We start from the raw sequence: 133164 nt of genomic DNA, 5'->3' as shown, positions 1-133164 counted from the left end.
AAATGCCAAAGAATGAGGCTTTATGAGTTTTCACAAGTTAACACCAACTGGGTGCCGTAAAGCAACAGAAAGTTATTCTTTCACAGTGGCCGATTCTGGAGGCCCTTAGAAGTTCAAAACCAAGGTGTTGGCAGGGCTGCATTCCCTCTCGAGGCTGTAGGGGACAGTCTGTTCTTTCAGTGGCTGTTGGTATCCCTTGACTTGCACCACCACTCCCACCTCTTCCTCCATGGTCACAACACCTCCCCTTCTCAGTGTCTTCTCCTCCCTGTGTCTCATAAGGACATCCATCATTGGAATTAGGACCCACCTAGATAATCCAAGATCCTTAAACACATCTTCCATCTTATAAGGCAATACTCTTCAGCCATATAAGGTAATAGACATGGACATCTCTTTCGAACCCACAACCCAGGGGTAGGGAAGAACAGACTTACTAAGTAGGTAGGAAGAACAGGTGATTACTAAGATTCTGACCCAGGCCACCAAAACAGATGACACAGAAGGAAGAATTGCTCTCAGGGATGGGATTTAAGTTTTAAGCATGTTGAATCTGAGGGACTTGTAGGAATAGTCAGTAGGTGATTGGAGAAATGTTTCAGCAAAAAGATGGTTTGGCGCTGCAAGTTGTTATTGACATAGGATGGTGTAGCTGAAGCCATGGGCATCAGTGCGCTAACCTGGAGGGTTGGTTGAGGACAGACCCTGAAAAACATGAATTTTAGGGTTTAGGCCGCCATCCAAGAAGGGAAGGAAAGTTGCCACCTGAAAACCAAGCGGGAAAACAGCTTCAGAAAATGAGTTTCAGTAGTGTCAAATAAAAGCAAGGTAGGGCTGGAAAGAAACCTTTGATTTCAGGAATTTAATGTTGACATGCAAATATGTTTGCCTTCTCTCTTTTTAAAAACCAATATATGCTCACTAAAGAACATTTGAAATGCACAAAATAGAAAGAAAATTATAGTTCCATCAAGCAAACAATTACAATGAACATTTCCATCCAGGTTTTTCTATGCATGGGTGAGCTTAAAAAAAAAAAGATCATTTACTTATGTGTGTGCATAGGCGCCTGCCTTGATTTTGAACACAAGCATCCTCTTCCAAATCCTCCCAGATGATCTGTCCCCATTTAGGCAGACTGAGTTCTGGACCTCAGCAAGGCTCCCCCAGGACGAGTCTGTGAGAGGGTGGGCCTGGGGCACCTTCCTGTACCTCCTCCCACGGAAGCTGCTGCACCAGTTTGGCCTGGACAAACACCAGGCACTTTTCCCTAGGTCAATATTCCACATCTGTTGTCAGAGGCTAATCTGTCCTCAGCATCTGCTCCCTGCGATGTTGTTCTCTACCCAACCACCTCTGACCCCTCCAGGTCTCTGCCCTGAAAAAAGGCTCTCTACAAGACCCCAGGGTGGAGGTACTTTCTCCACCTCTGGGCTTCTTGACTTTTATCCTCTTTGCCTTTTTAAATCATCTAGCCTTTGCCTGAGCCAATAATCTGCAAATTATAAGGAAAAGCCCCCTCCATCTGGAAGCCTTCCCTGATTGCTGAACACCCAGATGCCTGGTAGACACTTCTTGCTTTGTGTTGAATTCGATGATCCCTGCCTAGTCTTCAGCCAGCACAGTCTAGTCCCTGCCAGTCCCTTCTGTGCTTTTGTAATGAAATGGTCAATTCCCTGAGTCAATTCCCCAGTATGCCAGTGGGCCCAGAACACGTTCTCACCAAATGTCCGGCTTGCCACCCTGGGCTTCCTGACTGCTGCTTCCTGTTGTCAGCCTGTGGGAGCCCTGGGGACACACCTTTATTGGAATAACATTTCCAAATTGGGAAGAGAAAACCAACACAAAAGTGTGACAAATGCACTTTAAAAAGCAACTAAAAATTGCTTCTAATATTTGTGTTTTGCTCCCCACTGTTGCCTGGCAAAGGTGTTTTCCAATTGCATTTCTTTTGATTTATGCCTGGCTTGTTCCTCTAATCAGCTCTCAAGAACAGAGAGCGACCCTGTTCTTTGTTCCTCCCCTCAATGCAAATCTCTGATCTCAGGAGCCATCATTTATTTTATTATTTAAATCCAACATACACTGAGTGCTTACTATCAGTAAACTGCTGCTATTGCCACCCCTTTTTACAGAGGAAGGAGCCAAGGTTTAGTGAGGTCAAGGACTTGATGAAGGTGGCACAACCAAGGAGGCCAAGCTGAACCAGGGTTTAGGTTAGTAACCATGAATCGTGCTGTGGGGGAGGGGAAGGGCTGGGTGTGGAGCCTGAGGCCAACCTCCTCTCACCCAGCCATACTGTCCTCTCTTCAATAAAGTTCATAGTCCAGGAAATTCCCTGCAAGTGACAATGACTCTCAGATTTTCCCCAAGATAAGAACTGCTTGGCGGGGGGCCTCCCTCACCGCGTGCCATCCCTTCAGCTAACTCTCAGTAACCTTTTCTTTGCCAGCAGCCAGGCTTTCCAGCTACCTGAGTCAGAACAAATCCTCCTAAAGAGGCCCTAGTGACATCCAGGACCAGATCCAAGCCCATCCCCCATTATGGGGGACCCATCCCTGCCACCCCACCCCACCCCACCCACATTTCCCTTCCTTCCTTTCTTCCTTCTGGGAGTGTTTGCACCCAACTCCCACTCAGCCAAAGAGAAGTCAACTGTCAATGTTAAGCAGTAGGGAGATTTAGGTAGGGGCCCAAGAGGTACTTTTAAAACAGAAATTTACTCAGGTCCAGGAAACAGCTATAAATGGGAATCTTGGCAATGCAGGCTACCCAGCTCCTGGTTGTAAACTCCAGGCACTGCCACACGGAGCGTCTGTCAACTGTCATGGATTCAGGAAGTCACACAGATCTGCCCATCACCAGGGCAGCTCCAGGCCCTGCCCCCCCAGAAACGACTACCCCTGAGATGAGCTCTAGTCTTGCAAAGAAGCTGAGGAGGAGCTTTTACAATTTGCTCAGGCTTCACATCCTTTGTTGTTAGGCAGTTCTTTCTGTAGCCAACTTCAGTTCCCATTAATACATCCTGAACAACAGAATTGTTCTCGTTGTTGTCCCCCATCAGCTATATAATATCTCTTTTTAATTTGAATGAAATTATAGGCATTGAATGTTTGTACAGTAAGCATTGTGTTAAGAACTTTGTATTTGGTCATTTAAATCCCCACAACAAACTGTATGAGCAATTAATGATTAAAGGTATCACTAATACACCAATTTTGGGGGAAGGCTCAGTGGTAGAGAACATGCTTAGCATGCATGAGGTCCTGGGTTCAATCCCCAGTTCTTGCATTAAAAAAAAAAAATAACAAAAAATTTATTTTAAATATACCTATTTTACAGATGGGACACAAAGACCTAGGCTGAGTAAATTACCCAACATCATACAGCAACAGAGGAGGGATTTGAATTCAGACAGTCCAACTTCAGGGCCCATGTGCTTAATTAATTATTAATGTTCTGTATCCCCCTACAGTTTTCCTTTCTCCAAATGGGACCATTCCACCTCCATAAACCTGTCCTTATTCTTTCCCTTTGAGCCAAAAAACCTAGAACTGGTCCCAAAGACCCTGAATAGGTTCATATTAGGGACCAGAGCCATGGGAGTTTTCCTTTCCATCACCTAGTTCAATCTCTGACCACGTCTACACCAGCTGTTCCCCCCATACAGCCCCATCTTGCTAACATGCTTCTAACCCTAACTGGAGGACCATGTGAACCATTCAGGAAAGCACCAGCAGACCAGTGGCCCTGGTCACAAGGAGAAAAGGAACCCCTATTTGCAAAGCAGTTGTATTTGTTAATTAAAAACCACTTCAATAAAATGCCTTTGAAGGAAAAGGTATTTGGGGAGGCGTTATGCTCTCAGCAGTTTTGATAGGCACTCACCATTGAATTCCTGCTGTGGAAACAGCAGAGAGAAAGAAACACTGTGAACATCTCCTGCGGGTGGGTTCTCCTTCCCACCCCACCTCCCGCACATTCCTCACAGACCACAACCTCCCTCCCTCCCGTTCCCTACCCCACTGGCCAGTCAGTGCCCAGCCCCAAACCTTGTGCCAGAATAGAGTAGGCAGGCTTGTGGTCAAGAGCCCAGACTCTGGAATCAGATAGCCTGGCAGCAACCGTAGGCTAGCTACTTCGCTTCTCTTGGCCTTGGTTTCCCCACTTATAAATGGCAGTGATAATGATATCCTCTGCTTCAGCTAAATGAGTTAAAATGTGCAAAGCATTCAGAACAGGGTCTGACACATTGATTGTAAGCACTCAATAAATGTTCCACTTAATGCATAGCCCTGTGAAATTGGGCAACTTGGAAAGAGGGTCTGATGTAGTGATTAAAAGCACTAGGTTTGGAGGGAGGGTATAGCTCAAGTGGTAGAGTGCATGCTTAGTATGCACGAGGTCCTGGGTTCAATCCCCAGTACCTCCTCTAAAAATAAACAAATCTAATTATCTCCCCCCGCAACCAAAATAAAATAATTAAATAATACAATAATAAAAGCACTAGGTTTAAAGTCTGATAGACTTGCTCTTGAATTCTGACTTCCAACAACTTATTTAACTTCTCTGAATCTCAGTTTCCCAATCCATAAAATGAACCTTATAACATCTACCTCTCATTAGGATTGTTGAGAGGATGAAGTTAGACAGTAAGGCGCTTAGCACAGTGTCTGGCTGAAAGTAAGCACTCAGTAATTGGCCCTGGTTACTGTTACAATTAACTCCTTGAACTTAAGTCCCTTCGTGTGTAAACTGGAGATACCCACCACCCCCCTCCCCCAGGAATTCTGTAAAGCCTGAAGGACGTGCCATCTAGTTTCCCCTTCCCTCTTTCCTGATCTTTTAGGATGTCCCACCTACTGCCTGTGTGACGCTGACTCACCTGTCAAAGCCCACCCAAAATGCTGCCTCTTCCCAGAAGCCTTCCTGGGTCTCCATTCAGTACTTTAGAGCCCCTGACAGGTTCTGACTTGGATTCAGAGGCATTTGGTCCCGATCGTGTCTCCGGTCTATTCTACCCCCTGAGCCAGAAACGCAAGGGGACAGAGCTCTTCCTAGTCAGTATCTTCCCAGTGGAGGAATGTAAGTATATGCAAGACCACCCCTCTCCCACCTGACTTTAAGTCAAGAAAGATGATGCTTGAGGTCAGCCTTTGTTACTGCCATACTGTGGTGGGCGTGCCTGCAGGGCCCCTGGCAGGAAGAAAGGGGGCCTGGGGGTAGGCGGTGCTGACCTGCAGCCTCAGACTCCGTGGCAGCTGAACCATGAGCAGCACCCTGAGCCCTCTGGTGGGGAGTCTGGGCTTCCACGTTCAGACTCCATCCAGCTTATTCCTTCCCAGGGCCTTTTCAAGGGTGTCAAGGGTCCGTCACACTGTAGTGTCGAGTGCCCACATCATGACAAAAATAGTAAGATGCATTCACAGCCCACATGAAATATAATGTATATATAAACTATGTACAAGTGGGGTTGCAGTAATTGGTTAATGTTTTGTCTTATAGCCATTTGTTTAAATATTTATGGATTTCCATTTTGCAATTTCCTTTGTTCATTCTGAAACCAATACCTTTTTTTCCATTTTACAACCATGGTCCCTAGGCCCTAATTCTATGCCTAAAGGATGGGCCACCAGTGCCCCAGCTACCTAAATCTGCCTGGTTAGAATCCCAGGTTCCAGTGCTTGTCAACTCCAGAGCCCATCTGGACCACGCCCACCCTATCTGTCCACCCACCTATCTACCTATCATCTGTGTATCATCTGTCTAAACCTACCGGTCATCATCCATCTACCATCTATCTAAGCTGCCTAAAGTAGAATACAAGCAACTGGGCAGAAGCTAGAGAAGCCGCGTGTGGTGTGAGACTGCCCTCTAGAGGTTGCTCCAGGAAGGTGCAGGTGGGGAGCCTCTTCTATCAGGCAGAGATCAACCTCACCACCCAACTCACTGACAATTCTGCAGATCCTACCCACACCAGGCGCCATGCCTAATGTCTCATGCTGAAAAATTAGACGCTAGCAATATAAGCATATTGCTTTGAAATATGGTGGGAATATCAGAGGAAAGAGCTAGAAATGTTCGATGGAAGTATTTGCCACTGAGGGGTGGGACTGGGAAGTAGGGAGGGGTCAGGTAGAGAATTGATATTTTCCATTATCAGCTTTTAGTAATATTTGATTTTAAATTATGTACACATATTACTTTGACTTGAGAAAATACGTTTTTCACTTTAAAAAAGATAAATGACAAATTAAAAAGAGGAGACTCCACACTAGCAGTCAAGGCTGCTGGAGTGTGAGGGGAATTGGGGAACCCACTTCTGTTCTCACTTGCTTTGCCAAACCACATTCTAGCCCTCTGATTTCAGCAGAGACTGCACAGAGAGGAATAGTACTGGTAATTATCTGACCTAATCCTGAGCTGCCTGGAAATACGGGGGGGGCACTGCCATGAGACTGAAAGCAATGGAATCTGCTTTTCTTTTGGCGAGGGGTAAAGTTTCTCCAGGGGCTGGGACACACAATATTGAGTGTCCTATAAGAGGAAAAGGGGGAGAGAATTGAGCGGACAGAGAAAGCTGAGTGTTTAACATCCACATTAAACACCTTCCTTTCTACAACCTGGGAGGGGAAGACCTTTCCCTTGTCCGGTACAAAGAAACCCATAAGATAAGACTGTTGCCTGCCTTTCTATACTCTACTGCTCTTTTGTATTAGTCACTGTTGCCTGTGTGTTTTGTGAAGGGAAGACAGGCCCATCGTTTTACAAGGGGTCTCTGCTGAGATAGCCGGGAAGGCATCAGTCCACCCTCCACTCCGGATTTCTAGGTGGAGGAACTGTCAGTCACCCCCTTATGGTGTCAGCTTTGCCTGAAGACTCTCTTCTGTCACAGCCACCAGGCAACTACAGCAGTTTCAGGCATAAATCCAGACAACAATGTCCAGAGTGAGAAAAAGGATCATTTATCTTTCTTGTATGTTTTTTAGAAATCCCCTGGCTGACTTCCCCTCATATATTGTTGGCCAAGCCTGGCCAAGTTCAGTGTAGAGGGCCCAACCATCCTGCCTTGCCTGGGACTGAGGGTTTTCTGGGATGTGGGACTTTCATGCTAAAACCAAAACAGTCACCTCAACATCAAAAAAAAAAAAAAATCTGATTGAAAAATGGGCGGAAAACCTGAATAGACATTTTTCCAAAGAAGACATACAGATAGCCAACAGACACATGGAAAGCTTTTCAGCATCATTAATCATCAGGGAAATGCAAATCAAAACCATAATGAGATACCATCTCATACCTGTCTGAATGGCTGTTATCAAAAATATACCAAATAACAAATGTTGGCAAGGATGTGGGGAAAAGGAAACCCTCGTGTACTGTTAGTGGGATTGTAAGTTGGTACAACCACTATGGAAAACAAAATGGTGGTTCCTCAAAAAATTAAAACTAGAACTGCCACATGATCTAGCAATTTCACTTCTGGATATTTACCCAAAGAAAACAAAAACTCTAATTTGAAAAGATAAATGCACCCTTATGTTCCTTGCAGCATTACGTACAATAGTCAAGATACGAAGGCAACCCAAGTGTCCATTGATAAAATGAATGAATAAAGAAGGTGTGGTGTATATATATATATACAATCGACTATTACTCAGCCATTAAAAAAAAAAAGAAATCTTGCCGCTAGTGACAACATGAATGGATCTAGAGGGTATTATGCTAAGTGAAATCAAAGATAAATAATGTATGATCTCACTTATATGTGGAATCTAAAAAACAAAAGAAAACAAACAAAGCAAAAGGAAACAGACTCATAGATACAAAGAACAAATTTGCCAGAGGGGAGGGGGTGGGAGGTTGAAGTGAAATAGGTGAAGGGATTAAGAAATACAAACCCCCAGTTATAAAATAAATAAACCACAGGGATGTAATAAGCAGCATGAGGAATATAGTCAATAATATTGTAGTAACTTTGTATGGGAACAGATGGGTACTAGACTTATAGCAATAATTTCATAATGTATGCAAATTACTATGTTGTACATCAGAAACTATATTTCAAAAAAAGAAGGAAAGGAAAAATAAATAAATAAAATCAAGACAGTCTCATGCAAACTGGGACAGTTGGTCATCCTGGGCTCATGCTATAATACATGCCTCTGGTGCCCTGCTCAAATCCCCTCTGCTGGGCTGGGGATTTCTCTGACGGTTGACTGCTAATGACCCACAACTTGTCCCCAACTCCAAAAAATTGCCTTCAGCTGAACCAGAGCCACCTTGCTATGGAGGTTCCCCCATCCCCACCACAGTTCCTCCTTAGGGGAGCCGACAGCCAGGGACAGTGAGAGTACAAAAAGTTAGCCTCTTGTCCCAAGATAGGAGCAACTGTGTGGTGCAATTCACGCTCTAGAGCTCCTCATGGGCTCAGATCAAAGCTGATCTCCAAATGAGAAAACATCCTGCTTCCCCTTTCCCTGCTTCCTTCAGTTCCCTTCTCCTGAGGTCAGTCCATCCATCAGTCACTTGCACAAGCATCCCTGTCTTAGGCTGTGCTCTAGTGAACCCAACCTAAGACACTTGACCATGGCTAAGCCAGTCAACGACAAGGGAAGTGGAGTTGCCATGACTCACTTCAGGTTCTGCCACTGGAGTTGGGGTGGAGTCCCTTTCTGCTGACATGTAACACCAGCCCAAACCAGTGGACAATTAAGAAGGGAGAGGAAGGTATGGTTATTGGTAAGGCAATCAAACCAACAGAGGTGCTCTAGCAAGTAACACCCTTGAGGGCAGAAAAGAAGTAATCCCATTACATCCGGGCTACACATTGTATAAAGAGCAAGGTTTGGGGTTTTATGAAAGTTAAGCCCCAGCTTTTGCTCCCTGTGAAGTATCCCTGTATCTTTATAATAAATCCTCTCATTTTTAAAAATAAACTAACTTGATTTGGATTCTGTTACTTAAAACCCAAGAGTCCTAGGTGACGTAGAAAGGAGCATTCAGAGTAGGATTCACATAGCAACCCTTGAGAGACAGTGTGGACTTGGCTGAGTAGAGCGGAGGGATGGGAGGAGGAAAATGTGGCCCAAGAAAGGGAAGCTGATGGTCCTTGCTATGTGGTGGTGAAGTAGTTGGTTAAACTCTTCCCTGGTATCTTTTGGTGCTCAGCCCATGTGTCCACTGAGACCAAGGCTTCTGATGATCTTATAAGCAAAACAGAGGGCGTTGGCCATTGCTTGTGGACTTTGGTCAGGTGCAGCCAGAGACAAGCTGTTATCTAGCTGTGGCCCTGTTGACAAAAGATGGTAAAACCCAGGGCAACCTGAGGCTGTTTCAGTCAAGATCGAGTATTAACCTTGAATCCTGCTGATTTGCTCTGTCAGATTCTCTGATTCTCTATAGCTCCCCCACACCCAAGAATGAAGTTAGATCATTGATTAGAAAACTGTAAGATCTTAGCTGTTGGAATGAAGGTATTGATTCATTCATTCAACAGATCATTACTGAGCACCTAGTCTGGGCCAGCTACTGTTCTAAGCACAGTGAACAGAACAGGCCAAGATCCCTGCCCTCAAGGAGCTCATGTAGGAGGGAGAAAGATGATAAATACTAGTATTTACTACTATAAACAATTGAATTTGTTTGTAATAGTCAGTACAGAACAGTATGTTAGAAGGTGCTGAGTCCTGTGGAGGAAATAATAGAGCAGGGTAAGAAATTTGGAGACAGTAGGGAAGTGGTGGTTGCAATTTTAATTAGAGAAGTCAGGGCAGCCCTCATTGAAAAGGCAAGATTTGAGCAAAGATATGAAAGAAATGGGAGAAGCAAGAACATGCCTGAGTGTTCAAGCAACAGCCAAAAGGCTCATGGGGCTGGAGCAGGGAATGGGGCGGGGTGGATGGGGGGAGTTGTAGGACAGGTCAGACAGGCAGTGGGGTGGAGGACTTTGGCTTTTACTCTGAGAGAAATGGGACATCATTGCAGGATTTTGAGCAGAGGAGTGACATAGTGTACTTATATCTTAAAAGGATCTCTCTGGCAGCGTTAGATGAGGATAGATGATAGGATAGCAAGTAAAAGCAAGGCAAGTCTCTGCAGTAACCGGGAAGAGAGAATGAAGGGAGCCTCAGGTGGAGCGGTAGCACTGGAGATGTGAAGTCGTCAGATTCTGGATGGATTTTGAAAGCAGAACCAGCATGGTTTCCTGGGATAGAATGTAGGGTTTTCTAAGAGAAAACAGCTTGGTTGAAAAAACAACCAAACCTCAGATCTCTCCAAACCATCTTCCATTGAGCCCCCTCTGCTGGACAAATGTGAAATTGCCTCCCATTTTAAAAGACCCTGATGGGTATGGAATGCAAGGTTGCAGGGTTCACCTTCCAAGGCAGATAAGAGAAGAAAGGTTTCCATCAGGCACCTCCACCCCCATTATTCACCATCCATATAGGAGACCCTACTCACTGGTCTTCTTTGAAGCAGTCCTGAAGGATATTGGTTATGTAAGGGAAGTCCTTCAAGCAGGTAGATCATAGGAACCAAGGAACTCACTCCACTGCTTAGGAAGTGAGTTAATAAAATGATGCCCATGAGATTTGCTGGCTCCATCATTTACCTATATAGACTTGTCCAGCAAGATACAGCCCAGCCCCTGGACCAGTGGCCAAGTGTGGTGCTTTCATAGAAGCTTCCCACTAAACCTTTTCCTTAAGAGTAGCTAATGTGATTTCCTCCCCCACCCCGTGTATTGTATATGAATAATGACTACTGGTGGGCACTACTAATCAGAACTAAAATTGCGATTTTTGTATGATCAGTAATACATAGAGAAAGATACCTTATAATTGATGATAATGTGAGCATGGATGTTTAGGAATATTTTGTATGAGGAAAAATTCAATAAAATTAGATGAACGTGTCTTGGTCAACAAGATGCTGGGAGATGCAAACTGATTTTTAAAACAGATTGCACCATTTGAGAGATATATATATATAGATATAGATATTTTTTAATCTTAAGAGAAAGAGAGAAAATGGGCTGGAATTTGGAAGAACTTTGTGCAAAGATACTGACTGAGATCCTTGGACTGCAGGTCTAAGTTGTGGACAGAATGGAATGCAATCAACCTAGTGCTCCAAAAGATCTGGGCGCTGCACCTGCACAGATGAACCAAGTGCCCATGTTTCCTGTCTTGATCCTTGCACCATCTGAGACCTTTGCTGCAAGGAAGGAAGCCCAAGAGAGTGCAAAGTCGAGCTCTATCTATTGTTTAATCCATAAATAACAAGATGATGTAGAGCCACACGGAGGTAAGATCAAATTAGACAGCCATCACCGGGAGGTGATATTATTGGGGGATAGCTGTCTCATGATGCTGCCTCTGGCTACAAGCTGGACATGGATGATTTTAACTTTGGAAAGAAGGTAAGTAGTGGTTGTCCTTGAAGTGGTTGGATCATGCTTAGAGGGCTCATCTTAGGCTATATTGAGAGAAAAGTATTGAGGAGGAGGGACTAGAATGCAGAGGAGACCTATTGAGGTATCCGCCTGGCTACCAGGCAGATGAGTCTTCACATCCCTTCTCTAGATGCTGCCCCGCAATTCTTGGTATGGACTCCAACAGTCACATTTGAAGGTTTTTTTTTTAATGTCTAAATACATGGTTTTTAATGTATTTCTTATTTAATTACATTGTGGTCAGAGAATGTGGTCTGTGTGATATTGATTCTTTGATATTTATTTATTGAAGCTTGTTTTGTTACTTAGTAAGTGGTCAATAAGTGTTCCGTGTGTGCTTGGAAAGAAAGTGTACTGTCTAATGCTGAGTACAGAGTTCTGTATACATTCACTAAATGAAAGTAGCTAATTGTGTCATTCAAATCTTCTATATCCTAGTTCATTGTTGGTCTGTAGATCTGTCAGTTACTGACAGAGATGTATTAAATCTCCCACTATGATGCTGAATTTCTGGATTTCTCCTTGTAATTCTGTCAGTGCTCACTTTATATGCAGTTACTAGATGCATACATTTTAGATTTATTACATCCTCTTCATGAATTGAACCCTTTATTAATGTGTATATGATCCTCTTTTCTGCAGTAGTGCTTTTGCTTTGAAGGAAATTGTGCCTAATATTAATATTTGGTTATCTAAAGCCAGCTCCTCTTGGCTACTTAAGAGCATTGCTTCAGGGGTCCTCCCTTTTCTTTCCTTTATCATCATTTTTCCCATCTTTGTTGGTTTATTCCAATTAGCATAAAATCATGTTGCTATTTTTTCTATTTTAAAAACAAATTCATTTGACCCCAGTTTCTCCTCTAGCTACACCCTCATTTCTGTGTTTTCCTTTACAGCAAAAGTTCTCCAAAGAATGATATTTAGTCCTCTCCTCCCATTCTCTTATTTTTCTCATTTTCAGTATTTTGTATTATCTTTTTAAATAACCTGCTATTATTTTAGAAGAAATAACAGAAGCATTGTAGAAAATTTTTAAATGTAAGTAAGCAAAAATAATAAAATGAAAACATCGTGTTCTCACCATGTTGAGAGCACTAATGTTCATAACTTAGTACTTCAAGTAACGACTGAATCTTTTAGAAGCATTTTTTTAATGTATGGAGTTTATTTAAATTTATTTTTTATTGAGATAACATTGGTTTATAACATTACATAAGTTTCATGTGTACAACATTGTATTTCTACTTCTGTTTATACTACAGCACGCTCACCACCAAAAATTTAGTTTCCATCCATCACCATACAGTTGACTCCCTTTACCCATTTCACCCTCCCTCCCCCCACCCATCCCCTCTGGTAACCACTACTTTGTTCTCTGTTTGTGTTTGCTTTTGTTTGGTTTGGTTTGATCGTTTATTTTGCTTGTTTGTTTTTTATATTCCACATATGAGTGCAATTATGCAGTATCTGTCTTTCTCCATCTGACTTATTTCACTTAGTATAATACCCTCAAGGTCTATCTGTGTTGTCACAAATGGCAAGATTTCATCTTTTTTTGTGCCTGGTAGTATTCCATTATATATATGTAACACATCTTCTTTATTCATTCATCTGTTGATGAGCACCTAGGTTGCTTCCACATCTTGGCTATTGTAAATAATGCTGCAATAAACATAGGGGTGCATCTATCCTTTCAAATTAGTGTTTTCATATTCTTTGGATTCACACCCAAAAATGGGATAGCTGGATCATATGGTAGCTCTAGCCTTAATTTTTTGAGGAATCTCCATACTGTTTTCCACAATGGCTGCACCAATTTACATTGCCACCAACAGTATATGGGTTCAATGTACCAGGGTTTTTGTTTGTTTGTTTGTTTTAGGCAACATGAGGTCACACTGTACCTACCATTTTATAATCTCATTTTATCAATTAATCATCTCTGTCTTTCCAAATTGGAAATTTTTCATTTCAATAACACCTAAACCATAATCAAATTTTCCCAATTATCCCCAGGATGTCCTTTATAACTGATTTGTTCGTATCATATTCAGCCTATGGCCATGCATTGCATCTCGTCACAGTCGCCTTTTTCATGACACTAACTTATGAAAGGCGTTACTCCAGATGTCCTACGTTCTGTGTTTGTCTGGTTGCTCCCTCGTGGTATTGTTTTGTTTGTTCCTCTATCTTTTGAATTTCTTATAAACTGAAAGTTAGATCTAAAGGCTTAATGGTTTCCAGGTAAATGACTTTGAGTAAATTTATGATAAATGATGTATATTTCATATTGCATCTCATCATAAAACACAATATCTGGTGATATTGATGTGACAGCACTATTGGACACTGGTTCAGGGTAGGGATAGCCTAATCTCTTTATTATAAATTACGTTTCCCCCTTGTAACTAGAAAGTAACCTGCATGCTGTTACTCTGGCACTACATGATGTCCAGTTCCCTATCTGCTCCTCCTGATGGTTCTAAACCAATTCATAATCTTTGACTGAATAATCTCATAGGGTTTGCAGAATGATGATGTTGAAATTCTAGATTACTCCAGAAGGTTTTTCATTATCAACTCAATCTACTTGATTATTCTAAACTGCAGTTCCCACTCGAAAGGCAAGACAAATGCTTATTTATTTTAATTACCAATTTCCAAAGTAAGTTTTCATTAAACAGCCACTTAAAATGGTGGCAAGTAACTATGTTCTTAAATACACTCTATTCATAATCTTTCACTCCTACCAATCCACAAAACGACTCTTGTTAAGTTCACCAATGACCTCCAGATGGCTAAATTCAGAAGTCAAGTCTAGTTCTCATCTGATTGATCTCTCAGCAGCAGTAGAGACAGTTGGTCACGCCTTCCTTGAAACACTTTCTTCGTTTTACATTCAAGACCCCACTTTGCCTTAATTATCCCCCTATTTCACTAGCCATTCCTTGTAAGACTCCTTTGCTTGCTCCCTGCATTTCCCTGATCTCTTCATATTGGGGTGCCTAAACCTCCCTCCTTGGACTTCTCTCTCTACACTCATTCTTTTTATAACCTTGAACCAAAAGGTATCTTTTTATTGTTAATTTATATAATTGATTTGTCAAAGTAAATGTAATGTATGTTCATTATAAACAATTTAGAAAATGCAAAAAAGTAAAAAATAGATTAATTAAGGCATCTGTTACCTTGTAACCTAAAAATCCAGAGGAAACCATTGTTCATAGATACATTTTTCAGATCATTCAGTTCCTCTCTCTCTGGCTAGAAGTTGTGACATGCCATTAAAAGGTACTTACATATCACTTGGATATATTTTCTCCTACTGTAGTTTGTGTATCTGTGTGTGTTCTGTGATACACATACAATATTAAAATTGTGGTAAAATGTACATAACAAAGTTTACAATTTTAACGATTTTTAGGCGTACAAACCAGTGGCATTAAGTACATTCACATAGTTGTGCAACCTAAAATATGTAGTTTTAAATCTCTGTAAATTTTTTCATAATTCACGTAACCATACAATTTACCCATTCAAAGCATACAATTCAACAGCTTTTAGTTTATTCACAGAGTTGGGCAATCAGCACCACAATCAAGTTTGGAACATTTTCATCACTTTTAGAAGAAACCCCATACCCGTTAGCAATCACTCCTCATTCAGCCCAGCCCCTGGCCACCACTAATCTACTTTCTGTCTATATATTTGCCTATTCTTGACACATTCTATATAAATAGAATCACATAATATGTGACTTTTGTGCCTGGCTTCTGTCACTAAGCATAATGTTTACAAGTTAATTCAATGTTGTAAAATTTATCAGTACTTCATTCCTTTTTATAACCAACTAATATTCCACTGTATGGGTATGCTATGCTTTATTTAACCGTTCATCAGTTGATGGAAATTTGGGGTGTTTCCACTTTGGGGCTAGGATGAATAAGCTGCCATAAACATTTGTGCACAAGTTTTTCTATGGATATACACTTTAAATTTATTTATTATAAGTATAGCTGATTTACAATGTTGCATTGGTTTCTTCTGTACAGCAAATTGATTCAGTTACACATATATACTTTTTCATATTCTTTTCATTACAGGTTATTACAAGTTGTTGTTTATCTACTCTGTATATAGTAGTTTGTATCTGCTAATCTCAAACTCCCAATTTATCCCTCCCCCACCTTTCCCCTTTGGTAACCGTAAGTTTGTTTTCTATGTCTGTTTTCTCTTTCTGTTTTGTAAATAAGCTCATTTGCATCATTTTTTGAGATTCCACATATAAGTGATATCAAATGATATTTGTCTTCCTCTGTCTGACTTACTTCACTTAGTATCATAATCTCCAGGTATGGACACACATTTTGATTTCTCTTTCATTTCTGGGTATATACTAAAGTGGAATTGCTAGGTCATATGGTAATTCTATGCTTTGAGAAACTGCCAAACTATTTTCCAAAGTGGCTGCACCATTTTATATTCCTAACAGCAGTGCATGAGGGATGCGCTGAGGGTTCTGAATTCTCCATATCTTCACCAACACTTGTTATTTTTTTTGTCTTCCTGAGTATGCCCATCATAGTGGGTATAAGTGGTATCTCACTGCAGTTTTGATTTGTATTTCAATTAATGGCAAATGACTGAACATCTTTTCATGAGCTTATTGGCCATTTGAATATCTTTTTTGGAGAAATGTCCCTTCAGATCCTTTGCCCATTTTAAAATTGGTTATTTGATTTTTTATCGTTAAGTTGTAAAAATTCTTCATATATCCTAGATATGTCTCATCAAATATATGATTTGCAAAATTTTCTTGCATTCTGTGGGCTGTCCTCTCACAAACTTGAAGGTATCCTTCAAAAAACAAAAGTTTTTCATGTTGATCATGTTGAGTTTATCTTATTTTTTTGTTACTTGTGCTTTTGGTGTCATATCTTAAAAAAATAGTCTCTAAGCCAAGGTCATGAAGATTTACATCTCTTTTTCTTCTAAAGTATTATAGTTTTAACTCTCATATTTAGGTCTGTCATCCATTTTGAATTAATTTTTGTACACGGTGTGAGGCAGGAGCTCAACTTCATTCTTTTGCATGTGGATATCCAATTTTTCCCAGAACCATTTGTTGACACTAGTATTCTTCCCACACTTCCCACTGAGTTGTCTTAGAACTCTTGTTGAAAATGAGTTAACTACAACAAGGATTTATTTCCGGATTCAATAATTACATTGATCTATTGTCTAACCTTATGCTAGTACCACACTGTCTTGATTACTGTAGTTTGTAGAACTTTTGAAATTGGCAGGTGAGAGTCCTCAGACTTTGTTCTTCTTTTTCAAGACTGTTTTTGCTGTTCTGGGAACCTGGATTTTCATATGATTTTTAGCATCAGCTCTTCAATTTCTGTAAAGAAGTCAGCTGGGATTTTGACAGAGATTGCACTGAATGTGTAGATCAGCTTGGGGAGCAATGTCATTTTAACAAAGTTAAGTCTTCCAATCTATGAACCTGGGATGTCTTCTTTAATTTCTTTCAATGATATTTATACTTTTTAGTGTACAAGTCTTATACTTATTTTACTAAATTAATTTCTGATAATTTTATTTTCTTTAATGCTATTGTAAATCAAACTGTTTTCTTAATTTCCTTTTTGGTCGTTCGTTGCTACTATATAGAAACACAGTTGATTTCTGTGTATTGATCTTGAGTTCTGCTACATGCTGAACCTGTTTATTAGTGCTAATAGATTTGGGAGAATTCCTTAGGAGTTTCTATATACAAGATCACGTCATCTGCAAATCGGTATGGTTTTATTTCTTCCTTTCTAATACAGATGTCTTTTATTTCTTTTTCATTTCTAATTTTGGTACATTGGCTAGACCCTCCAATACAATGTTGACTAGAAGCAGTAAAAGCAGAAATCTTTGTCTTGTTCCTGCTCTTACGGGGAAAGTATCCAGTCTTTCACCATTAAGTATGATGTTAGCTGTGGGTTTTTAATAGACAGCCTTTATCAAGTTGAGGAAGTTCCCTTCTATTCCCAGTTTATTGAATTTTTTATCACGAAAGGATGTTGGGCTTTGTCAAATGCTTTTTCTGCATCTATTGAGATGGTCATGTGGATTTTGTTCTTTATTCTATTAGTATGTTGTATTGCATTAATTGTTTTTGTATGTTTGACACAACATTGTAAAATGACTATAACTCAATAAAAAATGTTTAAAAAAATTGTTTTTGTATGTTCAACCAACCTTGCTTTCCTAGGATAAATCCCATTCAGTCATGGCATATAATCCTTTTTATGTGTTGCTATATTTGGTTTGATGGTATTTTGTTGAAGGCCCTTGCATCCATATTCATAAAAGATACTGGTCTGTAGTTTTCTTGTGATGTCATTATCTGGTTTTGGTATCACGGTAATGCAGGTCCCATAGAATGAGTTGAGAAATGTTCCCTTCTCTTCTATCTTTTGTAAGAGTTTGTGAAGGATTGATACTAGTTTTTTAAATGTTTGGTAGAATTCACTAGTGAAGCCACCCGGGCCTGGGTTTTCCTTTTTGTGACTTTTTAAAAATTACTAATTCAATCTCTTTACTTGTTATAAGTCTGTTGAGATTTTCTATTTCTTTTTGAGTCAGTTTCAGTAGTTTGTGTCTTTCTAGGAACTTGTCCATGTCATGTAAGTTATCTAATTTATTGGCATATAATTGTTCATAGTATTCCCTTATAATCCATTTTATTTCTGTGAGGTCAATAGTGACATTTCCTCTTTCATTCCTAATTTTAGCAGTTTGTCTTCTGTTTTTCTTGGTTAGTCTACCTAAAGGTTTGTCAATGTTGTTAATTTTTCAAAGAATCAACTTTTAGTTTTGTTGATTTTCTCTATCATCTATTCTCTGTTTCATTTATTTCCATGCTATCTTTATTATTTCCTTTCTTCTGCTTGCTCTGGGTTTAGTTTTCTCTTCTTTTTCTAGTTTCTTGAAGTAGATTGGGTTGTTGATTTGAGATCTTCCCTTTTTTTGTTTGTTTGGGGTTTTTTTGGTTTGTTTGTTTGTTTGTTTGGGGGGTAATTAGGTTTATTTATTTAGTTAGTTATTTTAATGAAGGGTACTGGGGATTGAACCTAGGACCTTATGCATGCTAAGCATGTACTTTAACCACGGAGCTATACCCTCCCCCTGAGATCTTCCTTATTTTTTAATATAGGTATTTATAGCTATAAAATTACTTCTAAGTACAGCTTTAGCTGCATCCTATGAAGTTTGGTACATTGTGTTTTTGTTTTCAGTTATCTCAAAGTGTTTTCTAATTTTCATTGAGGCTTCCTGTTTGACTCATTAATTATTCAGGGACATATTTTCTAATTTCCACATATTTGTGAATTTCTTCCCTGTGTCAAATAGATGTTTCTAGTATGTCATTTTAACTCTCTTGTTGTTTCTTTTACTGTATTTTAAAAAGTTACTTTCTTAATGGTTATCCTGAAGATTATAATTAACATCTCAACTTAAAATAATGTGGTTCAGATTAATACTAACTCTTTTTTTCTTTTCCCCTTAATGGGGGCACTGGGGATTGAACCCAGAACCTTGTGCACACTGAGTACACACTCTACCACTGAGCTATATCCTCCACCCCCAGATTAATACTAACTTAATTTTGATAGCATACAAAAACTTTACTCCAGGATAGCTTAACTCCTTGCCCTCTCCTTTCTATTATTACTGTCTTATAAACTACATTTTTAGATATTAAGAACCCTATTAACACAACTTTATAATTATTGTTTTATATAATTGTCCCTTTTTCTCTTTTTTTAATTGCAGTATAGTCCGTTTACAATGTGTCAACTTCTGGTGTACAGCATAATGTTTCAGTCATACATATAAACACATATATTCATTTTCATATTCTTTTTCATTGTAGGTTACTAAAGATATTGAATGTAGTTCCCATGCTATACAGAAGGAACTTGTTTATCTATTTTGTATTTAATGGTTAGTATGTAATTGTCTATTAAATCAGGTAGAAGAGAAGAATTATTAAAAAATACATTCATATTGTCTTTTATATTTACCTATCTATTTACTTTTGCTAATGCTCTTTATTTCTTCATGTGGATTTGAATTACTGTCTAGGGCCCTATCATTTCAGCATTAAGAACTTCCCTTTAGTATTTCTTGTAGGGCAATTCTGTAGTGATGAATTTTCTCAGTCTTTATTTATCTGGGAGTGTCTTAATTTCTCCTATGGCCTTTCAAGGATATTTTTGCTAGATATAGAGCTCTTGGTTGACAGTCCTTTTCTTTCAGCACTTTAAACGTGTTCTCCCACTAACTTCTGGCCTCCATAGTTTATGGTGAGAAATCAGCTGTTAATCTTATTGAGGATTCCTTGTCCATGATGAGTCACTTTTCTCTTGCTGCTTTGAAGTCTCTCTCTTCATCTTTGTCTTTTGACAATTTGGCTACCATATGCCTAGGTGTGATACACTCTTTGATGATCTCATCTAGTCTCAGGATGTTAAATGCCAACTATGTACTGATGATTCCCAAATACATATTTCGAGCCCAGATTTCTCCTAGACCCCACACTCATATATTCAAATGCCTAAATGTTGTCCCTCACTTGAAATGTATAACAGTCATCTCAAACTTAATATGATAAAATTGAAATCTTAATCCCACTTTCCAAGAAAAAAAAAAAAACCTTGCTATAATCATGGTCAAACTTTATCTCAGTTAATGGCAACTCCATTATTCCAGCTATTCAAGCTAGAAGCCTTGAAGTCATCTTTAATTCCTCTCATTCTCTTATCCTTGTCATTCATTAATAGTGGTTATGTTGTCTCTACCTTCAAATTAAAACCAGAATCCTATCATTTCTTACCACTTCCACTGCTACCATCTTGGCAAAGCCACACTATCTCTCATCTAAGTTATTACAATAACCACCAGTTGGCATCCCTGTTTGTCCCCCTGTCTCCCTACCTCTACCTCAATACTCAATTCTCAGTTATACTTTTAAAACATAAGTCAGACTATGTCACTTCTCTACTCAAAACTCTCTAATGAGTCACAGTTTCACTCAGAGTAAAAGCCAAAATTCGTATAAAGCTAACATTTACAAGGCCTCCTCTCCCACCCCTACTCCTACCACCATTATCTGTCTGACTTCAGCTCCAATGATGCGCCCTCTTGCTCCCTCCTCTCTATTCAAACTGGTCTATCCCTATTCCTAGAATATGTTAATCAGGCTTTTGCCACAGGGCCTTTGTACTTGCTGTTCTTTCAGCCTGGAATATGTTCTCCCCAGATATCCTTATGCCTTACCACCTCTCCTTCAAGTCTTTGTTCAAATGTTACCTTCTCAGTGAAACTTTCCATTGTAGATAAATTGTTTTTTCTCTGTGGTAGCTTTTAATATCTTCTCTTTGTAGAGTGGTCTGCAGTTTGACTAAAATGGGAATAGTAGTGGATTTTTCTTTTTCTATATAGCTGTTGTACTTGGGATTTGTTGAGATTCCTAAACCAAAGGATTCGTGTCTTTCAACAGTCTGTAAATTTCTCAGCCATTATATTTCCAAATACTGACTCTTTCCCATTTTCTCTATTCTCTCCTTCTAATATTCTAATCAGATGTATGTTAGCTCTCATTCTGCCTTCCATGTCCCTTTACCTCCTTTTCATACTTTTGATCTTTTATTTCTTTGTATTTGAACCTGAATAATTTTCTCAGACCTATTTTCAGCTGAACTTCAATTGTCATTAATCTCTTTTTTAGCCTATCCGTTAAGTTTTTTCTTAATTTTAATTACTATGCTTTTCATTCTTTAAAGTTCCATTTATTTCTTTTTCAAATCTGCAAGTTCTTTTTTATACCATCTTGATTTTTTTCTTTATGTCTTTGTAAACATACTTAGTTTTAAATAACAATAAACACATCTGTGACACTATGTCTGGGTACTTTATAGATACTAATTTGTTTAATCCTCATGACAACCCTGTGAAAGGAAGTGGTGGAAAGAGAAATTAATCAACTTGCCCAAGATCACCCGGACAGTAAGTAGAAGGCCTGGACTAGAATACTGGCAGTCTGGCTTTAAAGTCCATACTCTTAATCACAATATTTTACTACCTCCTGTAAGCTGAGTTGCCATCTGAATATTGTGTTACCAGAAATTCGTGCTTTTTGTTATGTTTGCTGATCCTTGCTCATTGTGGATTGTTTCTTTGTGAAGATCACTTTTCAGTTACTGTGGGAGTTCTGCATGGGCCCAGAGGAGTTTTACATTGTTTTGTCCCAGGGACATCCCCAGCCTAGAACCACTTTTAATGTCAATTCCTTAGCTTGGACATTCCTGGACACAGGGTAAAGATTTGAATCCAACATAAAGTATAATCTTGTCATTATAAATTCTCAGGAAAGTTTTTTGTCCCCACCCAGACCCAAGAATAGGCAGACAAGCTTCCTTCTTACCTCCCTGTGAATGGTAGTCCACATCTGAAGTCCATCCTTCAAAAGGTGTAGCCTTTTGAGGATCTTAGCTTTATTTAGAAATTTCAATTCTAACTCCTTATCTTATACAGATCCGAAACCCTTCTCTCCCTATAGGGGATTAAAACTCAAGTCACTTAATTTCTGTGACTGATACCCCTTTCTCTATCCCACTATATTCCCAGCCATGGCGGCTTCAGTTTAATATTACATGTTTACTGCTTTGGTTTTATGTTCTCTCTTTGTTTTAGGTCCCTAAGGACTCGCCTTACTTTCTTGTGAGCTCAGCTATGCATTTAAAAGCTAGCATTTATCACCATGAATCATCTCTCTCCTTACCCCCACCAAAGAAATTCTCCTTTTATATTTGTTACCATTGTTGTTACAGAATATATCATCACCAGCTGGGTCATTTGGCAAAGGAGGTATTTTTTCAGACTGTGGGAAATTGGTAATTTGGATATAATATAGAATACATTTTCTTTTAGCTGTCAAAAACAAGGCTCTGCATTTAAAAATATACTTGTTATATTTTATGTAACGTTTTTAGGTGTGTGGCAGAGGATTTTCAGAATACTTGGTCTGGCCATATTGCCAGAAATGGAAATGTGGCAGTCATATTTCAGCTGTGCCCTGGCCATGACTGACTGGTATACCAAACTCTCCTGTGTTTTTACACATACTGTTCACTCTGCCTGGAAGAGTGTCATCCATTGTCACTCTCTCCCTTGATCTATCTAGCCAACATGTTTATCCTCAAAACTCAGCCCAAAAATCTTTTTTTCTTTTCAAAAAGACCTTCCTTGTTTCTCTCCAGATGGACTTAGTCCCTCCCTTCTTTGTATTTTGCAGGTAGTTTTCTTGTTGTGCTTATTAAGGTAATAGCTTTAAGCATTTATTTACCTATTTATTTTCTTGCTAATTCTGAGTTTCTTTAGTGTGAAAACTGGTTTTATTCATCTGTGTACTTCCAGCACCAAGTGCGGTGCTTGGAGCTGTTAAGTGCTCAGAAATGAACTTCTAAAGGAAGAGTGAAGAACTGGGCTCAAAGGAAGTGAAGATGTGAAATGAGACTCTGGGTGGAAGAGGTGGGTTTTGAAGAGAGTCAGAAATGCTTTTGGAAAGAGGGACCTGATGGCTTACTACCCACAAGTTTACCCTTTGTCACCTTCATCAAAAGCTTTTCTGCCTACTCAGAAATTCTCTCAGAGTTCTACAGAATTTTTTGGGCCTCTCCAAGACAGCTGGTACAACCCCCAAGATGTCAGATCTGGATTTGAGGTTTCCCAACTGCCTTCCAATTCCCACAGCTTCTCCAAGTTTACCAGCACCTTTTACTTCAATAATTAAATGAGCACCTCCACATGTACTAGCTCATTTACTCATAACAATACTGTTGACAAAGAGTTATCTCCCATTTATAGATGACAACAGAGCCTTAGAGAGGTTGAGTCTTGCCCCAAATCACACAACAGTAAGTAGCAGCAGTGCTAGGATCTGAATCCTGCTTATTTAACTCCAAAATCCACATTCTAAACATGGCACTGAACTGCCTGATTTCCAGCAGGTCATAGGATAAACTTGACAATTTTGAATGTGTGCTATGAGTAGAGCTGTGTGATAAATCTGCTTATGAAAAAAAAAATTAATATGTGGAGACAAAGTTAGGGATGACCCCATGAAAATATAACCTGTCCTAGAGTAGTAACAGGCAGGGAATATTCACCAAACACAGACCTATGCCTGGCATTTATTTTATCTCATATTTCTATAAGGTAAGTAGTATTAACCTTGTTTTATAGGTTCTCCAGTTTTAGGGAGGCTCAAGAGCTAATGGTTAAATGTTTTGGACCCAGACCTACCTCGGTTCAAATACTGATTTCACTTCTTACCAAATATGCCAAACTTGAAAAAAGATGTTCTGTAACATGGAGAAATCTGTAAAATGGGGATAATAATACCCACTTAAAGGATTTTTGTAAGGATTAAATCCTATTACAGGTGAATGAACCTAACACAATGCTTGCCATGTGATAAGTCCTCGACAAATGGTAACTTATTGCACTAAAGTCAAAAGAGATTTGGTAATCTGCTCAGATACACATATCCAGTTATACGGTAGAGCCAGGATAGGAACTCAAGTCTTCATGATTTCAAAACTCCACATTCTTTCCATTATACAATTTTGGCAGGATATCTGAAGTCTCAATCTTATATTTTTTCTGAGTCCAGAGTCTTGACTTTCCAGATTAGCATAATTGTTAATATATTTCTATTATACATTTAATACATACTCATAAAAATATAAATCAGTCTTATTACATCATCTAGAATTAACTATTAATACTGTTTTATTTTCTTTTCATCTTTTTTCCATTTTTTTTCACAATACTACACAGTTCTGCACTTCCATCTTTAAAATTTGCCTTACATCATGAAATTTTTCTCAGTATAAAATACTCCTGAAACATGGCTTTACTGGACTTGCCTCAGTTTCTGCAGCTTCCTCCTGTTCCTGGCAGCTGCCTGCAGGGAATTTCACAGGTAGGGACCAAAATAGGGCCAGGCACAAGCCTCCTGAATGCAATCTTGGATCTGACACCCCAGAGGAGGGCTGGGGTGAGGGGAGTAAGGATGAGGCCAGGGATTGAGACTTGACCTTGGGTGAACACTTTACCCCACCATACTTGCCTCAGAGAAGCACTAGGCAAGAACTCTGGCTACATCAAAATAGCACAAGATCCGGGCAGCCCAGAACATCTACAAGATAATCACTCCATCACAGAATCCTATCTATCTCACCGCTGACAAGCTTGTACTGAACCGACAGCATAAAAATTTCACCTCATGAAAAAGTTTCACCTCAAAGTGATAGCTACATCAAGGGTAATAATTGAGCCTGGTGATCAAGAACTCAACTCACAGAGAAGTGGATCTCTTTCTCCTCTGGTTTTTGAGGACGCAGTTTGGGGTTTAGTACACCCTCATGCTGCCTCAGTATCATGTGATGGTCCCCTCTGCATCTGCCCTCCAACTCTTTTTGAATAAATGACAACTGACTCATTTTCAGAGAAATGACTAACCTCCCTTATGTTGGCCAGGGGTGTTGGGGTAGTGTGTGATGTCTCGGTGATTTTCTAGTGTTGGTTCTTCCCTCGAGGCTGAGAGATGACAACCATCATTCCAGGAATTCTTAATAAATTTTTATTATTTAAGCTGAAAAACAAACAAACAAAAAAGATTATTTTAAATGTCTGCTTATTTCATCAAGTGAAATTATCATAAATCACTTAACTATTTATCATTTACTTGTTTCCAATTTTGATAAACTCTGCAATGTACATCCTTTGAAGAAAATCTTTGCATTTCTGATTTTTTTCTCCAGGATAGATTTCTGTAAGTGATATTCTGCGTCAAAGAGGATGGAGAGTTTAAAGGCTCCCAATTCCTCAAGAATTTCTGGGTCAAACAGGATGGACCATTCAAAGCCTTTCAGTCAACAATGCCAAACTGCTTTCAAGAAAAGTTCCAACTCATACTCTCACCAGCAGTACAGAAGTGCCTGGCTCACATTAATGAAAAGAACTGTGTTCTTTCGATAAATGTGAAATGTTCAGTTTAAACTTCTATTTCTTTGAATAGTGAAGCAGAACATTCTTTCCTCCCATTTATATTTCTTCTTCAGTGAACTACCTGTTCCTATCCTTTGGTCGGTTCTCTATCAGGGTATTAAGTGTTTTATCCTTAGAATGTTGTTTTCACAACACGAAAGTATTTTTTTTAAAAAACAGAAACCAACTGGTTGCTAGTACATGACTGCTCAACACCAGCAAAGGTCCACATAAGCGCGTTCGCCCACTAGCGAAGTTCCGAGCCAGCAATCGTTCTTTAAGCTCCCCAGCGGACGCTACGCTTCCTCGAATCACTAGCGCGCGAATTGCTGCAAAGGCTTTGGCTCTCCCAGCCTCGGGAAGAACGTCTCGCGGGATCTCTGCCGTCCGGGGATGGGGCGGGGCGTGGAAACTGAGGGGGCTGACCAGACTACAAATCCCAACATGCAACGCGCCTCAAGGCTCGAGCGCTCGAATGAAGGCTAAGGTCCAAGGTCATGTGTCTTTCTGCGGAAGGCGTCCGGTCATCTCTCCCACGCCTTTTTCTGCAGCTTTCCACCTTGGCCGCCATTTTGTGCGGGATGTTACGGAACCTCTGAGTCCAGCCGACTCTATGGTCGAGCACTTCAGGGATTGACCAATCGGAAGCCAGATCTCGAAGAAAAACCCCGCCTTTACCCGCATGGAGGCGGGAACTGCCACGAAGCTCCTGTGGAGACAAAGGAAGAAGCTGCGGAAAACCACTAAGAAAGGAGGACTTGAGGATGTTAACCAATGAAGGCGTGGGGGATTGCGGCCAATGAGAGTGGGGGGAGCCCCGGACACGTGGGTCTGTAGCTGAGCTCTGAGTCCTAGGGCTAAAGCCGGGAGGTGAGTCAGTCACCTTGAGCCGAGCGAGCGCTGTGGTCCTAGCAGGGGCAGCAGGGCAGTGGGAGTGCAGGTGACTTGGGGCCGAAAGCCATCAAGCGGCAGGGTTATGTGGAGGGGAATTTGCCCCTCGGGCCGGGAAAGGCGATGGGGGTCTATAGCCTTAACAATGTTAATTACCAACGGTAATGATCGATTAACTGTCCCAGCAGGCCATGGACAGCTGTGTAAAATGGGCAGGAGCCTGAGCGGCACCTGCCCAGTTTCTGCCTCCAGTCTTCCCGGGAGACCATTCTCTTTGGGCAACATTTCCCTCCTGGGGCTCGGGCCTCCTTCCTCTACTTTCGATCTCCATGACCTTCCTTTGCAGACCTGTCGCTCTAAAAGTGGTGGACCGGGAGTTCGCGCTGTCCCTCTGACCTCTAATGTTCTCCTCAGCTGGGGCACGGTTCGAGGAAGAGCGTGGTCCGGGGACGACGGGCCGGGTGAAGGGGACGACCGAAGGTCGTCACTATAAGCAAACAACCAGGCTGTCAATGGATTTTTTTTTTCCTTCTGCAGACTGAAAAAATGCAGACCACCGGGGCGCTACTCATTCCTCCTGCTCTGGTAAGCTGCTCCTCCGGGGTGGGAGACTTCATTGTTTAATGAATGAATTGAGAGGAGCTTGGCATCCTGATGATGTTGCCCCTTTAGGGAAGCTGTGGGATGTGATGCAGTTAACCTCTGATTACTTGGGCCTGTAAATCAATCTGTCTTGGCTTTGGAATGTGTTGAGAGTCTGCATCTGACCTTTACCCCTAGTCTGGCTTGGCCATAGCCGGACAGTCCACTGAAACAATGATTCTCAAATTTGGCTGCACATTGGAATCACCTAGGGAGCTTTTAAAAATCCTGATGCCCAGGCTGCACCCTGCGAGGTGGGATCCATGCATCTGTATTAGGACTGCTAAATTATATTTCTTGAAATAGCGCAAGAAAGCCTCCTTACAGGAGTCTCTGCTTAGGTGGTTGTTTCAGGAACCTCAGCTGACTTACTGACCCACTCCATTCAGAATGTGTAACAGTGACTGCATTTTAGCATAATAATATTTTCCCGTTCTGATTTCTTTGGTGATCTGGATATAAACCTTCTTTCCTGTACTTGGTTTGATGTTAGTGTGGCGTTTTGTTCCATTCTGAATTACTGATAAGGGCTGTGCCCATGGAAGTGAATTTTATCACTCAGTTTTAAATGGGAAGGTTGCTACTGCTGACTACACCAGGGTCTCAGGACAGCTGTCTCTGGTGCAGGCCTGACTGGTACACATAGGACTACATTAACTGACCTTGAAACAGAGTAGGCTTGTTTTATTTATAATATTTGTAGTTACTTTTCACAGAAGCTCAGCAATTAGGGCTTTTTGGTTTGTTTGAAGGGTTTTTTTTTTTTCTTGCCTGATTTAGGGGAGTGTGTCTTTCTGATTTTATAGATCCGCTCTTGTACCAGGGGTCTAATCAGGCCTGTGTCTGCCTCCTTCCTGAGTAGGCCAGAGATCCCATCTGAACAGGTAATGGAGAATGGGTCCTCTTAAGAATTTCCTTAGACTGGGGAACTTTAATTAAGTTGAGTTGCCTTTGGGCCAAAGTGGGGGGAGTGTTAGAGAATCTGTGGTGCTTTAATAGTTCTGAGTAGGTGAGGTTCTTGGAAAAGTGAAGTTTCCCTAGCCCTACCTGGAAATGGACCCTAAAACTAATTCCCAGCATGCTCTGCAGTCTGAGCATTCCGCACTTCCTAAGCAATTTGTCAACAATTTCAGGGCTCAGGTGGGTGGGATGGGGGGTGGAGTCAGCCACCTGTCCTTGTGCCTCACTATCTCTCTTCCTCTCTCTCTTTCTCTCCTTCCCTCTCTACCCCTCCTTCTAGCCTTCCAACAGCAGCATCCCGCTCCAGGTGGCCAGGCGGGAGTTCCAGACCAGTGTTGTCTCCCGGGACATTGACACAGCGGCCAAGTTTATTGGTGCTGGGGCCGCCACAGTTGGTGTGGCTGGTTCGGGGGCCGGCATTGGAACAGTGTTTGGCAGCTTGATCATTGGCTATGCCAGGTAAGTTGGGGTGGCCTCAAGCATCTCCTACTGTAAATTTCACCCTATTTGGAGGAAGCTTCAGCAGAGATCCTTCTAGCTTTGAGTTGATTTCATCTACCTGTTTTTTTCCAGTGGCCTCTGAATCAGAATTTAAATAAATATGTTTCCAGCCTGGCTCATTTAAACTCACCATGTTGGTACTCTGCCTGTCTGTCCAGTCCCCACGATATATGCAAGCTAAGCCCTCTCCCAGTTTCAGCACTCCCCATTCACTTCACCTGCCTGCATCCTCCATCACCATCACCCATGACCCATGCCCTCACCCCTTCCTTCCCTTGGGCTAGCTTCGGTCTCTCCCCGGCAGGAACCCGTCTCTGAAGCAGCAGCTCTTCTCCTATGCCATTCTGGGTTTTGCCCTGTCTGAGGCCATGGGACTCTTCTGTTTGATGGTTGCCTTCCTCATCCTTTTCGCCATGTGAGGCTCTGTGGAAGTCGCCTACCCATCCCTGCTGCTTCGACCCCAGGCCATGCCCGGTGCTGGAGTGTGCTAAGCTTTACCATTAAACAGGACGTTTCTCTAAACCCATATGCCTGCGCCTCTGTCCTTTGCCCTTGGGTAAGGCCTTCATGGAAAGGCGGGACAAGGGAAGTGGGATTGGGTCAGCCATTGGTGATTAGGGTCTCCTCAGGAGTGAGAAGCAGCATTGGTGTGACTAAGAACATCTCCCGGGGGAGCATGGATTTGTGTAATATTATTGGTGTGATAATTTGTAAAATTTTTGAGGGGCTTAATTTGCACCAAGCTCTGTACCCAGTGTTTTACATTTGTTATCTCAACAACCCTATGAATTGTAAGTACAATGATTATACCTGTTTTGCAAATGAGGGGACTGATGCTTAAGGAAGCAAAATAACTTGTCCAACATCACAGACTGGTAAGTGGCAGAACTGGGGACTCCCCCCTCAGGCCGGCTTTAAACCTTTACCTGCTGTGCTGTCCCATCTGTTTTCGTTTTGGCCACACAGTTGAGGTAGCACAGATAGGGAAACTTCATCCCAAAGAAGTTGTATAGCACGTTAGAGGTGGAGGGAGCCTCCATCTGCCTGCACTTAGCCCCACCTGTAAGTTTCATTTTTGTTCCCAACTGGCCTTTCTTAGAGCGCCTAAACGTGCTTGAATAAAACAGATAAGGGACACGGTCTCTGTTCATGGGGGCTTTACAGTTTTTTATCCCTATCTTTGATAAGGATGAAAAGGGTGTTTCGGGGGGTGAACCAACTAACAAGTTGTTTACAGAGCTCCACACAGCATCTTCCTTGTGGTTTCAGTCTGTGCCCAGCAGGTGCCCCCAACTTGGCTACAGTGGAACTAAAGACCCAGGTAAGAGAAAGCTAGGCTGATATAATCACAGAATGAACTTAGGTGCTGGTAGATATTGTCTGCCCCAAATTGGGTGGTTTCAAAAGGAGTAATAACATAAGTGGCACCCATTTTTTGAAAACCTTATATCTCAACTTATTGCAAAACTGACTAGTGAGACCAAGAACATTCCTAATTAGTGTTAACACCTTCCAGCTGACGGGTAGCTAGCAAAAAGGGTTAAAACACCAAAATATGTGAGTCAAAAAGAATGGATTCAATTTATATGCAATTTAAAGACAGTCATACAGGTATTTAGGTGTTAAGCATCCTCCTAGGAGTCTTGGGAAATGCTAAGAAACCAACAGAGTGGAAACAATACTGAACAATGCCATAAATTGTTGACTATGTGGATACAAAAGCTACGTGCTGTAGAAGAGGAAAAGCCAGTGTTGGTTAGAACATCAGCTAACATTTGAGCACTCCTATGTCGGGTGCAGTGGTAAGTATTTTCAGTGAATAACTTCTAACATCCCTATGAAATAAGTCATTCTGTAAGTAAGGAAACAAGGGAGTCTCAGACATGAGGAATCCTGTGAAGGTCATACAGCTGGCTAGTAAAGCTGGGATTCAAACTCCAAACCCATGTTCTAATCACCGTGCCGCCTCATCTAGGGTTCAGTGACTTACTCAAGATCATACAGCAGGCCGGCGATTTCAATCCAAGTCCATCTAACATTCATCATGGTCTTCTACCACAGGATTTCTCACCCTTGGCACATTTGTGAGCAGATAATTCATTGCTGTGGGCCATCCCACGCGTTGTATGATGATGTTTAGCAACATCTCTGGCCTCTACCCACTTGATGCCGGTACCAACCTCTCCCCCAGTTGTAACAACCAACTGCCAAATGTCAGATATTGACAAATGTCTCCTAGCTGCAGGGCAAAAAAAAAAAAAAAAATCACTCCCATTTGAGAACTGCTGGTCTACCATGATCTGCTGTTTGTCCTCTTAGCCTCTTCACCTTAAGTAACATTCTCAAGATTGTCTACAGCAAACCAGTGACAGAACCTGAAGCAGAGCCCAGGAAACTCAGGGCCAAAGAGAAGGAATTGGACTGAGGTTAAACTGGCAGCTTAAATCACCAAGGCTGCAATGGATTAACTGGTAATGTTGTTATGCAAGTAGAATGCAGCAACCTTTACGAGTGTCAGGCTGGCATCCCCTCCAGGCCTCTGCCCTCTGGAGATAATCAAGGAGCAGCCCCCAGGGAAGATGGTTGTCTTATTTCCTGTGAAACTCCAGGAGCCTATTTTTTGCCAAGGGGCTGGTAAGAATTTCCCTTCATCATGGGCTCCAAATAGCTTTATAATTGCCGGACTTACAAATCATAATCAGCAGGGTTGGGAGTGTGATTGGTGGGCCCATGGAGCCTTGGAGAATCAATGGAGAATACTCTCTCACCTCCAACCAGGCAATTAGTCCATTACCACTGAGGTTTTTTTAAACTAAGGTCTATGGCCCATGGATGGAGCCATTTTGCTTAGTGCAAAATGTTAGTGAGTGGATACAGAGGTGCATTGTTCTTGGGAGAGGGTCCATTGTTTTCATTATACTCTAAGAAGGATGACCATAAGACATCACTACTGCCTCAAGAGTGCAGCATGGTGGCAAAGAGCATTGACTTGGGAGAGGGGAATGCAAATCTCAGCCCTGCTACTTCCTAACTGGGAAGTTAATTATCTCCTCTCAGCCTTGATTTCCTCATCACTGAAATGGGGATGAGAACAATTCATGGTTGTTGTGACAACGAAATAAGATAATACAGGTAAATATAGGCAAATAATGATATATGCAATGTATACATGTACAGTATTAATGAGATATATGTAGTATAAGATATTAATGGGAGGTGTATAATGAGATAACATAATGCATGTATTATTAAATTTAAAAATATAGATCTTAAAATCAAAAGCCTCAAAACAGTTCAAGTTATGATTTTTCCTTTTAGTCCCCAATTTATGACCTAGATGGGAACTCCATCTTTCCTTGGCATTAAGCCCAAGACAAATGGCTAGGACAGGAGTTAGGTGGTATAGCTCAGTGGTAGAGCATGTGCTTAGCATACACTAAGCATGAGGTCCTAGGTTTAATCCTCAGTACCTCCATTAAAAAAAAAAGGCTAGGTCCTGGAGGGGAAGGATTGCTTCGGAGGGCAGTGGGACACAGGTCCTTGGGGAAAGGGAGAAGGATCTTCACAATGTATCTTTTTTAGAGAGGGTTGAGGCACAGCAGTGACCTGAACTCCAGGATACTTGCTGGCCTCTGTCCTTGGGCATGAGTGCTTGCAAGGAGCCATGAGCGAGGTGCCACTGAACTTTGTTACACTAAGAGATGGCTCAATGCAGGGAAGTCCAGTGCGCTGGGGAGGAGAGGCTTGGATCCAAATTCCTGCAGGAAGACCACTCAGTTGTGTCATCCATCCCCAGAAGGCATGGGAGTGGCTCCAGAGGGCAAGCTGCCAGGGAAAAGTAGCCAGGTGTTGCCTTGAAGAAGTCAGTGAGCACAGGACTAAGCACTGCCAGTTTCCTTGGGAGCTGGGGAACTGGTCCTTTAAGCAGCTGCAGCCCTTCAGGCTTTGACTTTTCTTTGTACAAGTTTGGCTCTTTGGAAAGAAAAGAGGAGGAGGTGAAATCTTGAAGACCCATGGCCAGGGGAAGGACCACTGGCTACCATGTCTTCATTTCCATTCTGTTTACCATTTCTGCAGTACTCAGTCAATGTCAGATCTCAGAGATACAAGACTGGTGCTCCATGCTTACTGCCCTAGAGATGTCATATGTAGTAGCGAGACAGATGAGTAACCAAACCACTAAAATAAAAAGTAGTGCGTGCTATAATAAAGGTATGAATTATTCCAGAGGATGGAGTAATTAAAAATTAGTAATTAATAATAATAATATGCCTAGAGGTGTTAAGGTTTAGCAGAGAAAGTAATATTCCAGCCAGCCTTGAAGATGAATAATAATAATAAGGGTTAGTAATTATTGAATATTTACTCTGGCCACATATTGTGCACATTCATAATCACATTATCTCTTTTTTATGGCTACTGTTATTTTACTAATGTTACTAATAGAGGAATAGAGGCTCAGAGAGTTTAAACAACTAGGATTTCCCCTAATAGACTAAAGGGAAAGGGTATTCCAGGTAGAGAATGTGAACACAGGCCTGGAGGAGAGAAGGCACAATGGGCAAGTGAGGTGACAATTATCTGGGCATTCCTTGCCACTTTACAGAACATTTCTAGAAATGCCACACTTAATCCTCAGAAAAATCCTGAGAGGTAGTAATTATCACTATCCTATGATGCAGGAGTAGGCTCAAAAAGGATATTTGCAGAGTGGTACAGATCAAAGGTTGAACCTTTCTCCTGGATTTAAGGTAAGTGGTTTTTGCTCATTGTCATATTACTTACGGACCTTGTACTTGAAAACAGTGGTCCAGTAGTAAGGTGGGGACCCATGAGGAATCCTCTCACCTCATGGGCCACCTTTGGGCCTCTGTAGTCTGTAGCCATGGAGAAGCTACGGAGTGGTGTTTTTCTTTGTGTGAGGTTATCCAGTGAGTTGACTTTTGAGCATCTTATTAAGTAAATAATACCCCAGCAAAATTCTGGAATCCTTTAAAAATGAATGAAATACATAGTTCAAATAGGCAGTCGGTGCACAGCACATTTGAAAGGTACAAAAAGGTATAAAGGTATATGTGTATGTTTGTGTGTACACACACATGCGCGCGCACACACACACACACACACACACTCTTTGGCCCATCTTGTCTACAACCAAACCGTCGAGGCAACCACTGTTGCCGGTTTATTGCATCTCCTTTCAGAAATACTTGGGCATCTTTATTATAGAGTGGTAAAACACAACAAAACATGAGATCTGTATAAAATATTGTATTGATTCATTCTGCTTCATGTTAAGTATCTAAGCTGTGTCAGGCCCTGTACTAGATCCATATCTAGAGTGCTAAGAACGGTGGGGGTGTGGGGTGGTATGAGGAGGGAGCAACAGGTACCAAAGGACCATAATTAATACAAGGTAAAATGTGGTAAGTCAGGGAGAGTTCCAAGCTGTGACTGTATCACATAGTGGTCAGAACGTTTTCTCTGACACAGATTTGGCTTGCTCTCAGTATAACCCATGTATAAGTGACCAAACCTCTGTAAGCCTCTCTTTCTGCATCTGTCAGAACAGACAAATAATAGTACTTACTTCACAAGGTTGTAGAAAGGACTAAATAAGACAAAGTAGGGGGTAGGGTATAGCTCAGTGGTAGAGTGCATCCTGGGTTCAATCTCCAGTACCTCCCTTTAAAAAAAAAAAGTATACATTACATAATGCCTGGTACATATTAGGCACTCAATAAATGTTAACTAAAAAAACCCAGTATTTTAGCTCCCAATAAATGCTGGCCATTATCATTCAACCCTACATTCCATTGTTGGAAAATTCACAAAACTGTGAAAACAGGACTTCTTTTTTTAAATTCTTTTTATTTTTATTTTTTATTTTTAATCGAGGGAGGTAATTAGGTTTATTTATTTATTAGAGGTACTGGGAATTGAACCCAGAACCTCATGCACGCTAGGCATGCACTCTACTACTGAGCTGTATCATCCCCCAGGACTTCTTTTTTTAAAAGCAAATTTGGCTACAAAATATAATCCAAAGTGAGGCTATTAGTACGAATATTCATAAATGTACCCACATTAGTATGAATATTCAAATGCTTTGCTGCAGAAATAATCAGCGTGTTTGGTTACTGAGTGCTGCCCCAGGTTCTGCTGGGAATGTTAGATTATGAGCCTGTACTCTGGCTAGCGAGAAAAGGGAAAGCCTTCTTTATTGAAGGCTTGTTTTTCTCAGTCCATAGTATTCTTTTTCATCTTACATATCTCAGTAAAATCCTGAGGAATCCTCCCAGGATTTAAACTCACAGCCCCTTGATTCCTGCATATTCAAGGACTTGTGGGAAGAAATACTGAGCTTGGAGTCAGGAGGCTTGATTTCTTTTCACCAAGCTTCTTTAGGTCTGGTTCATTATCCCTATGGCAACGCCTAGCAACAGTGCCTGGCATTTAGCATGCCCTTTATAAATATATATTGAATAAACTCTAAAACGAGATAGTTTTTCACTCGTAGGTTCTGATTCCTTCCTTCCTTCCTCTTGCCGTCTGCCCTCCGTGAGTGAGGGTGCAGGGAGGAAGGATAAATCAGTCTTCCGGACAAGAAGGGCTGTAACGGAGTCAACTCCTCTACTCACCGCCTCCCTACTAGGAAGCTGGATCCCCAGTCCCACCCCTTGGGCATGTCTGAGGGTCACTCCCCTAAACGGGGGAAATGGTCTTACCCTCCTCCCCTTTCAACACCTGAAAATAAAATAATCCTTGGAACCGGGCTCTCAACTATACCTAGGTGTCCACACACGCCTCGGAACCTCCTCCCGCAGAGCGCGGGAGCCGCGCAGGCCCAGAACCCTCGCTTGGCCGGCGAGTTCCGACCCCCGCCCGCCCTGGAGGACCGTGGAGTGGACGCTCTTGCAGAGCGCCTCTCGCTGGTCGGGGCGGGGGTGGGCGGAGCCAGCGCCGCCCGGGCCGTGGAAGCCGAGGGGGGTGGGGACACTCTGGCCCGGCTCTCGGTGGTGCGGGAGCGGGAGGGAGCAGCGGCCGCTCTGGTCGGCGGACGTGCTGCCGAGCAGTCCCGGAAGCGAAGGAGCGATGGCGGAGAGTCCGACTGAGGAGGCGGCGACGGCCACGGCGGGCGCCGGGGCGGCGGGCCCTGGGGCGAGCGGCGTCGCTGGTGTTGTTGGCGTTAGCGGCAGCGGCGGCGGGTTCGGGCCGCCTTTCCTGCCGGATGTGTGGGCGGCGGCGGCGGCGGCGGGCGGGGCCGGGGGGCCGGGGAGCGGCCTGGCTCCGCTGCCCGGGCTCCCGCCCTCGGCCGCTGCCCACGGGGCCGCGCTGCTTAGCCACTGGGACCCCACGCTCAGCTCTGACTGGGACGGCGAGCGAACCGCGCCGCAGTGTCTCCTCCGGATCAAGCGGTGAGCCGGGGTTTTTCCTCCCCCAGCCCCGAGCTCCGGGGCTCGACCTTCCCTGCCCCCCACCCTTACCCACTACCACCGCCCCGCTGCTTCCGCGCTGCCCTTGCCGCGGCCCAGGTCCTGGGCCCACGTCTGGCTAGCCCGGAGCGTCGGGATCCAAGTCCTCTTTCCCCCGCCCCCAGCCCCACACGCACCAAGCCCCTCCTCGAGTGCCCAGGTCCGACCCCGCCCCTCGGCCACCTCCGGTGAGCCCTCCGTCTCCAGTCCGGACACCCTCCCCCATACCTCCCGCCCGAAACCCGACCCTTCCGCGCTTCAGTAACACCCCTTCCCGCCCTCTGCGCCGCCCCTCTCCCCCCTTCCCCACCCCAGCCTTGCTAGATGCTGCCCGGAGGCCCCACCCAGCGGTCCCCTGCGTCGTCTCCTGAGCCCCGTTAGTAACACACACAGCTTGCTTTGCTCAGCCTGAGACTCCAGGCCAGCCTGGCTTTTTCTTCCCGGTCTCCTCAAGTCCCCTCCACAAAGTCCCTTCCCCAAGTCCAAGTCGCTTCCCTCACATGCCTGCAGCCTTCCTTGAAGCACTTTTCCAGAACCCCAAAGCTGTCCACTCTCACACCTGTTCCAGGAACTCAGGCTTCCTCCTCTCACCCTCCCAGTCTCACTTTGGCTTGTAGTGTCCCACTCAAGACTTTCTTTTCTGTATTCTTTCCTCCGGGTCATGTGGTTTACTTTCGGAAGCAAGTATACCCAGTTCAAATATAGGAACAAAGGCCCAAGTCCTTTCTGTGCTTATTTCTTGGGTGACTGATCTTAGATCATATCATTTAGTAGATAATGTTTTTGCGAAAATGCTTTGCACAGAACCTATTGCATAGGAGAAAAGAATGCTTTTTAGCTGCTGTTAATACTGAAACCTGTTTGCTGATGACCAGACTCTTTCTTTCCCCATGCCTCCCATCACAGTCATCCTCATCTAGGTAATCACATTCCCCACATTCCAAGTTCTTTCAGGTATTCCCACCTACCTTTCAAGGTTGTGATAAAAATTAAACAGCATACTGTGTGTAAAGCACCTGGCCCAGGGCCTGATGCAGTTGGCCAACTCCATCAAGGTTGCCGCCTCTAACTTAAGAAACTCAGCACTCTTTTTTTTTGTGTGTGTGTGTGTAAAAGTAGATTTATTCAGAGATGCACACCCCGTAGACAGAGTGCAGGCCGTTTCAGATGGCCAGAGAGGCCACGAGGTGCAGGGTTGGGTGCTTAGTTTAAAGTAAAAGTAGATACACACTCCATAGACAGTGCGGGCCATCTCGAAGGCAGCTCAGCACTCCTTAACTCTTGTACTCCTTCGGCCATTTCAGCCTTCCAGTTCTAACATACCTCTGAGTTTTGCCAGTACTTGTTTTTGTCTCCTGTCATTTATTTGCACTTTTTTTTTTAATGTCCCTGTGTACCCTAGCAAATCCCTAGATTTCCCACCTAGAATGTGTTCCTATAGATAACTGCTCACAACTAATTTATGAGCAGTCTCCTAGCAAACCTAGCAATCCTCTCATCTTCTATAGAAGTAGTGTATAGTAGTACATGTCCTCTTCCAGATGTGAGATTCTCAGCAGTTTCAGAGGGTCCTCTCCCTAACCTGAAGAGATCTCTACCCTTTTAGTCCCCTGGGCAAGAAGACCATTATTGCTTCCTGCTAGCTCACTTGCTTCATGTAATCCCCATGCCAACAACGGTCCACTGTGTAGTTTATGGAATTAGTTTTTTAGTGGAGTTGATTATGCCTTCCCAGTTACTGAAAAACCTTCATTCAGCATTCAGCCATAGTACCTGGGAATCTCGGAGGTGGGGAGTGAATGAATTGCCATGTGGGAGGAAATGAGAGTAAATGGGATGTGGCTTTTCCAGGGTGACATCTGATGCTGTTGGGATCTCTGATTTCCACTCCCCTTTCCAAACCCTCCCCCTGAGGAAACAATGCGCCTTTGATAATAATTTGCTCTCTGCTTGCCTGACAAGTACTCAGCTGAGATTTCTCAGCCAGCAAGACAGTGCAAACATTTGTGGTACCAAGCACCACTTTCTCGAACCCTGGCCTTGTTGAGGTGATAAGAACTGCTCTGCTCAAGGGATTCCCCTCTTTTCTCCTCTCCCTCACTCCCTCCCCCACTTCCTCTTGGTGTTATACAGGGATATCATGTCCATTTATAAGGAGCCTCCTCCAGGAATGTTCGTTGTACCTGATACTGTTGACATGACTAAGGTATGTAACTTGGTGGGGTTTGGAGGGTTATTGGGAAATCGGGCCCATAAAGTTGGAAGAGCCTAAAAGAGATTATCCAGCTCACATCTCTTATTACATAGATGAAGAAATCAAAATCCCAAGAGATTAATTGGCTTGCCCAAGGTCACACAGTGAAGTGGAACAGAGCTTTGAACATGTGTCTCTTTTTGGGGTGCCAAAAGGTCCTGGTTGGCTTGGGAAATCCCAGTATGTTTCTATTGTCCCAGCATTCTTTCACTCTCAGAAATGCTCCAGTTTGGATGATAAACTATATGGTCACCCTATTCATTGTGCTACCCAACTCTTCCCCCATCCTTCCGCTCTTGACCTTTAAGTGTGGTGCTGTAAATCAGAAGCCAAGAAGGTTGGGGATGGAGCAGGCTTGAGTGAGCAGTGTTTGTAGTTATAGGGCTTTGTTAAGGCTCCTGTCCTTACTGATTGCTTTGGAATATCCCTTCCACCCCAAAGACCACTCCTCTCTTGTCCACACACAAACACAGAAAAAGCTTAAATTCCTCTGGCATAGATTACCTAGACTTCTCTGTCATTGAATGCTCTACTCTCAGAAGTGAATTTTCACTTAAACTGATGTTGTGAAGAAGTCAGATTACCTAAATCTAGTGTTGTTTAAATGAAAACATAGTTTCAAATTTCTTACAGTAAAAATTCACATTTGGAATTGTTTGTATATCTATTTTGTTTTGAATACGTTTCCCTTTAAATTGATTTTTTCTTTTTATCTCGTTGGAAATGTTGTTTCTGAGACATCTTGTCCTTAGTCAAGTGTCAGTGTTAATATGCTAGTCCCTGGGGTCCTAGAACTGATGTCATGTTGATACCATTTGAGCTTGCTGTTCCAAACGACTGGAGGCTAAAAGATAACACAGGGCCACCAGGGCATGGTAGGGACTGTAGGCTGAGACATTGGATTGCAGGTCCTTTTTCCTCTTGCTGTTTAAATTCAGAGCAGACTTAAGTGCCTAGGAGCCTTTGTAAAAGAAGAAATATAACTGAGTCAGTTAAGGTTTTCCTCTCCTCTGGAAGAAAAACCTTGTTCCATAATCACAGCTGGAGGAAGAGAATTTAACATTCTGTTTTAAGTGCTGCTGATTTTTTTCTTTTTAATTAACCTACAGTGTTGGGGAAAGTTCTGGGGATGATCTGTGGCTCCGAGTGGACCCTGAGTTTCCCCATTTTTCTTTGCATCTTTGACACAGCTGGATGCTGCCTGAGCCACATCCTCCACAGTAGGTTTGATCCTCTACGGAGGAAGCAGATACCCTAGGCCTCCATTACAACCCTCAGCTCTGCACTGTGATTGGCACTGGTGTGGTGGCCTCCAATCCCTTTCCTCTTTTTCATTCATCTTTCTCCCCTTGTGTCACATGGATGGAGGGTGGAGTTGCATCATATGCATGTTTCACCTAGGCAGATCCAAACAAACGTACTCACTAGTTGTAGGTATTGATTTCTTAAAATTAAACGTGCTAGGATAATATCTTACAGATACATATTATGTTTTGCACACTGGTGTTCTATCCATTTGTTACACATAATACTGATCAGTAAAGTCTGAACGAAAAAAAAAAACATGCTTTAAGGGAATTTTAAGGGGCACTCAAGGGTGGTTTTGGCTAGGTTCAATTTTTACCTTGGGCTCTAAGGTTAGAATGTAACCCCTGAGTAAGATGCCACTCCATTGTAATGAGATTTCTTAAAATTCCAAACATATTTGTTAGTATGAGTGAGTACACACTATTCATTCTGCATAGTGAGGATATGATACGGATATAGTCGAAGGTCCTGCTGCTGGCGTGGGTAGCAAGTGGAAGCCAGGAGGGTTTGGGTTGGGACATCACCTCACAATTTTGAGATGGGGTTTTATTTTGCAGATTCATGCATTGATCACAGGCCCATTTGACACTCCTTATGAAGGGGGTTTCTTCCTGTTCGTGTTTCGGTGTCCGCCCGACTATCCCATCCACCCACCTCGGGTCAAACTGATGACAACGGGCAATAACACAGTGAGGTTTAACCCCAACTTCTACCGCAATGGGAAAGTCTGCTTGAGTATTCTAGGGTAAGAGGAGACTTCTAAGTGGCCAAGTTGGTTGTTAGCAAATAATTACTCTAGGCCAGCCTTTATCAACCAGGGTTCCTCATCTGAACACAGAAAATGATTGGAATGACTATTTCCTCAATTCTCCCCAGGAGGGTACTTGAGTAGTACCATTCTAAATGCAAAAAAGAGAAGTTAATTCACTCCATACAACGGATGCCTTAGTGAAGTGGTTCACTGAATGTCACAGAAGCACTGGATCACTTACAGCTGTGCGGATTCTGGGGCCTCACCCTGGAGTTCTTACATCAGAAACTCTGGAGGCAGCCCAGCAATCTAGGGGTTCTGGTGCAAACTCCAGTTGGAGAACCACTCCCTTAGGGCATCAGGGCTTAATTCTCTCCGGAGCAGGTTGAGAAAGGCTGCAGATCCTGTGCTATTCAGGATTGTGAGCGTCTTATTTCTGAGTCTCTCATGAGTGGCTTTGGAGGCGGTGGTGGTGATGATGATGATTATGATATTTTAACAACTGAATGAAAAATGTCTGAGGTTAGAAGTCACATCAGATATGAAACAAAAGTTTCAAGTGCATTTTTGTTTCTGGGTGCTACCGAGATTTTGCTTCAAGTAGTTCTGGTCCATTCCCTTTTAACTGCCTTTAGGGGTTAAACATTCTGGAAATAACTTCTAGCATATTCCAGATTGGTCTTTTTAGTGTGATCTGAATTTCCCTAGGGCAGAGAACAAGTAAAAGTTGGAGTTAAGAAAGTTGCCCAAACTGGTTATCCTGTTTCTTTCTTCCTCTCCAATCCAATACACTTCCAGGTTTTTGTGAGGGAAAGGCAGCTGAAACAAACTTCTTTCCTCTACACTGTTCCCCCTCCCCACCCCACCCAAATTCTCTGAGATCCAAGGATATGGTCTGTGATTACAAACAGCAGTGAGGAAGTCCTTTAAAGGAAGTTGTCCTTAAAAGAAGTTTTTATTTCCTTAGGGTATAGAATTGTCCATGCTGGTAAAGAGAGTGGTGTGTATAACCCACCGTGGTAAGGAAATTTAGTTGTTGCTTCACTATGAAACTTGTTCATGAAAGTGTTTTTGTATTAAATTTTCTTTCATTAGGCCAGTATAAAACTTTTGAGCAAACATCAATTCACAGTAGAAACGGGAAGTACAATCGTGGGTGTAAGTGGCAGAAGTGTTGGTTGGAAAAGGAGAAGCTACTCTGAATTTGAAAGTTTGCCGTGGAGAATCAGAGTAGAAAATTCCTATGTGTTCTTAGTTGACTATACTCATTTTATTAGCCTCATTCCTTTCCTCCCTACCTAGGAAGAAATACTGGGCTGACTTACAGAGAAATTGAATGAAAGTTTACCCTGTTGACTTCAGTCTCCAAATACATGACGCTTTAGAGAACCCAAGGTCTAGGGTTCCTGGGGGAGCGAAGCTGAGAAGAAAGGTGGAGAGGCACTGAAGAGCAAGCTCTGAGGAAGTTACTGCTCCCCATCACTTAGTGGCTTTTCCTCAAGTCCAGCAGGAAAGGGAAGTGGCCAGTTAACCTGAACAAACCAGTCCTGGCTCATGTTGTATTTAGCTTCCAGCTCAGGTGTCATTTCTTCAATTAATTGAGCTAAAAATAAATGTCATTAATGTCCAAGCTTCCTTCTTCCTCCCAGTACTCCATCAGGTTTATGAAAGAGAGGAGCAATTTTGGTATTTCTCTGTTGTTCAAATGTTCTTCATATATCATTTTCAGACCCTCCACAGTGTGGAAGAGCCTTATTCCTTTCCTGTCCTTTGGCAGAGTTGTGTACTCTTCAGAGAACTTACACTCTTTTGGGGGCTTGATAGAGAACTGGATCCCCAGTCATCAGCCCCAGCACATGGCCTCTAACCAGATGGCTTCAGTCCCTCCTGGGCCTGTGTGCTCAACTTCTCTCTCCTCACTGGCTCCATCACCACTCATAAAGAAAGAAGTAAGGTCTTTGAGATTCACAGAGGTTAATGTGTAGACTGCCTTTGGAGCTGTTTTCTTACCTTATTTGTTTCATTTTGATGAAGGGAACCTTCCCTGGCTACTGTTTCTTTCCTAGCCCAAAGAAAATCCCTACAAAGTTACCTGGCTTACTTTACCCTCTTTCTTTTGTCTTTGATAAGAGGATTAAGGCAGTTGACTGATTTCTGGTGAATGGGGGTGAGACAGGCTGGGAAATTCCAGAGTACTAATAGTGAAAGTGAAATGTTGAGTCACTTATGATGGTACTGCCAGGCCCCAGGGTACTTGTGCACTGGCCTTTCCCGTCTCTGTGCTTCACGGTCTTCTCTTTCCTCTGATGTGTTTTGCAGTACATGGACTGGCCCTGCCTGGAGCCCAGCCCAGAGCATCTCTTCCGTGCTTATCTCCATCCAGTCCCTGATGACTGAGAACCCCTATCACAATGAGCCTGGCTTTGAGCAGGTAAGACCAGGTGGGCCCAACTCTGGGGTGTGGAATATTGGGTTTTAAGAGATCTGAAAAGTCTACTTGAGCATTTAGGTTTTGGTTTTGGTTTTTCGTCTGGCTCAGCCCCATGTATTAAACTCATCACTGTTGGAGAAAAAAGGATCTGGCATGCCTGCTCCTTAATAGTGATTTTTTTTTTTCGCCCTTATTAAGTTACAGTAACATTGTCAAGTTATTTCCATTTGACTTGGATTAATCTACCATCTGGAAATCAGTGGAGTCATTTGGAAATTAATCCCGAGACTATTCTGGGGGCTCTTGCAGCCAGTGGGTTCTTCTGGATGCCTCCATTCTCCACTGTCCCTTTAAGGTGCTCTCTGGTGACTGCTGAGCCAGACTTGTTTCTGGAGTTACGAAGTACTGTTACCTGCAGAGCCAAAAGAGCAGTCACTGGCTTGGGCAAGAGTATTTTAGTCAGTGCTGCCAAAGAGAAAGTGGAGGAAACTCATATTTTCCAAGAGTATACTATATGCCAGCCACTGCCAAGCTCTTACATATATAATTTCTCATTTAATCCTCATGCTAAGTCTGTGAAGTCAATAATTATTATCCCTATTTTCCAGTGAGGTAATAGTGGCTCAGAGAGGACCATTCACAAAGACACAGATCAGGATGTAGTCCCAGGAGCCCCAAATCTTCAACTGTTCTAAGCCCCTTCCAGAATTACTCATGAGCACAGGAAAAGAGTTCCAGTGATATTCCCCAAAAATAATAATTCAGTTTAGGTGATCAAAACAGCTTAATTCATTTTGTTTGTTTGTTTAAATATTTTTATTGAAGTATAGTCAGTTTACAATGTTGTGTCAGTTTCTGGTGTACAGCACAATACTTCAGTCATACATGAACTTACATATATTCGTTTTCATGTTCTTTTTCACCGTAAGTTACTACAAGATACTGAATATAGTTCCCTGTGCTGTACAGTCTGAACTTGTTTATCTATTTCATATATAGTAATTAGTATCTGCAAATCTTGAACTCCCAATTTATCCCTTCCCAGCTGCTTTCACCCATGGTGACTATTAAGTTTGTTTTCTATGTCTGTGAGTCTGTTTCTGTTTTGTAAATAAGTTCGTTGGTCTTTTTTTTTTACATTCCACATCTGAGTGATATCATATGGTATTTTTCTTTATCTTTCTGATGCTTAATTCATTTTGAAACTATATGAGATAACGAACACTGATGATTCTTCTGTATACCTAAACAAAGGGAAATACCCTTTTAAGAATGAACAAAAATAATTCCCTACACCATCCTTTCCAACAAATAGTGTATATGATTTCAGGAGTAGGTAGAAATGGAAATGGACCTCATTGGCTAACCAACGAGCTGATTTTTTAGGTCTTGTTTGGAAATTCAAGCGATGTGACTTTTATTCTTAAAATTCTCAAACGTTCTTCTGTCACGGCACCCTCTTGTCTTGGTACTTTTTTTCAGTTCCCCAGGCAGAAAGAAATGCCATACTATTCCATTTGTTAAGTAGTTAGGTCCAAACAACTTACTTCTTTCTTAAATAACTACAGTGATTTTGAAAATAGGATATTTGAAAACAAAAAATAGTATGTTTATACCTGTTCTGTGCCACACAACTTTTAAACTCAGATCAGAGTCACCACCCTCATTTCTGTCCCCCCATTTTCATATGCTACTTGCTGCTTATCAAAGTAGTGACTGAAAATCCAGCTTCAAAAAAAGTATGTCATCGAAAGGAATATAATGCGTTTTAATGTTAAAACTGAACTACCTGCCTCAATCTAGTAGTTCGCATGGTGTTTGACAGGTATTGAATACTGTGGTTTTCCTCAAAAAGTTTACAGTATCCCACAGTGCCCCTGTGATTTCGCTGTGATGCACATTGGGAACCATGGTGGTAGGCTAAAGCCATGTATATCTTTCCTGTTCACATGTTTTGATAGAGCCAAGGCTCTGATTGACTGGGGTTGGTGATAGGAGGAGGAGCAGGGGAGGAGTTAGAGGGTGGGAGGCCATGCTCTCTTCTGTTCATGCCCACGCTTTCATATCAGCTTTCCAGACCAAGTTCAGAGTTACTCTTTTGAAAATGTCAAGTTCTACTTCTGATGGATTTATAGTAATTAATTCAGTGATGGTGGAACCCTAGAACTGTAAAGGAGTTAACCAGGAAGCATCCTGATAGCTATAGGTTTTTCAGACTGAGACTCTTAACGTCACGTGTGCCTTTTTGTTCTACCATCGTTCTTACATACGATTATTTCCCACTTAATCCTTACCTGCGAGGCCTTTCATTTCAGGCTTCGGGAAATTTGATGTATCTGGTTTGCTGCTTATAGATAAAATGACCCATAACGAGGATGGGTATTGGTATGCATGAGGGGGAGGTGAATGGTCTCAAGGGCTTAGTTGCTCCTTATGGATCTGCCATACAGTGGGAAAGGTATGCCCTTAGCTCATTTGCTTGGGTCACATACCCCGTACTCATCCTGAAGTCTCTTCCCATTGGTTTTTCTTTTTACCTAAATTTTGTACTTGGATACTATTGTATCTGTCACATTGTAGGAGAGACATCCAGGAGACAGCAAAAATTACAATGAATGTATTCGGCATGAGACCATCAGAGTGGCGGTCTGTGACATGATGGAAGGAAAGTGTCCCTGCCCTGAACCCCTACGGTATGTGTCAAGAGAGCCCGCCTGGCACTTGGTATACCTTATGGAGAGTTAGCTTGTTTGTACCTTGGAGAACCTTTGGGGCAAAGTCCGGTGTTGGGCACCAGAGGGAGATAGAGAAAGGGGAAAGATATGGTTCCTGCTTTTAAAGAGCAGGTGGCTGAGGGTTACCCGAGAGAAGTTCAAGAGCTTCTTAGTTCTTGGAGAGTGCCAAGCCTGATGGGAAAGACATCTTCCACGCCCTCAGGGAGCCTCCATTTTTGTGAGGACCTCTTATACAGCCGAATGAGGTGTAGAGCACTTCATAATAAACCCGCTTCTTAGTGTTCAGGTTTATTTCTAGATGTTAAAACTAGATGTACCAAGAGTTCATGAAACTTTTCTAGGAGAATTTTGAGTAAGGTTTGGGATTAGGTATGGCCTATGGAAAACAGATGAGACCGAGCAAATCTTGAGTTGAAATTGGGGTTCAAATGATTTGTATTAATAGTCACTCTCATTTTACAACTCCTAGAGTATAAGGGAAATCAACCCTAGGTGGTCAGCTGTTCCTTTTTCCATTGAAAGATCTTTGTAGGAAACCACATCTTGGCTTGGGGACTCTAGCTGTTTAATTTGGCATTAAGATTAGATGGTGAAAGGGTGACCTATTCCCCTCTTGTTCCTAACTTAACCTTCTCTGCTTGTTTTCCAGAGGGGTGATGGAGAAGTCCTTCCTGGAATATTATGACTTCTATGAGGTAGCCTGCAAAGATCGCCTGCACCTTCAAGGCCAGACTATGCAGGTAACACAGCCCCTGTTGCTGACTCCAGAGGCCTTACAACAGACCATGTAAATCCCCCCACAAGGGTGACATCCACATCTCTCATAGAATTCAGAGCCGAAAGGAACCTGGTGCATTTGAGTAGCTGAGGTCCAGAGAGGAGACAAGTCATATGGAGTTGGTTCTAAGTTCCTGGTGTAAAGTAGGTGCTCATGAGTAGAATCTGAATCATCCTGCTGCCTGGCCTGGAACTCCTTCCCTTCTTGGTCAGTAGTCTTTTCAAATCAAGAACATTTAGAACTTAGGGATTATAAGGGTCATCTATTGGAATTCCATCTCTAGCTTGGAGGGGTGCTAAGAGGAAGAACACTTAGGGAAACATTGGGTATGCAATTATTCTTGAAAGATTTCCTGTTCCAAGGATGGAAACCAGTTGCTCATTCTCTGACTCTGCTGGGGAAATGTGCTTCCACTTTCAGTAAGAATGCAGAATTTAGGCTTGTTTAAAGGAAGAGGTTCTTATTAAACCAAATTGTAAATAGGCTCAAATATAAGTGACTAGTTGAGAACCCTACTGTGACTGTGGCTTAACATCCACTGGCCCCTGAACATGAGAGTAACATGTGGGCAGAAGTGTGGAAGGGGACAGAATATGAGAGAGAAATCATGTACCTTTTTGTAACTGCTAAGGAAAGTGGGGCTCCACGTGTTTGAATGCTGGCCCTGCTCCTTTGCTGCTGGAATCCTTATTTTTAAATTTCTTTTTTTTATATTCTCCACTCTACCCGTAGTTATTTTTGAGACTTTAAGGACAGTTAACCCCTTCCTATATAATGGTTGGAGATCTTTGACTTCAGAAGAGTGCAGGTGCTTATCCAGAAGTCAGAACCCTTGAGTTTATGGACCTACCTGTGACCTTAGAAAAGCAAGTTACCCTTTTTGAGTATAGGGAATGAAGGATAATTTTTCCTTTGTATAGTTTGTATGAGGTTAATTGAAAACACAGATACTCCTAATGATTACGGTCCTGGTCCTGAATTTCTCTTCCCTGTTTATCTCCCCTTTACTATGTTCCCCTTCTGCACATTGGCGTGCTTTTGAGCAAGCACATTTTCTTGTTGGCCCAGGCCAGACCTATCTGGGGTGGTGAACGTGCCCCGAGAGTCCTAGCGAGGACGATGATGTCTGTCGTTCGGGACTGTCTACTGTGCCCGCCTCTGTTCCCATGCTCAGATGTTGAGCATGTGATTCACATGGGCCGAAAGCTGCGCTCTCTGGGGTAAGCCACCCAGACTTGAATCTTCCTTCCCGCTTGTCTCCTTTCCCCCACAGGACCCTTTTGGAGAGAAGCGGGGCCACTTTGACTACCAGTCCCTTTTGATGCGCCTGGGACTGATTCGTCAGAAAGTGCTGGAGAGGCTCCATAATGAGAACGCCGAAATGGACTCTGATAGCAGCTCGTCTGGGACAGAGACAGACCTGCACGGGAGCCTGAGGGTTTAGACCCTGCTCCCCTCTCCCCTCCCCTACTCGAGAGTCCCAGCAAAGTCCCTTCCCCCCACCCCAGGGATGGAGAGGCACTGTGTATCTCCCTCCAAATGTGACGTCATCCTGCAAGATGGCAAGAACCAAGCAAGCTCGGATCCCAGGGCGTGGGAGTGGGGAGGCTGTTCCCAAAATGACCTCCTTGGCTCTCGAGCATCTGGGGCTTTGTTCATCCCACATCAGGGGCCAAGGTACCTATGCAGGAGCACCTAGGGCGAGGGCCTCTGGCAAAAACAACAACCAACACACCTCTCCACAGGGCCAGCTCCTTAGGGATAGGTGGGAGACAGGAATTGCAGTTCCAAGAGGGAGTGTGCCCAAGTGATTTATGGGGATATCTGGAAGGGAGATTGGGGTGGGGGGGCTGTCTGTGACACTTACGCAGTCTGGGTGGTTGTCTGTCTTGTCTGTCTGCAGTCTTGAAGCAGGGCTTCCCAATGCCCTTTTCCTCCCTGCCTCTCTTCTCCCATTATTTCCCATGGGCCAGCATAATTTTGTTTTTCCTAATTTATAATCACTGTTCTAGACAGACCAAAGAGAAGGAACAGTGGTGACGTCTAGGCTGCTGCTGAGTAAGCTTTACCTAGCACCTGAGCACCTTTCTCCTCTGCCCCCCATCCCCACACCCATTTCTAGATTTATGACAGAAGGTAAGTGTGACTGGGACTGAACCAAGGTCTTGGTAAAGCCTGCACAGGCACCATAAGAAGCTGAAAATGCCGTTTGTTCCCCAAATCACCGATTTGAAAAGTTCCCAACACAGGCAGCTGCTGTGTGTGTGGGATTAGAGCCACTATGTAGAGTAATACCTTACAGATTTTCATAAATACTAGTCACAATGAGGTATTCCTCCTGGGGGTGGGGTGCAGGGGGGCGACGGATGCCAGTCCTATTGTATTGTGTTTGGCTGTCCTTGTGTATTTTCACCTCAGCCTGCAGTCCTCGCTTCAAAGCCCGGGGAGCTGTAGGGAGCAAGGGTAGCCAATGGCAGAGGGGATCGGGGCTGGGACTCTGAAGACTCCTCCCCTCCCCTCCCCTCCCTTCCCCCGCCCCTCCCAGCTGCTCTTTGTCACTGGCTCTGATGGGTGTTTGCCTGGCTGTGTTGCTTCTCTCTATTTAGCTGCAGTGATCCTTTAGCTGGTTGGCTCAGAAAAATGTGCTTTAGGTGCCCTGTGATACTGGGCATCGAGGGAATCCATCCTTCCCCTTTTGATGTGTTCTCCCATACTTTCCGGATTCTTACTGTTGGGGCTCCCGGTGGGGTGTTGGTGATCCCCCTGACGCAGGGCCTCAGTCGGTATCCAGCTACATGTAAGGGAGAAGATAACTTGTACCTGCTCTGCCCGCTGCTATGGGAGGCCTCTGCCTTGTGGATCATGGGACTTACTGGGGGAGTTGGGAAGGGGGTTGGGCACAAAGGAGAATGTCCTACTTGGGAGAGCAGAAAGTGAAGAAACTGGACAGAAAGTGGGCTTGCGGGGTGGAAGTTCAGCTTGGATACCTGAAGGCTGGGTCTCTTCACAAGGAGACTCAAGAAGGGACCCTGCTTCCAGTTTCCCTCTTCCATTCCCAGAGCTAGTACAGGGCTTAAAATAATGCCCTTGGTCAGTTGGTCCAGTGTTGTCTGTCACCCATTTAAGTGTTCCCACTTTCAAGTGACAATCCTCTCCTGGCCCTGCCATGGGCAGAGCATGTCTGGCATACTAGCCTGACTTTTACGCCCTAATCTTGAGTTGAGGAAATATATGCACAGGAGTCAAAGAGATGTCTTTATATCTGACTGTACATAAATGAAGTTTTTTTTTTCTTTTTGGTGCAATAAAGTTTGTTTTGGCAGAAGGAGGAAGCGCTTGTGGGTGTGGGAGGGTTTGTGTAAAAGGAAGAATGGGATCATGACAACCACACCTCTCCCTTAGGCCTGAAACTGTCAGGGATAAAGATAGTGCTCAGTGGAAGCTGAAAACCTGTGTTACATCACGCGGGTGGAAGCAGGGTTATGGCAACAGGAACTCCCCATCAGTCAGAAATAGGGTCGGTCCTGTTTTGAGGCCTTGGCAGTCAAGGAGAGGAATGCCATCTTTGCCTCGGTTCCTTCCAAAGAAATACTTGTTCAGAAACTGGCAAGTGAGCATGTCCTGCAAGGATGGGCAGAGGTAGCGATGGGCTTAGGCTGTATCCCCTTGAAGGTGTCTTCGTATGAATAATCCAAACTGTTGGGTTTTCAGCTTTCTGGTACTGAACCAGCCCTTCTTAGGAATTTAGAATTCAGACTGTTAAGACTGGGTTTCACTTGCAGCTCATCAGTACCTTCTGTACTTGCTTTGGAAAACTTGTTTTCTGGTTTCTGGAACAGGCTTTTCCTCTTGGCCAACCATGTGTGTAGGAAGAAATTATAAAACGACCTACCTGTGCCGTGCAAAGCTAGATACGGGAGACTGTGCGCTGTGGGGTTAATGGACCTCAACTCTAGCTTTGGTCTGTTTCTTAAGCTGGTGGCCCCAGGCAAATTAGATTCCTCTCCTACAAAGTTAGGATACCTACTTAAGCTTTTAAGGTTGCTATGAGGAATAAATAAGGTGTATATAAGACTGGGTGTAGGGTAGGTGTTAATAAATGATTCCTTTTCCCACCACGAAGGTTAGAGGGACCTGGTGATCATTATGGGAGGGAAAGCTAGTGAGGAACTTGAGAAACGATACTACATCCACTATTGGCTGATTCCCCTCAATTCCACTGTTTTCTCTAATCACCATTTAACATTAACCTCTATTTCCTTCACACTCATAGCTGAATCTGCCATAACCTGGAACCTCTACAGAGAAAGCTAGAAGAGACTGAAAAAGTGAATATTATTTACGGGTCCATTAGGGTCTGCTCATTTGAGATAAAGAATACTTTATAAGGAAGAGGTCTGAATTTACAGAAGCTCTAATTTTATGTCTCGGGGTTATAAAGACTAGACTGGCCAGGAGACAGACGGCCTTCATCCTAGGCCCAGCTCTACCATGAACTCGTAGATGACCTGTGCAAAAGTCATTTTATATGTGCTTGCTGTTATCTGTGTTACTCAGGTTATCCTTAATGGATAAACAAGGTTTTCTCCAATAAAGATGCAATGTGAAGGCACTTTAAAAAAATAAAATAATGGATGAAGAATATTGGGGGAAGAAAAAAACTTGGAATTTTTTTTGGTTTTTTGTCTTTTTTTAAAAGAGTTGTCCAGGTTTTATTCACCACCAGCTCCTCCCTCTTCTCCCTGCCTGCTGCCCTGCCCCCTTCCACATTTCGTCAGGGGAGGGCTTCTCTGGCCTCCTCCGCTGTAATCTCCTGGGAGTAGAGGTCAGTGAAGAGAGCTGGCAGCCAGTAGTGGGCCTCCCCTGGGGCCTGCAGGTCCAGCCAAGCCAGCCCTTCCTTCAGCAGGTGTTCCTGGCAGGAAAAAGAAGGAAATGTCAATTGAGAAGGGGGCATTCCCACAAAGTAGGGCAGATAAACAATCTCCAAACCCAATTTTGGCTTCAGTGGGGTTTTTGAACTAAATCTACACGAGTGCCTTCACATATTTACACAACCAAACTGGAATGATCTGTTTAGCCTTGATCTTTGCCTGAGGTGTGAAAAAGGCCACCAAGTTGCTTAACTTGTGTTGCTGGGAAAGAGGGTAATGACAAGTGGAATGCTGTGGAAGGAAGGTAGGGCTACAGAAATATTTGCTGTGTGGCCTTGAGCAAATCACTAACTCCATTCCCCGAAGCCAAAAGGAGATCACTATCTTTCAGTTAACTTAACTGGGTAACAGGCAGATGTGGGAAAACCTTGGAGAAGTTAATGGAAGGGCCATATTAATGAATGAACTCACAGTTCCTACAGCTGGAAGTATGCTCCAAATGGGTAGGTTCTGCTCAATACCATCAAACAAATGTTTATGTTATCCCTACTTCACAGATGTTTATAGTTTTAACTGCCCGGGTAAGGAAGAAGGAACTGAAAGCCAGGGCCCCTACATGTTCATGCTACTCCCCCTTCACAACATCAGCCTTTCATTAGTACTATGAAATCTCTGTATATATAAAACTATATATAATATGCAAGATAATAGTATATAATTGTAGATATGTAATTATCATTAGTAGTTAATGATTCCCTTCATGCTGTGCTAACAGTGTTACTTCCAGTACAAACCATATTAACCATCTGGCCAGGCCCTACAGGTCAGGAGAGAGAGGTGCTGGGGCTCCTCAGCGGCAGTGGCAGCCTGGTCGTGCCCACGTGCCAGGGTGGGAAGCCTGCCTTGCTTGAGTTCTACCTCTCAGTGCCATCTCCAGAGAAATGCTGGGGTCATTTCTAGGGTGGCAGCAGCAGCCTTCAAGGCAAGAAGTCAGTAAAGAGGCTGAAGCCCCTTTCTGTGTGGTACCTGTCAACCCACCTCCTCCCATCTGGGGCCCGTCTTTTCTGAGCCATCTCAAAAGTCACCTACCAGTACTTGCCGCGCTCGCTCAGTCTCCCATTTAAGACTGGCTTTGATATCACTGACAGTCACGTAGCCATTTTTCTGAAGGAAGGAGGAATGGGGAGTGAGTTAAGAGTGTGCTTAGAACCAGCATCTTCCCAGGGACAATTAATTTATCCAGACAGAAGAGGGAACTGCCCTTGGGTGAAGTCTAAGCACAGAAAAAGAATGTTCAGAGGTTCTGGCAGAGAGAGAACAAGAGAAAAGTGACTTTCAGGGTGACAGAGGTAGGTTGAGGGGTTAAGTCTTAAAAAGTGGAGTCCCTGGCACTAAAATATTAATGGAGACTTTCTCAGAGAATTCTAAAGTATGACAAAGGAAGATTCAGAATGATTAACTGATAGGAAGGAATGGTGATCATCATCAACTGTTCATAATCTCAAATATTTAAATATTCAGCCCTTGTCCTGCCTCACCCGAACCATTCCCCAATCGAGAAAAGCCCCCTCCCTCCTTTAGTTTTAATCTATATTACAGAATTCAGAAAACTGAACATGTCTTCCCTTAAAACATGATCGGGGGAAGATGATGGTGCTTAACGCATTACTGAGGAACGGGGGAGGGCAAACAAGAGTAAACGTTTGTTTTGAAGATTTCCATAAAGTAGTTTTAAGAATCTGTCCACCAAGGAAATACAGTTAGTTGTCTGCATGTCTGTCTACTCCACTAGACTGTAAGCTCCTAGAGAGCAGGATCTACATGGCACCCACCTTTATCTGCCCCACAGCCTGGCCCAGTGCTCTGCACTGTAGCTGCTCAATAAAAGTCTGCTAAATAAGCACAGGTCTGAGGAGTGCGTCCATTAGACAGTTTCACCACAAGACCTGAGTGATGGGGGGAGATCAGAGCTGCTCCAGAATCCCCTCCCAGGCTCTCTTCTCTTAATGTGCACGTGCGCACACACACACACTCTCTCTCAGAAGGCACCCCCGTACCTCTGCCAGCTGCAGCACCACAGTGTGATCCATATTGAGCTCAGCTGGAACAGACTGAATGAGGTAAGTGCCGCCCACAGGGATGATGCCGAAGCCAGTGCCAAGTGCTTTTAGTTTCTTGATGGCCCTGATCAGGTCGTCTCTGAAGTGAGGAAGAGCTGCTTAAAGACCCAAGGCAGACCAGACCTACCAGCAATGCAGTTTCAGCTCTCTCTGGGCAGGACACCCTGATGGAAGACTCAAAAGGCTGCACAACATTTAACTGCATCAGTAAAAAGGCGGGGTTAAAGTGCACCAAATGGTGCTTGAACATTCAAGGAAGATAGTGTAAGAGTCAGGCCCTCCACTCTGCAAACCATTCCAACACCAGACAGAGGTAAAAAAAATATGCTTACAGGAGGCCATCAGGAAATGTGAATGAATGAGCTGAACTTAAGAGACAAGAGGCAGTAGTAAGAACTATGGCAAAATAGAGAATGTTTATCCATTTGAAAGGGGGTAACCCAGCTGATTATTGCCTTTTGGAAATTCAGGCCCAGTAGTGCCAGATTTTCTGATTTCTTAGTTGACAACTAACTGAAATTAGGGAAGAAGAAAACCCATAAAATGTGGAGATCACACATCCAGCCCACATACTAATAGCCTTTTTTACCTTTTCTCAAAGTGGAATCACACACAAACGCTGGTGAACTGGGTCAATTTACACCCCATCTTCAAAGCCCAACTCCCTCCCTCAGCCTTTCTCAGTGCCTGCTCTAATCTCTTTAACCTCAAACAGTGTCAAGATTAGGGGAGGATATAGCTCAAGTGCTAAAGCACATGCTTAGCTTGCATGAGGTCCTGGGTTCAATCCCCAGTACCTCCTCTAAAATTAAATAAATAAATAAACCAAAAAAAGACAGACAAATGGTATTAAGATTATACACAGCCCCAAGTATGTTTAAAAAAAAAAATATATATATATATATATATATATTTATGCATGAAAAATATCCTTAGATGGAAATCTACCAAAATGTTGTAATCTCTGAGTTGAGAAATAATAAGTGGATTTTTTTTTAAATATCTCCCTATTTTCAGTTTTCTAAAATAACATTTTTAATGATCATAAAGAGGAATAAAAATGATTCCTAAACCAGCCTAGATGTACGAGCAGTAAGGAGAAAAGATTTCCATTTGATTTTTAAAGACCTTTCTAGACTCCAAGGGGTTGGAAGGCAAGACCTACTGGCTGACATCCTGGGCGAATTTGCCCCTCCCTTTCAGCACCTGTTGATGTAGCTCCTCCAGAGTTATCAGACCTATTGGAGAGGGGGCACAGAAAGCAGTTGAAGGATTACCTTTATGGCTGAAAAAAAAAACAACACGAAGGCAACATCATTTCTAAAAAAACTATAAATGCTCTCTTGATACCAAGGCTGTGTCTATAGCCAATGATTTATAACTGGTTTTAAGTTTTATTAACTTTAATACAGACCGTTCAATGTACTTATTAAGATGACACCACTGGATGACCATTTGAAGGTCACATTTTGGGGAGCACAGAGGTTCAGTAGGCATCACCACATCCTGGAGAAGCAGGGCAGGCCTACCATTACTAAATAATGAGAAAATTATAACCCAGACACATCATCTATCAGGGGAAAAGGTCTATTCCCTACCTCCCTACATGTTCTGTAACAACTTCAAGCTAAACCTTCCTGGCCAAAGATCTTTGGAGAACAGAGATAAATATTTGGGTAATTCCATTTACCCTTGGCCATGGAGACTGGCCATGGATTCAACTGCAGGAAGCACTAAGATGATTCTCAGGACCTTATTGGCCTGCAGATTTCAGGACAGAAAAAGCTACCTTTCAGGGTTTTCTCCCTCTCAGAGAAGCCCAAAGCCCAGTCCACAGGACCTAGGCACCCTCACCTCCATTCCGGTGTTTCAGGGCCAGGCACACTTCGATAATCTGGACACCCAGCTCGTAATAGAAGTCTCCCACGCCTAGCATCTCAGACCAAAATCCTTTCCCAGCTAAAAGACAGAAAAACAAAAGCTAGGTTATTCATTAGTTACATGTTTTCTTTCAAAGCAAGATGAAAACATCTATACTAGTTCATACTGTCCAACCTAACAGTGACCTTTAGAAAGAAATTCCAGGCAAAAATTATTACATTTTTTAAATCTAGAGCTTAAAATATCAAATTATGCACCATTTTAAAGAACTGTCATTCACATATCTTGATGCATTTAGTGTGCAATCACAAAACTGGATATGAACAAATTAATTTTATAAATAGAAAATGATTAAATAGTGTTTAAAAGAAAAAATATCTACCCTATGAGAAGTCTTCCCGCCTAGCTTGAAGTCCTTCTGCTCCACTTACTACTCAGGATCCTCAACACAATCTGACTCTTGGTGACTCCCACTAAAGAACAGGTTCAGACAGTTCTAAAGGTGGGCAGTCTAAAAGGCATTTCTATTTAGCTGGTAGCTCTGGCTCAGGAGCCTATAAAAATGAGTTTCCTTTCCCAAATAATGCAGTGAAACATAGTGGGACATATGGTCTGGACAAGGCTAAGAGAAAGAATACACAGACCTGGCATTCAAAAATCCACTGAAGATATTTTATTGAGTAAAAAATGTAGGTTATAAAGTAGTAATTACAGCATAATCCGATATATGTAAAAAAAATAGTTAATAAATATGATGAAGGTGTCTTGAAAGATATACCTTAAACTGTTAACAGTACTTTATCTCTGCAATTATGGGACAGAGTCAGGGGACTTCTATTTCCTCCTTTTCTTTTTTCACCTTTGTTGATGGACAGCCTGGTCGCAGACTACCTTTATTAAAACTAAAAATTGTTTTTTAAACAAAGAGGAAAAAAAGCCATAAAAAATTCCACAGCAGAGCATTCCAGGGAAGATCATTTACACCAGCTACTCAGCCTACCCTCCAACCTCTCCATCTTTCCCATCAAACTGGGCACTCAGCCAACCTGCTAGGTACTCCCTAAAGGCAACATCCTCTGGATCTCCCTGTAGGCCCTTGTAGATGTCCCAAAAGTCATGATGACAATTGGGTGAGCTTCTGTCCCTTAGAAACCCTAGGAGAACACTGGACCCCTACAGACAACTCCTTACAGGCCAGAGGATCCACCCCAATGGTGGCACACATGTCCTGGAACTGCACTCGGAACTCGGGATTCTTCCGGATCTCCTGCTTGTGCTTGCTGGCAAATTCCTCCAGGTTGGTCTTGAACATGTCCAACTGCTTCGACATCTGCAGGATGAACAAGGCGGAGGTTAGGGGTAACCCAACCAGGTGTTAATAGGTCCCTGGGCCAGTGGCAGGGCAAAGGCTGAAATAACCTGTCTCCTTCAGGCCTACTATTATGCTGTTTACTGTTCCCTTTCTTTTTATCCCTGTCTTACCTTCAGAGTTCTGCTATCACCAGAAATGAGATGCTATAATGTTTCTTTAATTCTAAGATACACATTCTTTTATGTGTTCCTGTTCTGAAGTCAAGATGCATCTAACAATAAACGTGCACATCTAATGTGGTGCTTTTTTTCTTTCCTTTTTCTGCTTTTTTTTTTACAATTTTTGTTTTATTTATTCATTTTCTTCCAGTATTACTGAGATGTAACTGACATGCAGCACTGTATAAGTTTAAGGTGTGTAGCACAATGATTTGATCTGCATCCATCATCTCACATAGACACAGTAAAGAAACAGAAAAAAATTTTTCTCCTTGTGATGACAACTCTTAGGATTTACTGTCTTAACAACTTTCATATATAACATACAGTAGTGTTAACTATATTCATTTTATTGGAAGGGCTGCTTTTTTCCCCGAAAAAAGGGTTATTGAACTGAAGGTGCACCTAATAATCCATTTTGCCTTAAAAATGAGGGAATGCAGCCTTCACAGGGTGGGAAGTCTTCAGCCACTGACAGAAAGGCTAGATAGGAAAGAAAAGAAGCTTGGCATGAATTAGGTGTGCAGTGGTTGTTCAATCTTTGTTATGGACCTCCTTGGGGATAAACCCCATATACAGAATCTCCGAGGGAGGGGTGTGAGTCTACCAGATTACATTCCAAAGCCAAATAATTTTGGTTTGGGGAACATTCTGACTTCCTATTTATATCACTCCTCTTTCCCTAATTAACAAAGCCTATTTTCAACCCACTCCTGGCCCAACATCTCATTTGCTACATATGGGAAATTCACACATTACTGTAATCACCACTTCCAGTTGATTCCTGCATGTTATCTCCCCTTACGAGTGGGAGCTTTTTAAGAGCACAGCCTGTATCTACTATCTTTCCTCAGTTCAAGTGCCCATTTCCTAGCCTCACGGCCTTCTCCTCTTCTTCACCAGTCAAAATAACTGAGTAAAGACAGGACATGTACAGAAAAGGGAAGTGTTAGAGAAGGAAACTGAGCAGAAGCCACACCCCCACCACTCACACACGCCTCTGGTATGCACAGAGATGTGATGGTGGTAGCGGTAGGTGCCGCAGGTAAGGCAGTATTTTCATGTTATTCTTAGGCATTTAAAGTAAAAACCCAAAAGACCCAAATCAAACAACTCTACCACTTACTACCCATGTAACCTTGGATAAAGGACTTAACACCTCAGTGCTTTCCATTCTATACTAGGAAGAACAGAGTTCCTTCCTGATAGAATTGTCAGGAGGAATGAACAAGACAGTGTATGTAAAGAAAATGGACATGTGCCTGGGACGCACAAGCACCTAATCAAAGACGTTAGCGATCACTGTTATTAGCAAATCACCTAAAAGATCTGAGCAGCCCAGAAATGGGGATTTGCCAGCTACCCTATTTTCAGTTCGATCCAAACAATCGAAGTTATATGAAAGGTGACCTTCCCAGCCTTATCGGGTCTCCCATGCTGCCTGGAGCCCTCCAACTCACTCACCTGGGCCAGCTGGTCCTCAGCCAAGACAGTCCCTCGCTCCTTATACTTTGCCTGTCAGACAAAGAGACCAGCATGAGTTGAGAGAGTGGGTGCTGGGGGCTCCCACTTGTACTGCCTCCTCAGAAGTATGAAAAGAGGAGGGTCTCTCAGGTGGTTTTCTTAGGGCGAGGGGGTGAGGAAGTAGGATAGACGACTCGTCTGTAATCAAATTTGGGGAAGTAGGGGAAAGGGCTAGTGGATCTGCGGATGCTGACATTCCAGTCCACCGGAAGCTGGAGCAGTTCAGTTCCCCGGGACCCGAGAAGCCCGCGTCAGATTCTGTTGGGAGGCGATGTGAAGGTACAGGGCTGTGCTCGGGAAGACTTCTGTCTCTCGCGGGTCAGGGGTGGCTGTGGGTCCGCCTCCTTCCCCTCACCTCGGCAAGCTTCTTCTTGGCGATAGCGCCGGCTCCCACCCCGCGGCGGTGCATCCCCGCCCTGGCCCGCAGGCCGCCCCGCTGCCGGGGCCCCGGGTCTCCGCGTCCCGGTATCAGCCGCCGGCTCCCCAACGCGGAAGCGCGGGCCGTGCGTCATCTCCGCGCGCCGGAAGTTTCTCTCCGACTTCCGGCCGCGGGGTGACATCGCCCACTGCCAGGGGCCTGGCGGCTCCGCCTCTCACTCCGGCAAGGGTCCGCAAAACTTGATGCGACCCGGTGCTCTAGGCCCACGTGAACGCGTCGGACCCTCTCAGCTTTCCGTGACTGTCCCCCCACCGCCATCGCAGCCTCCGACCGGAGGTCTGCCACTGCTCACTGGCTGTCTACAGCGTGCCACGCGCCGAGTTGGGCGCGGAGGGTTCCATATGGAACATAAAACAGAATCCGTTCCACTCTAATGAAGCTTACCTGTAGGAATCACACGCGAAGCTTCTGACTGGGGAAGGCCTTACAGTTGAGAATCTGGCCTTTGGGGTTAGACTGCCTGGCTCCATAGCTCGCGTCCACGATATATGGTCCAGTAACTTAAGACAAATTCCTTAATCTCTTGTGTTCCACTTTCTACAGTTGTGAAAGGGTAATACCTCGTGATAACTCATGAAGTTGTTGTGAGGATTAAGTCACAAAATATATAACAAAGCATTTAGTTTGATCCCTGGCATGTAAATAAATGTCAGCGATGTCTGTTATTCATCAAATCTAGGGTGGAATTAGTAATCTGTGTGTTTAGGAAGCTCCATAGGTGATTTCCATAGCATTGTTGAGTCTAACAAAAAAGGAGCAAATGGAGGTTTCTAGAGTCAGGGAGCAATAATATCAAGTTTTTGCCATAGGAAAATAGGTGACTTAATTTTAAGTCAGTTGTAGCAATCCAAAGTAGAAATGATGAGGGCCAGAACTAAGACAGTGTCAGTAAGGATAGAGAGAATGCAACTGATTCAGGACACATTAAGAAGGTGGAATGGTAAAGCTGATAAGATAAGGGCAGAATGTGTGGGAAAAGTTAGCAGGATGTTCAGTTTCCTGGCTTGGGCAAAAAGGTAGTGCCATTCAAAGACAGGGATGGGAAGAGACCACAGGATGAAACTGGGGAAATAATTAAGAGTGGTTTTGGAAAATGTTGAAATTGAGGTTTGTGGGACATCACAGAAGAGATGGTTAATTGTCATTTAGATGTACTGGTATGAAGTTCTACAGAAAGAGCTGTGCTGGGCTACAGATCAAGGAGAAACCATAAATGTGAATAATGTTACAAGAGAGACTTAAGGTAAAAGGATAAAAAGAGCAAATATTGGTGGCGAGATAGTTTAATTGTCATTTTGGGCCTTGAGAGATGATAGAGCTGTGAACCTGGTGAGTCGGGAACCCTGAAGATTTCATGGAGCAGAGATGTCATACTAGCCCTGGGCTGCCTGCCTCTGGATATTTACAAGAAAGAGAAATAATGCTCTATCTTGCTAAAGATATTTAGCACTGTTATTTTGTGTTTTTCTGTTTTCTGAAGCAAAATCTAATGTTACTGGATGTGAGGACCAAGGCTAAAACAGTTATTCAGGCTTTCAGAATTGTACCTTCAGATTCACTCTCAAAGATACCCTTAGACACTAAACTCAGATAACATAAGCCCCCTTAGACACAAACTTACTTCCTCAGACACAGATTTGTCCCCTCCAACACGTACATCTGACATCCTCTCACACATGCTGACCTCATATTTACATATTCTCACTACACCACTCTCTAACACAAAAACTCAGTCCCGTAGGTACTCACTGACACCATCTAGACACACCTGCTTCATTTCTCACTCTTTGACTTAGTGTATGATCCTTTAAGGTACACACTGTCCCTCACTCACACTCATGACCTCAGATTTGACTGTTCATCCCTCAAATGCACACATACCTACTCAACTCCCTGAGGCACATGGCCCTTAATAAACCTCGTTACCACCTTCAAGCAGACATGCTTATTCCCTTATTCAGACACATTTGTTCTCCCCTATAATTTAAGAGAAAGTATACTGACCTGTAGTGTGCTGGTAAATGTTTAACAATCACCTCTCCAGGCTGGGCGGGAGGTGCTCTGATTTATAACATTTGCCAATTTCCAGGGTGTAAATACTCCGACCATGGCCTTTTGAGCTATTGTTTCAGGCTATCAGTGGTTTTACAACCTGCTCACAACATTCCTGACAATTTCACAATGGCACTCAGGAGCACTCTGCTTCAGAACACCGTTGAATGCTGAACATCACAGATGCCCTCACTTGCTCTAAGTGACTAGTGAGTCACTGGCCTTGTGGCAAGGTGGCTAAGAGCATGGGCTTTTAATTCTCTGCCTCATGGAGGCAGTGTCGTGCACAGTTAGCAGCTATTAGATTATCATGATCTTAAAGGATTGTGATGAGGTTTTCAATGAGATCTCCATGATTTTTTTAACAATGTTTATGCATTTGAACAAAAACCAAAAAAAGTTTTTAAAAGTCAAGAGTTGAAAAGACTGATGTTTAGAAAGTCCTGAGCACAATGCCTGGCCCATAGTGAGAAGTTGTACAAAATTGTTCTTTTTTTTTTTTTTTTTGGTGGGGTAGGATGTTTGTTTGTTTGTTTGTTTGTTTGTTTAATGTAGATAGTGCTGATGGAACCTAGGACCTTGTGCATGCTAGGCATGCACTCTACCACTGAGGTATACCCTCCCCTCTCAAAGTTTTTTTAAATAGCGCTTGCTGATTCATTGACTCTCGGATACACCCAAGACTTCAGAAATATAGATCTGAACTTCTCCCCAGTGCAATCAGTTCTATCATGGAAAATCATTAAAATATATCCTCTGAGCAAAGCCACGCTCTTAGAACTTAGTGGTACACACTCTTAGAACTCTAGAGGTGTAGAGGAGAGGAAACCCAAAATGTTAGAGCTGGAAAAGATGCAAACTGGCAGCCCTCAGGCAAATTCGGTTCTCAGGAGCGTTTCATCTGGTCATCAGAATGCCTTTAGGGGAGCACGTCTCATCCAGTCCATTTTCACAGTCCAGTCCTCGCCATTGTTTTACACCCTCCCCACTTTGCTCCTTTAGGTTCTTGGCCCAGCCCTTCAGCCAGTCCAGCATGCCACTCCCTGGTTTTAAAGGAATAATACCCCTGTGTCTTTAAATTGAGATTCAGGTGTATAAATAATACTAATAATAACAAAAGTTAACTTTTTATTGACCACTTACCTTGTACCAGGCATTATCTTAATACTTACTTCAATCCTGTGAGGATTTTTTATCTTTTTACAGACTGAAAACTGAGCTTCAGAGAGAGGAACTAACTTCCCAAGTCACAGAACTAGAGAGTGATTTGCATCTAGGTATGCTGACTCTGGTCTGCTAAAATATGACTAGATCAAGGGGAGTGGGGAGGGGACAGTCTAGGTAAAGATAACCCAAACTAAGGGGGAAGGAGAGACAGGTTTGCCTCCTGTAGGCGCAGAGCATTGGAAGAAGGCAGCATGCTGAGGAGGAAAAGCCTTTAAACACCCAAAGACAGAGATAATGGCTTTTGGACAAACTGAGTTTGCCCACTTCCCTTCCCCCTCACTGCCATCTGCCTAGTGTGAAATCTGTAATTCTGCAAGAGCCTCTTCCACTTTCATACCTCTTCGTCTCCATATAATTCTCACTGTCATCAGTGTGATTATTTGGGGACATGAATAGATCTTCTCTGAGCTGCCCCCGCTTAAAATCCTTCAAGGACTTGCCCTTGTACTGAGAATAAAATCCCAAAGCTTTACCATGGCCTTTGAGACCTTGCCTCTGCCCACCTGCTCTGTCTCTACTTGGGCTCTTGTCTCCACTTGGGCTCTTGTCTCCATTGCCCATTTTGCTGTGGAACAATAACTCTGGCTAATATGATTAAGGCTCCCCTCACCCTTTGGCCATTTTATCCTTCCGATCTCACTCAGCTTGAATGTCATTTTCTCAGAGAGGCCCTCCTGACTCCCCACTCCATCTACATAAGGCTTCTCTGTCCTCTCTCATAGCCCTCTAGCCTTTCTTCACATAACTTCTCATGTTATGTGATTATTCATGTGTTTGTGTGTTTCAAGATTGAGGTCTGTCTCCACCACTGGACTGTAAACCCCTTGGGGACAAGGACTGTGTCTGTTTTCATCACTGCTGTGTACTCAGTGTTCAGCATAGTCCCTGCCTGTGTTAAGCTTCCAGTAAGTGTTTGTGGAAATAAGGGATGAATTAACAGATGGGCAAGAGCCGTATCTCCTTTTCACTGGGTGGTGCGCATACACACAAACATACAGTTAGTGCTCTATTAGACAAGTGAATAGGTTTCAACAATGGGCGCAGAGATTTATTTCAGCTTAAACTTAGTTTGGCTTCTTTTGGGTATCGTGGAGTGGAACTGAGATGGGAGCTGTGTAAGGGAAGGGCAGAGTCCAGTCCTGAGCTGGGTTCGGTCAGAGTCACTGAAACCTGTGGGAAGAGGAGAGGAGTGGTGGAGAGGAGGGTCGATATCAGCTTGGAGTCAGCAAAGTAAATTTATCCTGGCACCCAGCCATAGTTCAGCTGCTCCTATCTCCAAATTACCTTTTCAGTTATACGTAATCAATATGATTCAAAAAAGAACAGAGACTATCACCACCCACTTTTCTAGGGAGATTTTGTCATACTCTCTTCTCCATTGTTCTGGTCATAGTCCTCTCTTCCTTCTAACCCTCTTACAGGAAGCCATCCCAGATTTGTTCCCTCAACCCCTCAACTTCCCAGCATCAAAATCTGAATATGCTGTGGTTTCCGTGCCTCAGAGTCTACATCTTAAATGAGTGTCTTGTCCCATCCTTCAGCTGGATAGGTCTCTCCATGATACTGAGCCATCCCTTACTTCTGGGACAAAGCAGATAGAAAGATTTCCTAGTTGACGAGGTGGATTCAAGGACCACTGAGACCAGCAGCAGCCACAGGGAAGGGCAACATGCCTCCCACTCTAAGGGTTCCATCACTGAGGAGGTGCTGTGGCACAAGGGTACAGAGGGAGAGCTGAGGACTGGTTGGGCAGTTCAGCTCAAGTGGGCAGGGGAGGTGAGAGCAACATCTCACCTGGAGGAGACTGAGGAAGAAGTGCAAGTAGTAATAATGCCGGTCACCATTACAAACTCCGCAGACGTTGCTCTCAGCCCTTTCCCTGCGTTCTCTTATTTAAGCCCTATCATCCCATGAAGTGGTTTAAATAGCCCTGATTTTCATGAAATCCCCAAGGTTCAGAGAGTCTAAGTAATGTGTCAGCATGTATTGGGGTGAAGATCTGAACCCATCTGTGACCTCCAAGCTCAAGCTCACAACCACTGTGGAAGACCCCTAAACCCACCGGACTCCCACCTGAGCCTGCAGAGCTCCCTCTGATCCACCATCCAGGCCAGCAGCTCTTGAAGCAGTAAGTCCTTTAGCAATTCTTCATCACTGGGGTTCTTGGGGAGGGAGCTGCAAAGGAGGAAGCCTCAGGCAGGCTGTTTTAGCCTGGGCCCCACCCAGAGAGAGTAAATATAGGGCCTGGGACTCCAAGGTGGTGGGACTGGGTGGGGCGGGGGTGAGGGGTACGAGTCAACACAGCTGCCTCTAGTTATCTCAGCTTCCAAAGCTCCACCCAGATCTGTCTGCCAGGGAATAGAGGCTCTTCAACACAGGCAAAGACAATTCTGGTGAGAGACAGCCCACCCATCCAACTCTACCAGTGTCCCAGAATGCATTCTAAAATCCCAAGAGATTACTTGGGGACTATTCATTGATTCCTCACCTTCCTACAGAGAGGGGGTAACTGATCACAGGGGACTGGACTTGGGAGGGTCCCTGTTCCACAAAGAGCCTTCCCAAAGTTTGGCAGGCAGAAGTGGAGAAGCCAGTTTCTGAGGTCTCTTTTGCACCCCGCTCCTTGACTCTACACTAAGTCGTCAGTCTTAGAAACTCTGGCCCCAAAACCCCTCCCAGGACCCCTGCCTCCATTCCCCCAAGCTTCTCCCTTAGGCCTGCGCTGACCTCCAGGAGTCCAGTGAAGACCCCTCTTTGAAATCTGAGTTTCAGAAGGGGATGCTTATCTGGGAATTGCAGGGCTCCGGAGTCTGGGAGACGGAACAGTGTGGTGGGGGTGGGTCAGGAGGTCCCACCCCCATCCCTTCCCCTATAAGCTGACTCACCCCTGCTGCTCCCTCGCCTCCTCCTTCCTGTTAGATTGATGGGCCTCCCTCTGGGTGATGTTGTGTTTCCAGCTGGTAAAATAAAGATTAGGGAGCGGGTGGGGCTCGGAAGACTCCAGATGTCCTCCAGTCCAAAGAAGCTCCAGTCTTTTGGTACCTCAATCCAAGGAGCACAGCTCTTTCTCCACTCAACCTCCTCACTGCTCATCAGCAGCAGCTTTTCAGAATCTACCTTGCTGACCAAACAGCGAGAGCAGGGAAAGAGACTTGGCAAAGAGAAGGAAAACGTGGAGTTTACTGTTTCCAAAGTCTGAAGTGGCCACCACCAAATAGCCATTGGCAGCTGGTCAGCTCCTCCTTCCCTCATCCCCAGGACCCCAGGGACTCTCTGTGAGCCCCACACGTCTTCCCCGACTCCTCCCCTTAGAAGAAAAGGATTGGGAAATTGCCCTACTCCCACCCCTAGACTGGATTGTTGCCTGATCCAGGGTCTGGGCAGGGCCACCCTGCTGTCCGGCTTCCCATCGTCACCTAAGTGAAAGGCGCCACCTGGCGTTGTGCATCACTTAGGGCCCGGGGAGCAGGAGGGGGCGTGTGTCACGACTCACTCGCCCTTCTTCCCCTTCTGCGCCAGCAGCCAGTTCACAAAGTCTTGTTGGCGGATCTTGTCCATGGCGATACTGTAGTCACTGATGAAAGTCCCCTCGGCATACCTGGGGCTTCGAGGTTGGATGCCACTGGCCTTAGTTTGGAATCTGAGGAGCAGGGAGGGGAGAGAGAAGGAAACCAGGACAGTAGGAGCAGAGAGTGTGGGGATAAATGATTGTCACTGACAGGAGGATGACATTTGAAAAGGAACCAGCTCATTTCTTGAGAGTCAGTTTTTATGGAGACACCCTCTTGTCCATGCATCAAGCCCCTGGGACTTTATCCTCAGCTCAAGGGCCCACTTCCTGCATCCTCAGTGTGTGAGGCTCTGGCTTCTGGGCAAAGAAGGATCAAGGCTCCTTTACTTCTCTTGCCTCAGCCCGACCCGACTAAGTCCTTGGGTTCCCAGGATACGAACATTAGTGCGCTCTTATATAACAGCACTTACTCCGCGTTGTCCTTTAGCAGCCCTTTAATGCATAAACTCATTAAATCTGCACACCACCACTAGGAGGGAGACACTATTTCTATCCCCTTTTGGTGAATGAGGAAACCAAGGTGGAGAGAGATTCATTTAGCACACAGCATAATGTGACCGAGGGTCTACCCACAGGTAGTCTGGGCCCAGGTCTCTGTTCCTTAACTTCTGTGTGATGGTGTCTCTCCTTGTACATGTCTAGTGGCTGTGCCTCAGATTCCTGTAGCCAAATTGACAGGGGCATATGGCTTGTCCTTGCATCTGAGAAGGCCCAACTCTTTACTCAAACTAGTCTCTCTTGGTCCTCCAAAACACAGACAGAGCCGTGACAGTTGGAAGCTGGCCTAGGTGGTTCTTTGTTCTCCCCTTGGGCCTATATACTCCATGAGGGCAGGCAGCATCTCTGGATGACTCTCTGCGCTTGTCCCCTGGGCCCAGCCCACGGGAAGCCAGTTACAGAATTTGATCAGATGCACACAGAAATGAATGGTTAAGGCTTTCATTAGGAAGGGAGATGCTGTCATCTGCTGAGCAGTCCTTCCAGAGATCAAACCACAGTCTCTCCTGCTGCAACAGTAGCTCATAAAAAATACTCTCCGATTCTATCCTTATCTGCACTCAGACTGCTAGCAGGTTTTTTTCCCTCAAGCTTCTTTCCTCTTGCCCTGGGATCCCTCCCTTTCTTGCCTCCCCCTTGAAAACAAGAACCCAGTCATCCCCCCAGCCCTCTTCCCTACATCTGACACCTTTTTTCTCACCCCTACCTGGAGGGACCCTCTTCCCTCTCTCCTAGCCCCACTGCCAGGAGCAGGGACACCAGCAGCAGAGAGACGGTCTTCATGGCCACCATCGTCTAAGGGTTGTTTCCTGAGAGAAGAGAGAAGAGGACCAGGATGGGGCAGAAGCACTTCATGCTGGTGACCCAGAGCCTATGCGGGGTCCGAAAGCTGGGGAGCACTGTGCCCTGGGGGTAGGAGCTTTACGAAGAGGCTGGAGCAACACTTTGGGGATGGAAGGGGTATTGGCCATTAGAGTTAGTAACTAGAAGGACATGGATTCTGGCCAAGAGTGAACCTGCTTTTTATTTTTTGTTTCTTAAGTGGCGTCTGAGCAGGGTGAGAGGAGGGCATTGGGGGAGCTTTCCTGGCAGAAGAAAGCAGTGAAGGGCCTGGACAGCCCCCCTTGCCGGCTCCCAGGCTAGACATCACAGGCATGTGGTTTGGCAAGATTCTCCCCTCAGAGCCCTCTGTAGTTCACAGCGGGCCAGCCTTCCAGCTTTCAAGTTGGCTGTCATCTAAATCATCACAGCCCTCCTGCCCCAAGTGAAAACTGCAAAGAACCCATCTTGCTCTCCCCTTCTCATCCTTGACTATCTTGACTCAGGGAAGGTCCAACCCTTCTCCCAAGGTTTTGCCCCGTTTCATCTGGGTGTCTTTGCAGAGCAGAAGAGCAGTAAGGAACCTTCTTCCAAAGCCCTGAACACCAAAGCTAGACCTAGATTTGTGTGGGCTGCAAGACCTCGTCTTCCTGCCTTCGTCACCTGGGCCTTCAAGGATCCGCTTTTATTTCCTATATAGAGGAAAAGAATGGGAGATGTAAGGCTGCTGAACATCTCAGGGATGCTGAGGACTGCCCCTCCCCAACCCCACCCAGTGTCTCGTCTACATCCACCCCTGTCCCAGCTGCTCTCTTACCAAGCTTCCTTCCTGGCTCTCCCAGAAGAAGGACAGGGCAGGGATCTCCTCCTTCTCCCTTCTGGTCTTCCAGAGCCTGTCTCAAGAAAGTCTGCCCTAGCTCCTTTATATCCAGGCATCATAGACCTCCTGATTAGCCTAAAAGCATCTTATCTCAAGAAATTAAGCCCACAGCTCCCGGCACATTAAGTCCATTTTACACGTAATAAAGTTGCCCGTTCCACCTGAACTGTGTTAATGGGTGATTAACATTTGTGTAGCTCCAGTCTGGGGCTGGCCTTTGGGTAGGGTAACTTAAGTGCCCTCTTTCTTCATCCCACTCCTCCCTACTGGGCACAGACCCCAGGATTCCCCTACTTCCTTTAGAAGTGCCCTGGGTTGGAAAGTGTGCCCTTGGTGAGGGAGGCTGAGGTAGTGTGGCGCTAGCTGGGGAGGGGGCACTCCCACAGACATTAGGTTCTATGGATCGTTAGGTGTCCTGGTTAGAGAGAGTGGGGCCACAGTGGCCTGCGGCTTTGTCAAAGTGGCAGTGTCCCCATCTCGATATCTAGGGGTAGGTCCAACTGGCTGGGGAAAGGGTGGGAGAGTGAGGGAACGTGAAAGATGGCGTTTTCCTGGTGGTAGCTGGTGAACTGAGAACATCCACTCAAGCTTTTGTCCTGCTTCAGGGCAGGACAGAGTGTGGGCAAGAGGCACATTTACACCCGGGGACTCAGAGGAAGGTGGGCCAGCCACGAGTTTAACTGGAAAGATTTCTGAGACCCAAACCTCTCTCCTCAGATGCCCTGCTTGCCTATAAGAAAGAAGTATGCGTTCCTGTCTCTGCCATCAGAGTGGGGCCCCTGAGGCCGAGCTATGCCTCATCAGACCAAGGGGGCCAGGTCAGGGGTGGGAACTCAGACTGGCAACTCCTTGAGGGGTGCCCTTTGCCCCTCTCTGAGCACTTAGTGCATGGCTCTGTCCACAGGGGCTCTCGGGCCAGAAGGGGCAGAGCACAGACGCACATTGGGCAGACCCCGAGGCCTCCTGCCCAGGCTCTGTCTTCTCCACTCGCCCTGGGTACTTTGAACCATAAGCAGCCCCGCTCCGGCTCTGTCTAAATAAAGGCCACTTTCCTTTCCAGGTGAATTCCCCAGTCTGGGAGCAGCTCCAGCATGAAATTAAGTGCTTGTGTGGGATGAGAGGTAACTGGACTAGGAGGGCTTCTCACCTCGGCTTCCTAGAAACCTCGCCCACCCACTGCCCAGTTTTCACCAGAGAGAAAAACTCCTCTCTGGGCAAGCGCTCCAAATCCCATCTCCTAGCTATCAATGGGCAGAGATTAGACATCAGTTTCAACTTGGCCTCCAAAGGGGATATGGGGACTGCTTATGATCTTGCTTCCAGTTGAGCAGTCTGGTAAATGGACTCAGAAGGGTTTATGTCGAAACCTGGGTCTCCCTGCTGGAAGCACAGCATCTCCAAAAAGGGTGACATCATTCCCTGGGACCACCAAGTCTCATGCCAAACCAGAGACAAGGAAGGTTCTGGGATGGGTCCCGGCAGCCCTGAGCCCCTGCCTGGTGCTGTGGGGATTGGTTTGGGGTTGGGCTGCTCCAAAAACTGGCTGTACTTTTGGTCCGTACCCCACCCCCTCTTGGTAGGGTCCTCTCCCCAGTCCTCCTCCCTGTTTCCCTTTGATTTTTGGCTCTCATGGCCAGCAGCAGACAGATTAGGGAGAACGTGGCCTGGGCCCTGGGGGAGGGACAGATGTGGGGAGGGCCAGGGAAAGAGATCAGAGAAGATGCCAAGCTCCCAGGAAAGCCCACAGGCCCCCCACAGGGCATGTTGGGAAGTCAGGGACTGGGAAAGATGGCCTTAGGAAGTTTCGGGGATCGGAAATCCCTGCTGGACTTAATCAAAATAGTTCAATAAACCCACTGGCAACCCAACCAGTCTGGTGATGCCATGATGGCAAGCGTCCTGGTGTGCAGAGTCCAGTGTGGTGCAGGGGTTAGGGCAGGGAGGGGAGGCTCAGGGGGAAACAGAAATTTAGTCCACTGCAGAGAATTTCTAGGACATGAGGGATCAGAGAGGACAGCCGGGATGGGTTGGAAGCTGAGGATCCGGAAGGTGAAATTTGTCCGGTTGTGGCTGTCTGAGGAATCAGGGAAGTCAGGGAATCTGACTTGGGGAGGGAGTGATGGTGGTTCTGTTGCACGAGAATGCAGGGTCCTGCTTCCCAGACCCTCCTGGTGTCTGAATCGAGGTCCCAGGATGAGAACTGGAACAGGAGAAGAGCTCTTGGGGCTTGCTGGTTCTTCCAGTTCACGTGGTGACTCACCACTCCCCCCAAGGCCCACGGGGCCACCGCAGACATTCCAGGCCCAGCTCCGAAGCCAGGCCAAGGTGACTCAGAAGGCTGGCTGCAGCCTCCCTGCAGAGGACTCTGTTTCAGACATTCGCTTGGTCTTCAGGCTCACGGGCTGACTCAGAAAGCAGACATCCCTCTCTGATCTCTCTGACACCAGGTGGCAGATTTTGTTCTTCTCCTGAAGAGGAGACCAGAGGTGACTGGAACCCTGACAAACTTTGCTGAGTCATCTGGTCTATTCTGATTCCTAGAAGGACAACCTCCAGCTTTCCACCCCACCCCCTTCACATCACAAACACAGTCATAGTCCCAGGCATTTTTGCTCACATCAGTCCCCAGTACCACTTCAGGTCAAGACAGAAACTTTCTAGAAGGATCTTAAAGAAAGTGTATACTACCTATAGCCTCTCTTGACCATCTGCTACAGGGGACAGTTTGGAACTCCCCTCTTAGTTCCAACCCCAATCTTTCTTGCTGTATTCAAAGGTTGTCTTGTTTGTTTGTTTGTTGTTTGGTTGGTCTACTTTCATGTGTTAAGAAAAGAGCTCAGTGCTTTGTAGCTGCATCCTAATGTACGGGAGGAGAGAAAACGGCTGTGAAGAGTCAGAATTGGGAGGGGGTGGCCACAGGGCTGTCACTTCCAGGGAGGGAAAGAACCAGCAGTGCGATTAGGTAAAAGGTCAAAGGTCTGGCCCTCCCAGAGAGGGCAGCATTCCTGAGCCCCTCTCTCTCCCAGGTGGGAGCACATCCCAGGGGAAGGAAGAGGGGGGTGTGAGAAGGGAAGGCTTTCCCTTCCTCTTCCTTGCAAGAGGACATGAAGGATGAAGGAGTTTCCAGAGACCCCAGTGAGTCTCCCCATTCTGCCCAAACACAATACACACACATTCCTGCTGTGGGTTGGGGAGGGCCTTCTGCAACTTCAGAAAACATGCCCCTCATTAGTTAGATTAGGGAGTCGCCTGGCAGGGTGGGGAGAGAGAAGTAGAAGGACTCAAGCCCCAGCTCCGCCTGCCCTCCACTCTGCTTGGGGAAAGAGGTGGGGGTTGTCTGGCTTTGGGAAAAGCCCTTCTCCACTCAGAGCCTTAGCTTGCTCATCTCTAAATTGGGGATAAGAAAGCAAAATCTGCCCAAGTGTGAAGCGAGTGTCTTGTTAACTTGAGGGCTTTTTGCCAGTGTTGGCTAGTGGTTTTCTCTGGAATGATCTCCCCTATCTCACTCTGTGACAAGAGAATTAAATAAAATAAAACAATAAAGCTCAGCACCTAGCGTATGGAAGGCTGTGAAATTCCCGAGTAGGGGTGAGGGCTTTGAAGACAGATCCACCTATGCTTCCTGGTAGGGGGATATGAATCAACATGCCCTTTCTGCACTTTAGTGTACCTTCCTATAAAATGGGGACAGTAATAGTTTCTGCTTCAAAGAATTGATTTGGGAAGCATGTATACTTAGATGATACTGTATATTACATCGTATCTTGACACATTTGTTATCTTTTGCTGTGTAACAAGTTACTCCAAATTTTAGCAGCTTAAAACAATGTACATTTACTTCTCACAATTTCTGAGGATCGGGAATCTGCGTAGCTTAGCTGCATAGTTCTGGCTCAAGGTCTCTCATGAAGTTGAAATCAGATGTCAGCAGAGCTGCAGCCTCAGACTCATCCGAGGCTGTAGATCACCTACCAAGCTCACTCCCATGACTGAAGGCTGAAGGCTGAAGGCTTTAGCTCCTTACCATGTAGCCCTCTTCATGAAACTGGCTTCTTCCCCCAGAGCGAGGGCATGTACCTAAGAGAAAAGCCTAACTGTCTTTTAAAACGTCAATCCAGAAGTGACATACCATCACTTCAACCGTATGCTGTTGGTCACACAGGCCAACTCTGGTACAATGTGGGAGGGGCTACACAAAGCTGTGAATATCTGATCAAGGGGGAGACACCTTAGAGGCTGGCTACCCTATACATAATCAACACTAAAAAATGTGGACCATCATTGTCATTATTATAGAGGATGCTAGAGTCATTAAATATTTCTTTTCATCATCATAAACTCTGGCCATTTAATATCTATTTATTTTTGTCTCAGTGCCCATCTCTGGAAGAGTAGAAACAGATAATTTTAGATACTGAAGACAGATAAAGCAAGTTAATTTCTCTGATGTTCCACAAAGACCAGCAGAGTATAGATATCAGAATGGATTGCATTCCATAGCACAGGGAAATAAATTCAAAATCTTTTAGTAGCTTATGGTGAAAAAGGATATGAAAATGAATAAATGTGTATTCACGTATGAGTGAAGAATTGTGCTGTACATCAGAAATGGACACAACATTGTAAACTGACTATACTGCAAAAAAAAAAAAAAAAGAATGGATTGCATTCCAAGATGATACTTGCTGGGTAGGTAGCAAATACTGCCTGGAATATACTTATACTAAAAAATGCTTTTAAATTGTTGTTTCTCTGAAATCCAAATTTAACTGAAATTCCTGTACTGCTTTTTGCTAAATTTGGCAACCCTACCTGAAAAGCTTTTCAAAATCCCAATGCCTCAGTGTCATTCCAAAGACTGCTGTCATTAGTCTGGAGATTTTTAAAACCTTTCATTTTGGACTAATTAAAAACCTACAAGGAAGTTGCAAAAATAATACAGAGAACTCCAATACACCCACAGATTTACCAACTTTCAACATTCTGCCACTTTTGTTGTATCACTCTATTATCTATTGTTGAAACATTTGAGAGTACATCATACTTCTTTACCACTTAATATTTCCTGCAAACAAGGATATTCATTTATGGAACCACAATAAACACAATTATGAAATTCAAGACATTTAACATTGATACAAAGCATATATAGTTCAAATTATGATTTTTTCAATTATCCCAGTAATGTCCTTTTGGTTATTTCTCCCCCATTACTAGATCAGGTCCAGGATCATGTATTACATTTAATGATTATGTCTCTTTATTTTTCTTTAGTCAGTTACTCAGCTTTTCTTTGTATTTTATGATCCCGACATTTTTAACAGCATAGACCAGTGATGCTACAGAGTGTTTACCCATTTGGTTTTGTCTGATGTTTCTTCCAGGTTAGATTCAAGTTATGCATCCTGACCAGAGCTCTAGAAAAATGAGAGTGTGTTCTTTTCAAGGTATCACATCTGGAGGAATCAGATGTCTACTTTCTCATAACTGATGAGAATTTTGATCACCCAAATTTTTGTCAGATTTTCCCACTGTATAGCTGTATAGTTACTACATTTCTTCTTTTAACTAATAAGCAATCTACAGAGAAACACTTTAAGGTAATGCAAGTATCCCCTTCCTCATCAGACTTATCCCACCCTCAGATTTACTTAACAACCTCTGATGATTCTTGCTTGAATTTATCTTCACTACGATGATGGAAAATGTTCATTTTTCCAATTCACCACCCCCTCCTCAGTGTTGAGATTTTTAAAAACAGCATTGTTGAGGTGTAACTGACACATGAACTGCACATATTTCATTTAAAGTATAAAATTTGATATTTTGACTTATGCCTTCTCCCATGAAATCATCACTACAAGTAAGGTAATGAACATACCTTCTGTCTCCAAAACCTTCCTTGAGCTCCTCTCTCCCTGCTTACTCCCCTCCTGACTCCTGATCTGCTTTTGGTCACCATAGGTTAGTTTGCATATTCCAGAATTATGTGAATGGAATCACACAGGATGTACTCCTTTTTGTCTGGCTTCTTTTCTTCAGCATACTTATTTTGAGATTCAATTATATTGTGGCATGGTGTCCGGTCTTTTTTACTGCTGAGTAATAGTCTTCCATCATATGGATATATTAGTTTTGTTTATCTATTTCTCTATTGGTGAACATTTAGGTTGTTTCCAGTTTTTGGCTATTGCAAAGAAACCTGTGATGAACATTCGTGGACAAGTCTTTGTATGAACATATGCTTTTTTTTTTTTTTCTTGGGTAAATACCTAGTATTGGGGTATATTTAACTTTTTAAGAATCTGCCAAACTTTTTCTTTTTTTAATGGAGGTATTGGGGATTGAACTCAGGACCTTTTGCTTGCCAAGGAAGCACTCTACCACTGAGCTATATCCTTCACCCCCAAACTGTTCTTGAGGTGATTGTAACATTTTACATTCCCACCAGCTGAATAAAGTTCCAGTTCCTCCACAGTTTTGCCAAAACTGGATATGGTCAGCCTTTTAAGTTTTAGCCATTCTAGTAGGTATGTAGTGGTATCTCCTTGTGATTTTAATTTGCATTTCTCTGATGGCTAATGATGTCGAGTACCTTTTCATGGGCTTATTTGCCATCTGTATATCTTCTTTGGCAAAATGTCTGCTCAAATCTTTTGACCATTTTCAGGGAGAGGGTTGTTTGTTTTCTTGTTATTGAGTTTTGAGAGTTATTTACATATTTTGGATACAAGTCCTTATCAGATATATGATTTACAAAATTTTTCTCCCAGTCTGTGGCTTGTCTTTTTTTAAAATTTTTTTGCATTTTTATTTTTATTTTTTTCTTCCAGGTTTCTTGAAGTATAATTGACATACAGCACTGTGTAAGTTTAAGGTGTACAGCATAATAATTTGACACTACACTATGAAATGATTACCACAGTAAATTTAGTGAACATCTATTGCATCATATAGATACAAAATTAAAGAAAAAGATAAAAATATTTTTCCTTATGATGAGAACTCTCAGGAGTTACTCTTTCAACAACTTTCATATATAACATACAGTAGTGTTAATTATAGTAATCATCTTGTATGGTATGTTACATCCCTGATACTTATTTGTCTTATAACTAGAAGTTTGTACCTTTTGACCACCTTCATCTAACCCCAACCCCCTCTCTGACTCTGGTTGGTAACCACAAATCTGATCTTTTTCTATGAATTTGTTTGTTTGTTTGATGTATAATTGACTTACAACACTATGTTGTTCCTGGTGTACAACATAGTGTTTCGATATTTCTATACATTAGAAAATGAACACCACTGTGGCTTGTCTTTTCATTCTCCTAACAGAATCTTTTGAGGAGCAGAAATTTTAAAAAACGTTGATGAAGGCCACTTTACTAGTTTGGCTCTTTATGAATTTCGCTTTTGGTGTCATAGCTAAGGTATCTTTGCCTAATCCAAGGTCACTAAGATTTTCTCTTAGAAGTCTTATAGTTCTGGGTTTTACAGTGAATTACATGACCTAAATGATGATTCTTAGGTATATAACGAGTTAATTTTTATATATGTGATGGGGTGTGGAAAGATGCTTATTTTCTTTTTTGCATATAGATATTCAATTATTCTAGCACCATTTGTTGAAAAGATTATCCTTTCTCCATTGAGTTGTCTTTACACCTTTGCACAAAATAAATTATGATATACGTGTGGGTTGCATTGGGATTTTTAAATGCTCCTCTTGTATAATGGCAAGTGCAAGTGCTTGGGGTCCAGGCACACTTGGGTTATCCTCCAGGTCTTGCTACCTATCTGTGGCACAGTTGACCTATAGAATAAAAACAATGATACCTCAGGTGTTTACCACGTTTTAACATGTTCTCTCTGCAACTTTTCTTTCTTCTGCTCTCCTCCCAGGCAAAGTGCTGGAAGTGGGAAAGCTTGTCTTGACTAATGTTTCTCAAACACTAGGGTCCTCAGATCCCGGGCTCTTAGAAAGAAGGAAGGAAGGTATAAAATGTTATCCATGAGCTATTTTCAGCCAGGGAGGACATCAAACACAAGTCAGACATTTTTCCATACAATGCTGCTTGAGTAAATTCCAATGCCAAGTCCCTTTGCTTTGGGTGGAAATAGTACAACCTCTTGCCACTTGTGTAGAAAGTCTACTTAGCCACTCAATATTTGTTACTACTTGATCAATGAAATTTTTTGATAGGCCACATTTGTCAAAACATTGGGTTCATGGAGAAATAACAAAGGAGATCTTAGGTGGTAAAAATAATGAAACCACCCACTTAGAGAAAGGAAGCAACATGGATCCTGCCCTGTGGTTTCCAATGTATTGAAGGAAATGATTCCACAGCAAGAAACTCCCAGACTAACAAGGAAGAAATAAGCTTCACCCTTAGAGGTTTCCAGTGAATGCAAATGAAAACGAAAAGGACTCAAGCCTGGATGTTGAAAGGAGCAGTATGTCTGCAAGATCCAGGACAGACTGGGCAGGTGTGACTCCGGGTGCTTGCTTCCTGTTGTTCACGAGCCGGTCCTAAATTTCAGCACATACTGCCTCAGGTTTATTATGAAAACATGTATAATTAATCAGACCTTTAGCTAAAGTCAAGCCACATCCGCGATTGATCAGGGTGAGTTGCAGTTAACCCTCAACCCCAGTTGCTAATGGAAAAAGAACTTCTGGGCACATCAAATCTTGGAACAGCAGACAATCCAAAGCTATTCCCTATTTGGCTAATAAAAGTATTTTGGGATGATTAATTTGAATATCTATTTTGCCTGTTTAAAGAAGTTTGTTATAAAAATGTAATAGACAATCTAGAAATCTTGAAAAATAGAGTTGAGTTGAGAGAGAGAGAAACATGTGAGGTGAGGAGAGAGAAAGAGAGAAAAACAGAGTGAAATCTACTAATATTCTCAAAACCAAAGTTATTGTTAGTGGTGATCAATGTGTAATGTACAGAAATATCGCATCATTATGTTGTGCACCAGGAACGAACATAGTGTTGTAGGTCAATTATACCTCGAACAAACTCATAGAGAAAGAGATCAGACTGTGGTTACTAGACATAGGGGGTGAGGGGAGGGAGAATTGGATGAAGGTGGTCAAAAGGTACTAACTTCTAGTTATAAGATAAATAAGTACTAGAGCTGTAATGTACAAGATGATCAGTGTAACTAACATTTTTGTATGTTACATATGCATGTTGTTAAGAGAGTAAAGCCTAAGAGTTCTCATCACAAGCAAAAACCATTTTTCTCTATTTCTTTAATTTTGTATCTATACGAGATGATGGATGTCCACCAAATTTACTGTGGTCATCATTTCAGGGTGTATGTAAGTCAAGTCATTATGCTGTACACCTTAAACTTATACAGTGGTGTATGTCAATTATATCCCAATAAAACTGGAAGAAAAAAGTTATCATTAACAATTTTCCAGATGTTATTATTTCAACTACTGTTTATTATGAAATATTTATTCTTAATGAAGATAATAGAAACTGTACATGTACAGTATCAAGAATAGCAAAACAACCACTTGGGTAGCTGCCACTCAGATGGGAACTGGAACATCCATTCCCAGCATCTTTGAAGTACCCTGTGAGACCCTCTACGATCACCTTTGTGCTGCTTCCCAGAATTAACCACATTCTGGAAGTTTGCTTATCATTCTTTTCTTTAAAGTTTAACCTCTTCGGGATGCAGCCCTGAAAAATATGTTGTTCAGTTTTGCATATTTTTGAACTTACATAAATGAAACCATAATGTGTATACTACTCAGCCTCTGTTTTTCTTCTTCTTCTTCCTTTCTTTCTTTTTTTGTAAATCAACATTGTGAAATTAACCCTGAAGTTCATTCATTGTCACTGCTCACTATACTTCCATTGCATAACTATACCTGTTGATGAATATTTGTTATTGTTATTATAGGTTTTGTTATTATAAACAATCCTGCTGTGAATATGGTTGTATCTGGGTATCCATGTGCATGAGTTTCTGTAAGGTAATTTCTAGTGTTCTTTGCACGTGTAGTTTTTTTTTTTCCCCAATCACACAGACTATATGAAATACTCAGTTTTGTAACATGTATTTTTTGGTATACTTCCTCCAAATTTTTCTAAACTCTTTTTGACCATAATTTTTAATGACTATGTAATATTTTACCAAGTGGCTATGTTAGAAGTTACTTGAAGATTCCTCTATTTTTTTTTCTCATAAAGTCACTTTATTTAGGAAATTCCTCTATTTTTAAGCCTTTATATTGCTAACATTTTTTTTCTTTCAGTGATGCATAACACATCTTTGTTCATTAAGGGTTGTTTTTTGTTTTTTGTGTTTTTTTTTTGAAAAAGTTCTTTTTGCCTCTTTAAAGCATGGTAAAATATATATATATAACATAAAATTTGTAACTTTAACCATTTTAAGTATAAAATCCAGTGGCATTAAGTACATTTACACTGCTGTGTAACCATCACACTATCTCAAGAAATTTCTTATCCTCTTAAGTTGAAACTCCGTACCCACTAAACACTAACAACCCAACCCACCTCCTCCTCCAGCTCCTGGTAACACTATTCTACCTTCTGTCTCTGTAAATGTAACTATTCTAGATAGCTTGTATAAGTGGAATCGTATATTTGTCCTTTTGTGTCTGGCTTGTTTTACTTAGTGTGATGCTTTAAGTTTCAACTATATTGTCGCATGTATCAGAATTTCATTTCTTTTTAAGGCTGAATAAAATATTTTACTTACTGGATTTCTGGTAGAAAAGTTACTCAGAAGTGCAATTCCTAAGTCAAATGTCACAAATTTATAAAGGTTTTTGTTGCTTTCAGCTTGTTTTCCCACACAATTATGTGGAATGCTTTATTTCACTATATTCTTGCTAGTAATGAGTATTATAGATTAAAAACAAAACAAAGCACTTTACTATTTTCATAACCCTCTTAATTTTTCCTTCAATTTAACCTGCTCATAAAAATTGGTTTACTGTCTCCTTGAGTGTTCATAGCTGAACCGATAGCCAGGATATTCAATAAACATCTACTATGGATGGGTATCTGTACCAGACATCTTGGGAATCACCAAGATGGAAGTCTGTCCTGGGGTGACACTTTTGCTTTGGATGACATACAAAATAACAAATCTTTACATGGTTTATGGAGTACTACCTTCATTCTTAGAAGGAAGACTCTAAGAGCCTTCTCGGCAGGAAGTGCATGTGGACTGTCCCTTGAGATTGTCATCCTGGCTGTGTGGCATCAGTGGAGATTAGGAGGCAGAGATGTGCCAACTAACTCTGATGGTTGCCAATGGCTGCCTGAAACCCTGAGTGGAAAAAAATCCTGAGGCTATTCCTTTGACCAGACACTGAAAGAGGGTGCTCCTCAGTGGGCACTGGGCACTGTCATGGGTGCAAGACTAGGGAGGGACAAACCCAGAGATACCCTTTGGTTGCAATTCTTGTTGTAGACCAATCGTTTTTTCCAATGACTGCATTTACCTGTACTTCATCTGATGATTGTGGAGTATTGCATTTAGAAAAGAAAAGAAGAGAAGAGGAAGGGAGGGGAGAGCAGGGAAGAGAAGGGGAGAGGAGAGGAGGGGGGAGGGGAAGGAAGGGAAGGGAAAGGAAAGGAAAAAGAAAAGGAAAGGAAAGGGGGAAGGAAAGAAGCAAAGAAAAAGCACTTACAGGCTGAACACAGCACTTTATGCTCACACTGACCCTGTCTTCATCTCCTTCTTCTCGGGTAGTACCAAAAGATAGTTATTTAATATATATTTTGGACATCTGTTAGCACTGTGTTGGACTCCCTGAGTATAGTCTTTGCTCTCAAGGGTTTGATACATAAAATGCTAATAACCAAACTAGTTATAAGTTACATAAGATGCAGGAAAATGATACAAAGAAATAAAAGTGTCTAGTGAATATTCAGACAACATATCCTGGGAGAACAGGGGTGGAGGAGCTCTGGGGTCTGAATTACCCTGGACTTCTTCTCAAGTGTGTAACAAGTTTCCCGTTTTGGTGGATAAAGTAATTTAAGACTCTCTATATTCTTCCATTTCACCAGAAATAACAGTTTGAATGGTAACAAGCCAGTGAGAGTGGGAGAGGAAGAAGGAAGAGGGAAAGAGGGAAGAAAAGCATGGAAAGTTTGAATAGGTAGACTGATCAAAAGGAGGAAAGAAATGGGTTGAGGGGCAGAGGAGTCAAAGAATAATAAAGGGGGAAGAGAAGTAACAAAGAAAAAAGAAAAATTGCAAAGAGGGTAAAGGTAAAGGGGGAGGAGGAAAGGAATTGACAGTGTCGGGTGTAGGAAGAAAAATGGAGGAACAAAAGGAGAGGAGGGGGGACGAAACGGGGGGAGGGGCGGGGGGAGGGGCGGGGAAGAAGAGGAAGATAGGGAAAGAGATCCTGAACCTCATTTCAAAGCAATTTAGAAATAACTCTAATTTTTGTTTCCCATACACGTTGTAAGTACCTTGTAGAATGAAAAGAGTTTCATGAAAATGTTTCAGTAATTTATCAAACAAATGCTGATCAAATACCTTTTGGTTATGTTGAAGAATTCAAGTTAACTTGTGTTCATAATAATCCTTCAAATTTTTTTCAGTGTTAATGGGAGAGGTGGCAGGACTCAAAGTCTTTCTAGACTGTTAACCCATGAAAATCAGAAATCACTTTTAGAATTGTATCTCAGTTTAGATAAATAACCAGTTTAAAAAAAAATATATATATATATATATATACTGTTAGGCTGGGTCCCTTTTACCCTACAATGGGAAGGTTTGTTTTACAAAGACAGGAGTCTTTTTTGAAGTGTTTTTAATGAGTATTTGGGTGATGAAATATTAGGGAAATAGTATATGTGTTAATTTTTTCAACTTGCATATAAAAAACATAGCATCATCCCCTCTTAAGCACTCAGAAATATTTAAGACACCTCCTTAAAAAAAAAGTCCTACCTAGAAATAGGAGTCAAATCAATTAATCTTATCACCAGAAGTAAAATTTTAAACAAGCAAACAAAATTAATTTGCTTTCTAGATAGGAAAATTATTTTAGTCTTAAGAAGCATAGAGTTTATGTAGCTAAAATCAAATTAACTCCATGCAGTTTGATGCTGTAACTGATTCATTTTGAATTAAAATCATTTAAATACTTAGAAGATAGGTAGCTTTCAAGTACAAAATTGTCTTATTGCTATTTCCACTTAAAAAACATTTAAGTATAAATTCCCTCACTTCTGTTGCCTTTTACAACTTGTTTTATTTTGAAAAATAACATTAATTTCCCTGTCTTTTCTTCAATTGTACAATTTCCCCTCAAACAAACCAGGGATCTATTTTACATTTTGTGTAAAATAGGGACTAAACAAAGTTGTTCATTATCTTTTAACCAAACGATTTTGGAGTGGAAAAAAAATGCAAAATGCAGTACTAATGTAGTCTGAGGAATGTTATTGACTATTCCTTTCACATGTGTCAATAGGGGCTAGTGTGGTGCAGTTTAATTTACTAACAAATGGAATTTGGAAACATCCAGTTTTTAAAAGTTACTAAAATAAACGATTCCCTTCCTTATCTAAAAGTTTCTACATTGCAAACTTGAGCCAAAACAAAAAATTGAGCAGTTTTGTCACACACTGCGTGACCCATAGAAAAACAAATGATTGTTCTGAAAGTTCTTTTTCCTCCTTGAATCTCTTCTATCTCTGGAATAAACATATTTCTTTTTAAAGTTTTAAACACTGAACACTTTTACATAATAATTGGAAGGAGAAAATTTCCTTTTCTGTTTATAATTCTGTTACATTTTATGAGTTATCACAAACACATAATTATCCTTATTTATTTGACAAGAGAAAATGCTGAATGTGCTTTTAAATTGGGGCTAATTTACACTTTTTCAAAGTTATAGGCATTTAAAAGAACCACACTAGGACTTCAAGTTGCAGGAATAAATAAATATCCCAAGGCAGTAACAATGAAAAACAAGCCAACAACAACAAAATAAACAAAAACCAAGCAAACAAAAGACAAATTTCTTCAAAAACCTTAAAGTCAAAGGAGAATGTGAAATTTTCACATCAGGAAATGTGAAACATTCTTTTTCTATATTTTATAGAAACCATACATTTATTTCAATATTGATTATGATTCATCAGAAAATTAAAAAATGGAGAAATTCTATTTTATTGTATTACCCCCTAACTGCTTTCCAACTTGTGTGTGTCCTCTTTTTTCTAAAACATGGAAGCTTTGAAAATAGAAAGTCATTGATAAATTTTAATTTAAAATCCATATAAAAAATAAAATAAAATGCAATATATATTCTGGGGATTTATCCAAAGGAGCTAATCTAAAAGAGGAAAAAGTTCTATGCTCCCAAATAGCTATTCAGCACCACTGCTAATGAAAGTTAAAAAATTGATGTACCATATATCTAACAATAATGATTAATGATTATCTTACATCTATTGGGCTGAATGTAACATGTTGGCTCAAAATGATAGCTATCAAAACTTTGAGGCAGCGTGGGAAAATATTTATGGCACAACAGCAAGTAAAAGAAATCAAGATATACAAATGAGATGACAAAATATAAAACTATTACAAATGGAAAAAACTGGAAATACTTAAAATTAATTTTGCATGACAATGGTGGAATTGTTGATTTTTTCACTTTATTTTTTGAAGTTTTTAAAGTTGTTTTGTTCTCTTTTTGTTTTGTTTTTTCTTTCTGCATATATTTGTATGTTCACATTGAAGGAAAATGGAACAAAATCCCATCTTTAAAATGGAGTCAAGTTTCAGTGTTTCTGAATTCAGAGAATTGAATTATGTAACTAGACCAAACACTTCTCCAGAAAAAAAATGGAGAAGGAGGAAGAGGAGAAAAACAACAAGCGTAAGATAATAATTTTAAAAATTATTATTAAAGAAAACAATTTATCCTGCAGCTATATTTTTAACACTCACCAACAGAATTTAACTCTGAAGATTAAACTTTCCTAAAGAAACTGTGTAGAAAAAAACAAACAACACATAAAATGTTTACTAGCTGTTGTTTAAATAAAGCCAAAGAAAAGAATGATGATAAACGATGGCATCTCAAGTCACCCCATTCCTATCCCCAACCTGGGCATGTGAGTCTTGACAAGAAATAACCCTTCCCTCAGGTTAATTTTAGAGCTGGGCTCACTCAGAGGGGAGAGATGAAACACCAGTCAACATCATCCAGTCCCCCAACCTCAGCCTAAAATAGCCAGGTCACTGAGGCAAAACTGATTTGGGGGCTGAAAAGGGTCTGCATCTCACCCCAGCTGTCTCCTCTCTCTTGTGTTCTTGCAGCCTCTGACTATACACAGAAACCCTTGGTGGGGGGCAGGGGGAGGATTAGAATTCAGTGAAACAGCTGATTTTTAAAAAGAACTGATCAGTTTCAATTTATCAGTAAACTTTTAACTTAATACATTTATATTTTTCCCTCTGTCATTTAAAAACATTTTAAAAAACTAACATCAGGTAACATTTAGCCTTTTATTTTTAAATGGAAACAAAAATCAACCTAAAAGTGAACTGAATTCAACGATTAACTTAAAAAAATTTGTTTCCCTTTGAATTTAGGATAGGAAAAGGTAAGCTGCATTTTACAGGCATTTAGAGATCTGAATGGAGATTTTTGTGGGGTGTAACTTGCTTTTGTTTTAGGAATAAAGAGATAGAGTAGTGGATATGTTCCCCATGGAGAAAACCTGAGAGGTGATTCTATTAATTCCTAAAGATTTAAATTAAATGAAGGAAGCAGCACTAAGTTTCTGGGAACTGAAATGCCTTACCTAGTACCCTCTTCCTTGCTTCCCAATATAACAGAAACAGTTTCAGGAGAGTGGGGCTCCATATTTAGGAAAAGGCCAAGGAGTAGAACAGCCTTTCTGAGACCATCTTTCAGCCCTTTCAAAAGTACACACACATCACCAAGAAGAGTCCTAGGGCAACAGACCCACTCATTCTGGGCAAGATAATATTTTTTTCCTGGACTCTTAATTTTTCTCTGGATATTCTTTGCTCGACTGCTCCTATTGGCTTGCTTTTCATTTTAAAAAAAAGTTTATTGAATGCCTACTATGTGGCAGGCAGCTCCCACCTCGTTGGTTTGTTTTAAATTGTTTGTCGTCAAGAGCTGACTAAATATTAAAGAGTCAGAAACGGGGGGAGGGTGGGAGGAGGTGTGTGTGTTGGGGGGTGGAATACAGATACCGCCCACCCTCTTGGATAGAAAGCATCCTTTTTCTACTCAGCAACTAATAGCTTATAGTATTTTAATTTCCGTGAAACCACGGAAGGAAAAAAAATCACAAAAGTAAAAATCCGACAAACACGTGGCTGGCAAGAACAAAACGCGGATTTGGAGGGTGGGTTTTGAAGGTGGTGGAGATGGAGAAACCGAGTTGGAAGCCCTCCCCCACCCCCACGCCCAAGCCCCATTTCTTTTCTGTGAGCGGGGAAAACGGGGAGGGGGACAAAGGTGCAGCGTATCGTCCTTTAACTCCCGACTTTTGAACGGTATAAAATCGTCTGCCAGAAGGGCGGTGCGCCGGAGTCGGAGTCGGAGTCGGCTCACTGACTCTGCAAACACAAAATAATAACAAGAAAAAAAATCCAAGGCATTCATATCGGTGCAGCCAACACGTGTTGCGGAGTCGGCCCGGGCCGCAGGCGACTGAGACAATGGGGTCGGGGACCGGGAAAGGGAGAGTGACCCCCTTCCTCACCTGCCCTCGCAGCACGCGTGCCCCCCGACAGAATTATTTCTCCCTCCCGCAGAACCCGGAGCAAAACCCGAGCTTCCGCCCAGTTCGGGGAGACTCTGGCATTACTGGGGGTCCGCCCCCCTTTCCTCGGTTAGCTGAGTAAAGGGGCTCCAGGGTCCCCGGGCCGCGCTCTCCACCACCCGCTGGCGCCGGCCCAGCCCCCGCCGCTAGAAACTCGCTGGCCTCGCTCGCTCCTCTGCCCGGGATCCCGGGTGCGCGTGGACCGCACGCCCGGCTCCGCGCCGCGTATCCGGGACTCCGAAACGAGAGGCCAACTGCCCCCTCCCCCACCGCCGAGACGGGGTGCGACCGCCCACGTGTCGCCCCTTGCCCAGTCGGGTCCGTCCCTCGGGCTCCCGGGGCCAGAGGATCCGGAACGAGTTGGTCAAAGGCGAGGGAAGGGACCAGGGCGGATCCGCTTCCCCCACCCTAGGCGGGCGGGGGAGGGGCCGCCGCCCCCTCCTCAGAGCAGAGCTCCCGCCCCTCGCTTCCCCGAGCGCCGAGCGGAAATTACCCCCTCCCCCCGCGAGTCTGACCTGGGGACGTGGGCGGGGCCTCGCTCTCGGCCCCCCGCCCTCGGCCCCTCTCCCGCCTTCCCGCCCGGATCCAAATCCTGCACCCCAAACAAAGTTCCGAGACCCGGACCCAGCGCTGGGAAAGCTGCCGTCGCTGTCGTGGGTGGGGCGGGCGGAGGGGACTCCACCTGTCCGCCCCCGCGTCAGGGAGGGAAAAGGGGATCATTTGGATCTCCACCCTGTCACTCCCTCCCTGAGACCTCCCCCTTCGGTTAGCCCGGGTCTGCTCACGCGACCACTCCTCTTCCTTCTCTCCACCCCTCCCTCTCCCGGGGTCATCTTGGGCCGGAGCCGCGCTTTCCCTAGGACCCCGAGACGTTGTGGTTCAACAGACGAACCCTGGGTGTGAGCCACCCTTTCTCCCGGGGGAATCCCGAAACATGATTTCCTGCGGATCCTCCGTTCCCAGCTGCGATCCCCGTGTTCCCAGCTTCCCGGTCCCGCGCTCGCAAGACCCCCCTAGGTCCTGGATTCCCCGAGGCGAGGGAGTCGCCTAGCGCTGGGGCTGGGAAGGCTGAGACACCCCCCCCCCCCCTTTAAAGATCTAGGAAAAAGCTCCTTTATTTTGAAATCACCGGCTCGCGCGACCCCCTCCTGAAGACCCCAGAGTCCTCGGCTTCTCTTTGTCTATCTCGGCCGTCCCCCGCCTGTCAGTCGCTAGCAGTTAGAGCTAGGGTAGGGTGGGCAAACTCCCCCCACCGCCGACCACTCGAATAAAAAATAACCATACATTTTACCCATCAAGAGGTGGGAGATTCTGATTCGGACCACCCTCCCCCAGCTAGGGCCCGGGTAGGGGGATGGGTGGGGGCGGGGCTCCTCCCTAGGGGCCAGATTCTTCCTAAGGGGAAGGGGGCGAGTAGAGCTTCGAGAAAGCGGACCCCACCCGTCCAGTTTACCCCGGCGGTGAATGGAGAGCAACCCCGGGGCGGGAGTTTGGAGGGTTGGGCCGGGTTGGAGGGCCGAAGGGCCTTGAGGCGTCGGGGGTCTTCCCCTGCAGGGTGGGTGGGGGCTTTCACCACGTGGCTTCGCCTTTTTTTTTTTTTTTCCGCTCCATTTTTTTTCAAGTCGATTTTATTTAGAGGCGGCGCCAGGGCGGCCGCGGAGAAACGTGACACACCAGCCCTCTCGGAGGGGTTTCGGACAGAAGGGAAGGAGCCGCGCCGCGTCGTCCGCCTCCCAGCGCGCCGCGGGCACTTCTCCCGGGCCTCCCCGAACTCTCCCGCGACCTCTGCGCGCCCTCCGGCCGCCCCCCCCACCACCGCCCCGGCTCCGGACAACTTCAGGGGTAGGGTGCAAAGAAAGTTTGCGTCTGCTGCCGCCGCCTCCCGCCTCGGCCTAGGAGGCTCGCCGCCTGCGCCCGCCCGCTCGGCCTTGCCCGGGACCGCGTCCTGCCCGAGACCGCCACCATGAACAAGCTGTACATCGGCAATCTCAACGAGAGCGTGACCTCCGCGGACTTGGAGAAAGTGTTTGCGGAGCACAAGATCTCCTACAGCGGCCAGTTCTTGGTCAAATCCGGCTATGCCTTCGTGGACTGCCCGGACGAGCACTGGGCGATGAAAGCCATCGAAACTTTCTCCGGTAAGAGTGCACCCACCTCCCCGAAAAAACCACCGCGAAATCCCTGAACAACAGAGACCTGCTCCTCCTCTTTCCTCGTCCGCCAACTTCTCTGTCCCCGGCCTGTGGGGCTTGGCCTCGTAGCCGACTCCCACCCACCCCCTCCGACGCCCCCGCCGACCCCACGCTGGCTCCCCGTGCGGAAATATTCAGCTTCCCTCACCCCATCCTCCTAGTCTGAGTTGAGGACCTGGGGGCTTTAGAGTGGTGACCCCCTTATCCCCCACCGACGGGGCGTTAGCCCCAGTGGCAGGGGTGGGGGGGACTCGCCACCGAGGTGACCCCGTCTGGGCGTCCTTCTACGTTTTCCCCTCGGTGGCCGAGGCTGGACGTCCGCCTCCCTCCCCGCGCGTGAGCACCCCCTCCTCTTCCTCCGCCCTAGGCCTTGCCCAGCCGGGAAGGGGTCCCCGCTCCGCTTCTGATCTCCTGGGTTTCCGTGGGGACTGCAGCCTTCGGGCCCAACCTGAGAGGGACGGGGTCCCGCCTCCCGCCCAGGGCCTGGGGCTTGAGCCATTTTGATTTGAAAGTGGGGCGTGAGCGGGGTGGCGCGGCGGCGGCGGCGGCGGCGGCGGCGGGTCGCCATGCTGCTTCCCGAGACGCCCAGGCTGGGCCGAGAGGCGCGCGCCGCGGCCGCACGGGACCCTCCCCGCGGGGCCCCGCTTCGCTCCCCCAGGGCCTCGTCTCCTGGCCGGCCCCGACAGGTGGCCGCCCCACCGCCTGAAGCCCTTCTCCCTGGCTCGACAGAAAAATAAAGTTTAATTCCGCACCGCCCCCCCCCCAGCCATGCACTTTGGGAGAAACGGGGGGCCCTTTCTGGGCCCCTTCTGGAACCCCACATCTGGGAGCCGTAAAGGCAGCCGGCCACGCAGACGCCCTCGCACCTCTTCCAAATCCGGCCCCCAGAGCGAGCCACTACTCAACTATCCCCAGTGAAAGAACAAAACAAAAATTAAGAAAACACAATAATGAACGCATAGAGTCCACCATTCCCCGAGCGACCTTTTGCATCCGGCTGCGGAACCCACTACCTGGATTCCTAGGAAGAGCTCAGATCCCAGTAACTCCTGGATGAATACCTTTCTCCTTCCTTTTCCCGCCCCCCAGTCCTGTTCAAGCTCTCATAGTGTCTTTTTCAATTTAATCTTTAGGGAAAGTGGAACTGCAAGGAAAACGCCTAGAGATTGAACACTCGGTTCCCAAAAAACAAAGGTAGGAGAGAGCTCTTCCCTGCGGAGACGGTCGGCCTGGGGGCACTGAGAGGCTGTGTTTAGGGGTCCATAGTGTCTCCAGTGGAAGAAACCCATTACTGGCCTTCCCACCCCCAACTCCGGATGTTGGGGGCAGGGAGGGAAGATTGGCTAAGATCTTGTAATGGGTGGTTTACAGCTTGTAAAAAAAATAAGCTGGGGCTGGGGTGGGCTGAGAGATGTTACTTGGAGAAGTGAAGGGGAAAAAATCAATAGGGGAGAAACCTTGTGGAGTTTGTTCAAGATGTGTGGGATCACTTGTGGGGAAGCGAAAAAATCTTTAAAGAGTTTAGACTCATGGACATTTCAGCAACTTCCTAGCAGGCCATTTTTTTCCCACCATTCCTTCACCCTACTTCTTAAGTGGATTGTGGGGGGCTCCCCTTTGACTCCCTAGGGGAAGTGGAATGAGTTCCTGCCCCCAGAAGAATTCTATACTTTTGCTTTATTTATATTTCTGCAACAGGCAAGGACATTATTTTTTCACAGACCCCTACCCCTAGTCACTCACATCACACGTCCTCTCTTCCCAACTGGATTTTGCAAATATGCTTTGGCTGTACTATCCTTTCCGAGCCCCCCACCCCCACTCCTTCAGTCCATTGTTACAAGGGGACCATCTGGGGTGAGAGCTTTGTGTTCAGGCTGTGAGCTGGGGCTCTTTGGAGGGTCTAGAACTCCCTGGATGAATGGTGTGTGTTTGTGTGTGTGTGTGTGTGTGTGTGTGTGTGTGTGTGTGACCCAATACCTTTCTGTCCTCACTTGAGCAAAGTGGGGAACCTCTATCATGCTATCATATTATCCCCAGTTTTGATTCATGGTGGATTTCAGATCTTTCCTTGAACTGGGAAGTATAAGAGCAGTCTTCTTGCTTTCTCAAATCTGACTTAAACATGTTGACAGTGCAGTTTTCTCTCATGCTGCAGCCCCCAGTAAATCTTTGATCCTCTCCTCCCTCTGTCCCCTCATTTCAACTGGAAACTTGCTGCATTTCAGAGTAGTCCCTGGCCTTTTCTGAGTGGCAAAGTGAAGGTGGGTGGCTATGCTCTTTTGGAGGCAGTTAAGAGGGTCTAGAAAGTTTAACCGGAGAGAAACTGTTCAGTGGTTTAGCCTGAGATATTTAAGTAACTTGGAACTATTGTATCTATAGATGATCAATATGGCTTGTTACTATGTTTATAGAGCTTGTGATTTAACCTCAAGTGCTTGAAATACTGTTATTGGAAAGGCAATTAGCGTTGGGGTAAAGAGGCAATAAAATCAGAAGAAAGAAAAAAAGTCTTTATTATTTGGAAGCATCTCCTGGAGATGGGATAAGGGAAACATGTACACTGACATCAGTAGATTTATTGAGAAGGTTGTAGATATTTGAACTGAAAGCTGAGTGTTTGAAACATGATGAGAAATAACCAGAAGAACTGGAATTCTGAAATATGTGGAATATTTTTCTTTTGCTCCAAAGGATGGTTTTAAATTTTAAAGGGAATAAACTGAAAAGGAAGAAAATGGCAAAATGTTGATGAAATGGAACCCAAAACATTTATATTTTAATTTTCATGGTGCTCTGTATTTATGGATCTTTTTCCCTAAGCCATCTGCTTGCTTTAAAGCCATTTTTAGGCTCCTTCTCGTTCCCTCCAAAATGTATTACTCAGGGCTCCTTTGAGTTGGCAAGGGGTGGGGTTTGTGAGGAGTGGGTACAAAATCTTCCTTTCCACACCCAGATTCAATCTTTTGTGTTCTCCCCCTTCCTGAAATAATTTTTGAGCACATTGAGTCAGTTGTGTTTTGTTTTTTCCCTTGGGTAGTGGTAAGGCACTTCATTTTTCTAGAATGAATCAATTTTTGAAGTTTTAGGATTTAAAAAAAAGAAAGTTTGTTTTCATGAAGTAAAGTTTGCTCTATCATTTTGTGTTCTTTGAGGAAGCATGTTGTGGTATTTGTTTTTAGTCTGTCTGAAAAGTGTTTCTTTAGTTGGTTTGTTACTGGCTTTTTTAGTCTCATGGATTTATAGAACAGGAACTAGTTGATTAACTATGATTAACATATTTTAAGCAAAATGAACAATGATGCATATGTATTTTGTGTGTGTGTGTATGTGTGTATACTGTTTTCACTGTTTAAAATAGAACCCTTGATGTGCTCAGTTCCAAATGAATTATGACTTTTAAACATTTCTAAGAAATTCTTAAAAACCTAGCAACCTAAATGTCCTGGGTTTTTTGTTGTTGTTGTTGTTGTTTTAGAGGGGCATGTGAAATAAAAGATAATATTATAGCAGTTACTTCTGAGCAGCCCTGATTTTGAAGTCTTAATGTATTTTGTTTTACCTTGTGTCTATTTGATATATAGAATTTGTTCCTTTTAAGTAAGAACTCAAGAGACTGAACACTATACATTTAAACTGAAAATATTAATTTGAATTTTTTAAATAGGCAACATTAAATTTCTCTGAGATCACCTTCCCAAATCTTCTCTTAGTCAGTGTTGGAATTTTGGTCAAGAGTTTCAGCTGTTGAAAATTTGTATATATTTACTGTCAAATATTAGGACAAAGGAGGAAAGCCAAAAGAATTTTAAGAACAGTAGTGGAAAGGGTTTGTAAATGTGTGGGTTGTTTTTTTTTTTTAAAGACACTTGAGCAGTTAAGAGGGTACCATATTGGTGAGACTTGTGTATTTTGGGAGAAAATACCTTAAATTCCTCAAAATTTCCCCAACTTTTGTTTCATTTGCCACTATGTGTACCTTTTTCTAGAGGAATGTGGCCTAAAGATAGCATACCTCCTGTCAAGTGTTGTCATCAAAGTAAAAGGTGTTGTTAAGAAAAAAATGAAGAAGTGTACTACATTTCTCTGGGTGAAATGTGTTCAAGTTAAAGACTTTGATTTCCTTAGGCAGGTTAATGGTTGTTTTCTCTGACTTCAAATGAGGTGGGCTAACACTTTCCTTTAAATTTCTAACTTAAATATCACACAAAAATTGATCTTCTGGACACAACTGTGAAAACTCTCAGAAGAGAAAGTGTTCAAACTTTATTCTGATTGTTCAGTTTAATTTTCTACTTAGCCGCTTTAAAAATCTCTATGAAGGGATGTCTTGTAAATGACAAAAATATTTTTAATTTTAAGTGATTTGTAGAGGCTCTGAAGAAATAATTGGATCACTGCATGTTTTCAAAACACAAAAATTTTGCCTTCAGAAATGGGTTTGCCTTTAAGGAAAATTGTTCTTTGGGGCTGAAAATAAATTATATGGGGGTTAAGAAACAACAACAAAGGAGAAAAAATACTAGATAGAGTGGGAGGATTTTCAGGCACTTTTGCTTTAGTGATTATAGTCAAAAGATACATCTGACGAGGTATTCAACAAGTTAGTTTAAAGTTGAAACAGTTTCTTACATTTACTGAAAAGATTTTCTTAATAGGTTTTTTGAATTTTAAATAAGTTTTTTAAAAAATCAGTTGGTTCTTCATTTTTCTGCACTGTTTGGAGGAATGGTGGAAATCAATTCACTCACCCCATTTTAGTTTTCACCTAGAAAGTAAATGTTAAAATTCATAAATTAAGTTTTCTTCACTGCTAGAGAAATCTTTAGCTTTTTATCATTTAGTGCTGTGTTTCAAGATGACTTTCCTAAGGACATTGGTATTTGACTATCCTTTGGAAAAGTTGTAAGTTTATTTTCTGACCCAAAGCAGTAAAAGATGAAATTTTACTCCAATGGTTTCTCAGATGGAGAACTTTGAGTAAAGCAGGGGAAGAATTGTAATTTCCCATCACTAATTTATTCAGAGTATAGTTAACTATTCCAAATGTAAAGTTTAAATGGCATAGATTTTGGTGGAACAAGAGCAAAACATTCTTATAATTATGTTTTAGACACGAAGTACATGACATTAGCCATTGGAAGAATCTTGATTCAAAGGTTCAGAGCTTCTAATCTTTTAAAATTACCTTAATATATGTCATTTGAATCACATTTTATGTGTTTAGGTACTTTTAAGGCTTATTTTTTGAGTTTATTTATTCTATACTTTAATGTGTATAATGTGTAAGAGCCAGTTGACAAAGACACCATTGAGATAGGCTAGTGAGTATAAAATTTTAAAACATTAAAAGTTTCAGGTTTAGTTAAGTGAAAAGAGGGAGACCAGTGAATGCTATTTGTAGAGGTTTAAGGATTTTTGTGTTGAAGAGATATGTATTGGTTATACCTGTGTTGATTTGTGTGTGTGTGGGGGGGGGATGTTGGAGGGGTGGTTTCATTAAAATAAATGTATGAACCAAAGGCGTTTGAAGAACAGACATTTTGTCAGCTGTTAGAATTTAAATTCAGTCTAGTTCGCTCCCCATCCTCCTAAGATTCTTAAAATGTGGCTAATGCCTTCCAGAAAGTGCAGTTTAGATTTTGGGATGGGAGTGTTAGGGAGAGAAAAGAGGAGGAAAAAAGCAGCAGGGGAGACTGGAAAAATCAGACGAGTTAGTCCTGGGTTGGAAATTCCAGACGGGGGAAAAAAAAGAGAGAAAGAGAGATGGGGGTTGGGGTGGAGTGCCCGCTTCCCTTTTACAGAGGAGCGGCTGCAGGCGCACAGCCACCCACGGGAGAGGGGGTCGCAGGCACCAGGTTTGGAAGACGGGTGGTAGATTCCGCGGAGGGCCAGGCGCTTTTGGCTTTCGGAGTTGCCTGCCTTCCCTTCGATTTTTCAAAACGCAGAGAAAGTCGCGGCGGCGCTGGAGGCGCTTCCTGGAGAGCCCGCGCCGGCCCCGCGGCCCTAGCCCGTCCCCGCCCGCGCGGCCCCGGCCCCAGCCCCAGCCCGGCCCCGGCCTCGCAATCTCTGCCCGCTCCGCGCGGGGCCCCCGCCCTCCTCCTCCTTTGAACCAGCCCCTGCCCGGGAACATCCGCAGGCCCGGGTCTCCGAGGAGGGCTTCCTTTCCCAGGGTCCCCGAGACCCCTGGCTGCGGCGCGCCGCCGACAGCCTCGCCTTGGTCCTGGGAGCCCCCAGATCCCAAACCTCGCCGCGGCTTCCCGGCCTCCTAGGACTTTTCCATTCTACAGCAAAAGCCAAAGGCCGGTGGGTAAATGTGGAGTGAAGAGGCAGAGGAGAGAGGAAGGGAGTGTGTCAGGGGAAAGTGGGAGGATGAGAGAGGTGGAGAGAAAATGGAGGTGCACGTAGCTGTTGCCCTCTCCCAGGAGCTGAGGCCCCTTGGCTAAGGGGCATAGAGTAATCTGTAATCCTCAGAAGATGGACTGTGTCCCCACGGCCCAAAGGCTGACTAAAACAATAACAAAGGGAGTAATAGTACCCAGAGAGTCTGTGATGGGTTTTATTTACTTTGTAAAAGGTTGACAACAGGTCTTCCGGTTGGCGGTTGGCGAGGCTTTGAAGATCTTTCTCAGGGTCTCAGCCAGTGTTTGACTCCATGTTAATGTAAAATTTGCATACCATTTCCACCTGTGCCAAGCCCCCACCTTTTTAAATGCCTGTCAAAACAAAATAAGATCTCATAAAAACGGAGACTCGAAGTGTTTGCTCATTTGGTTATTGATAAAAGTTTGATTCATCTAGAAAATGATCATCCTGTGATAACACAAACCATTTCAAGGGTGTAGTGCCAGCAGGGAGATGGCCGGTCCTCAGTTTGCTAACTGCATTCTAGTAGGACAACTTGGAGTTTGTTCAAAGAGGGCTCCGTACTTTTTAGTGGGTGCAAGGGGTCATCCTAGTATTGAACAAGCTGAGCCAGCTTTGTAAGACCTGCTTCTCCTTTGCAGCCAGTAGGTTTGCAATAAATAGGCATGGAATGAAGAAACAACATGCTTGAACAAGCTTTCACCCTAAACACAGACCGCTGAAATAAAATGTGTGTTCATTATGGGTAAATCACAGGAGAAAAGTAGCCCTGGACCTCATCATTTTAATATAGTTGGAGAAAACCTGATTGCGAAACACTGAAATGTAACTGTACACAGAACAAACACCAGCAGAAATGCAGTCCTAGTGCAGAAGTCCAAGCTTCCAGGATCTGATGTTCTGGTCATGTGGCAGAGAGCATGGTGACCCATCAGTACGGTGTTTGAATGAAATACAGAGCAAACAGCTGGGTGAGTAAAAGAATTTTTGACTGGATTGTCCAGATACTTCCAAGACTCCTAAGGACAAGTTTGATTATTAGACAAGTGACATTTTGGTGGCTAAAGATATTTAAGTGACCTGTCAGGGTGGGTGGGGATTTTGCTCCTGGTTTAGGGGGAGTGTGGATGAAGTCTCTCTTAGGAGACAGAAATGGAGGATCCCTTCATTTTCCCTTTCTCTCTGCAACATATCTGTTTTGTGGATTTTAGTCAATCCTCTCAACATTTCCTTAGGAAAAGTGGGTTAAGGAAGTCTTCAATTTTTATTCATTTTGAGTTAGTTTCAGTTTAAAAATTAGTTCTTCATCCAGATGTTTTGGCCACTTGAAATAGAAAATGTTAAGTCTGAGTGAATTTTGATTGGATAGTTTAGTTTAGTTGATTGGATATAGTTAGACTTTTTCAGAGGAGAAATCAGAGAATTTAGAAATTAGAAAAAGTTTTGTGTCAAGGTTGTTTGTGGAGTCTGAGTTCTTTGGCAACAGGAGCAGGGAGGTCAGAAATCATTTTCGGAATTCTTGAGGCTCAAGGAGGGAGGAAGTTCTATTAGGTCAGAGTCTCATGACCTCCCCTAGGTCCCTCACTCAGTCCAACAGGAGTGTGGAGGAAAGGTCCCTCCAGGAGAGTTCAGTGCTCAAAAACAAGAGCTTTGTAGTCAGGCAATGACTGGGAAACTGGAAAAGTTACTTAACCTTCTTAAACCTGAATTGCTTTAACTGTCAACTGGTGCTCTTACATATTAGCTGTTATTGTTACTGTTTTAGAGGTGGACTACTGCCTCCTGTCTTTGGACTGTGTAACAGCTTGGTATGTGTCTAAGGCGGTAGGTAGGGTATTCAAGAATGTGAATATGGCTTGTATTTTACATGGAACAATGATGGGTGGGCATGTTGAAGGGGATTTGTGTGCAGGATACTTTTGATAAGCTGTATGCTGAAAGAAAAGGCCACTTTTTGGGAGAGGGAGATGAAGCTCATCAGGGCAAGCCCCCAAGAGCCCCGAGATACAGACCCAACCGCCATGTCTCTTAACCATCCTCACGATGGCTTGGAGAGATGGGGCAAGCATAGTGGAGAATACTGCTGATTTTTCCTTAGGAGAATGGGCCATATATTCCATTTGTTGATGCCCTCTACCTGGGCCAGGTTCCTAGCTGAAATTTCATACTTTGGGGCTACTGTCAAAGGTACATGGAGGGTGGGGACATTGGTGAGAGAGGAACTACCATAATTCTGCAGGTAAGGTAGGTGTGGTAAGAATTCAGGATGAAGGGGACTGTGTGTGAGTCCCCTTGAGCTCTGAGGAAGGAAGAAATGAGCAGCTTCCCCTACCTAGTGAGAGATGGGCATGTTTGACTTGATACTCTTTCTGCTCTTGCTTAAGCTAACAAAGTAGGCATTCAGGAGCTGGGGATCCCTGGATCCCCACGAAGTGACTGCATACATTGCTCTCCTTCTTGTGTCCTCTTAGATGGCAAAGCCACAGTGATCCCAGTTTCTCTCCTTGGTCTGGAAACAGCTCCCAAAGGTGTGCTCAGATCCCGCTTTCCTGTCCACTTCCTTTCTTCAGCCCTCCCTGCCCGAAGGGTGCAAACACACATACCCTCAGACCTATAGCCCCTTTGCACATCTCAGATCAGGGAATGAGGGTTGAACCTTCTCTTAGTGGAGTGGGGAGGGGAATGGCTTCCAACCCGGATGTGGTTTTTGGTCATTTAACAGGCTTGTGACTTTAATCAGTTACTATAAAGGGTTTTACAATTAGTTTTTGCAGAGTGATGTGTGTTTTTTTTCTTTTCTGGAGTGCCATTTGGGATTGCTTGGGGTTCGTCGACTTTCCATTAGGTACTCCGAGAAGGAGAAAATGAGCCGGGACAGGAACTAAAGTGGGCTATTGGGTGGAGTAAACTTGCTGAGGATATCTATTCAGGGTTAGACATATTTATGCTACTTCCTCCTCCAGGTCTCTAAGTTGCTTGGGAGGAGAAGTCCAACTGTAATAGAGAGCAGTTGCTTTGGCAGGATTTGGAGACAGAACCCTAAATTAAAGGGCAAAGATGATCCTTCACAGACGTGGCTGTTGGTGGCTGCAGCCAGTGTGTTCTGAGTGAGGACTAGATGTAATAAGATGTTGGCTGGGGAGGCATCAGGATTTGGAAGAATAATTTCTTCACTGCTCCAGCGTGTCCACTCCAGCAACTTTTTATTAAATGTAGAAGGAGAGAAAACCTAGCTGACTGACATTATTTTATCTAGAGGGTTTTCCTACCAATGTGTATAACCATTTGATTCAAAGCTGTCTCTGCTGACTTTTTAGAATAGGGTGGAGTGACATCGGTCCAGAATAAGCCGTGGGAGGCAAGAGGTGGGATAAAACGATCTTCGCAAACCTCATTTACCTCTGGGAGATCATCTTTCTTCCACTTTCCCACCTGAATGAGTGTCCTTTAAACCTCTGACTAGAAGAGGAATGATGCCTAACCTAGCCCCAAGCTCCTTTGCTCTCTTCAAAACATTACCTGGCCCACCACTTTAGCCTAGGTATGTGTGTGGGAGGTCTTGCCACTCAGTCATTAGCCATTTAGGGGTGGGGTTATGATTTTTAAAAATACCTATTTACAACTAAATCATTTAAGAAAATATTGAACATGGTGTAGATATCTGGGGTAGCTTGCATATTGCTGAAGAGCTTGGCACCACCAGTCATGCATTCATTCATGCATGCACGCACCCACTTATTTTTTAATCTTTTCGGAGTCTACTATTGTATGACATGCCCTCTGCCAGGTACTAGAAATCCAATGAAGAACAAGCGAAAGACCTGGGTCTTACAGTGGAGATGCAAAGAAATATAGTTTATCAGTTCATTTTTCTCAAGAAGCTTTTTAGATTTTCTCCTCTATCCTTGCTATTTAAAAAAAAATTTTTTAGGTTTAATTTAAAAAATTTAATTTTGAAATTAAAAAAATTTAAAATAGTATGAAATAATTTATTAAAATAGTCTTATGTAGGAAAAGAAGCATAACGTAAAACTTAACCATCGTAACCATTTTTAAGTTTACAGTTCAGTGGTATTGAGAACATTCGCCTTAGTGAGCAACCATCCTCTCCGTTCATCTCTAGAACTCTTCATCTTACAAGATTGAAACTCTGTACCCAGTAAACAGTAACACCCATTCCCACCTCCCTCCGGCCATATTTAAAGCATTGCCAGTTTTGCTGCTTCTTACATGGTGGTCACCACTTCATCCTATGTAAAAATGGGAGTCTTTGCATGACCCCTGTGCTGAATTAAATATTTTTTGGGTTTTTATTTAGCATTATTGGGTCTTTTTCAGGGCAGGGAAGGGAGACACATTGGGGGAGGGAGCCACACAAAAGAGGTACAAGATAAAATTCCTGCCCTCCAGCATTTTCACTTTAGATCCAGGAAAAGCAGAGGCCAAGAGACTATGGACTGAAATGGGAAGCAGAGGATAGGCAGGAAAAATAGGAATGGATTAAGGAGAGCACTGCGGACAGACAGGGAGGGAAGTCTGGGAAGACAACTCTTCTGGAAGAGAGGGGTGGCATCCTAGCAGGGAGAGGCTCTCAGATGGGTATGGCAGATGTCCTTTTTTATTTCCCTTATCGAGCGTCTTCTTTGCTCCAGAGCTCTGTGTAATGTGATGTGGGTCAAAAGATGAGCGATTCCTTCTGCAATTATAGGGAGCATTTATTGGTATCTGCTCAGAGCAAGGCAGTGTTCCTCCACTGAATCTTCCCAAGAACCCTGCAGGTGTAGTCTTCATTCTACAGAAGAAGCTGAAGCTCTCAGTGGTTACAGTTAACTTAGCCAAGGTCATACCTTGAATAAGCAGTAGTGCTGGGATTCAAACCCAGGCCTTTCCACCTTCAAGGCTGAGCTCTCTTAAAAGGTGGGAACAAGTGATCCTCTTACACTCAGAGAAGTTGAGTGTTTTGGGGGCAAGCATAAGGTTAGCAAATAAAAACATCCCCAATATTAATTTCTCTTTGCTCTGAGCCTCCTTCCTCCGCAGGTGTTTCGTATCTGCTTTGCATTTTATTTTCCTCTCACTGTTCGGATTTTCAGGCAATCTTGAGTGGCTGAAGAAAACAAAGTTCTCCCCTTGTCTGGGCAGCTCTGATGGGAACTGTTAATTCTGCTCTTGGAATGAAAAACCCACAGAAAGAGAGCTGAAGGAAGTGGAGAAGGACTTGAGTTGTTTTAGGATTCAGGTGTCGATCTCAGCTTGCCCTTCCCCCGGATATGTACACTGTGGGATCTGGGATCAGTATCTTCCTGGCCCTTGATTCCTCATCTGAAACCTCCCAACTCCACAAACCCCACGAAATAAGCTGAATAGGTAATTTGAGTTCTAAGAGCCTCCATCCTTTGGCATTCTTGTGGATACCGGGGCTGGATCTTTCTGCTGATTTTTTTTTTCTCCCTCTTTCTCCTTTTCCTTTTGTTTGGGTTCAAACCTGGGGAAAATGGGAGGTTAGGGGGAAGGGCAGGGATCCGAGTCGCTTCCCCTCCCATCCCCCCTCCTCCTAGCAGGAAGGGACAAAGAGTTGACCTTTGTTACAAGCCTACAGGATCATAATTCATAGCTCATACATGTATTTGAGGAGCAAGAACCAGGAGCAGACTTCGGGTGTGACACTTGCTGGCTAGTGTCAACTTGGGACTGGTCATTTAACCTCTGAGCCTCCTTTGAACTGCAGAATGGAAATAAAAATATTCTCAAACTTACGTGGTTTAGAGGCTCAAATCAACCTCTTGTGTTCATAGGAGAGTAGGTGTAAAGACGTACACTGTAAACCCTAAAGTACTGTGTAAACGTGAGTTAGTAATAAGATTATAGTTAATTGATGACACCCCAAGAGCGCAGACAAAGAAGGTCATTCGCACCCCCAAACAGATGCCCTATCTGCATAGAGGTGTGACTCTTCGATTATAAATTTTCTGTGGCGGCTCCCAGAACGCCCCGGGAGGAGGGTCTTTTCTCTGTAGGCCCAGAAGGCCCCTTCGGTCCGCAACCCCAGCCCACCCCACCCCGCTCCCAGGCCTCAGTTCCTGCCTTCTCAGTGGGAGGCCTCCCGGCCCGGGTCCTGCCTCCTCCCACAGCCCAGCCGAGGTCTCTAAGGAATGCCGCCTCCCGGGCCATTTTCTCCCCTCCAGCTTCTGCGGCCCCACTTCCAGCCCCCTCCCGGCCCCCTACCCTCAACCGGTTCCCACTTAAATGCTTGCAGGCCTGTTTGCAGGCGGGAAGCCCCCTCCCCCACAGGACCACCTCAGTCACAGCCCTGACCACAGGGAGGTCGGGTCTGGATTTACTAAAGGACCCCGGAGGGGGAGCCTGCCCCTCGCTGGCTGCCTGGCTCGCTGATGGGGTCGGGTTTCGGCCGGTGGCTCTGGAGAGAGAGACAAAGGGCAAAGTCCTGGTCCCCACCCCCACCCGGCAGCCCCCGGCGTGTGTCCCCTCCCCCTCCGGGCCCTGCGCGGGTAGCCCGGGCCCCCCGGGCCGGGTGGGACCGGCTGGGGTGAGTCGGGATGCCGAGGGGGTTCTGGCGGCCGAACATTCTAGACTGCCGGGCCCTGCAGCGGAAGGGGGTCCCGGGGGCATCCTCTGTTCCCCTCCGTGTGCTCTGCCAACTCGGCCCACCCAGCGGCCGGGGTGGGAGGGTGAGCGCTCAGCTTTCCCTGGTGAGGTGAGAGGGGCTGGGGGAAGGGGCGGCCCACGTGGGGCACAGGCCCGGCGACGCCAGCCCAGCCGCTCAGCTGCTCAGCCCTTCTCAATTGCCCGTTCATGAGGGCTCCCCTCCTCCCCCCCAGCTGCTGCCAGCCCTCCCCCACCCTCAGCTGCTGCCGCCCTTCCCAGGCACCTCTTTCTCAGTTGCCCTGCCCTCGCCTGCTTTCCACTGTCCATCGTGAAAGGCTGTATTCGCCGCCCTAGGTCCCCTTGGCTGTTAGAGACCTGGCCCCTGCTCCTGGTCAAGGACGGCTGGGAACCTCTTTGGATGGTGCCTGGAAAACGCCCCAGCAGAACCCTGGGCTGGGGAGAAGGGCCTTTACATAAAGGGCATTTTGCTGCTGCAAAAGCCAGAGCAGAACTCAGGATGGGAATCCATGTCAGAGGAGAGTTGTTCTGATGAAGAACTGCACCCACTAGAAAGAAACACCAGCTTCCAGAAGTTTCCAGCCACCAACAGGTCTGTGTTGGCAGCTGGAGGGGAGACACGAATTACTGGAGGTTGTTAACCTCATTTTGGAGGGACCCAACCAGAGCTCCTTTACACTAATAGGGTAAATTATTGTAAAATGTGTACCAGGATAGTCTCATCCTTTCCCAGGGAACACTATTGATTCCAAGAATTGCTCTAACCCCGCTAGGGTCTTTCAATGTGAATTGTGAGTTGCAGAAAACTGACTGAGGGTGGTCTTTGCTTCTGAGAACTTTGCCTCGAAATTCTAGCCTTCAGCTACGCTCTCCAAGCTTGCTCTCCAAGCTTGCTCTCTCTCCTCAGAAGACACTCAGCCTGTCTCCGTTTCCGAGGCATGCCCCATAATGCTTTCCATGGAGTATCAGCTCCATCCTCAGCCAGGTCTCTGGGCTCCAGAGTGCCAGACCTTTTGGCCCTGAAGCTTTCTGGAGAGATGCTGACATCTCCACTGGGCAGTGAGAGCTAAACCAACCTCTCTTTCCAGCCCCTCTTCACCCCTTTCCCTCTGTCAGAGCGGATTAACCTCCCCAACCCTAAGGGAAGATCCTGGAAACGCTTCCCTCTGCCAGCCAGAGAAGGATGGTGAGCAGTGTCCACAACAGTTAACTTCTTGCTCATACCATGGCTGCCTCCTCCAGCCGGGTTGCACTGCTTACACTGTGTCACCTCTTCTGTTTGTCCCCACGAGTCATTCATTCGGATGGTTTCTTCACACCCCCTGCTTCACACTGTAGAACTCTGAGGCCAGCTCTGGCTCTAGGAAGCCCTCAGGTGAAAGCACAGAGAGCATGGTGGAGGGAGGGAGTGGCAGTTGGCCCGGGCCGACTTGGAATTTGTCTGGAAAGAGCTCCGCAGTCTGAGCTTCTGTTTTGGCTTCTTCTGGCACTGCCCAGATGGGCAAGAAAAAAAACTGTGGGCTCTCTTGTCAAACCATTTATTTCCAAGATGAGTGAATTGAGTCAAGTAGTCCTCTGTTGCCTGCTCTCATACACCGGGTGCCACCTTCCCACTCTACGACTCACTCAGCTGTGCACCCCTGCCTATCCCAAACTGAGGTGAAATTTTGCAAGACGGGATTTTTGATGACGACACTTTTTCCCTGCTAACAAATCTCTCTGACAGTCATCCAGCCATATTATAGTGTAGTTAGCTCTTCTGCAAGTTAAATCCTGTGCCCGAATTGGAGCCGCATGCAGTAAAAGCCAGTTGGCACGCACTTAGCCATACAGAATATGGGCATTTTTCCTGCTGCTGACATCGGGGCTATACACGCTCCTGCTGTGTTAACACTTCTTGTCAGAGAGAATGAAGCAAGGTTGGGTGCCTGAGAGGAGAGCTGAGTTCTAGTCCTACCTCAGAGTTGCCAAGTCTTTCCTTTTCCTGAGCCTCTGTTTATTGATCTATAAAATGAGGGTGTCTGTTAAGGACCCTCTCAGGCCTCAGTATATGAATCTGATTTCCTTCAACTGGAACTTCCTATTCCCAGGTTAGTGTGTGTGTGTATATATGTGTGTGTGCATGCACATATATGTCTTGGTAAGAAGCCTAGTGATTCGCCCTCTTCTTCCCTGACTTCAGGTGGGCCAGGAGCATATTAACCACAATACAAGAGCCTTCCAAGGAGGAGGAATAGGGTTCAGCCCAGAGCCTCTCCTTTTCTTCTTGCCTGTGCTAAACGTTAGCTTAGGAGCACACGTGAATGTGTGCCACATACATTTAAAAGGCCACATTCATGGGACCACAGATACATTCTAGTGGTGTCCCTGCCTTCTAGACCCCTCGTGTACTCTTGACTCTTTCCTTGGTGGTGGCATCAGTTCTGCCTGGTCCTGCACCTTCCCGTAGATCAGTGTTTTCCTTTCCAGCCCCTCCCCTGTCTGTCAACCCACCCGACTGCCCGCCTGTCTGGCTGCCCTGCCTCTGGATCAGCCTGGCACAGAGCCCTGGGCACTGGGCCAGCTCCTCCTCCCCTCCCCGGCCCCGCCCCCTTTCTCAGCTACTGCCCTGCTTGGAGCGTGCCAGGTCCGCCCCCTTTAGAAGCTTTCCTAGACAATTACTTTTTTTTCCACCTCTCCACCCTACAGGGATAAGGAGGAGGCAGGGTGGGGAGGAAGGACTAGGTCAGTGGTGATCTTATGGAAAGGGCAGAGGTTGGCACATTAGGACATCTTTGATGTGTGATTTCCAGCTGGGATGGGAGCCAGCTTTGGGGGGTGCTTCTCCGGTGTCAGCCGTATGGTACTCTCTTGTTGAGAAGTCAACAGGATCACCCACTGCTGAAGGGATACTGTGGCCAGCCCACCTTCACAACCCAGTTAACTTTGTCCATTCTCTTCTCCCATCCTAATCAAACTGGGGTCCCCTGCTGGACTGTAAACTCCATGAGAGCAGGAGGCTTGCCTGGCTTCTTCATCCATTCCTCCATGCTCTGCACTGCAGCACAGTGCCCTGCACTGTCCAATAGAAACGTGATGCAAGCCTCACACGTAAGTGTAAATTTTCTAATGGCCACATTAAAAAGGAAAATAGTGAAATTAATATAAAAGATTAATTCAAAAGTTTTAAAAGTCAATTCAAAGGATTATTAGTTCAACATGTAATCAATATAAATAATAAATGAGATAGTTTACTTTCGGGGGCAGGGTACTAAGTTTTAGGAATCAAGTGTGTATTTTAATTCACTGTTAGAGCCTGTCTCAATTCATATGCTGAATTTTCATTGGAAATACTAGAACTGTATTTAGAGTTCATAAAATTTACGGAAGAAAATGTTAAATTATATATAAACACTTAAATAAAAATTCAGTTCTCAGTTGCTGTAGCCACATTTGAAATGCTCAGTAGCCACATTTCCCTTGTTGAGGAGTGGCAACTGTCGTGTGGACAGCACAGGCCCAGTGCATAGTAGGTGCCAAAAAAATCTGGAATGAATGACTCCAGCAGTTGAGCACCAGAAACCACGAGGAAAGTCATGCTAGTGAGCTCCTTGGCTGCTGATTGGAATTAAAAGAGCATTGTGCTACCACAAGTTTGAAAAATCTTGTTGCTTGCTCTTTTAAAATAGCCAAGTAATAACCCCAACCCCATCCCCAGTTAAGCTTAGTTTACTAATTGCCTTGGGCTAGTTTCTTCCCACCTATTTGAGGAGGTTCCTGCAGGCTTGCGTGCACTTCATCCCCATCAATGGGGACAAAGTGAAAACCCGTGGATTTGTGAGAGGGTGTCTTAACTTTGGGCTATAGATGGATTCCAAAGCTTTCATTAACCCCTGAAATCTTGAAATTGTGTGCAAAATGTTTGGATTTTTCTGGTGGAGGATGTTCTTTGGATCATATTTCCTAATGGGAACCAAGTCTCCAAAAAAAGGGTGCAGGGTTAAGAAGCACTTTTTCAGACCATTAGGGCACAGAAAATTATTCTGAGTGTACCGCTGTAGGTGAATCGGGGTTGATCCCTGTCAGAGGACACGAGACCCAGTAAAGTGGACTAATCTTAGAGAGCTGAGGGCCTGACTTACCTAAGATCACACATCCCGCTAGTCAAGAGAATCATGGCCTGGGGGAGGAGTGGAGGTGAAGGGTCTGCTCTGGAGATTCTGGTTTAATCCTAGTTCTCTGGAGAGATGAAAGTCCAGGTATGACGCCTGGTAGGGGTCTTTGGGGGTTGGGCCCCAAGCTTGAAAAGATTTCCAGAACCCACTGTTGCCTCTTTCCTTCTCAGACTGGCTTGCTCCACCCTGGTTTAAAGGAACTCTTCCCTCTAGGGAGGAGTGAGGCCACCTCCATGATGCAAGGCGGTACCCTACCCTCTGGGAGTGGGGGTGGGAAGAGGAAGGAGTTGATTTGCTAAGAACACTCCCTAGGGCAGTTTTCAGCTGTCCTCCCGAAGCCCTGGAACCTGTTCCCAGTGTGCATCCTGCCATCAGGGGAGGCCCCCTTCTTCTAAGAAGGGTCCCATCTGTTTGTCTGTCTTCTCCTCCTTCTACAGGACCTCAGGCCCATCCTCTCTGCCCCAAGAAGGCTCCTCACCAGGGCTTGGATTCTTGCTAATAAAACACCAAGAGAAAAACCTTCTTGGTTTAGACCCATAATTTACAACCTGTCATGCCTTTAAAACTGGCTGAACTAAAATTACCTTTTTTAAAAAAAGTTTTTTGTTGTGGGGGCGGGAACCACTTTGAAAAGTGAAGAGGATAATTTAATAAATCTCCCATGTATCCATCATCTAGCTTTAAAAATTACCAAATCATATCCAGTCTGTATTCATTTCCCCAAACCCTGATTATTTTAAAGCACTAGCCATGTCATTTTATCTGTAACTATTTCGGTTTGTATTTCTAAAACAAGCTGAAAATCTGTATGATTTCTAAAAATTAACAATTAATAGGATCAAATATCTAGTTAGTGTTCAGTAACCACGGAAGCATTTTTCAGCTATCTATGGACATACGCACCTTCAGGAGTTGCAGGTGGGATGTTCTGACTTACTGAAGTGCAGTGCCCACTCAGCAGGTCCACTGTTCACTATTTTGTGTGAACCCTGAGGATTTTAATTTGTCCACAGGCCAAAATTTGACTGTATTTTGGCAAAGGCTTCTGTCTCCTTTCTACCATCCAAAAGGCAGCACAGGGGACAATGCAGAGACCCTGGAACCTTTGGGTTCAAACACTGGCTGTGGCTCTTGCAACCTGTGTGACTTGTCGAAGATACTCAGCTCCTCATTCTCAGGGCCCTGGTTGCCAAGGTCATCAGTGATGGGAGGCTTCTTAGAGGTGCTGAATCTCAGAGCTTGTTATCTGCTAAGCACTCCTCAAATGTTAGGTTCTTCCTTAATTGAACTGTTTTCCTTCCCTTTCAGTCTAAGTCAGTGACACTTCTTTAAAAAGGTGAAAAGGACGGGAGCTTCCTGCCCTGGGAGAACTCCCAGCCATGCTTCCGGGTGCCCAGCTCCCGCGCTTCCTGAGTCTCTTGCTTTCCTGCTTAACTCCTTAGGCTGTTGCACAGATGCTCCCTTCCTCCCTCCCTCCCTCTGGTCTCTCCTGGAATCTACCCTGGGCTTGAAGAATGGTCACTTGGTCCCTGTGGCCCTTGTGTCCCCTGCTTGTCTCCAGCAGCATTAGAGGTGTATCCCCTGTGATGGCTCTGTTTTTAGGGAGCTGCCCCAGGGCCTGGTAACTACCCTGCTGGTCAGGGCAAGCCAGGGGGTCAGAAGCCACAGGGTGCTGGCATCCAGGGAAATAATTAGGCTGGTTCAACGACTGCCTTCATTGCCAGGGACTGGAGGCTTCATTCTTTCACTCAACAGGTTTATCAGCTCTGGGGGTAGGTGGGCGGTGGCTTGTGAACCTCTGGGAGTTCTCTTGCTTTTCTGAACAATGGGTGTTGGGGTTTAGGCCCTGCTAGGAGTGTCATGCCTTATTACCTGTAGGGCAAAGGCTCCACTAAAACCTAGTGGAAGCTGATTCCCTGGAGTGCTGGAGGGGCCCTTTGGTTGTCACAGGGAGGTGGAGGTGTGGGGGTGGGACTCCAGGTGTGCTGTTTCCCACGGTCTCCACACAGTGCAGAAGCCTAACCATTTTACTATCACACGGCTCATTGTCAGCCCTGCCAGCTTCTTCCCCTGTTAGTTTGGACACCTGCAGGCTCCTGGGGACCAGGACAGTGACTGAGCACCAAGGCATGGTAGGCACCCTGCCTGTGTTAAGCCCCCACAAAAGCCCTGTCAACTTTTCATAGGAGGAAAGTAAGGTACTGAGCAAAGAAGTAGCAATCGGGGTCTCTTAGCTTCCATCCTGATCCCCTAAGCCCGCAGCACACTGCCCTGGCCCAGCTCCCACCGGCCATCACTGGGCATCCAGAAATGCTTGTAAGGTAAACGAGTTACCCAGAGGGTTCTGGAAGGGAGTGCGGGGTACAGTTCCCAACATGGCCCCATATGTTTTGGGCCTGAAAGAAATTAGGTAGCACCGTACTTAATAGAAACCAGGCCAAGGGCTTAAAAGACAAAAGGTTCTTCATGGCCTTTGTTGTGTGTTTGTCAGGGCTGGGGGCTCTGCTGAAAGGCGGTTTGGAGGCCTGAAGGGGCCTGGCTTGGGTTCCCAGGATTGGGTGTGTGTGCCCTAGAGGCGAGTCTCTGCCTATTGGGGGTGGGGGCGGGCTGCCAGGATGTCTTTCCTTTCATTGGTTGGGTGTCCCTGCCCTCCTCCCCCTCCTCCTGGAACATTCCAGACATTCCAGACTGCCATGGCTTTCAGGATATGGATTAACATCCCAAACTGAGATTTGATTTCACCACCCCATCCCCTCCCAACTCCTCCCTACCCAGAAAAGAAAGCCCCTAGAACTGCGAGTTTGAGTAGGAAAAGGATATTTTTGACCTTTGACCTGAGGTTACAGTGAACTTTGGCAGGCGGCTGTTTTAAGCCTTTACTGGTTTGAACTCCCAGGAAGACAGCCGCCCACCTCCCTGCTGTCCTTCCAGAAGAGTTCACTCCGGGGAGGTCCTCCCTTAGCTTGGTTGAGCCCTGTTACTAGCATTGAGGGAGATCAGTGCTCTCTTCCAATGGTGTAATCATCTCTTCAGTTTTCCAAGAGTTTTGCTTTCATTGTGAGGGTCTCTGAATTTCTTTGCCCATTCCATCACAATCTCACATGAGTTGTGTGGAAAATCCCAAACACCATGTCATTGCACACGCCATGGGGCTCCCTCTTGACCAGTGAATTGGATCCCAAGCAGCTGGCCTGCTGTGGGACCCGAGGACCTGGACCTAGACTTGTTTCTGACCCTTGCTCTTTTATCCTTACATCCTTAGATGAGGTTCATCAACCAACCAAAGTAGAGCGCATGGACATAGCTTCTCTCCAACCCTCATGCTGCTTTTCCCTTAAGTTAGTTCAACCCAGGAAAAGCTTTCATTAGTGTATTCCACTGATAAAGTCTTTCCACCCTCAAAGCTTCAGAGCTAGAAGGGATCTTAAAGACTCTTCTGTTTCCATTTTACATCTGAAGACACTTGGTCAGAGGAATGAAGTGAGTGAGCTGGCCAAGAGGACAGAGCAAAGATCGAAGCATTTACAGCTAGAGCATCCCTTCCCTTGCTCCCATGTGTTTTCAGTACCCCTTCCCCTCATTTGGCAAGAGCTGACAGGGGCCCTGTTACCTATCACCCGGGAGACCTGAAGCTTGAGTGGCTTCGTCAGCACAGCTGATCAAGGGCAGTTTTAAGGGCTAGAACCGAACTTTCTTGCTTCCTAGTTTCATTTTCTTTCCCACCACTAGAATTTTGTTGAACCATGTCCCTGAACTAAGAGTTTGTGATCAAGGATATGCAAAGGCATAAGTGACAGTTGACCCAACACAGATCAAGTCAATTGAAATGTCTTAAGCCCAGGGATTAGGGCATTGATTTGGGTGGTGAGCAGTTAATTGCTGTGGGAGTCAACCTTGCACCTGAAAGTCTTCTTCAGGGGAAATTACTCAGGGAAAGAGGCATTTGAAAGATGAGGAGGAGAAACTAGTAAACTGGGAGGAGGGAAGGTGGTGGTCACGATGCTGGGTTGTGTGTTAATCACTCTACCTTTATATCCACAGATGCCTCTGTCATTATACTTTTAAGTACTTACTCCAGGCTCTTTGCTAAGCTTTTGATAATATTATCTAACATCACTTTATACCTCCCTGTGAATAGGTATTATCCCTGTTTTACAAAGGAGAAAACTGAGCCTCAAAGAAGTTAAATAACCTTTTAAAGATCAGTGCTATTAAGTGGAGCAGAGTTTTAAATCCATATCTGTACAAAGAAAGAATTTAGCTGCTGCCTGTTATCCCGCTGTAATTTGTTTGCGTATGTGTTTCCCCTAAGAAATTGTGAGCACCTTCAGGCCAAGTACTTTGTCTGTTTTGTTTATCATTATGTCCCGAACATGTAGCGCAAAGTCCAGCATGAAGTAGGCACCAGGTAACAAGGTATCAGATTAACGATTCATGTGATAATTCATGTCGCTAGCTTTGTATTCCTAGAGCCTGAAACACAGTGGGTGGTAATAGATGGTTACTGGGTGAGAAACCTAAGAGAGAGAAACAAAGCCAATGTGATTTGGGGGGATTATGTTATCCTAGTCTTAGGACATCTGATTTTGGCATTCCTATGTGTGGCAGCACTGATAAAATTTTGAGTGAGGCACCCCTACACCAGATCTCCGTTCTCAAAGGTTATCATTCTTAGACTCTGAGACTTTGATGTTGAGCAGAAGGTAGGAAGATAAAGACCAGGACAAGAATGACAGGCCCCTGAAGTATCCAGAGCTGTCATTGATTCTGTCCTCTCTCATTTCAGGAGTCGGAAAATACAGATCCGAAATATTCCACCCCAGCTTCGATGGGAAGTAAGTTAATTGGGGGAAATTCTCAATGGCCCGGGATTGTGGAGACTGGGAAGGAAGTCTGGGCCAGCCTGAGTTGGCAGGGATGGTTGGGGAGATGTCCTGGTGGTTTGGGGCTGGGCCAGAGATGCTAGTGATGCTGAGGGGAGGTTAACTGGATCTCATCCTTAACCCGAGACTGCCAGTGCTAGTCCTTTGGGATGTCCCTGTGGGGGGAGGCATTAGGGAGGTGGGAAGGGTTTCCCCAAACCCCAAACCTGGTGATGACGAGGGATGAGTTAGGGACCCAGGTGGCACAGGTCTGCTTCCAAAAAGGCCCTTAAGTGCCTTTTTGAGCCCAAGTATATTCTGCAAAGAAACCCCCCATAGGTCACTACCATCATTAGTACCCTGGAAAGGCAAACTGAGCAGAGAGCAGTGCTCCAGCCACCAAAGGCTCTGCTCATGCCCCAGTGCTTTGGGGTGAGAGGTGTCCAGGGGTGGCTGTGTGGGTCCCTGGGATGCTCAGAGAAGCTTTATTCCCTTCTCCCTGCTCCCAGGTACTGGACAGCCTGCTTGCTCAGTATGGGACAGTAGAGAACTGTGAGCAAGGTAAGAGTGGGTGGACAAGGTGGGGCGGTGGAGGGGTGGGTGCTGGAGGAGTTTGCAGGATCTGCTCTCCTTCATTATCCATTACCACATCTCCCTGGAACACCAGAAGAAGAGAGCCAGGATGCGGAGTGGAGGGAGGTACACTGGAGTGTGGACCCAGACTTGTGGTCCCAGCTTTGGTGCTGCTGCTCATCTCTGCAACGGGTGTATTCTCTGTTTAATCAGAAAATCAACAAAGTCACTCACTTCCAACATGGGGTCCCCAGGCCCCTGGGCCAACCAAAGTAGATTTTAGAAATAGATTAAGGGTGAAAATTATTCGTCTGCAGCCCTTTAAAGAAAAGCTTCACGATTCTTATTCTTTTTTTTTTTAATGGAATAATCATTGGTTGTCTCTTATTTTTGGAGGAAATGAGCTGAAATAAATTTGGAGTGGTTTTGATTGGACATAAAGTAGAGCTTGGTAATTAAGTAGACAAAATACAATTGGAGTTTGCAAATCTTTAAGAAGCCGTTTTAGATAAGATTTAAATATTCATCTCCAAATTCTTTGTGGAAAGGGGCAAGCTGTAAATCATTATAAATGATTAAAATATTTGCCAGCACAAAGGTGTGAGGTGCTGAATCAATCAAACAGGTTCTCTCCTCTGACCCTGTCGCTTGCCTTTTATCATAAATGCCAGGACACAACCGGAAGCATTGATAACCATTGCCCAGTCCCGCGCACAGCTTAGACTGACAGCTAAGTTACTCCTGGCAATGGTTTGGGAACACATGGGGAGCCCCCCTGGGGGGCCCAGCAGGCTCACCCCGGAGCTATAACACCCCGATCCCCAGGGGAGAGGACAGAATGGGTTTGATCTTGTAACAATGAAGACTTCTAGTCTGCTCAAGTGTTGCTTGCTAAGCAAAGTGTTTTCCATCCACCCTACATGAAATTGGACCTCTTACCGCCACCTCCTTTAACCCTGATTTTTATTTCTCCACAGCACTTAACCACATGTTACTTTTTTTCAGGGAGAGAGTGACTTTATTTTTATTTTGTTGAAGTATAGTTGACTTATATTAGTTTCAGATTATAGCATAGTGATTCAGTATTTACAGATCATGCTCCTTTCAATGTTATTACATGATAGTGGCTATAATTTCCTGTGTTATACAATATATCCTTGTTGCTTCTCTGTTTTATACATAGTGGTTTGTATCACTTAATCCCATACCCCAGTGTTCCCCCTCCTCCCCCCACTTGGTACCATTAGTTCGTGTGTCTTGTTTCTGTTTTGCATATACATTTTTTTAGATTCCACATATAGGTGATAACATACAGTATTTGTCTGACTTACTTCACTAAGTATAATATTCTCTAGGTCCATTCCCATTCCTACAAAAGGCAGAATTCCATTCTTTCTTACAGCTAACGTTCCATGCCTTACACCTTTTTAATATTCTATAGAATTACAGGATCTGCTTATTATACTTACTGCTATCTCTTCCTAGTCAAATGTGCTCCATGCAGGCAGAAGTTTGTCGGTTTTATTCATTACTGTATTTCTGTTTAACTGGAAGAGAACTCTTGCAGAATCTTCCTCTCCACTGATGTGGGAGAATTCTACTGATGAGGCCAGAAGGGCTGAGAGTGGTCTGCATTGAGGTTTTGTGGCCACGTGCCTTTATCTTCAGTGTTGTGGGAGCAGGGGCTTTATTGTCAGTGTTGCCCACACCAGGGCTGAGCAGGCCAAGGGCATCCAAAATCACAAGGCAGTGATGCATAAGACAGAAGTTAATTTTATTAATTCAAAATGGGAAGACTGTGTGCCCAGATCAACTGGAATTCTAGTGTCCAACCCAAGTCCATTCTCAAAGTCAGGAAATCCCTTCCCCCAGACCCTGCAGCAGCCATTCCTGTCAACTCATTCAGCTAGGTCATGACACTCTTAAATTTGATCGGCGTATCCTTGAAGATACTCTAAAGTGGATTTGGATGTTCCACAAGCGTCTTCAGCCATTTCTTGGTTCAATCTCACTCTACGTGGTTTTTCCAACCAGTTTTACTTTCCAAGAGTGAATTTTATCTCCTGGGTTGGGTGTGTGTGTGTGTGTGTGTGTTTTCTCTCTGCTGCACCCTTCTGTATGCCTAGCTCTCTTGGAGGCTGGTAGGAAATCAAAGGAAGGCATATAAAGGAAAATGCTAGGCTGATTTGAATTTTCCAAGAGTTCCAGTAAAAGGGGCTTAAAGCAGGAAATGTTCTGTTTTGTCATTGAGTATTTCCCTCTTGACCTTGTTGCATAACCTGCACAGATGAGTTTGTTTATTTTTAATCATCGGCACCCATCTCCAGATCTCACTTCTCTAACCTTGATCTCTGTTCTGTTCCCCTAGTGAACACTGAGAGTGAGACCGCGGTGGTGAATGTCACCTATTCCAACCGGGAACAGACCAGGCAGTGAGTGCACCCAAAAGTGGTTGGGGAGGGTCTTTGTTGGGAGCCAGGCGCCCCTGTTTGGACAGGGAGGGGGTCCCTGTAGGCAGGAGTCACCATGTTGGCTCTGATTTTGTTGCAACCAACCCCAGACTCTTATCTTTTGGTTCAGGGATCTCAAAGGTTCAGAAATTCACCAGAAGGATTGACAGCAAATATCAATCCTTTGAAAGTAGGGGCCCAAAGACCTCCCAGGGAAGGTGGGAAATCCTCGTCAGGAAAAAATATTGGCTTATGATAGGTCTCTGGTTGCCAGAGAACTATAGGGTCCTTTACCGTGTTGATATCGCCATCTAGTGGTAATGAGGAGGAACTGCGAGGTTTGTTATGATGTGGTGCAGGCAGACATTTTATTGTGCGGTTCCACCTAAGTCCGGTTTAACTTGGTTAGGGTCCTGTTAGTCCCAGCATACCCATAATTTCTGGTTCCTTAGCAGTTTGGTTGAGCAATTACACTTCTCCACCCTCTGGTGCTGACAGACTTGTACATTTTGTGAGCTGATCTATATTCTGTCAGGCCGTTTGCCACATTTAGTTTTGAAGGGTCTGTGATGCTTAGCCTGGTTTTAAGTCAACACTTGCTTACTTCCTACTACATATTGTTACCTTGTTAACATTTCTAACCAGCATCTCCCTTGGGAGTGGATGGTGCTTGTCCCCTCCCTTTACTGTTAATCCTCCCGTTTTGCAGACATCCCAGATATACTTAAAAGCCTGCTTCCAACTGGTAAGCAAGCCATTCTGCTCCACCTCTTCTGTTTCCATGGAGTTTGCTTAAACATGGAAGGTACTTGACTCAATAGGTGTAAAAACAACAAATCTCTTCAGTGTGAATTTATTTAGTGTGAACCACATGCGACTCTCACATAAATCCAATATAGTAGGTCCTTCTGGCTGAAATTAACAAGTCAGCCACAAAATTCAATGGAAATAACATATTTGTGTTATATAATACCTTATTTGATGTTCTGTGCCATTTAGACTGGAAGGTTCTTTAAGTGGTGGGCAGGTGGTCATCTCCCCTTCTAGTGTGTTCCATCTTGGAACCCAGCAGAGTGCTTTACATGTGGAGGGCATTTGGTGTGACTGGCATGACTTGAAGTGACCAGTAGATTCTCCCTCTGTCCTCAGAGCCATCATGAAGCTGAACGGCCATCAGCTGGAGAACCACGCCTTGAAAGTCTCCTACATTCCCGATGAGCAGATAGCACAGGGTCCCGAGAACGGGCGCCGAGGAGGCTTTGGCTCTCGGGGTCAGCCCCGCCAGGGCTCCCCTGTGGCAGCAGGGGCCCCGGCCAAGCAGCAGCAAGTGGACATCCCTCTGCGGCTCCTGGTGCCCACCCAGTATGTGGGCGCCATCATTGGCAAGGAGGGTGCCACCATCCGCAACATCACAAAACAGACCCAGTCCAAGTGAGTCTTGAATGCCGGGGGGGGATGAAGGTGGGGGCAGGAAACTGGTTGGTACCCGGGAGGCAAGGCACCTCCCTTTATCCTTCAGAGATGTTGCCTGGAACGTGTTCCATTCTCCTTTCAGTCAGGGGTTACTGCTTCTGATTGCAGCCTCCCAAGAAGGGATGGGCAACTGGGGAGGTAGAATAAGCCTGGAGTGTGCCATTTGGTGGCAGTGGCGAGGCCACACACTGTCATTAGTAAGAAGGGTTCTATTTCTCATAGAAAGTCTAACCAAGCAAACCTAGTCTTGGTAAGTCAGCCACTCCTTAGTGCTTTGTGATTTTAGCACCGCTTATGGGTGGCAACAGAGCTGGCCAGCCTCGGGGACCTCATAATTCTTTCCTATCTCCCATTCCACCACTACCACTCCTCTTCTCTGGTTTTTATAGCTGATCAGTGTGTACTCTGTGGAAAAGAACAGGTCACATTATGTCCTTATTCATAATGCATGCTTTTATTATTTACTTTTAATTTGGGACAACGTGCGTTCCCTTTATAGTTGTTTCAAGGTGGGGGAGGGGGACCAGAATTCAAGGGGAAATGCAGCTTTTGAGCTGTGGGGCTGTTGATCCGCAAGCCTGCATTCCCATAATAGATGCCATCATTCTCAGCCATCACCTCCTGATTAAGACAGAATCCATAGCAACATGCTGGCCCTTTCTCTGCCCATCCCACTTCTGCACTTGGCCTTGTTCCAAGGAGAGCGGGTTTGCACCTGTGGCAGAGGAGAGACATCAGGGGGTGTGAAGAGTGTCCTGTTTTTACCAGGGACAACTAACCATCTGTGTTCTTGTGGCCCTCAGGATCGACGTGCACAGGAAAGAGAACGCAGGTGCTGCTGAGAAGGCCATCAGCGTCCACTCGACCCCCGAGGGCTGCTCCTCTGCCTGTAAGATGATCTTGGAGATTATGCACAAGGAGGCAAAGGACACCAAAACGTAAGGCTTCAGCTTCTCTGGGAACATGGGGACTACCACCTTCTCTAACACAAACTTTTTTTAAGCAAGAATACAGAGATAAATAGGAGATGCAGAAGTTGTACAAAAGGATAGAAAACTGAGAAATGAAGTCCTCTTTCCCACAAATAACACCTTGTGCATCTAGCAGTTCCGTGCACTCACAGGTGTGTGTGGACGTGGGTGTGGGTGTGTTTTAGCACCTATAGGAGCATATGAACATGCTGTTCCTTAGCTGGCTTTTTTCACTGCCATGCGTCAGTACATAGATTCACCTCTTTATGAGCTGCACAGAATTCTGTAGTCCATTTGAAAGTATGCAGTTGGATGAGGTTTAGTCTGAATATACCTACAAAGCCGTCACTACAATTAAGATAAGGACCATATCCATCGCCCTCATAGACTTTGTGCCCTCAGCCACCCAACCCTCCTTCCCCATTTCTCTGTCACTGAACGACCACTGATTCTGCTGGTTTTCTCTGGTAATTGTGTCCCATGGTTTGTCCTGGAAACTCCCACATCTGCGGTGGCATGACAGCCCAGCCTTGGTGTGGCCCCCCCGTTTAAGGAGCTCTTGTCCCTCCCTTCTTCCCAAGGGCTGACGAGGTTCCCCTGAAGATCCTGGCCCATAATAACTTCGTGGGGCGTCTCATTGGCAAGGAGGGGCGCAACCTGAAGAAGGTGGAGCAGGACACAGAGACAAAAATCACCATCTCCTCGTAAGGCTCCTTCTCATTTCCTTCTCTGAGTGGGTGCCCGGCACCGGGGGTGGCAGCATTTCATTACTGGGCCTAAATGCGTGGATGCAGTTTCTGCTTATTGAAGAGGAGGGGTCAAAGAAGCGGTCAGGAGCATTTGTGGCTATCAGGGCTGGAGCTCTCCCATCACTGCTGTGGCCTGGGGGGCGGTTGGGAGGCCGCTGTCCCTTCAGTCCTCTGCCGCCACATCTCTCACTTGATTGGCATCTGGAGGAGAGAGCCTGAGGCCAGGAGCCAGGGCTTTGGGGTTTCAGGTGCATTTGCCAGGCCAAGGAAAGTGGGCGGACCCAGGTCCTTTTCTGAGCCCTGAGCCCGCGCTCCGTGGGGTGGCCTAGTGCCTCTGTGAGTGCTGTGCCGCTTGATTTTGTCAGACTCACCTGTGGGCAGAGCGACTACTCTGTTCCAGAGGGCACAGAAATGGAATGGATTGCCTGGCAGCACCGCTGGGGAAGCTCCAGTCTCGAGTGTCCCCCTGGCTTTGCTAGTGGCGGAAACCTGGCTGTGCTGGGCATCCTCACCTCCTCTCCCTGCCAAAGCTGAAGAGCCTGCAGAAAGGTGCCGCTGTGTCCCCAGCTGGGGCCTGTTCCCCGGTCCCGGCCTGTCCGGGGAAGGTTGACGTTGCTCTGTTCCTCCGCCCCAAGGCTGCAGGACCTCACCCTCTATAACCCCGAGAGGACCATCACCGTGAAGGGGGCCATTGAGAACTGCTGCAGGGCAGAGCAGGAGATCATGAAGAAAGTTCGGGAAGCCTATGAGAATGACGTGGCTGCCATGAGTGTGAGTGTTGGGGACCTCTGCGGACCCGTCTCTGAGCCTGAGCCGCAGCAGAAGCAGGGCCCGGTGGGGCGGGCATCCACGTGCTGGGCGGCCTTGGGGAACTCACTCTGCATTTAAGTTGAATTAATAGGGAGTCCTCATTTGTTTCCTGGGGTGTGATCGGGGGGGATCTCATATTGGGCTTTGAGGTCTGTGATCCTCCTATAAAGTTTGTGATTTATGGGCATTTTAGTGGGGAAAGGGTCCATGGTTTTCATCTAATTTTTAAAAAGGAGTGAGGATGTGGGACACATGACCCGAAAGATGAGTTTCAGACATCAAGGGGGAGATTTGCCCCCGCCTTCCGCCTACCCCCCGCAGGATCAGTACAGCATGGGGCCGTGAGTCTGGTCTCTCTGTCAGCAGAGTAATCAACCGAAGAGGAAGGATGTCTGAGGGCCTCACACTGTCAGCCCTCATTGGAGGTGCCGGTTCTTAGTGTGGGAAGAACCCTCAGTGTACATGCAAGTGTCTGAAAACCAGAAGGGCAGGCAGGTTTGGGGTAAAAGCATGTAATTATCCTATTTTGGCCCACTCTCCCAGGGGCACTCACACTCCTGTTCAGCCAGGGCCACGTACAGGGGTCATCAGGCTCTGTCAGAATGAGCTGACCTCTTCTCCTGACCTTCTTCCTCCAGCTGCAGTCTCATCTCATCCCCGGCCTGAACTTGGCTGCTGTGGGTCTTTTCCCAGCATCGTCCAGTGCAGTCCCACCGCCCCCCAGCAGCGTCACCGGAGCCGCTCCCTACAGTTCCTTTATGGTAGGTGCAGGGTCTTATTACGGGGGAACCCCTGGGCTGCCTGTGGCCGTGCTTAAGAGTCCAGCTCCTTGTGGGAGCCTCATGGTTGGGAATTCGCAGGGAGAGGGAAGTGGGGCCTGGGGATGCACATTGCCGCCCTCCCCTCGCCTGCCCGCTGCAGTGCTCCCAGTCATTGGCGCCAGCCCTTCCGAGTGTCAGCCCTGTGGGTGGCAGCCTCGGGTGCTGCCCAGGATGCTAGCAGCACTCTTCCTCTTCCTCCTGCCCGGCTTCTTCCGTTTGTCCCTCCTGGGCAGAGGGAGAGCTTTGAGGATGCAGGACAGGGCCGCGGAGGGGCTTCTGGGCCCTGCCCCTTGGCCATGGTAATAACATGACATGTTTTGGCAGCAGGCTCCGGAGCAGGAGATGGTGCAGGTGTTCATTCCTGCCCAGGCGGTGGGCGCCATCATCGGCAAGAAGGGGCAGCACATCAAACAGCTCTCTCGTTTCGCCAGCGCCTCCATCAAGGTGATCTGCTCTGCCTTGCTTCCATCACGCTCTACTCTGTTCCCAGACACCCTCTCTGGCTAGTGTTTCCCCCTTGTGGTCCCAGGCCCCTTTGCTTTTGACCCCGCTTGGTCCAGTGGAGCACCTTCTGGGCTCCTGGGCTTTTGGGCTAAGGGAGGAGGTGGAATTGTAGCAAAGAAAGAGAGCTTAGGCTCACAGAAGACTGACTTAGGTTCAAATCCCAGCTTCTAAGCTACGGGAGCCTCAGTTTCCTCCTCAGTACAGTAGCCGTGATAGTTCTCTGAAATAATGCAGCCACAGCCCCTGGCTTGGTCCATGCCTTGTGCACAGGGCTTGCTCAGTAGATGGTAGCTGTCTTATATCTTCCCTGGCCAGGGCTCAGGGGAGAGAAGGGAGAACCTGTTGGTTTCACAAGGCGAAATCCATTGGTTTCAGTGGTCTGAAAGATTTTAGTCAAATGCAGTGTGTGTTCCTGGTGAAAAAGGCCTCTGGGAGATTCTGTGGGTGGTCACTGCCCTCCCCCGACTGGCCATCTGACAGGATTCTGTTGAAATCTCCTGGGGGATGAGGGCAGGTAGGGTATGGGCAGGAGCCCCTATTTAGGGAATGTCCAGAACAAATGCACCCATGCCCTCATAAGAGGTTTGGTGAAGGGGCAACAGCCTCTGGGGTCAGGGTCTCTGTTCTCCACTCCCCTGGCCCTCAGTGTTGTGGTAGGGGGTCTGGAGGAGGTGGAGACAGAGGGCATCTCTTTGACCAGTGTTTGCTTTGCAGATTGCTCCTCCTGAAACTCCTGACTCCAAAGTTCGTATGGTCATCATCACTGGACCCCCAGAGGCCCAATTCAAGGTTCTGATCTTTATTGTTTCTCCAAGTAGGACCCAGGGAAATTGAGTTTGGGTGGGAGTGCAAATCTGCGCCACATTTTTAAGCTTCCCTGCAAAATATAGGACTGCAGAGATGCTTTCAGATTGTCATTAGACTTAAATCTGTTGGCTTCTCCTTCCCTCTTTCCCTCCTGATGGTAAATATATGGGGAAGAAGGAAGTCTGATGGCTCTTTCTTAAAGGAAGGCCCTTTTTTTCCCCCTACATGTCCCTACTACATGCCTAGGTTCTTGAACTTCTGGGCAGACAGTCATAGAACTGATAGTTATCTTATCCTGACCTAGACAGGGATGGAGAATGAGGACAGCTCTGTAGGCTGTGCAGAGTGACCAGCAGTCTTCCATCTGAGTGTCTGGACCAGCTGCCACTCAGAGCCATGACTTGATTGCTGGCCACTGCCTCTCCAAACCATGCAAGCATCCCAGAGCCCCCAGGTCTGGCATGTAGCTTAGGTGTTATGTTCCTCCAGGGAGTTATGTGTTCAGTTGCTGCGCCTAGGCTCCCGGTGTTACAAGTGAGCAGGAGGGAGACTGACAGGGCAACACTGTGGACCTTTGGTATCACTGGGCCTAGTCGTGATCCACCCCTAAGCAGGGGAGGGCCTGTTGGGCGTGGGGGCGCCCCTTTTGTCGTATATGTATATGTGTGGTCCACTGATGTAACAATGACCTCCACTCCTCAGGCTCAGGGAAGAATTTATGGAAAACTCAAAGAGGAGAACTTCTTTGGTCCCAAGGAAGAAGTAAAGCTGGAGACACACATCCGGGTGCCGGCGTCGGCAGCTGGCCGGGTCATCGGCAAAGGTGGCAAAACGGTGAGCCTTGAGGGCCAGGTTGAAAGTTCTAGGCGTTAGTCCCCAAACCCAGCAGCTCTCCTGGCGCCTCCTGCTCCCTGACCCTGCTCAACCTTAGACCTCCCCCGATTTGCCCATTTACTTGATTGTTTCCCAGCCCCAGCTTCTAACTCCTCCAGTTTCTACCTGCTGGTGACCTGCCTCTTGCCCCTCCCTCCAATCCGATCTGTGGTTTCTTGACAGCACCCCGAGCTCCTCTCTGATCTGTCCTCCCTGCCCACACTCCTGTCCCCAGGTGAATGAGCTGCAAAATTTGACTGCAGCTGAGGTGGTGGTGCCAAGAGACCAGACCCCTGATGAGAACGACCAGGTCATCGTCAAGATCATCGGGCATTTTTATGCCAGCCAGGTACCTAAGGCCCTTCCCCATCACAGGAGGGCGGCAGGACCCCAGGGACCAGAAAAGCAGGACTGCAGAAGCATGACCTTGACAAGTCCTGGGGACTCTGCCTGCAAACGATTTGACAATTTTCATGTGTAGTATATGTTATGCATAGTAACTGTTATATATTATGTGTTATATGTTAATAGTGACCCCTGTTTAACCTTAGTCCTTCCCTTTTGCACTGGCTAAGAAGAGAAACTGGTATCACCCACCACCCAGTCTTGTTCGTGGAACATGGCAACGTCCTGGATTGCCTGTTTTCAGCGCAGTCCTTCACCTCTCCCAGGACGACTGCTCCATCTTGCTTCCAGTTCTTCCCCCTCCTGTTTTTATTCTGGAACTCCCCGTCCCTGCACTGCCTCCACTGAGACAGCACTGCCCAGCGTTGGGACTGACCCCAGAGCCTAGAAAAGAGGACAGATACCAGGTTAAAATTTTAGGATGATTGAAAGCTAGTGGGGTTTTCCTAAAACCCCCAGTGTTGGAGCCAGAAAGGGTATAGAGACTGTTGGATACAACCACTTCCATTCACAGAGGACAAACATATCAGAGCTGGCTTGTGATGGCCTGAGACTCCTCCAGCAATCAAGGGCAAAGCAGGAACCCAGACCCCAGCAGAGCATGGCTGCCCAACATCAGCAACTTGGGTTTTGGAACCAGAAGGCTTGGATGAGCAGCTTTCTCTGACGGCCCTTTGAGAGCCATTAATAACCACAGAATATCTTAGATTTATGGGTGCTTCTGATACACCAAGCAGTGTTCCGTGTGGCCTCTATTAAGGCCTTTAATCCTTGTAACGACCTTATTTTACAAAAGAGGAATATGAAATTTAAGAGGTAAATGATGTAGCCAGGAATTCATGGAGACAGGATGTATTACGTACAGACGGGGAGATGTTTTTCACTGGTTACGATGAGAACTAGGTGAAAACCCATGTAAAACATATGAAGCACGGGGCTGACGGGGGGAATTAATATATAAATATTAACTTCACATTATTTCCTCAACCTGCACCCTCTTTCCCTTTCTTTTTTAATTTTAATTTTTTAATTGAACTATAATTGATTTGCAATGTTGTTAGTTTCAGGTGTACAGCAAAATGGTTCAGTTATATGTACATATATACGTATAGGTTCTTTTTCAGATTCTTTTTCATTATGTTATTGTAAGAAATTGAATATAGTTCCCTATGCTTTACAACAGGTCCTTGTTTATTTTATATGTAGTTTGACTCACTTTCTTTTTAACCAAGAAACCAAGTGCTCAGTTTATGGAAAGGAGACATTCTGGTAAATTTCTGTCAAGTGAATCACATTTTGCAGTTGATTTCCTGTATAGAACTTGCACTTATAAAAGTGAAGAAACCTTTAAGAAGGAAAGAATAAAGATATCAGCCCTTTGGGGTTTTTTTGGTCCATTTTCACAGTGGAGCTTATTTCACTGCCGTTTGGTTTTCTCAGCTCCAGGCATTTCTTTCGTCTTCTTTCCTGGGACATTTCCATGCGTAGTGAGTGGACTTGTGATTGGTGACAAGGTCTCCTGATTTTTGACCTTTTGACAACACACACTCATGGAAACTCTAGGAATTCTGCCTTGGGTTCAGTCACATGTGTCAACTTTGTCCGTTTTTAATCGTTGTCATGTTTTAAATTGTGATGAATGAGTTCGTATTACTGTGTTTCCCCCCTCCTCCATATGAATCCAGTGCTCAGGGTCTGTTTGGCGGCACGAAACTTAAGGTCACTCTAACCTTCAATCTTCTGTCTTCTTATTTTAAACAACACAACAAATCCACACTTTCATTTTTCAATAAGTTTAAATCCTTGAGGAGGGGTACAGCATCATGTGGATCCTGTGCCCAGTGGCCTTGGAAGGAAGGTTGTTTCTTGGATTTTGCACGAACTATGCCACTGTTTCCATGAGCGAAAGTTACCTTTCCCCATATTGCTCTGGTTTTGTTTGATTTTCCACCAGGAGTTACTGTGTTGGTCTTTGCTTTGTACCCATAAGCACACACCTCTTGCCTAAATAATATTCGGTTTCATCTCGAGCGTAAACACCTTCGATTTTAAGAAGAGCTGTGTGCTGGTTCTGGAGACCCTGCATATAGCGAACAAAAAAGACCTGCAGCCACAGACATTCATCGTTTTAGGGTCCCGTTCCCAGCAGACCTCCTCGGGCTCCAAGTTGGCTGAAAGAGAGCAATCTTTTAAGTCCCATGTGACCTGTTGTGTTTGTTGCCGGTGTTGGATCCTGTTGTCCTCTCTCCCCATGTAGGGCTGTCTCCTTGCCTTTGGAGATCCTCCCCTCACCACTCGGCCTGTTCTTTCTGCAGATGGCTCAGCGGAAGATACGAGACATCTTGGCCCAAGTCAAACAGCTGCACCAAAAGGGACAGAGTAACCAGGCCCAGGCTCGGAGGAAGTGACCAGCCCCCTCCCGTCATGTCGACTCAAGGACAACAGGCTGAAATCGAGAGCACGTTCTCCCCAGCAGGCCTGAGAATGAGTGGGAATCAGGGACACTTGGGCCGGGATGTGTGTAGATCAGGTTTGCCCACTTGGCTTGAGAAAGATGTTCCAGTGAGGAACCCTGATCTCTCAGCCCCAAACACCCAACCAATTGGCCCAACACTGCCCACCCCTCAGGGTGTCACCGTGGAAGTTCTAGCTCAGGGTGCTTTTAAACGTGGATTGTTTAAGTTCTCCAGGTCCCACCAAGAGGGTGGGTCAGACCCCAGTGGGAAGAGAAATAAAATTTCCTTCAGGTTTTTAAAACATGTAGAGGGGTGCTTTGATCAGCCTCAAAGGATGGTTTTCTTCTTGACCCTGAAATCCTTCCAGCCTTGTCCTACTTGGTTTTATTGATTAAAATACCTCTATTCTCGTGCCCTGACATAGCCTCTTCCTACGTTCACGCTGTCCTGTCTTAACCGCTGCCAGCAGAAGTGGGAACCAGTGCATTGCTTTCCTTACATTATTCAAAGAGAGAAGACACGCCAGCATCTGCAGTTTAATTCCAATCCCTTCCTAACCAACCAGTAGGCACAACAAGGAATAGAGAGAGAATGAGGGAGAAACATGATTAAAATTTATAGTAATCCACGTTTAAAAGGAGTGCCCTTGTGGCTGATCTAGTCCAGATCACCACCTTGAAAAATTGGCACAGGTGAAATTTGCCCCTCTGTTGGGGCTTCCCCACAAGATTCCTCACCCCATTCATGTCCCTCTAACCATGTGAGTCCCACCTCATGTCCAGGTGCACCTGGGTGGTGCTAAGTGCTCAGCAGGGTGGGGCCGACCACTGTACTGTCCCTGATTCCCATCATTCTCAGGCAGATTTTATATTTTTTTAAAGTCTATTTTAATGATTGGATATGAGCACTGGGAAGGGGATACTAACTCCTCTTGATAAAGTCTCAGTTCCATGGAGGGCTTGAGTGACCCTAAAGGCTGCCACTGTGCCCTCACCCCGGCCCATGTGCTCCCAGAAGGGCTGGTTCCCAGAAGCAGGGGTTGCGGGGCACTCCCCCCCACGGCACTGTTCCCTTGGTGGTGGTGGGACGTGGAACCCGACCCTCAGCTCCTGATAAAGCTGAAGTCCATCATTTGGCATATATTATGAATATTCAGTAATTTGGAGAGTATTTGCTTCTGTTTTTATCCTAGAGGCATATTTAACTGATGGCTTCTGTCTCCACAAGTCATTGGCATGATGTAATGTGTGCCTAAAAAAAAAAAAAAAACAAAAAAAACCAAAATTCAAAATACCAGCAACATTATGCACAGAGGGGTAAATAAGCTTAATTTATTTTCCAGGCTCAGTAAGATCCCGTTTTTCGAAGTTCAGCCCTTGTGGAAGACATCAGCCATCAGTTAAATGAGGTTAGGCCTCCCCTCCTAACGTACTGACTGTCAGTGCATGTGAGCCAGGTGGTGCACTTTAGCTGCCTTGGACAGTGCTATCAAGTGTGCTGGGAAGGGAGGAAGGCCTCTCTGCATGTGGGAAAGCCCGTGCTTGGACTCCCCTCCTTCCGACATTGCAACAACTACAGTAACAACAAGACAACCATGACGTGGGCGGAGTCAGTCAGGTAATGCTGTGCGCGAAGTAAACTACCTCAAGGTATGAAGTTACCTCAGCAATTACTTTCCTCTTTGTTCCCCCCACCTCTTTTTTTAATCTTTTTTTCTTTGCGGCTTGCTGATATTTTATATAAAAAAAGAAAAAAGAAAAGCAAAGCAAAAGAGAAGCTGATAGTCTTGAATATTTTATTTTTTTAATGAAAAGAAAAAAAAAACGAGAAAGTTATGTTTCATAATTTCTTACAACATGAGCCAGTGTAACCCTTTAGGAGCTCTCTATGGAGAACAGGCCCTGTGGGAAAGGCAGCCGGGGCTGCTCCTTGGGAGGAGGCTGGGCTGAGCGGGAGGGCCGAGCCGGAGTGCCCAGGGCCAGGCTCTGCTCGCCGGCGCCGGCCTCTCCCGGAAAGCCCTGCCCGCTGGGGCCAGCAGGCCTCGCACAGCTGTGGCCCCCAGCCGCCTCCAGCACCCGGCCTGTGGTCTCCCCTCCCGCCTTGGGTTCAAGGGGGCACCCCAGTCGGTTTTTCCCACCAGTGGTGCTGTTGAGATATTTTAAAATATTGCCTCCGTTTTATCGAGGAGAGAAATAATAACTAAAAAACATACCCTTAAAAAAATCTATACTTCTCTGTCTAAAAATATGGGAGCCAAGATTCCATTGGTGGAAGAGACAAAGCCACCCTCTCACCCTCAGAGAGGTCCACCTGGTTTGTCGTTGACATGCTTTTCATTTTTTGTTATTGTTGCTTCATTTCAGTCCCATCTTGCAATTCTTGGTCTTTATCAGTGGACCAAGGGGCAAACAGATAATTGGATAACTGCCCCCTCTGTCTCCCCATCTTTAGATTGATTGGATTGATTCTAACAGTGGACCCAAACGTACAAATTCTTGACTTAGGGTGGTGGGTGGCAAGGAGGAGCAGGGGATATGGAAATGTGACTTGGGGACAGGTTCTTGCCTCATTTATGTCTTGTCACTTTCTCCCCGTGACATTGCTTTTAGCCCCAGAACTGTCCACCCCAAAGAGGAGGGAGCAGGGAAGCGTTTAGGGGTGATATCAGGCCAGTATAATTAAGCTCCCCACCTGTTCAAACCACAGAAAAGGGTCTCCCAACTTCTATCTCTGGCTCTATATGCTTTATTCCAAAACGAAGCAGATAACGTTCAGACATCGGCCATTTAGTGATTTAACGTGAATTTTCAGCAGCAAGCATGCTTTGATATCTGGTTCAAACTACCATCAGAGTAAAGCCCCCCACAGTATCTGAAATGTGATTGTTGCAGTGTTCAGTTTCCTTGGGATCCTGCTCCCTTCACACCTTAAGCCCACGTCCTTTCCCTTTGGCTGATTCAGCTCCCCGAAGAGACCAGGAGTGAGGCAAGGGACTGTCAGACTTGACTTGGATTAGGCACGGCTGATATTTGCCCAGCAGGAAAATTGTGAAAGTTATACAACAGAAAGCAAAGGAATATGGTTTGGTGGTTAAGGTTTAGCAGGAGGAAGGGCCTGTCTTTGACCTGTAGGCTTGGTCTTGGGGCAGTTCATGCCCCCCTGCACATCACCTCCATTTCCCCATCTTTGGCGAGATAACAAGTTAACGTGAAAAGCACTTGGGAGATTTGGATGATCTGAGAAAAGCGACTTTAAAAAGACAGCTTCTGTGCTCTAAGATGTGTGTGAGCTACATACTACATACGTATATTTTTAAGAAAGGACCATCACTTTAAGATATATTTTTTAATTCTGTGGAACACGTGAAAAACCAAAATGGTTTGATTCCCTGATTTTGAAGCTGCATCTGACAGTGACACCCAATGGCTTGAATCCCCTCGAGGGTCTGGTTGCCTTTTGCAGTGTGGGTTGTGGACTTGGCTCCTAGAAGGGGTCTGGGAAGGAGAGAGCCGTTTTGAGGGACAGGGAGTTTCATCGCCTCCTCTTCACTTCCCTTCTTTCTGCCAGTCCTTCTCAGTCCTTTTTCCTTTACCCTGAGCTCCCCACTTCTGGGGGGTGGTTGGGAGCTTTCCTCTTAGTTATGCCTCACTACTGGCAGAAAGGACCCCGTGTAAAACCCAGAGAACTCTGGAGGGGAACACTAGTAGGTTCTATGTGTCCGTTTTCCTCTGTGCCAAAGACAGACAGACAGACAGAGGCTGAGAGACGCTGTTTCTGAATCAAAGCAATAACCATCTTTCGACATCTACCTGGGCTGTCTGAGAGGGGGAGGGCTCCCCGGAAACAGTGGGCTAAAGACACGTCCCTCCCCTCCTGAGGCTCCTGGGGGACGTGGGGGCCTATGTGCCAAGGGGTAAAGAGCTGAGAAGGGGGTCTGATGGCTCCTGGTTGCACTTTGGGGAAGGAGGGGAAGTTTGGGGCTCCTCCGCGTGGGACTGCGCTCCGTCCCCTGCCCCACTGCAGAGATAGCACGGCGAGTTCTCTTCAGGCCTGGCAGACTGGCGATGAGGAGGGGCCTCAGTTAGCTCTCAAGGGTGCCTTCCCCTCCTCCCACCCCAGACATACCCTCTGCCAAACTGGGAACCAGCAGTGCTATGTAACTACCTCACAGAGCCCCCGAGGGACTGCCTCGCTTCCCGGTTCTCTCAGCCCTTTCCTCCTCCCTCCCACTTGGGTGGGGACACCCTTCTCTCCCCTGAAGTGTTCATGGGGAGATCCTAGTGGCTTTGACATGCAAACCATGCCAACTTTTGCCTATTTGTTGAAAAACTGGTAGAAGGAAAACAGCACAGCCTGCCCCAGGAGCTGCAGGAAGATGGAAGAAAGCTTCTCAATGCCAGGGGACGTAAAGCCATTCCCTTTCCAACTCTTGAGGATTTAGATGCTGAACTTTTCTCTTGTATTCAGACTTAGGGCAACACCAGCTGAAAACTTGGGATGCATAAGGCTTCTCTATCGGGGTACAGGACAGGGAGGAGGCCTCGTGACCGAAGGTGGATTTAAAAGAGGAGGGCCAGAGCCCCCACCCTGACCCTTGGCCCTGTGCACCTCCTCGGGGGCACAGTCTGACGGCACCACGACTGGTGTCTTAGTATGGTTGAATCTGGATGGACAAGACAAAAGAAAGACTTTTTTTGGTAAATGAAATAGCAGGAAGCTCCTCGGGGGCATGTGTTTCTAGTAACCACAGGTGATGGATGCTATGAGAGTAAATGGATGAACTACCTCAATCCTTACAGTGAGATTGGAACCAAGAGCTAGGATTCGTGCATGAGGGTATGGATCCCAGCCAGGAGGAGTGAGCTGAGGCTTGTGCCGCGAAAGGTTTGTCCTTGAGGAACAGGCCTGCCTGCTGGGACCCCTTCTCATCGGGTGGGTTGGGCGGGGCTGGCCGTCAGGTCCCCTTTTCTGCCCTCCTTGCCCTGGGGTCCCATGCTTCACCTCTTCCCTTCAGCTTGTCCCCTCTCTCACCTGCGATGGCTTGTTTGGACCAGAAGGTGAGGAGAGGAATTGCCTTCTCTCTTCTACCAGAGGGGGCTGGCTGGAGGTGAGATGTGGGGCTTGGCCTGGAACCCATTACTCAGCCCCAAAGCCAGGAAGCCTGGGGAAGCCAGAGCTAAGACCTCTTCAGCAGGGTTTCTTTGAGATGCTCCACGTCCTCTGTACCCCCTTCCCAGTCTTCACGGGGACAGTTGGCTCTAGAAGGAGAAGAGGTGGAGCAGGATCCTTTATCCTGAAAGTCAGAGGGCCCAGCCCTCTGGTCGCTCAGGAGTCTTTGTAGTCGGGGAGTCCACTGGGCAGTCCCAGCCCCTCCCCACCCTCTAATGGACCTCCTCATAGAAGCCCCATTTCACTTTTGTTTTATCTACCTCTTAGCAAGACAATAGAGATAAATTAGGTAGTGGCAACTCCACTTGCTTAGATTAGGGGGGGAAAAAGATTTCTTTTTCCAAAGGAAAAAAATATTACCTTAAAAAAAAACATTTTCCAAAAAATTTAAAAAAAAAAAAACCAAAAAAAAAATTTAAAAAAAAAGAGGGAGACACTTTCCAGTGACTGCTGGATTGTTTTAATTCCCCAAACTTTTCTCTTTTTTTCCCCCATGAATAAGTTTCACTCTTTGGCGATTTTCTCCACTTGTTTAAGATAATGTGCTATTCTAACAGGTACAGCTTTCACAGTCTGCCCCCGGCTTGCCCACCCCCGCACCCCATTCCTGCCAGTGAGTTCCTCTTACCTGTGCTCCCCCTGTTACCTTCCCTGCCAGGTGACTTCAGGCATCCCCACCAAGAACAAAGGCTTTCTGTGTGCTGGGGTACTTAAATCTGGACTCACCATTTCAACCTGTGGGGGTGGGAGGGGCACTTGTAACACTTCTGTGTAAATTTTCTATAACCTGCCCTGGAAAGGTGTTCAAAATGAATTTCAGCAGATAATGAGTTAGCATAAGTAATAAACATCCTCTACCACCATTTGTGTTCTCCCCTTTCTCCAGCATCTTGATCCTGGTCCCAGAAACCAGAATAAAAGAGCCCTATCCCCTGAGGCAAAGTGAATTGGTGTCCAGTCCTGAGACGTCACTCGGGAGAGTGAAGAATGTATTTTTAGAATGCGAAACGTGGTGGGGGCTGGGGAGGGGGGTGGATTGTGCTTGTGATTGCGTGACCCTATTCTGTAACCGCGACCACTTTGAAAATTGTACTTTGCTGGGAATCTGCCAGCCGTCACCACCCGGATTTTGATTGTACCCTTACTCCCACCCTGCAATCTGCTCTGTACTTTGGGGAGATGGGGCAGCTGGCTCAGACTTTTGGAGTTTGTTCTTTTGCTGGATGAGCACTCCAGTTTTCTTTTCCCATAAAGGTTGTTTCAGCCACAAATCACTTCATTCTGCTGTTTCAATTTCAAAATAAAAGGAAACTTGTACTGAAAGCTGTGAGTGTGTCTGTGTCTCGGGGTGGGTTTTGAGGGTCTAGTAGCTGAGATGCTCAGAACTTTGGGGGTTGAACCCTGGTTTCCAGGGACCAGAGCCACTCAAATGTGCAAAGTAGGCATTTTTCTTACGTTTACGGGGTAGCAGCTGAGGAGTGGCTTCTAAGTGGTGCTTTGCTCCTAACTTCCTTTGCATATAGGAATAAGGCTTGCACTGTTAAAGAAGGCGTTGCAGAATGACGGTGGAGGAGTTGCAGTTGCACTGGAAGTGAGGAGAGTGTTGCTCTTCCTGACACCTGCCCTAAGAAAAATTATGTGAATGGCTCTTACGGGGGGTTTCCCAGAAGGCAGTTCAGTCACCACCTGCTGTGACCCTGCCCTTTCCTACTTTTTTTCCTTTTTGAAGCCCAGATTGGTGGAGGGACACCCTCGCGTGATACAACCTGGACTCTTAACGTGGCTCCTGATTCTTGGTCCAGCCTCTCCCACTCTATCACCCACCCTTAAAAGATGACATGATGGTACTGGGCTACGCCACGCTTAAAGGAACCTTCCAGGTTATCTCGAGTGAATAGAAGCAGTGTAGAAGGACACATTAAGAACTCTCTTCCTCCTGCTTGTTTTTTTTTTTTTTTTTTTTGGCATCCCTGGATATGGAGCAGATCAGTGAAACTTTGGCTTCCACAGGGGACGGAGGGGAATGTTTGCTAAGTATGGTTACACCAGCCTCTGTCTTTCCTCCTTCTGACCCTCTCCCTCTGCCTCTTTTTTTTTTCCCTACTGAGCCCAATCTTGTTTGAAAAAGCTTAAAAGTGACTTTCAATAGGATGTGGTCATTTGGCTAAATTTAGCGTTGCTTTTACTGTGCCTTTCCCAATAATTGGATAAATGTTGGGACCTGATTTTTAAGTCTTGGTGGAAGCTTTACATGGTAGATTAATATCTATTTGTTCCCTGACCTGTTTCGGGAATAATTCAGGTGGTTAAACATGGGGATGGAACCCTGTGGCTACTTTCCTAGTGGTGGCCAGTATTACTAAAGTCCCACAGACATTTGATTCTAGAAACTGTACCTTTCACAACATGGCCAACCAGCATCGCTGCAAGAGAAATCTTCATTGGTGCGTGTGAGACAAGATGAAAGGTTTACTGGAACACTTTATTCTTTCACCATCCATGTAAGTAATAAACTGTAAATCTGTATCTTTCCTGATCAAATCAGTCAGACCTCGGTCTTGGCCTTGCTTTGTCTATGTGTGCATGAGCTCGACAAATTTGGTGCTCAGTGTGGGGGTCCAAAAAGTGCCCAAGAGACAACTGGAGCAGGGGGAGGGTATAGCTCAGAGGTAGAGGGTGTGATTACACGAGGTCCTGGGTTCAGTCCTCAGCACTTCCATTAAAAGAATAAATAAATCTAATTACCCCCCCCCCCAAAAACAAACAAACAAACAAAGGCAATTTTAAAAAATGGAGGCTTCATGAGCCAGGTTAGGGAACAATATATGTGCCCCAGAATCTGGTAGCAGAGACTTCACCCCAAAGTGGTGGGCAAAAGAGGGAGGCGTCCTATGTATTTGTCCTATCAAGGGGTCAGGATAGGGGACAAGACTTCCTGGCACCTGAGAGCTAATGCCACTTGATAAACGTTTGGAGGTCAAGCAGCTAGAGATAGGATTGGTGCCTTCAGCTATTAAAAGTGAGTTTTAGGCTGAATTAATGGCCACTTAAAACCCAAAGTAAGTGCAAATCTACGCTTATTGGTGTAAGTTGCTCCCTCACTTCCAGCTGCTGGGTAACTCCTGCAGTGCCTGTGTTAAAACTCCTCCATCTGTGTTTCTGTAAAAAAAGCACCTAATAGAGTTTGGGCAAAAAACTTGCAGTGAAGAAAGGGGAAAAAAACCGGATAAAGCAACTTTGCAAATGAAAGATCCAGTCCATTCATTGTATGAGCTGTCGTATAAATGTGTAATTGGTATTGAAGTCTGTCACCTGTTTGAATTGCGAATGTGCACGAAGTGTTAGAAAATTCCTTTGGTGTCCAAAATTTTCACTCTATAATGATGTCTTGTTTGGCAAGTTAAAGATCTCATTCTTAGTGGCCTTGGATGCCTGCCAGTGGGAGTGACCACAACCCATAAGCCTCAACAAGACTCAGGCCTGCTTGCCAAGTAAAGTGTCTTGAAACAATGAATTTCTCTGACAGTCAAGGAAAAATTGCTATTTATTTATTTATTATTTTTTTTTTTACAAAATAAAAACCCATGTTCCTAATTCAAAACTCTTGGCAAAAGTTGGCCAAAGTTGGCCTATTCGTCTTGCTATAAAAGAGGCCATATTTGTTTCCTTGGGCTGCTGTAACAAATTACCCCAAAACTGATGGCTTAAAACAACAGTTCTAGGTAGGGAGGGCATAACTCAGTGGTAGAGCGCATGCTTAGCATGCATGAGTCCTGGGTTCAATCCCCAATACTGTCATCAAAAATGAATGAATTAATTAATTAATTACACCCACCCCCCCTAAAAAAACACAACATTTCTGGAGGCCAGAAGTCAGATCAAGGTGTTGGCAAGTCTGTTCCTTCTGGAGACCCTGAGGGACAACCATCCACTGCCTCTCTCCTAGCTTCTGGTGGTTAATAGCAATCATTGGCCTCTCCTTGGCTTGAAGACAAATCACTCCAGCCTCTGTCAACATGGTCTTCTCTGTGACCCTGTCTCTTTTTCTGTCTCCTTTAAAGACAGTCATTATTGGATTTAGGGCCCACCCTCATCCAGGATGATCTCATCTCCAGATCCTTACACATACCCGCGAGGCGATCTACTCTCTCCCACAGCTTGTCCCCAGTGGCAGGTTTCTAGGTTGAGACCTAGAAAAGGCTGAAATCTCACCGGCAGGGTCCCGGTACTATTACATGGAGACATTATCCTTAGCTAAGATGGTTCAGTCTCTGAGTGAACAGGGCTGGAAGATTAAGTCCACCATAAATCAGGGACCGGTAACCCAACTAAAGTTCTTGGGGACTGTTATGGTCTGAATTGTGTCCCCTTCAAATTCATATGTTGAAGCCCTAACCCCCAGTACCCCATAATTGGATTGTATTTGGAGATAGGGGCTTTTAAAGAGGTGATTACGTTAAAATGAGGCTGTTAGAGTGGGTCCTAACCCAATCTGACTGGTGTCCTTATAAGAAGAGGAAATCTGGACCCATTGAGAGACACCAGGGATGTGTGATGCAGAGGAAAGGCCACATGAGGACACAGCGAGGAGATGGCCATCTGCAAGCCAAGGACGCAGGCCTCAGAAGAAACCAAAGCTGCTGACACCTTGATCTTGGACTTTTACTGTGAGAAACTAAATTTCTGTTGTTTAAGCCACCCGGTGTATGGTATTTTGTTATGGCAGCCCGAGCAAATGGTCAAATTGTGCATGAGCAAGAGAATTCTGCTCAGTGAGCAGAGTTGCCCATTGGCTGTGGTGCTGGTCCTGAAAACGCCCCCAAAATGTACCTCGTGTTGTGTTTATTAACTTGTGGCACTGGTGGTATGGTCTGGTGCTCAGCCGGAGTTGACTGGATCATCAAGTCTCAGGCCCTGTGGGGATGAACCCACACCCCCTGCTCATGACCCATGTGGAAAGAGCCCCTTGAAGGGTGAGCATCTGGTCTGCACGGCTCCGGTGAGGACCTGGACTCCCTGGATACACTGTCTCCCAGGGTGTGGTCCTCCATGTACAGTTCAGGACTGGGCCCTAAAACAAGGCCTAGTGATTCCAGCACATGAGGCCAAGGAAGCCTGGAAGATGTGCCCGGACTGCCAGCTACATGGCTGAAGAGTAGAGGGAACTTCAGAGTGTTCAGTTAGGGGGCCAGACCCGGCTGGTCCTGGCAAGGAGACGGGGTGGGCGCCGACTCTCCTCTTGAGGGTACCGATGGGCACTGGCTGCAGCAGACTAGGGTTCCTTTGCTATTGCTGCTGTAATCAATTGCCACATACTTAGAAGCTTAAGTCAACATACATTTATGATCTTACAGTTCTGCAGTTCAAAAATCCAAAATAGGTCTCCACCAAGGTGTTGGCAAGACTGCATTCCTTTCTGGAGGCTCTGAAGTAGGACCCTCTTTCTGGTCTTTTCCAATTCAAGAGGCCACTCACACTCTTGACTCCTGGCCTCGCATCTGCAAAGCCAGCAGTGGCCGATCTGGCCTTTCTCAAGCGCATCATTCTGATGCTGACCCTCCAACCTCCCTCTTTCACTAATAAGGACATTTTGATCACATTGGCCCCAGGTGATCCAGGGTAATCTCCTCCTCTCAAATTCAGCAATCTTAATTTCATCTGCAACTGGTAACAATCTTAATTCCCCTTCCCTGGTAACATATGTTTGCATGTTTCAGGGATTAGGATGTGGATACCTTTGGGGGTCCACAGATATCTTCTTGAGGTGGAACTACCATCTCTGTCTGCACAAGACGTGGGTGCCATACTATTCAAGGACTCTTAGACAGACTGGGTCATGTTTTTGGATTTCCTGAACTCATGCAGTCATCAATGGCATTGTCTCTGCAGCAAAAAGCGCCCAGCAGTGGGCAGCACATGGAACATTCACTGGAACTTTCATGCCCTGTATCATCCGCAGGCAGCAGGTGCCATTGACACCTGGTAAGGACTCAAAAAAAAGGAAAAACTGGAAAAGGTAATGAACCAGATAACCAAAGTTCAGCTTCCAGGAGAGCACACTTAAGACAGGCAATTTGGACTCTGAAAGTGGCAATTTTCTAGGAGGTATCTCCCATTTAAATTAATTGCTTAATTATCAGGTTGGGGAGGAGGGAAGAGGCCCAGCATGGCTGGTAAGTGACCCAAGCCACATAATTAACCCTTCTCACTTCACCTTTCTCCTTCCACATCCACCCCCGAGAGCCTGGGCTACTGGAACTTGAGAGTGACGAAGATCTGTGAAGGGAGGTGGGTAACACCTCCAGGGGATTTTTTTTGCGGACCCCTCTCCGCGCTTGCTCGATTTGAGC

The 133164-nt window shown here is 44.9% G+C and overlaps 5 protein-coding genes and 1 non-coding gene across 13 annotated transcripts; 4 read left to right on the top strand and 2 right to left on the bottom strand.

Moving 5' to 3' along the window:
• The first annotated feature begins 24286 nt into the window (after positions 1 to 24286).
• LOC116656908 lies at positions 24287 to 24560 on the top strand. Its single transcript, XR_004311915.1, has one exon. It is a non-coding gene; the product is annotated as a small nucleolar RNA U89 (small nucleolar RNA).
• A 1688-nt stretch (positions 24561 to 26248) lies between these two features.
• Positions 26249 to 29086, top strand: ATP5MC1 (ATP synthase membrane subunit c locus 1). 3 transcript variants are annotated; one of them, XM_006176410.3, is made up of 5 exons: positions 26249 to 26440; positions 26999 to 27046; positions 27910 to 27987; positions 28344 to 28522; positions 28869 to 29086. In XM_006176410.3, exons 2-5 carry the CDS (start codon positions 27008 to 27010, stop codon positions 28981 to 28983), a joined length of 411 nt encoding a protein of 136 aa, XP_006176472.1. In that variant the 5' UTR covers positions 26249 to 26440; positions 26999 to 27007; the 3' UTR covers positions 28984 to 29086. The 3 variants fall into 3 exon arrangements, with proteins under 3 accessions (XP_006176472.1, XP_006176471.1, XP_032313709.1); XM_006176409.3 differs by having other exon boundaries at positions 26249 to 26510; XM_032457818.1 differs by lacking the exon at positions 26249 to 26440 and having other exon boundaries at positions 26975 to 27046.
• Positions 29087 to 35650: 6564 nt separating this feature from the next.
• Positions 35651 to 53068, top strand: UBE2Z (ubiquitin conjugating enzyme E2 Z). Its single transcript, XM_032457817.1, has 7 exons — positions 35651 to 35982; positions 38173 to 38245; positions 40159 to 40346; positions 42672 to 42783; positions 45364 to 45476; positions 46168 to 46258; positions 47570 to 53068. The coding sequence occupies exons 1-7, from the start codon at positions 35660 to 35662 to the stop codon at positions 47738 to 47740; spliced, it is 1071 nt and encodes a 356-aa protein (XP_032313708.1). The 5' UTR covers positions 35651 to 35659; the 3' UTR covers positions 47741 to 53068.
• On the bottom strand, positions 50965 to 58741 carry SNF8 (SNF8 subunit of ESCRT-II). Its single transcript, XM_006176412.3, has 8 exons — positions 58578 to 58741; positions 58163 to 58213; positions 56360 to 56498; positions 55142 to 55246; positions 54453 to 54525; positions 53225 to 53366; positions 52257 to 52331; positions 50965 to 51208 (listed from the first exon to the last, which is right to left on the bottom strand). The coding sequence occupies exons 1-8, from the start codon at positions 58629 to 58631 to the stop codon at positions 51071 to 51073; spliced, it is 777 nt and encodes a 258-aa protein (XP_006176474.1). The 5' UTR covers positions 58632 to 58741; the 3' UTR covers positions 50965 to 51070.
• A 4234-nt stretch (positions 58742 to 62975) lies between these two features.
• On the bottom strand, positions 62976 to 67716 carry GIP (gastric inhibitory polypeptide). Of its 6 annotated transcripts, XM_032498226.1 has the most exons (7): positions 67646 to 67716; positions 67492 to 67520; positions 66716 to 66818; positions 65434 to 65580; positions 64826 to 64897; positions 64014 to 64115; positions 62977 to 63110 (listed from the first exon to the last, which is right to left on the bottom strand). In XM_032498226.1, the coding sequence occupies exons 3-7, from the start codon at positions 66799 to 66801 to the stop codon at positions 63101 to 63103; spliced, it is 417 nt and encodes a 138-aa protein (XP_032354117.1). In that variant the 5' UTR covers positions 66802 to 66818; positions 67492 to 67520; positions 67646 to 67716; the 3' UTR covers positions 62977 to 63100. The 6 variants fall into 6 exon arrangements, with proteins under 6 accessions (XP_006176475.1, XP_032354117.1, XP_032354113.1 ...); XM_006176413.2 differs by lacking the exon at positions 67492 to 67520 and having other exon boundaries at positions 62976 to 63110; XM_032498222.1 differs by lacking the exon at positions 62977 to 63110 and having other exon boundaries at positions 63948 to 64115.
• An 18337-nt stretch (positions 67717 to 86053) lies between these two features.
• IGF2BP1 (insulin like growth factor 2 mRNA binding protein 1) lies at positions 86054 to 121948 on the top strand. The gene is made up of 15 exons (XM_032457816.1): positions 86054 to 86693; positions 87881 to 87941; positions 108678 to 108726; positions 109263 to 109314; positions 111695 to 111758; positions 112926 to 113207; positions 114053 to 114187; positions 114802 to 114924; positions 115605 to 115740; positions 116418 to 116540; positions 116925 to 117044; positions 117819 to 117893; positions 118614 to 118745; positions 119020 to 119133; positions 121505 to 121948. Exons 1-15 carry the CDS (start codon positions 86519 to 86521, stop codon positions 121595 to 121597), a joined length of 1734 nt encoding a protein of 577 aa, XP_032313707.1. The 5' UTR covers positions 86054 to 86518; the 3' UTR covers positions 121598 to 121948.
• Positions 121949 to 133164: the final 11216 nt, after the last annotated feature.

This window comes from Camelus ferus, chromosome 16, assembly GCF_009834535.1.
Source record: "Camelus ferus isolate YT-003-E chromosome 16, BCGSAC_Cfer_1.0, whole genome shotgun sequence".
Lineage (NCBI taxonomy): Eukaryota > Metazoa > Chordata > Mammalia > Artiodactyla > Camelidae > Camelus > Camelus ferus.
Note: the sequence above shows the minus strand (reverse complement) of the source record. Positions and strands in the feature narration are given on the sequence as shown.

Coding starts and splice junctions, on each gene's coding strand:
- ATP5MC1 (XM_006176410.3), top strand. CDS start 27,008: ATGCAGACCACCGGGGCGCTACTCATTCCTCCTGCTCTG. Junction 27,047..27,909: donor TACTCATTCCTCCTGCTCTG/GTAAGCTGCTCC, acceptor CTGATTTTATAG/ATCCGCTCTTGTACCAGGGG. Junction 28,523..28,868: donor TTGATCATTGGCTATGCCAG/GTAAGTTGGGGT, acceptor TCTCCCCGGCAG/GAACCCGTCTCTGAAGCAGC.
- UBE2Z (XM_032457817.1), top strand. CDS start 35,660: ATGGCGGAGAGTCCGACTGAGGAGGCGGCGACGGCCACGGCGGGCGCC. Junction 35,983..38,172: donor TGTCTCCTCCGGATCAAGCG/GTGAGCCGGGGT, acceptor GGTGTTATACAG/GGATATCATGTCCATTTATA. Junction 40,347..42,671: donor GTCTGCTTGAGTATTCTAGG/GTAAGAGGAGAC, acceptor TGTGTTTTGCAG/TACATGGACTGGCCCTGCCT.
- SNF8 (XM_006176412.3), bottom strand. CDS start 58,631: ATGCACCGCCGCGGGGTGGGAGCCGGCGCTATCGCCAAGAAGAAGCTT. Junction 55,247..56,359: donor TGGGGTGGATCCTCTGGCCT/GTAAGGAGTTGT, acceptor TCTGTCTTTTAG/CTGGGAAAGGATTTTGGTCT. Junction 52,332..53,224: donor TGGTGCTGCAGCTGGCAGAG/GTACGGGGGTGC, acceptor TCCTTCCTTCAG/AAAAATGGCTACGTGACTGT.
- GIP (XM_032498222.1), bottom strand. CDS start 66,801: ATGGTGGCCATGAAGACCGTCTCTCTGCTGCTGGTGTCCCTGCTCCTG. Junction 65,581..66,715: donor AGGGAAGAGGGTCCCTCCAG/GTAGGGGTGAGA, acceptor CCTGCTCCTCAG/ATTCCAAACTAAGGCCAGTG. Junction 64,898..65,433: donor CAGAAGGGGAAGAAGGGCGA/GTGAGTCGTGAC, acceptor TTATTTTACCAG/CTGGAAACACAACATCACCC.
- IGF2BP1 (XM_032457816.1), top strand. CDS start 86,519: ATGAACAAGCTGTACATCGGCAATCTCAACGAGAGCGTGACCTCCGCG. Junction 116,541..116,924: donor CTCCCTACAGTTCCTTTATG/GTAGGTGCAGGG, acceptor ATGTTTTGGCAG/CAGGCTCCGGAGCAGGAGAT. Junction 117,894..118,613: donor CCCCAGAGGCCCAATTCAAG/GTTCTGATCTTT, acceptor TCCACTCCTCAG/GCTCAGGGAAGAATTTATGG.